This window comes from Petaurus breviceps, unplaced genomic scaffold (assembly GCF_028583685.1).
Source record: "Petaurus breviceps papuanus isolate PSGF00001 unplaced genomic scaffold, PetGlider_PUasm1.0 189, whole genome shotgun sequence".
Classification (NCBI taxonomy): Eukaryota; Metazoa; Chordata; class Mammalia; order Diprotodontia; family Petauridae; genus Petaurus; species Petaurus breviceps.
The window spans coordinates 23,462,476-23,606,654 of record NW_027185809.1 but is presented as its reverse complement, the minus strand read 5'-3'; the positions used below and the strand labels follow the sequence as shown (position 1 = coordinate 23,606,654).

Genomic DNA, 144,179 nt, shown 5'->3' with positions numbered 1-144,179 from the left:
AGTTAGGGCCAGTATTTCCTTTAAAAAAATATTGAAAGTGTCCATGTCATTTAATTGGCTCGAAACACTAAGTCCGTACCATTGATGTAGCTTCCTGTTCACTTGGATACAAAAGCATGGATACAAAGGGCTAGAGTTCCTTCCTCAGGTCTCTGACCAAAGGTTAGCAAGCTCATCAATAACAGAAGAGCTGTGTTCAACTGAATCAAGGCTATATCCTGGATGAAGACCCCTTCTCTTATTTTCCTCCTGGCTTTGCTTATCTCACTGAGATTTCACCGCCATTGCTTAATTGTCTTCTCACCCCAGAACTTTCCTCCATGCCTGGGGCATCCCTCTGTCATGTTAGCCTCCTTATCAAATCAATGAGTTCCTTCCAGGGAGCCTCCATTTTGTGGATGGCCCAGGTCAGCCATGGTTCATTTCCCTCCTAACTATGCATCTCACTCTCTTGGACTTCAACACCCTGCCCTGGCATAGTATACTCTATAAGGGTGCCTCATTCCTCATGTTCACCATTTTTTGTCTCTTTTTATGTGTTCTCTTCTCCTTGAAGTCAGACTTTATTTTTGCTCGTATTTGTATTCTCAGCATTTAGTATAGTGCTTGGTATATAGCAATTTCTTAATAAATGCTTCTTGTCTTGCCTTGCCTTGCCTTTCTTGCTCTGAATGCCCTTCCACTGCAATGAAGACTTCTTGTGCTGTTGAATAGATGTAATGGGAATGCAAATTTGGAAGATCTTCCCTGCCCCTAGGCTAAAGTGCACCTGAAGCCTGGGGTGGGAGGCTTGTTTTTTCAGTAGATACTTTTTGATTGGCCAGTGGGTCAATAAGGTTGTTACATTCTCTGAGCCAGGAGAAGGCTATATAAGCCCTGATGTGTAGCTTTGTTTTGGGGGCTCACTTTGAGAAGTGTTCTGTGATTTGATCTTTATTCTGGGAAGCCGTTGTCCAGGGCCCCCCCGGCTTTGAAAAACCCAGATGTGGAAACCCAGATGTTGACTGGGTATGGATGTAATGGTTGGACAGTTTGGAAATCTGTCTACTTGATCTGTTTCTGTCTTGATAATTTTGCCTGTATACTTTGAAGTTCGGGGTGCTGACCTTTTCCCCTGAACAAGGTAAACGATATATGTCTGACTGATTAAAGTAAGCTTGTTAACCCATTTTGAGTTGCTTTCCTTTAACAAAGCAGATCCAAGAACCTGTATGGATGGCAAACCCTGAGGACGCTTGGGGTGCTTGCCGCTACAATAGATTATAAACATCTTATATTGTTTCAAGTTTGAACCTAAACTACTGAGAGACTAACCTAAGTCAGACCCAGCACTCAGGATAGAATTTCCTATTTATGGCTTCCAGGGAGGTCACTGTCTAACAAGTTAGAGATGATGGGACATGCCACATACAACCTCTTACATGTGAAAAGTTAATTGACATCTAATATGTTCACTTGTAGTTCACCCATCCTCAATATGACTTGACTCATTGCTATCTATTTAATTTTATTCTCCTGAACTCTAAAGTAATCTAAGGGCATAGTAATTTATTTCTCATAAATAAACTTAAAATCTTTCTCATCAGGTAATCTATCAGCTCAAGCCCCCACCCTAGTTCATACAAATTATTTAAAGAACTAGAGAAATTGTTTCCCCCTATAGCAATTACTTATTTTTCTACATTTAAATAATAAAATTACTCAATATATGCCTACATAATTTATCAATAGAATTAGTAAACATAAGGACATATAATTATAATATTTTGGATATGATCAATGTCACAATCCAATGTCACTTCAAATCTTCAATATAATTGTCAGTTGACTTTTCACTCAAAAATTATCCTTATAACATTTAGTTGTTCTCCACAGTAAATAGTATAGACCACTAATAAAATCTCAAATATCTACTTTGCAAAATAAATTTGAGAACAGCTTCTTCAGAAGAGAAAAATATTTCTATCTCCTTTCTTGGTCCTCATCATCTTTCTTCCAGGAAGCAATATCCTCAGTTTCTCTTAAAGGGGTGGACAACCTGAGACCTTACGGCCACACGTGATCTGCTAGGTCCTTAAGTGCTCTTCTTTGACTGAATCCAAACTTCACATAAAAAATCCCCTCAGTAAAAGGATTTGTTCTGTAAAACATGGACTTAGTCCAAAGGCTGAACCCAAGGATTTAGAAGGCCACATGTGGTCCTGAGGCCACAGGTTCCCCAGCCCTGTGTCAGACTTAAGCTATCACTCTTTAAATAAAGTTTCTCTCCATAGTTTACCAAGAGAATCCTCATAAATAAAACACACACCTTCTCTAATAGTCCTGAAGAGGATGATGTTTTACATCACCTTTCTCCATGTGTTCTCCATAGATTATTCATACATCTTCATGGATTGCAGATAACACACACACAAACACACACATACACACATTACTTCTTCCTGACTTCTTAGGGAGAAGCTTTTTACAATAAACCATTTTCTTAGCTGTGTTTCATAGATCTTCATGGATCACTGGTAAAATAGTATGCCTTCTCTCTGATTCCACAGGGAACACTTATTGTCAAACCATTTTTAAAAATTGACTTTTTCAATTATCAACACCAACTGTCTCTCCCAGCATTCCATTCGAGTCTCTCTGGCCCCTTCAGCTATAGTAATACTATCTGTAGTCTCTGTGAGAGATGCATTTAAAAAGAAGGAATACGTCTGTCTGATCATTTAGGGAACTCAGCCAGCAGACCCTACTGCTATTGTTTGCCAACTCAGTTTTGCTGGAGATAGCAACCCTTGGTCCTCTGTTCACTTCTTTGGGGTGTGGCTGCTTATCAGCTTAGTGGCAGAGGGTTCTAATCCCCCATCCTTCTACCTTGCCCTCCCCACCCTTGAAACTTGTAGTTCAGTAATAGACCTGTTGAGTATATAGTTGAGATCAGGCCAGGAACAGACAGAAACTTCTCAGATGGTCATTTGCCACCTTGATTTCTCTTTCCTTCTTCTCCCTCAAAATTAATGTGTTATACCCAATTAATGACTGAACCCATAACTTTTCCCTCCCACACCCAGACCCCATTCTCTTTTCTTCTGTTTTTTGTCTTATCTCAACCTAATTAGCAGGGTTGTCCAAAGATACAAGGTTCATTTGATGTAGCATATATAATAAGCCTACAAATTTGAGAAGTCTCACAGCCACTCAATTAAAATATTTACTAAGCCTCATCACGTTAAACCGTGGATAAATACAAAATGTTTTTTGTAAAAAGAACATAAAAAGAAAAATGATATAGTTCTTACCTTTAAGGAGGTTACATTTTAGTAGGAGAGTGAGATGTACACAAATAAATTCAATACAACTGATAACCAGAAAAGTGAATAGAAATCATGTAAGGAAACATAAGAGATCAGGAAGTAGAGATATCCTTTATTAGAGGGAATCAGAGAAACCTTCATGAAAATGTTGACAAATAAACTGAGCCTTGAAGGGAGATAATTCCAATAGGAAAAGGGTGGAAGGAGTCTATCCTATAAAGGGAAGACAGTTTTACAAATGCACAGAATTCAGACATATCAGGAAAGGCAGAATTATAGCAGTATGCCTTCTTTTTTGAAAGTGGTAAAACTTCTGGCTCTGAATAAAACTTTAACTAGGCTTCAGGCAAACATCAGGTAAGCAAAAAACATGTCTGTTTGTCTCCTTGGACCAGTTTCTTGAATGTTTTCCTTAATAATAGTTCTTTACCAGCAAACAGCATCCAACTAGGGAAGGTACAATTGTCTATAATCAGACTGTGACGTTAGGTACCCATAACTCCTAATTAGATGTAGCTCACCTTTTGAAACCCTCCCCCAGAAGGACATGGAGCAAGGGTAATAGTCCCCTTTCCAGCTCCCTCTAAGCTCTGAGAGGTTTCAGATTTTACCTGAAGGAAAATTACCCAGAGAACTTTTCCTTGGATCCTGATCCTGAAGGGGACTTGCAGGTAAAAACAATAACAAAAGCCAACCAAGTGAAATATGGAGAGAAAGAAGCAAGCAACAGAGAACCAAAGAATGTGACATGGTTGAGAGGGTGAGAATGGTGAAGTGTTGGAGCCATAGTAGTGTCCCAGCTGGATTCTATATGCTGTATGTACTCTTCCACTGCAGGTTGAACCAAGGGCTGTCAGGTATTTTTCATCCCCAGTGGCAGGGATAAGCAATGAAGACCTCAGGACAGAATTCCAGAATCAGCCAGCACTGTCTGTGGTGAGGCTGCCCTGCATTGGCTTCTCCCTTCCCCTTTCCACACCCCCATATGTTCCTGGAGGGAGAGTTCCTCTTCCTGGTTAGCTACCTCTCCACGCACCCCTCTGCCCACTATATTCCCCTGCTGTACCCATTCCATAATGGGGGACTTGCTGTATCGATAGTGGGAGACCAGGTTTCATGACTCTCTTCCCTAACCTTGTAGCAGCAATCCATGGCTACTCTTAAAACTGCTTGTAATCCATATTATTTTAAGCTTTTTCTCAGTATGTGTGCATGCACATATATATGTATTAAAACCTGGATGGATTAAAACCAGCCACCAGATAGCTTCATCATAGCCTGAGCCAATCACACCTAGAGGACTGATTCAATACCTTTAAAAGAAAACCAGCCTAGTCTGCATGAGGCAGAGCCTTAAAAAAACTAGTTCACCCTCACAAAACCCTGGGAAATCTTGTTGCTACCATGACTTGGGAATGTTTTCAGGTGGTTATAGTGTGTATTTCTTCTTTGGAAAACTATCTGCTCATATCCTTTGACCACTGTTAAGTTTTTAGTCACATATTTGTGTCAATTCCTTAAAGACTCAGAATGTCAGGTTTTTTATATAATTGTAATACATACTATTTTAACTTTTTCTCAGTATGTGTGCATGCACATATATATGTATTAAAACCTGGATGGTCATTAAAGTTGGTGCCAATTTAAAATATTTGAATGATAGCTTTAAAATTGGGAACTGAGGGATGACAAAACCCAGGGAAATTAGATTTAAAATTATTAGGGTTCCCCCAATATAAATCAATCTCAATTGGGATTATCCCAATTCAAGTTAATGCTGCCTAAGTGAGATTTTTGATTGGGGTGGGGAGGGTTTGGTGGTTCAAGGAACCAAGAATTAATAAAGATGATAATTGAGGGAGAAAGAGAACAATCCTTGGGGTCAGGTGCATGCAGGTCAGTTTGTTCCTTTGCCCTGAAAACCCACCCTTTTGGGGAGATCCCCCTTCTGGGAGGAGAGACAGGAAAAAGGAGAGAGACAAGAGAGATGGCAAGTGAAATGTAAGGGGTCTGTCCATTCAGTTACTGGCTCAGTGGATGACTGACAGCTCAGCTGTTTGTGTTTATCAGAGCCACCTAGTGGTGATAGAATACTAAACTAAAGGTGTAATGGAAATGCAAATTTGGAAGATCTTCCCTGCCCCTAGGCTAAAGTGCACCTGAAACCTTGGGTGGGAGGCTTGTTTTTCAGTAAATACTTCTTGATTGGCCAGTGAGTCAATAAGGTTGTTACATTTTCTGAGCCAGGAGAAGGCTATATAAGCCCTGATGTGTAGCTTTGTTTTGGGACTCACTTTGAGAAGTGTTCTGTGATTTGATCTGAATTTTGGGAAGCCGTTGTTGAGAGTCCCCCGGCTTTGAAAAACCCAGATGTGGAAACCCAGATTTTGACTGGGTATGGATGTAATGGTTGGACAGTTTGGAAATCTGTCTACTTGATCTGTTTCTGTCTTGATAATTCTGCCTGTATACTTTGAAGTTAGGGGTGCTGACCTTTTCCCCTGAACAAGGTAAACGATATATGTCTGACTGATTAAAGTAAGCTTGTTAACCCATTTTGAGTTGCTTTCCTTTAACAAAACAGATCCAAGAACATGTATGGGCAGCAAACCCTGAGGACGCGCTTGGGGTGCTTGCTGCTACAAAAGGCAATACAAAGAATTTTGAGGTGGAAGGAGCCTCAGCAAAACTCTAGACTCATCCTTTCATTTTATCCATGATAACAGAGGACCAGAGAGATAAAATGTGACTTGCTCAAAGCAACACATTTCCTTAAGTAGCAAAGCAAGGATTAGAACCCAGATTTTCTTATTCCTATCCAGTTCTTTCTACTATATCATGTTAGCTACTATAGCATTTAAAATATGAATTTAGACTTAACTGGATGCTTTCTACTACTTTGTCCATATTTCCTCAGTAACCCAAATTGCTTTAGATGACAGTGAAAAGAGGACATAATGCCAATTTAGTGATACCATGGATCTCATTTTTTGATCTTTTAATTTCAGATAGCTCTAACATATAATTATGATTTGGGGTAATGACTGACCTTTTGAATGTTTAAAAATTATGACTGCCTTCAAGCTGATGTTTGTGGGTACACAACCAAGATATCATACACATGATTAACCAGGCCATATTAATTCCTGGTATTTTGTATCAGGTCAGGATTTTAATTTTGGTGTCATATGTTTCAAGTATTCACATTGTTCTCTAGACTTTCAATATTTTTGTTGTTATTTATAACACAAAAACATTTAAGGGTGACTTTCCTATATCATATTTCAGTGCTTTTTCCCCTTGAGATATATTTTATAATATTGATTCACAAACTATTAGACATTTGTTTCAGGATCTAATATTTACAAGAACACAATATAAACAAAAAGTATTTTCTTTTAAAAAGCATAAGACTACAGCTGATGTGGGTGAATTGGGCTCCATGAGAAGTATCCATTGATTTTGTCTACAACATACAATTTGTGGATTCTTCTAATTATTATAATTATAAAACATTCACTGAATGCTAACAATACATGAGATATATAAGCAGCTATTTGACAAGTCAATCTCTCTGAGCATGTTTTCTCACCTGTTCAATAGAGATAAATAGTATTATTGTGAGTTTTTCAAGGCTTAAAATGACATACAAATTTTAGTTATTATGTCGTTAAAGACTCTTGAGTCTCCCAGTATTATTGGGTATTTTGGTAAATCCATGATTTTAATCAGTGTGGATACTCCCTTCACCAGTCCAGATCAAACTTTTACACCTTCTTAGCCTTGTCTATCCTTTCTTATGTCTCTCCATAAATCCATAAGGCCATAGGAATTAAAGTTCCAGGGAACCTTGAAGTTCTCAAGAGTAAACACCTTGTTCATGTCTTAAGAGATACATGGATTGTCCACTATTTTTTTTTTAATCAATACATTTTGTTTTATAACAGCAGGGATTTTGCAACAAACATCCTAACAAACCTTATAAAATAGAATATGTTAACAGAAAGGAGAGGTATTTTCAACTTTCACAATATGGTACTAACTTTGTTGCAAATGATCAGCCTTGTTGCTTATGCACCATGATTTAATTTATATTGTTGTAGTAATTGTGTATTGTTCTTTTGGATTTCTTTTCTTCAATCTTCATCATTTCATAAAAGTCTTCCTCAGTTTCCTCTGAGTTCTGCATATCTGTCATTCCTTTAGGTACAGTAGTATTCCATTATATTAATATGCTATCATTACAAGGCACAGTTTATTTACAAATTATTATTATCACAAGTAATACTGCTATTAACATTTTTTCCACAAGTCCTTTTTTTTGTTTGCTTGTTTGCTATCAAAACTTCTTTGGGATAGTAGTGGAATCTCCAGGTCATAGGGTATGAAAAATTTAGTAGCTTTTCTTGAATAATTACTAAGTGTTTTCCAGAATACTTAAGCAAATTCAGAGTGCCAACAGTAGTGAATTGGTGGACCTGTCTCCGCACAGGCCTTCCAAAAATGAGTCTCCCTCTTACCCCTCTCTTTTTTTGCATATTTACCAGCCTGACGAGTGCAAAATGATACCTTTTGTCATGTTCTAGGACTGACTCAGGCTATTCCTCTTGTAGTTTAGGACTGAAATTAGAACAAAATTGCACGTGTAATCAATCTAACAATTAATAAAAATGGTTTACTTGGCTTTAGCAGTGGAACAGGGAAGAGATGCTCATGAAGGTCACATAGTCTTGATTCATCTGAGTGTGGCTCTTCTAAGTTGGCGTTGGTCATCTCTTCAGTCAGAGGCCTACAGAAGGAGCCCAGGTCCTGCATGTTTTTAAAGTCCAGCCACCAGATAGCTTGGTCAAAGCCTGAGCCAATCACTGATTCAATAGAAGACTGATTCAATACCTTTAAAAGAAAATTAGCCGAGTCTGCGTGAGGCAGGGACTTAAAAAAACTAGTTCGGCCTCACAGAACCCTAGGAAGTCTTGTTCCTACCACAGCTTGGGACTGTTTTCAGGTGGTTGCAGTGTGTATTTCTTCTTTGGAAAACTATCTGCTCATATCCTTTGACCACTGTTAAGTTTTTAGTCACATATTTGTGTCAATTCCCTAAAGACTTAGAATGTCAGGTTTTTTATATAATTTAATTCTTTCTAATTTTAGCTGCATTCATTAGGAAGCTTTTAAATTTTATGTAACTAATACTCTCTATTTTTGTCTTTCATGATATCTTGTATTTAATTTCTGGGGAAATTTAGAATTCAATCAGACTGAATTCTGCCTTTATACAATATCTGCCTTTTGATATTGGGGATTATTAACTTGTGGTCTCTGGATTAGATTTCAGGGGTTCTGTAGATATGAATGGGGAAGAATTATATCTTTATTTCAATATAATTAATTTTCTTTTTAAACCTTATTCATTTTATTTTATGTACTAAAAATTCATTGGTCTGAGAAAGAGGTCCATGATATAAAAAAAATCCCTGCTCTCCTTTCTCTTATATGTATAGTAATTCTAAAACATACATAACCTTTCATTTTTTCCTAATCTTTAGATTCTTTATATTTATATTATATTATATTCAGATAGTTTCTAATTGTGTGATATAACACATAGAATGCTGATCTAAATCTATTTCCCCCCTAAACTCCTTTGTAGCATTCTGGGACTATATGTACGATGTCATCTATGAATTATGAGGATTCAGATAAACTTCATCATTAATAAGGACTTTTTTTGTTTGGATTTTGCACAGGTTATCTTCAATAACATTGGCAAATAACTCTTGACAAAAACTCTCTCTTTTTTTTTTGCTTTTTGGAGGGCAATTGGGGTTAAGTGACTTGCCCAAAGTCACATGGCTAGTAATTGTGTCTTGTCTGAGGCTGGATTTGAATTCAGGTCCTCATGACTTCAGGGCCGGTGCTCTATTCACTGTGCCATCTAGCTGCCCCGATAAAAACTCTGAATAACAAGTAAGACTTTGTAGTTTATAATGAAGGACAAGGATATATAATAAATGAGTTTTCCATGAGATAAAGGATCCTCCTTAAGCAAAATTGTGATGATGCAGCAGGAAAAGCCCTGGATTTGTAGTGAGAAAATGAGTTTGGATCCCAGTTCTGCTACTCACCTGGGAAGATTACTTCATTTCTTTGATCTTACCTTCTCTCATGTGTAAAATGAGATGGTTAGATCATTAGACCATCTACAAAGTCAATCAAAGCTCTAAATCCTATGAAACTTAATAGGTAAAGTTTATCTTCACTGTCAGCTTTCTGTGCTCTTTTTCCTTCTCCGGTATTTTGTCTCAAACCCCTCTTACTCAGGAGCCTTTGGCCTTTCTTTCTTCCCTTCCATCCTAAACAAACAAACCAACCTAAATTCACATGAAGATGTTTGCATTTTAAGCAGAATCAGAGCCTTTAACAAAAGGAAGCAGGTTTTTGGTGAAATGTCAGATACTATCTATCTTCTACAGGAAGTACTGTTCATTTTATGTTATTTTGGGGGTGACCAAAATTCCCAACCCAATGAAATCACACAAAAAAAAGAGACAAGAGTCTATTCCACTTATGTTCAGGACAACTCTGATTGAGATTACTACTTGTTCTGTTTTACAGATGGCTCACCTGAATCTTATAGATGACTAGTGATTTGCCCAAGGTTATTCTATGAGTCACTCATGAGTATATCTAAAAATATAACCCACAAAATGAAAATATGACTCCCAGTCACATGTTCTTGCCACTGGACCATACTTCTGTTTAAAAATGTAAACAGTCTCTCTTACATCATCTGAAACTGAAAACTGATTTTCCTTCCACTTTGTAAACATATAAAATTGGCAAAAAGAAATGAACAGATTTGACACCTAAAGTAAAGTATTATGTTCTTTTTTGGGTAGGACAGTGATAAGTTGTAAGGTATCAAAAGAAGGTCAGCTAGGATGGTGAAGGGCTGGAGGACCATGCCATATGAAAATCAACTGAAGGAAACTAGGGTGCTTAACCTGAAAGAGAGATGACTTAGGGAGAACCCAGTAACTGTTTTAAAATATTTGAAGAGCTAAACTGTGGAAGAGGGATTCCACTATTCTGCTTGGCTCTAGAGGGCAAGTCTAGGATAAAAAAAAATGGTATAAAGGTAGAAATCAGTCTCATTGAATTCTAAACAATTAGAACGATTCCTAAGTAGTAAGTATTCTTCCCTGACATTCTTCAAGCAAAACCTGGATGAAAAACCCTTTGTCAGGTACACTGGAAAGGGAGATCCTTGCTCACCTGTAGGTTGAAATATCTGGCTACTGAGTTCTCCTTTTCTGAGATTCTGTGATATTTCTAGTTGTTTATACTTTATAAAATAAAAATGAATAGCTCCACTTTAGTAAATTCTAATTCTTTGTTTAATAGATGAGATTCCTACATCTATTCAGAGGTACATCTCAAGGACTATCTCCTATGTATCCTACAGTTGCTAACAATTTCCCACTTCCATTCCCAAGTTATTTTATATCTGTTAGACTCCTATATTCAACAAAGAATTGGAATTTTCTGAAGGGAAATTTTCATATGATATTCGGTTCTTATTAGGTCCCTAGACTTTGCATTTACTTATTTCTCTGTGTTGTTTTCCCCCAGAAGAATATAAACTTTTTTAGATCAGGAACCACTTTTGCTTTTATCTTTGTAGCCCCAGTGACAAGCACAGCATCTGTAATATAGTAGGCACTTAATAAAATCTTCTTTGAATGAAATTGACAGTATTTTGGGTGGCAAGGAGGAAGATGACTTTGCATTTATATGATTTTACTGGTGAGGAGAGTCAAACTATCCTCATCCAGAAGAGGATTAATAGTTTCAGGAACAAACAGAACATAGTAATAATAATAATAACAGTAACTCACATTTTAAGACACTTGACTCACAACAACTTTGTGAGGTACCTGAGTAATTAATAACCTTGTTTACAGATAAAGACTGAGCCAAGATCCCTTCCTGAGCTAAAGAATCAGAATTTGAGATGACTTGAAAATCAGGGATATCTTGACTTTGATAAACAACCTTGATTTGACTTTGTCAGGCCTGTAGACAGTCTTGTAACACTGGATGCATTCTGTCAATATTTTGAAGTTTTGTTATTACCTAAAATATTTTAGATAAAGTATACCTAGACCTGTCCCTGGATACAGGTAACCAACTTATCTGTAACTTCCAGACTTCCCTGGAGCACTGAAAGTTTAAATGACTTGGCTTATGTCACATGGCTAATAAGAGAGACAAAATTCAAACTTTGACCTTCCTGGTGCTTAGACCAGTCCTCTATCCACTATGCCAGGCTGCTTCTTTAACCTACTTACTTAGGTACTGAAGTAACATTTCCCTACCATTTTCCCCTTTCATTCATACTTAAGAACACATACCATACAGCAAAGATCTTCTCTTTTTACTACTGTCCCTCCCTGGTATTTTTAGTGGCATATGGATTAACAAATTTTTGACTCCTATATTATAAGCTAGTCTCATCACCAGTGTTAGACTTTGAAAACACAATCTATTAATTATTCCCTGGACTAGATTTTGGGAAGCCAAGCCCAACACATTGTCCATATTTCATGTAATATGGTCATCCCAGAAGCAAAAAAAGAAAGGCAGCAAGAAAAAGCATGTTACTATAAGATGTATAAGTTTTAAATTCATACTATATCTTCATATATAATCATACTATACCAGAAAGAAGTATAGCCTTTGCATAAGAACATTTACAAATCCATTCAAATAAAGAAATACAAGTAAACCAGAGGAGGTAGTCAAATCAACAAAATGCACTTAAGGGCCAGGCACTGTGCTAAGAGTAGCATATCCTTCTTTCTGATGCTTGCTGTTCACTATCTCTAAGTCGAATTTCTACTCAAATAGAAACCAATTATAGTCGTCTCTACTGCTAGAAAAATTCATTCAAGTGTTATTTTCAGAAGGAAAAAAAATGAATTATCATTCTTACAGATTTTTTCCGCATAGAATTCTCATCATACTGGGTTTCTGGAAGATTAAGTAGAAATATGGAAATAGCAAAATGAATACCTTTAAGGTATCTTCTAACTTTAAATCTTATAGTGCTATTATACCTGGGGTACTCTCCTATCTCATGTAAGCCCTCCAGAATAGCCACTTTAGATTTAGACATCTTTTGGGTCTGCATCCACTCAAAACCATATCTCACGAACCTCCATAAATGTACTATAGTCAGTCAGAGCACTAAGTTAAGGGGAAAAAAGGGATATTTAATAGCATGGTAAAGAAGGTCACATTAGAACATCACTTCACTCCTTTACCCCATCTTTCATAATCACACAGATACATGAGGAGTAGGTAGCATAAAACCCAGACACTGACTGTCTTTTAGAGATGTTGCCAGGCCTTCTCCCATTGGGTGTGAAATATTCATTGGGAAGGTATTTTTAAATTTAATTCTTTTATTTACAGTTCCATATTCTTTCCCTCCACACTCCCCCACTGAGAAGGCAAGAAATATTATGTATAGACAGCCATGTAAAATATATTTCTGCATTAGACATGTTCTGAGAAAAAAAAATAAAAAGAAAGGAAAAAATGTTCTTCAGGCTGCCCTCTGAGTCCATCAATACTCTCTGGAAGTGGATAGCTTTTTATATCATGTGTCTTTTAGAATCACTGTATTGATCAGAATTACTAAGTCATAGTTGATTATCCTTATATTATTGCTACTACTATATAGATTGCTCTCCTAGTTCTGCTTACTTCACTTTGTATCAGTTCATATAGGTCCTTCCAAGTTTTTCTGAAGCAATCCCCTTTGTTATTTCTTATAAGACAATAGTATTCCATCTCATTCATATACCGTAACTTGTTCAGTCATGATCCAATTGATGGAGAACTCCTCAATCTCTAATTTTTTCTCCTGCAAAAAAAAAATGCTGCTATAAATATTTTTCTACATATTGGTCCCTTTCCTTTTTCTTCTATCTCCTTAGGCTATAGACCTAATAATAGTATTGCTGGATCAAAGAGTATGCAGAGTTTTATAGTTCCTTGGGCATACTTACTAGCTGTTCTTCAGAATGGTTGGAATAATCCACAGCTCCACCAACAATGCATTAGTGTACTTATTTTCCCACATCCCTTCCAGCATTTGCCATTTTCTTATCTATAATCTTAGCCAATCTAATGGATATGAGATGGAACCTCAGAGTTGTTTAAATTTGCATTTCTCTAAGTATTAGTGACTTGGAACATTTTTTTATATGGCTATTGATAACTTTGATTTTTTTTCCTCTGAAAACTGCTTGTTCATATCCTTTGACCAATTAACAACTGGTGAATGGTTCTTATTAATTTGGCTTAGTTCTATATATATATTTGAGAGATGAGATCTTTATTGGAGAAATTTGTTGCAAACATTTCTCCCAGCTTCCTGCTTTCCTTCTAATTTTGGCTGCCTTGGTTTTATTTCTGCAAAAACTTTTTAATTTTATGTAATCAAAATTATCCTATTTACCTCCTGTTTAAAAACTCTCTTTTTCTTTTGTGGTCATGACTTCTTTTACCTATAGATATGACAAGTAATTTCTTCCATGTTGCCCTGATTTGCTTATGATATCACCCTTTACGTCTAAATCACGAATCCATTTTGAGATTTTGTTCGTACATGGTGTGAGGATGTTGGTCTATTGCCTATTATCTACCACACTTTTCTAGTTTTCCCAGTAGTTTTCTTTTTTTTGGTCAAATAGTGAGTTTTTGTCCCAGTAACTAGGAGCTTTGGATTTTTCAAGGTTACTGTTAAATGCTTATTTGCATCTAACCTGTCCCACTGACCAACCATTCTACTTCTCTTCTAGTAGCAAACTGTTTCAGTACTGCTTGTCCCCTTTCTTTCACATTTTTCCATTGATTCCCTTGATCTTCTTTACCTTTTTTCTTACAGATGAATTTTATTATTTTTTCTAGCTCTATAAATAATTCTTTAGTAATCTAATTGGTTTGGCACTAAATAAGTAATTAATTTAGGTAGTACTGGCATATTTATTATATTGGCTTGGTCTACCCATGAGCAATTACTATTTCTATAATTACTTAGATCTATCTTTATTAGCATGAAGTGTTTTATAATTGCATTCATATAGTTTCTGGGTTTGTTTTGGCAGGTAGACTACCAAGTAGTTTATATTGTTTGCAGTTCTTTTAAACGGAATTTCTCTATCTCTTCCTGCTGGGTTTTGTTGGGAATATATAGAAATACTGATTATTTGGGTGATTTATTTTATAGCCTGTAAATTTGCTAAAGTTGTTCATTGTTTTGACTAGTTTTTTAGTTGTCTTTCTAGGGTTCTTATGTCATCTGCAAAAAGTGATAAGTTTTTCTGGTTTATCCTTATGGCAAATAATGCTTACTCCTGGCTTTATATAGCTACTACTTATCATTTTAAGAAAAACTTCATTTGTTCCTGTGCTTTCTATTTTTTTTTTAATAGGAATGGCTGATGTATTTTAACAAAAGCTTTTTGTGCATCTTTTGTTATAAACATGATTTTTGGTGTTGTTATTATCAATATGGTTGATTTATTTATAATTTTCTAATATTTAACCAGCCCTGCATTCCTCATATAAATTCAGCCTGATCATAGTGTATCATCTTTGTGGTATTTCTTCCTGGTATTTTATTTCAAATTTTTGCATTAATATTCATTAGGAAAATTGGCCTATAGTTTTCTTTCTCTGTTTTTTCTCTCTCCCTGATTTAGGTATCAAAATCATAGTACTGTCATAGAAGGAATTTGGTAGTACTCCTTATTTATTATTTCAAATAGTTTATACAATAAAGAAATTAGTTATTCTTTTAATGATTGGTTGATTTTTCAAATTTTTATTTTTGTAAATCCATCTGATCCTAGTGTTTTTCCTTAAGCTCATCTATGGCTTGTTTGGTGTCTTTTTGTAAGACAGGGCTATTTAAGTATTCTATTTCCTTTTTGTTAATCTGGGCAATTTTTATTTTTGTAAATGTTCGTCCTTGTCATTTAGATAAGTAGTTTTATTGACATATAGTTAGGCAAAATAGTTCCTAATAATGGATTTAATTTCATCTTCATTGGTTGCGCATTCACCTGGTTTTCTATCTTTTGAAAAAAATAAAATTAGCTAATAGTTTGTCTATTTTATTGTGGGTTTTTCCATAAAAATAATAATAATAAGCTTCTAGTTTCATTAGTTCATTTTTTTTTACTTTCAATTTTATTAATCTCTCCTTTGATTTTAATATTTCTATTTTGATGTTTGGGGATTTTTAATCTGTTCTTTTTCTAGTTTTTTTTTCTTAGTTGCACACACAATTCATTGATTCGCTCCTTTTCTATTTTTAACTGATGTAAATGTTTAGAGGTACAAATTTCCCCTTTGGCTGCATCCCACAAATTTTGGTATGTTGTCTCATTGTTGCCATTATCTTTTTTTTTTTTTTCGCCTTTTGGAGGGCAATTGGGGTTAAGTAACTTCCCCAAGGTTACATGGCTAGTTTTGTGTGTGTGTGTGTGTTAAGTGCTAAGGCTGGAACCGAAGTTGGGTCCTCCTCACTCCAGGGCCAGTTCTTTACTCACTGCGCCACCTAGCTGCCCCTGGTTGTCATTATCTTTAATGAAATTATTGATTGTTTCTATAATTTGTTAATTCACAATTTTTAGGATTAGATTATTAGTTTCCAACTAATTTTTCATCTATGCTTCAAAGACCTTTGATTGAAAGCATTTTTTATTGTAATGTCAACTGAAAAGCAAGCATTTAATATTTCTATTTTTTTTCCATTTGTTTGTCAGGTTTTAATATATGGTCAGTTTTTGTGAAGGTGCCATGTACAGCTGAGGTATACTCCTTTCTATTCCCATTGGGCATTCTCCAGAGTTCTACCATATTTAACTTTTTAAAAATTATAGCCATCTCCTTAACTTCTATCTTGTTTGTTTTATGGTTACATTTATCTAGGTCTGAGAGGGGTAAATTGAAATTCCCCACTAGAATATTTTTACTATTTCCTTCTGTAAGTCAATTATTTTTTCCTTTAAGAATTGGAATGCTATGCCATTTGGTGCCTATATGCTAAGAATTGATATTAATTCATTGTCCATAGTACCTTTTAACAAAATGTCTACCCAATTATCTCTTAATTAGGCCTATTTTTGCTTTGTCTGAGACTGTGATTGCCACCCTTCTTTATTTTCACTTTAGTTGAATTATGATACATTCATCTCCAGCCCCTTATTTTAACTCTATGTGTATCTTTCTGTTTCAACTGTCTTTTGCAGATGCCATATTATTGGAGTCTGCTATTCTTTTCCATTATATGAGTAAATTAATCCTACTTACAGTTATGATTGCTAATTATGTATTTCCCTTTATCTTGTTCTCTTTTATTTATCCTTATCTGTTTAAAAATTCTGTTTCAAAAGTGCATTTTGCTTCTGACTACTACTTCCCTTAGTCTACTCTTCCCTTTTTCTTAACCACTTCCCATCCTTCCCTGTTGGGTAAAATTAATTTCTACGTGTGTGTGTGTGTGTGTGTGTGTGTGTGTGTGTGTGTGTGCAATATTCCCTCTTTGAAAAAAGTTCAGATGAGAGTGAAGTTCAAATGTTGCCCACCACATCTTCCTCCACTATAAAAACTGTTCCTCGTGCACTTTTTATGTGTTAATTTTTCTACCTCTCCTTTCCTACTTCTCATCCTGTATTTCTCTTTCTCACAGTTCATTTTTTTAGATCATCTCAACATAATTGACTCACATCCATGTCTTCTAACGCTGATTCCTTCTAATTACCCTAATGATAAATGATAAAATTTGATTAATTTTAATGATAAAATTCTGAGGAGTTACATGATCATCTTCCCATATAGGAATGTAGACAGTTTAACTTTATTAAATTTTTTATTATTTCCCTTTCATGGTCACCTTTTTATGCTTCCTTTGAGTCTTGTATGTGAATATCAAGATTTTTTCCAGCTCTAGTCTTTTCATCAAGAATGCTTGAAAGTCTTCTATTTCATTAAATATCTATTTTTTCCCCACTGTAAGATTATACTCAGTTTTGTTGGATAGGTTATTCTTGGTTGTAATCTTAGCTCCTTTGCATTCTGGGAAACAATATTCCCAGCAAACCACTCTGTCGTAGTGATAGTTGCTAAATCTCGTGTGAAACTGACTGTGGCTCCATAGTACTTAAATTATTTCTTTCTGGCTACTTTCAGTATTTTCTCTTTAACCTGGGATCTTGGGGTTTGACTATAATATTCCTAGATGTTTTCATTTCATTTGAAGAATATTTCATTTCATTTCATATGAGGAGGTGGTCAGTAGACTATTTCATTTTCTACTTTGCCCTCTGGTTCTAAGATATCAGGGCAGTTTTCTTTATACTTTTTCAAAATATAATGTATAGGCTCCTTTTTATTTTATTTTTGCTTTTTGGAGCAGGGAAGGGCAATTGGGATTACATGACTTGCCCAAGTTCATACAACTAATGTGTCAAGTGTCTGAGGCTGGATTTGAAGTCAGGTCCTTCTGATTCCATGGCCAGTGCTCTATTCATTGCACCAGCTACCTGTCCCTAGGCTCTTTTTCAATCATGGTTTTCAGGTAGTCCAATAATTCTTAAATAATCTCTCAACGTATTTTGAAGGTCAGTTATTTGTCCGATGAGGTATTTCACATTTTCTATTTTCAGTCTTTCGACTTTGTCTTATTTCTTCTTAATATCTCATGGAGTCATTAGTTTTTGTTTTACCAGCTCTAATTTTTATTTTTTAAATTTATTATTATTTTAATTTTTATTTATTTATTTCAGTTCTAATTTTTAAAGCTATTCAGTGTGGTTTTGTACCTTTTTTTTTTAACCATTTGACCATTTCTGATGTTTAAGCAATTATTTTCTTCAGTCTTTTTCATGCCTTTTACTAAGCTATTCTCTTTTCAAAAGTTTCTTGAATTTCTCTTATTTTCCCATTTTTTCTTTAGTACTTTCATTTTATTTTAAAATCAGTTTTGCTATTTTAAAATCTTTTCCAGGAATTCTTGTCAGATTTGTATTCAATCTGTATTTTTCTTTGAGGTTTTGCTTTTAGTTTTCCCAGACATTTTCTTCTGAGTTTGTGTCTTAAACTTCCCTTTCACCACAGCAGCTTTTTATGGTCAGGTTATTTTTTTGCTTGCTTATTATTTTCTAGCCTAGTTCTTAACTATGGATTTTATGTTAGAGTTGGGCTATGCTTACCTCTAGGGTGAGGGGTGATTGACCTGAGCTTTAGGCTTTTATGTCCTTCTGTTTTCACAACTAGGTCTGGTGGCCTGTAAGTTTTAAATATTTCTAAAATAGTGTGATCTAGGGTTTGGTCTCTGCCCTCTTTGTCTGCTCTCCAGTCCTTACCTAGGCAGGGCCCCTGCTCCCTTGCGACTACAATCACTCCTCTCCACCTTGGAACTAGGATGTGGAACTGGGTAATGGGTCATGAAGCTACTGAAAAGAGCCCCTGTGCTACTTCAGGGGTCCATCTATATAATCTTTTTTTGACCAAATGCTCAATCTCCTTACTCACCTTATATATTAAGCATTCCTATTTCTGGTGCTGCCACCTCCCAGGTCCACAATCAATATTGCTTCTGTAATGCCATGCTCTGTGCCAACTCCCACCCCAGTGACTGCAGGCATCTCTTTTCTTTCTCCATAGCTTTTGGTTTGGAAAAATGACTCACTGTAATTTTTTTTGTTGGTTTTCCCACTCAGAATTCAATTTGATGATATTTGTTTCAAAGTTATTTAGAGGGGTAAGTTGGGAGAACTCAGCAAAATTTTTCACTTTATCCCACCATCTTGGCTCTACCTCCCCACTGGGAATATTGCTAACACTGATCTTATGGGGACACTTGATCTCATAATTTCTCTTGGGAAATACTGTGTGCTATTAGCTTCTGAGCTTCAAGTCTTCAGGACTATCTGCTTAGATTTTCATCTCTAGTATGCTAGGGTACAAAGGTAAGATAAGAAGGAAATTTCTTTGGTTACAGTCACCAATCTCAGCCAACAAAAGCCTAGCACACTGCACTTAAGTTAGGACTCTCTTCTTTGGAAAGGATCTCTGAAGTCCTCTAGTCTAAATGATATATTTTCTACTTCATCTTTCTCATTTACATCCCCATTTCCTCTAGATTTTCCTATTGAGCAATGTGAATAGTAATTATAATTATGTCTTTCATGCATATAAAGATTTTCAACTTTCACATACATTCCAGACCATCATTGATCCTGGTCTGGAGGCATTCTAGTTTGTTTCTGAGGTTTTAAAAATTTCTTCTATGCAAATTACATTTTATTTTGAGGTCATATGGTAGAGGTGGGGTTATGTCACACAAATGGCTACAGGCAGCATAGAGAAAAATGTATTTGTCATGAAGAATGTGTGTGGTCTTAAGAGCATCCTGAAAACTTGTGTCACAGAATCAGAGAGACCCTCTAATCAAGGCCTGCACAAACTGCAGCCCACAGGTCACTTATAACTTGTGGCTCACCAAAGGATTTCCTCTACATACAAAAGATATTTTCCCCTACATTTTTTGCAAGTCCACATGCTTGTGTAGGCCTGATCTAATCCTACCTGTACCTGAGTAAGAATCCCCTCTATTCTAGCCCTAGTGAATTGTCATTCAACTTTTGTTTGTAGAGCTCCAGTGATAGGAAATTCACTATCTCCTGAGATAGGCCATTCCATTTTTTGGATAGCTTTAATTGTTAAGAAGATTTTCCTTATGTGAAGGCTAAATTTGCCTCCCTTCAATTACTACTCATTGTCTCAGTTCTGCCTCCTGAGGCCAATCAGAACAAGCCTATTTCGTATGAAGAAATTATCATATTCTCATTTCTCTCAATTTAAAAATGCTTCCATAGTCAAACCAAAAGAAAGCAATTTTTAAAAATAGCACTGGAACAGATGACTTGGGTGCTAAATAAGGCAGTAGTCATTGAAGAAAAAGGGTTCTTAGGCATAGGTTTATTTAAATGAAGTCTATCTAAAGATGGAAGGAAGTACTAAATTACTAGCAGAGTTATCAAACCAATGGTTTTTACAGACATATACAGTCTCTCTGTTACTGGTATGTTAAAGGTAGAGTGGGATATAGTGAAGATGAGTCTGTTATTTTAGAAAGTGTGTTGGACTGGGAGTCAGGAGACCTGAGTATGTTCTTGTTCTGTCTGTAAACTTAGTGTGACTTTTGGTAAATCACTTAATCTTTCTGAGAATGTTTCCACAGCTATTAAAAATGAGTTATTGGCAAACTAATGTAAGATAAAGTATGTGAAATCCCTTTGTTAATTGTAAAAGTGTTATGCAGACGTAAGGTTTTATTACCTTTTGTCAGCTTTTCAGGCATGCACAGTTGATAAACATGCAAGACACAGTAGTTTCTGAAAGATGATTTAAATAACTAATTTTAAACTTTTCTTTCTCTCTCAGCTTAAAATTATCTATGATTTCTGAAGGCTTCTTGTTCATTTTTCTATTCAGATCTACTTGACCAGAGAATTTATTTCTTTGGGAGAAATATATTCAAACTCATAAATACCTCACACACAAGTTATAGCAACTTATTAGGCTGCCTGATCTAGGCATTTCCCTGATGTTCAGCTCAACTGGCTTTGGTATATAGCACTACATTTGCTCATCTGGGTCAAAATACTTGCAAACATCAAGACTGATTTGATGAAAATGATCAGGAAATTCAGAAGCTGCTAAATGAAAAACGAGAACTCCACAGGGTTTACTAACAAGATAATTCATCCATCTCTAAGAAGGCAGCATTTAATTCCATCAAAAGTAAGGTACAAGCAAAACTTAGAGGAATACAGGATTCTTGGCTCAGTAAGAAAGCAGACAAAATTCAGTTTTATGCTGATAGTAACAACCCAAAGTGCTTTTATGATGCCCTGAAGGCTATTTATGGGACAAAGACATATGCATCTCAACTACTCAGTGCTGATGGAGCCACATTGATGAGTGATCAAGATGTGATCCTAGAGAGATGGGCTGAACACTTCCATAGTGTTCTTAACAGAACATAATCAATCAATGCTGAGGCCACTGACCATTTACCTCAGATTGAAGTCAATCCCTCCCTAGCTAAAGTTCCAACTGAAGAAGAGGTTTTCAATGCCATTAGGCTCCTTTTGTGTGGAAAAGCACCTGGTACTGATTCTGTTCTAGCTGAGATTTACAAGGCAGTGGGGGCCATTGCTCATACAAAAGCAGAAATTTTACAGGTTATATGGAAAGAGGAGATTATCCCTCAGGAGATCAAGGATGCCTCCATTGTAAAGGAAATAGATTGTCTTGTGACAATCATGTAGTGGTGGGGGTGGGAAGGTGGGGGTGTCTCTCTCTCTTAATCATTGTTGGCAAGATTCTTGCCAGAGTCCACCTTAACATGATGATCTTTTACTTGGAAGATGGTTATCTACCTGAGAGCCAGTGTGACTTCAGAAAGGGCCAAGCAATGGTCAACATGGTGTTTGCTGCCCAACAACTCCAAGAGAAATGCCAGGAGCAGAAGAGAGGTCTGTATGCAACATTTGTAGATCTGACCAAGGCCTCTGCTACTGTCAGTCATGAGGGCTTATGGAAAATTATGTAAAATTTGGTTGCCCAGAGAAGTTCATCAGCATTGTACATCAATTTCATGATAGCACACTTGCCTGAGTTCTGGATAATGGGCAACACTCTTGTCCTTTCCCAGTCACCAATAGAGCAAAACAAAGCTATGTGCTGGCTCTCATGATTTTTAGCATGTTTTAAGCCATGTTGTCAAAAGCTTTCAATGAAGATGAACACAGCATCAAGCTCAGCTACCTCAATGATGGCAAATTCTTCAACTTGAAAAGGCTACAAGCTTACAACTTGACTAATGTTTAATGTGAAGGTATTTGTAGAACCTAGATCTGACTGCATACTGCCATGGCAGGGGAGGGGGAGGAAAAGGAGGAGGAGAAAACTTGGGACTCAAGGGTTTGTGGAACTGATGTTCTAAACCAAAAATAAATAAATAAATAAATATTTTTTAAAAAAGAAAAAGGCTACAAGCCAAGACCAAAGTGGAAGGAGTGTTGGTGCATGATTTTCTGTTTTCAGATGACTGTGCATCTCGTGTAGCCTCTGAAGCTGAGATGCAACAAAGTATGGATTGATTATCTGCTGCTTGTGCGACTTTCTGGCCTAACAATTATCACCAAGAAAATATAGGTGCTCCATCAGCCACCACCACACCATCTGCATGTGGAAACATTTGTTACAGAAAATGGAGTTTTTAATGCTGTGAATAAGTTTACTTACCTAGGTAGAGGATGTACACATTGATAATGAAGTTGACACACACGTTGCCAGAGACAGCTCAGTGTTTGGGAGGCTCTGAAGGAAAGTCTGGGAGAGAAGAGGTTAATTAAATTAGACTGACTACCAAACTGATGGTCTACATAGCCATTGCACTGACCTCATTGTTGTATGTCTATGAAACCTGGACAGTATAACAGCGCCATGTCAGGAAACTGAATCACTTCCATTTGAATTGTCTTAGGAAGATTCTGAAGATCAGCTGGCAGGATAAGATACCAGACATTGAGGTCCTTTCTTGAACTAAACTGCCAAGTACTCAAACTGCTTCAGAGAGTATAACTCTAATGGGCTAGCCACGTTGTTCAAATGCAAAACATATGCTTGCCAAAAAGACTATTTTATGGAGAACTCACACAGAGCAAGTGTTAACATGGTAGTCAGAAGAAGAGATGAGATACAATGACACTCTTAAGGTCTCTCTTAAGAACTTTGGAACTGATTGTGTGACATGGGAGATATTGGTACAGGATGGCTCAGCATGTTGGGCCCATATCAGAGAAGGTGTTTGCTCTATGAGCAAAGCAGAATTAAAACAGCTCAAAAGACACACAAGATACACAAATTTAGAGAATCCAACCCCAATGTTCACACAACCTATTTGTGGTAGAACATTCTGAGCTCATATTGTTCTGATCAGTCACAATCAGACACAATGAAACTTGACTCTCTAGCTTAGTGATGTCATTTTGGTCCACTTTGAGAATGACGGACAGCAACCAACCACCTTGACTGGTGTTTGGAAATGTTTCAAAAGAGCAGGATAATGAATATTTTTTGGTTCTTTCTTTTTTTAAGGTGGGGCAAGTTATAATACCTTCAGATGATTAGACCAATTTGTCAAATTATTTTGTATAGACTTTGTCATTCTGTTCAAAGTACTTATTGAATGACAAATAGGAACATTCAGTTGAAACTGACCTAGGTCATATCAAAGTATCTTGAACAAAATGTTTATCTCAGATCTTTTAAAAATTTATTTTATTAACAAGAATCTATTTTCTATTCCTTTTATTTACCTCCATATGGGGAAAACCCCAAAATAAGATCCTTATAATAACTATACATGATCAGGCAAAACTAATTCCCACTTTGGCCATATCTCTTCTCCCCAAAAATGTCTCAATATGTGCCTGAGTCCATGACCTCTCTGTCAGGAGGTGGGTACTGTTTTATCATGAGTTCTCTGAAAAAGTCTTACAAAGTTGTCTTTACAATGTTGTTACTATGGTATACATTGTTCTCCTGGTTCTCACTTCACTCTGTATCAGTTCAAAAAAGTCTCCTCAAGATTTTCTGAAGCCATGTTTTTTCATCTTTTCTTACAGTACATTAGTATTCCATTCTATTAGCACTATAGTATTCCATTCCATTCATATGCCATAATTTATAAAGCCATTGTCCCAACTGATGAGCACTCCTTTAATTTTTAATTCTTTGCTACTTCATAAAGAACTGCTATGTCTACCTATCTAGAAATTACTTTGAATTTATGTTGTATATAATTTTCTGTGTACATGCATTTTCCCCTAATAGAATATAAGCTCCTTGGAGGAGGAACTGATAGAGTTGAAGTATCCTCCGCATCTAGCACAATGTCTGCCATACGTAGATGTTTAATAAATGATTGCTGTTTTCAGTAGAGCGACAAATAAAAGGCTAAATTCCGGAATTAAAGACTATTAAAGCAAAATTTCAGAGTCTCTTTACCTTTTGTTATAAAAAACAAAAACAGCCCCCCCCCCCATTTTTTCCTAAAACAATGTATAATAAGTTCATTCCAGGGCTAAAAAATTATAAATTAAATTTTGTCAAAAAATTCCTTGAAGTACCACAAAATTAGTTCAACATGAACATTTAGCCTTGTGTATTTCTGCTAAAACAGGAATTCTAACCTGGGGTCCACAGACTTTTTAAACGTTTTGATAAATGTATTTCAATATAATGTTTTCTTTGTAATCTACATACTTAAAGTTTATTCATTTAAAAGAATTTTGAGGAGTCCATAGATTTTACCAGACTGCCAGAGAAGTCTATAACTGAAAAAAAACACAAACCTAAAAGCCTGTTTTAAACTTATTTTTAAAAAATCTAAATAGTGACTTAAAGAACTAAAAAAAAAAGGAATATTCACCCATAGGTATATTACTTAAAAGATAATAGATAAAAGTTTTCTAGTTCTTAACTCAAAGTGTTATTTTAATAGCTCATAAATATCTTGATTTACACTAAAATTTTCTTGAGAGCCGTCTCTAGATAAATAGGGTTTCAGCATATTGGCAGTTTAAGGTAGACCAACTCAGCCAAACTCCAAGTTTTAAAATCTCATTCTGTTTTTTTTTCCCCTTATGCTAGGATTTCTTATTCCTACTCACTCCTTCCCCTGCCTCCCACCAACCACTGTAATTGTTCCAGATTCTCCTGGATTATAAAGGTATTGGGATAGGAGCAGAAATCCCATTGCATACTGTTTTAATCATTAGGATTACTCAGGAAGGGTTGTTCTGGCTTGTCCCATTGATGTAATTACTCTTATCTGTCTACACTAATCCTATTCAGTCAAAATTTGCCTAATATCGTTGACATTTTGTTGCTTTTGTACTCACCACATTTACACAGCTGTTAGTTACTTTTCTGGAAAATATGAATGAATACAGGGATTGAGATAGGGTAATAATTTTTTTCTTTTGACAACATTTGAAAAGTTACTAGATAGTCTTAAGTTTTTTTGGGAGGGGGCAGAAAAGTATCTAGTACTCATGGGCTTTTGCTGTGGTGAATGATTTAATCTTGGAAATAAGAGACAGACCAAAAGAGAAATATGGGGGGGGGAGTGAAGAATTGTTGCAATAATCGATTACATGGATTTTGTTTAGTGGGCCAAAAAACGGAGTTTGGGTTTTATGAATGATTTCCCACGACATTTTTATTGTCAACAAACTCATATGTGTCCTGTATGATGCTCCTCCTAATTATGTATTTAAAATTTTAACTGGTGAGAAGCCCAAGATTGTTAAATTCCATTTTTTTTCTTGGCAGATGTAAGGAGAAACAATTGGGAAATAGATTCTTAGATGATGCTGGAGCAGGGAGATTAAATGGCATGTTGTCTATTTTATTTTTACTATTTGAATTTGGACATTATCCATTTCTATCACTCTAAGAAGTTCTAAACCCCTCCCTCCCCGATAGGTAGGATAAAAAAGGCACAGTGTTTATTAAAGATTCTAGCTCAATTCATAATTGGATGATTTGGAGATCTTAGGAACTTCTTATTCTGAAAATAGAAGAAAAAGGACCATAACCTTAGGAAACAACATTGCTAAAAGCTTTAAAAGTAACTGACAGATGATGGATTGTTTTGGTAGAAGGTTAGTGTCTAGGTAACAAATTAGTTTTTAGCTGTAACAGTGTAGCAGGGCACAAAGTAATATAATTGACAGTTGAGGCAAAATGAGGAGTCCACCAAAAGTGAAATCATAATCCTATTTTTAATATGCTTGATTTATTAAAAAAAATTATTTTCCAGGACATCCCCCACTTAAAATGTGCTATTTTTTTTTCTGCAAAACTTCTAAAAAAATTCCAGTCCTTAAAAAAATTCCCCTTCTGTTACCATGTCTATTATGTATGTCATATTTATGGAATGGTTAAGCTACTAGCAGAAGAGGGCAAGAAAAATCAGACAGTGAAATCATATTCTGGAGATGTACTGCTTTTGATTTTCTATATATTGCTTTCTGAAACCCTTGCACGTGCTATTTCAGTTGTTTAGCTCATCCCTAATCCTTAACAGAAGTGGTTGTTACATTTCTGTCCTCCTTTGGTCTTAAAAATCCACCCTTACTAAACCTCAGCACTTTGAAGTCCTTTGTTACATAGACATGTGACTAACACTTACAAACAGAATTTTTGGAATTTCACTAGCTCCATACTGATATCTACTAGGAACTCATTTGTTCCTTGTGTGTATACACACCCAGTAGTGGGTGGGCGTCAAAGGATGAGAGTAGAGGCGTATGTGTATGTGTGTGTGTGGAACTAGTGAGGAAAACAGTGGCTTAAGCAAAGAGAGGACTTGTATGAAGTTTGTTGTTTCAGTCACATGTGATTGAGACTCCATTTGGGGTTTTCTTGGCAAAGATATTGGAGTGGTTAATCATTTCCTTCACCAGTTTACTTTACAAATGAAGAAACTGAGGAAAACAGGGTTAAGTGACTTGCCCAGGGTCATACAGTTAGTAAGAGTCTGATGCTGGATTTGAACTTAGGTCTTCCTGACTCCAGGCCTGGAGCTCTATCCACTTATGAAGTTTAGAGGCTTATGGATATATGAGAACTAATGGAAGTGGGATGGGATGGAATGAACAAGATGAATAACCTTATTTTACCTGAGGAGGGACTATTGAGGAGCTACAGTGTCGAGCAATACCTTGGGATAAGTAAAAATGCTGGGAGACCTGTAAAATTAGATATTTGTAATTTTAAAAAGGGGAGTGGCTAAGTTTTAGAGTTGCTTTTTGGATGGCTGGTTAAAAAGTATTCCATACCATGTCAGTGTAGATATTTTGTATTTATACTCAGAAAATCATTTGGAAGAAAAAGTATGTAAAGAGATCAAACTAGAGGTATGCATAGGATGTGGGTACATACATAAGGTTTATTTGGGTTTCAGGTCTAGCTTAAGAGATGCGCAGGCCTGGTATGGGCGGTTACAATTCATGTAGTCCTCATCAGAAACCAAGCTCTGCCTACAACCAGACTTCTGAAGGGCTATTTTGGGACCACATTATACAGCTTATACAGCGCTCAGAACAAAACATGCACTTTCTCAACCACGCCGAGATCAGGAGATGATGCTACCAGCCAGGATGTGTGCATGGGGCGTGGGATGGTGGGGGAGGGCTGGGGGCGGAGTATATGGCAAGGTGGGAGCTCCCGTGCCCCCCCCTTCCTACGGAGAGGCGCACGCGCACGCGCGCGCGCACCCCCCCCCCCCGGCCCGGACCGCCCCCTCATCCCCCCCCCTCCCTCCCCCCCCGCCCCGAACGACCTCTTATTCTCTCCAGTTCCTCGCTGGGTGGCGACGGACCAGTGAAGATGGGGTAGAAGAATGATGTCATTCTTAACCTGCCCCTCCTCCACCTTACCCTAGCTGAAGTCCCAGCCCAACAATATCCGGGTCTTTCCAGCTGCTACAGGGAGTCGCAGCTGTCCAGGGGAGAGAGGAAGGGGCGGAGGGAAGGAAAGTGGGGTAGAGAAGGGAGAGGAGGAGGAGGAGGAGGAGGAGGGAGTGGGGCGTGAACGCGCGTGCGCGCGTGCGCGCTGCAGGAGGCGGAGGCGGCAGCGACATTAGAGGCGGGAGCGCGCTCGGGTACGAGACAACCGGGTCTCGGCGCTTCCTCAGCCCCGAGCTTGGGGACTCGGCGGCGGCTGGATCGCAGGACCGGGTGGCTGGGGCGGGGGTGGGGGGAGGGGGGGCAGCGAGACCGACCCGGGGCCGGCGGGGCCCGCCAGCCATGAGCTCGCCGTTTGCTCCCCTCCGGGACCCGCTCCGCGCCTCCGTCCCAATGCCTGCGATGATCTGAGCGGCGGCGAGGGCGCCACGAGCCGGGGTCCCAGACACGTTCCGCTTCTTCCCCCCTCTCCCCTTCCCCCCTCCCGGACGACCCGGCCCGGCCCGGCCCGCGACGGGCGGTGACCCCCCTCCCCCTTTCCCTTCCCCCCTTCCCCTTGCCCCTCCCTAGCCGGGCCGCCGCCACCGCCTCGGACCGGGGACCCGCTTCTTCTTCTGCCGCTTTCGGTGAGTGCCGCGCCGGGGACGCAGGGGCCCGGGACGGGGAGGCCGCTCCGGGGGCTGTGCGGTGGCGACGGCGGCTCCTCCTGAAGGTTGGGGGGGGGAGGCGGCGGCGGCGGTAGCGGCCTGGCCAGGCCCGGGGCCTGTAAACAAGCTGGGGCGGCTGCTCGGGCACTCCCGGGAACACCCAGCAACCCCACCCCCTTACCCAGCCTCCCCCTAGGAGGAGCCGAGCGCCCCGCGGGGAGAAGCTGGAGGGTCAACGCTTCCTCCTGGGGCGGAGGAGGAGGAGGAAGGGAAGGGGACCCTCCCCGGCCCCTCCCTCCCCCAGGCTCCCCCCTTCCCTCCGACCTCCGGGGTGTCTGCTAAGGCCGCCGGCTTTCCTCGCCTCCCCCAAAGGGAGATAGGAAGGTGCTTGGTTTAGAAATGGCCCGGATCTGCTCACCCCAGCGGCCTTGCGCTGGGTCCGCTGGTGCCGCGACTCGTGGGGGAAAGAAGTGGAGAGGTTTTGCCTGCGATGATCAGAATCCAGATGTGGGGACAATTCTTACAGCGGGGCTTTATCCTTCGGGTACTTCGTTAATTAAGCCTTGGACTTTATTTTGGGGAGAAGATGTAGAGAACATTTAGGTGATGTAAAGGTGACCGGGGAGAGTTAGGGGCTAGCTTTTAAATGTCTTTCTAATGGGGTATTTAAATTTTGACGATCGGCTTATTGCTGGGTAAACGGGACCAGATCTTTTAAAAAAAAAAAAATTGTATTGATTTGACTCCTAGCCTTTAAACTGTGGTCGTAGAAAGGGGTAAACAATTCGTGGTGATAGACAGTGCAGTTGAAGTTTAGTTGGTGCATCTTTGTATATTTGAAACATTGTCTTGGACACTTGTTTGTGAAAAGAAACTGGGTAGTCATAAAAATCCCTACGTTTTTTAAACTCTGTAAACGTGACCTAGTGAGCACACCTGTTTCTTCTTTTTCCTCTTCCTGTATTAAACACAGTGTTTAAAAAAATCATTAGCTACTTTAATTTGAATTGTTCAATCTTAAGAAGCCTGCTTAGGTTTGTTCATTTGCCTGCTAAGCCCATGGTGAACGGATGAGCAGGATAATGTTAGGTGATTTAGAATGTAGTTGTTATTGCTAGAATAAAGTCATATTTTTCCCACGGTAAGACATCTTTGGGTCCTTGAGTGGGCTTAGAGATTTCAGAATTTTTCTAAGAAATATCTCTTTAAGTTTTGCAAGATTTGCACTTTGAAGTGCTACGTAAATATCACTATGACTACCATTGAAAAAGATGTGCCTAAAAAAGCAGTGATATGTGTGTGTATATACATACACACAATATCATTTGATATTAGTAATATGTAGTCTGGTACAGTGGAGAAAGTGCTGAATTTGGGATCGGGGTGTTTTGAGTTCAACTATGTGGGCCGCTTAGAATCAGTGTGATGTTGGGCAAGTCACGGCACTTCCTTGGGCCTTCCTTTCCTTATGTGTAAAAATGAAAGAGTTGGATTACATGACTTACATTATTTCCATTCTAGCTCTATTAATCTCTGACACCGTGTTCTCAGGTAAAGAGAGCTTTATAAACTCAGAAATTTTTTAAAGCTGAAGGAAATCTTAGAAATCAGAGTCCAGCAGCCTTCTTCTGTAGATGAGGAACTTGATACAAACAATAGGTTCTTAATAAATGCATGAGAAAAGTGTAACTCATCCAGCAATTTCTTACTTCATACATTTCACTTTTTCAAGGGAATATATTTTCATTGTGTAAGCCTAAACATATTTTGAGGGATACTGGAGTTCTTTTGATTGACCATAATTGCTTTTTTCAAGGATTAAAAAAAAGTATATCAGGATTATGCTCTCTGTTGAGTGTATTTGAAGTACTTATCCTTCATACATACAATGTACATCCTTTCAGCATTGTGTTTCTTTGATATTCTGAAATTGGTGTATGATTTGTTCTCTGGAAAAAGTATTTCTATAGAGAACCTCTGCTGATTTTTTTTCCTTTGGGAAATCTAGGGATATTGCTATGATAAACTCTTGGTAGGAGGATGGAGGTAACTAGAGGAAATTTAGCTCAAACTACAGGTTTTTACAAGCAATTCACATTTGATAGTTGATATGAATGGCACAACAGCATATTATGAAAGTTTTTCTGCCAATTCAAGCTGGATCTTGCTTATCTTGAGTAGATTTATGTATTTTTTAAATTTCCCATAATTTATCATTTACTTAAGCTATTAAACAAGTAGCCAATTATATTCATTTGAAACTTGAGCCTTCTGAATTGGTATTTTATTTTTCACCATGAAACTAGCCCATCATAAAAAAAAAAAATTAAGAGATATTGGTCCATGAATAATCTGGCTCCAGTCTACCTTTTTAGTACACATTAACTGACTGTTGGTGGATAAGTGCTGGACCTGTCATCAAAAAGAGCTGAGTTCAGTTCTTTTAAACTCATTCCAGCTGTGTGACCATGGGCCTATCACTTAATTTCTGTTTTTCAGTTTCTTCATCTGTAAAATGGAAATAATAGTAGAACCTGTTTCCCAGAGTTGTGATGATAGAATGAGATGTTTGTAAAATCATTTGTAAACTCTAAAGTGCCATATAATTAATGTTGTTGTTGTTGTTAGTTGTTCTCTTGTGTCCCATTCTTGGCCTCATTTCCTTCTTTAGCTCATTTTATATTTGAAAAAACTGAGACAAATGGGTTAAGGGACTTGTCCTGGGTAACACTGCTAGTGTCAGGGGCCAGATTTGAACTCTGGAAGATGAGTCTTCTGGACTCCAGACCTGGCACTCTATTTACCCAGCTGCCCATTAATAGTAGAATTTTATTATTATTCCCCTTTACCCATTCTGCAGTTCAGGGTTGGTATCCTACTGGTTATTTCTCATCCGGCATCTTCCTTCTTTCATTTTTGTCTTTGCACAGTGTTTTCCCCATTCCTGGGATGCATACCCTTCCCTCTCTGCTTTTTAGAATAGTTAACCCTAGTTTCTTTCAAGACCAAGACTAAGTTTGGACATCATATTCTCTGTAAAGACCTTCCTGAATCATCCCACTCTTCTCCACCCCATCTGGTCTCACTGTATCTACTCTAAATTCTCTGGCATTTACTTTGTATGTATTTTTTATTTGTATCAGTTAACAACCATTTCTTAAGTTCTTGCTATGTTCCAGGCACTATGTTAACACCTCGAGATGATGCAGTGATGTATATCAAACAGTCCATCCTCCATAGAGCATAAATTCAATAGAGAGACTGACACATTCACATAAGTATGTACAAATTGAGGACTTTACTTATCTGTATTCTGGTTTATCTCCTCCCCAACCTTCCAGAATGCAAACTCCTTGAGGGCATGTACTTTTCTAGTTTTTTGTGTTCTCTGTAGATTTATAAATACTTGCTCATTGATTGACTAGCATCAGCTCTACCAGAGTTGTGTAAGAGTTGAGCAATAAGGTGCAATGGAGTGTGCCATTATGTAAATCTTGGGTAAGGGGAGAAGTGTAGCAAGGCAACTGGGTCACAATTAAGTGACCTTACATCCTCAAAAGTAACATAATGGAAAATTTCATCAATCCTATTTATTAACAGTGATACTAAATATAAGGTTAATTTCACTCATACCCTCCCTACCCCATCCATATCAAATAGCTAAATCATATACTTTAGTATTAGTCTTGACTTTGCTATAATATACTTATAGAGAATTTGACCTTTGCATCTCCTAGTTATGTAGTAGATCATCCCTTGCTCAGTTGTTTCTGAGACAAGTAGGAGGATCTAGGGAGAATAAGAGACATATTCTTCTGTTTGTATCTTCTCTAAAATGCATGAAATTTAAAAATCCTAGTGAAAAGGAGGAATGTATCAATATATACTGTATTAATTTTTTTTAATCTCAGAAATGGATTTAAAAACAGTGAATGAACAATGGACAGATACATGTTTTCTGCAGGTACTAATATTGTATGTAGGCAATCCATTGACTGCCTTATATTAATATTTCTATAAATCATCTTATTTGTAGCCTGAATTGTCATCTGAATTTGTATCATAAAAATTCAGAGCTTAATGTAATTATGTATAACACATTTTCCTAACAGCTTTCTGAAGTAGGTGGTTTAAATACTTCATCTTAGAATGAAGAAATTAAGGCTGAGAAGTTAAATAACTTGCCTATGGTCACGTAGTAGGGACAGCTACGTGGTGCAGTAGGTAGAATGCCAGACCTGGATTCCAGAAAACTCTGGACAAGTCTTTCGCCCTGGGCAAGTAACTTACCCCTTTTTTGCCTCAGTTTCCTCATCTGTAAAATGAGCTGGAGAAGGAGAAGGCAAACTACTCCAGTATCTTTGTCAAGAAAACCGCAAATGGGATTACCAAGAGTCAGATACAACTGAAAAATGACTGAACGATCATGTAGTAAATGAACCAGGTTTCATATGTCTTTTATGGCACTCAAGTCTGTTATACTTTTCCCCTGTAACAAGCTGCTGGCAAAAGAATGCATTTTCAGAAAGAATTTGAAAGAGCTAGAGATTCAAAGAAGACAACTTTTTCTTCCTTTAAGGGATGATCTTCTTTAGTATTATTCTGTGATGCTTGCTGCCTCTTAAATTAGAAATGTTAGGCCTACATTTCCACCAACACCATTTGAAAAGATGTATTACTCCACTTCTTAATCTAAGAGTAGTTACGACCTTTCAACTTTATTTAACCCAAGAAGTCCCTGGTATTTTTAGAAAATAAATAATGGGCTGAACTAAAGTTGAACTAAACCATCTGTCAGGGGAGTTTTAGAAATTTTTACATTGGGAGGTTGGTTGGGCTCAGGAACCCCAGAGGTCCGTTCTAGTTCTGATTCTATGATTCAAAGATCATGGAATCTGTTTTAGCTGACTTTTAGAGAGAAAAAAAATATATTTAATTGGGAAAAAAAGCTTTACTTAAGAATATTTCAAAAAAAAATTTTTTTTTCAAAACTCACAACCTTGCTGGGTCTTTTCTTATCTGTTAAAGCAGAGGACCAATCTATATAACCTCCAAGGGACTGTCCAGCTCTAAACTATGATCTTATGCTTAAAATAGGATTTTTTTAATGTAAAAAGTATGAGATGAAAAGAAACATTTGATCTCATGGTCAAATGGTTTTATCTCTTAGTTTCTATGTAGCTTTTAAAAAATATAGTATTTGATGCTTTTCAGTACTTTAAAGTATATCATAAAGTTTTAAGCTTCACCATTAGAAGTCTTGAAAGAGAAGTATTTAGGATCTGCTTTGTGAAAAGCCTTGTGTCAGGTCCTAAGCAAGTTACAAATGTTAAATAGAAACTACATGCAGTTTATAGTCTAATATGGGAATGTGACAACTGCACAGATATCTGTGAAATAATAGTACGTGAGCATGAGATCCCATTGGAAAAACGTCATTACTGACTTGGATCAGGGAAACTTTTATGGAGGAGATGGCATTTCAGTTGAACTTTTAAAGATAACAAAATCAACACTAGTAGCTAGCATTTATGTGCCAGACACTATGCTAAACACTTTACAAATATTGTCTCTCATCATATTGTCTCACCTTAGGAGCTACATGCTATTATCCCCATTTTAAAGTAGAAGAAACTCAGGCAACCAGAGGTTAAGTGATTTGCTCAGAGTCACACAGCTAGGACATAACTTGAGGTGAGATTTGAACACAGGTCTTCCTAATTCCAGGCCCAGAGCTCTATCCCTTGAACCACCAAGCAGGATACTCTACAATTCGCCAGATAGAGGGCATTACAAGCGTGAAAAAATAACGTGATCAAAGTACAGAATCAGTAAATCCAAATCCAGTAAAGTAGGTGGATGGTAACAAAAACCTTTAGTGCAACAGTAGAATTTTAGAAACCAGGGGATACTCTCCATTGGTTGAAGTTTTGCCTTTTTTCAAAACCTAATTCATGTTCATCTCATTGTAGTCTCTCCCACATCTGATTTCTCCTAATTCATTACCTGGACCACCTCTGTGCACTTATTTCATTATTCCTTGTATCCTAATTGTTAACATACATCGAGACTAGGAGAGTAAAACAAGTAGTAATGGTGTGGCATTCAAATCCATTTGACTGAATGTGAGATGTGAGAAAAGTCACAGATAACCCTGAAGTTACAAAAAAATTATGGGTTTGTGTGTCTCCTCCCAAAATACAATAATCCTGCATTGTTATGGGAAAGATAGTAGAGGCTATCACATCCACCCCTCTCATTTAACCGATGAGGAAACTAAAGCTAAGGGAAATTAAGTGACTTGCCTAGGACCACATAGATGGTAAGTATCTGAGGTGGGATTTCTGGTCTTCCTGACTCCTAGTCCAGCACTCGACCATAGTCTAGTCCAAGGGAACCTGCAGCCTCAAGGCCACATGTGGCCTTCTAGGTCCTTTGATTGAGTTCAGTCAAAGGGCTCTACTTGAAGAACTGGAGGCCTCAAGGCCACAGGTTCACTACCCCTGCACTATACCAAGCTGCTTCTGAAAAATAATATAATTGCATTCCCTGATCTATAACATGAGAGATTTGCCTAGTTGATTTCTAAAGTTCTTTCCGGCTTTAACCCTGCATATAATTTAAGGCTTGATTGTTTTAATCAAGGACATCTTCCTAAGGTATCTTTAAGTATTTTATGCATGTTATACCTATATCTATGCCTATAAATAGAATGGATATCTTACATAGTCCTTAAACTCAACGTGTTCAAAATTGAGCTCTTCATTTTTTTGCCAAAATAGACTCCTTCCCTCCAACTGCTTTATTTTTAGTCATCAGCACCACTATTCTTATAGTTGTTGGAGGCAATGTGATAGGAAGGAAGAAAGGAAACAAGCATTTATTAAAATGCCTGCTATGTGCTTTACAAATATTTTTTCATTTGATCCTCACAACTATGGGAAGTACATGCTCTTATTATCCACATTTTACAATTGAGGAAACCAAGGCAGATAGTGATTAAACCACTTGCCCAGGGTCACTAAACTAGGCATTGTCTTAAAACTTGATTTGAACTCATCCTTCTGACCTTAAGTTTGGTGCTCTAGCCATTGAATCATCAAGCTACCTAGATGGTAGTATAGAAGGAAAAGCATTGAATTTGGAGTTCAAGGACGTGGGTTGAGATCTTGGCTGTGCTACTTAATTGCTACCCATTTTCTCCTCCATTGGTTGAAGTACTGCTGTCCTCCAAAACCTAATTCATGCCATCTTTTTCCTTGACCTTTCTTCTCCCTCAGCTGAATCCTTTCTCCTAGTTCACTGCCTGGGCCACCTCTGTGCACTTATATTTCACTGTCTAGTATCCTAGTTAGTGTACATGGTATCTAGTTGTTAGTATACATGTCTTTCTATCAGATCCTTAGCTTCCTGAGATTAGGGTTTATTTATCTTTATATTCCCAGTACCCAGCATAGTATTTTGTAAATAGTTGTTGTTCAGTTATTTTAGTTGTATCCAACTCTTTGTGATCCTATTTGGGATCTTCTTGACAAAGACATTGGAGTGGATTGCCATTTCTTTCTTATTTTGTAGATGAGGAAACTGAGGCAAACAGGGTCACACAGCTAATAAGTGCCTTAGGCCGGATTTGAACTCAAGGAGACAGTCCTCCCAACTCCAGGCCCTGCACTCCATCCACTGTGCCACATAGCTGCCTGGTTGCAAATAGTAGGTGTTTAGTAAATGTTTGAAATGAATTGTAAAGAAAGTTTCTAAGCATTCCTTAGAGACCATTTTTTTATTTCTTAAGCACTAATTTTACTGAAAATAATTGAAGTACTTACCCAGGCATTCCAGAAAAAAATTTTGAAGTATGCATTGGAAGAACTCTGTCCAACAGTGTTGGAAATGGAAAGAGGTCAAAGGAAAAAAGTTTACTGTGGTATAAATAAAGGTTATCACTCTTCATAGGTTATGTCAAATGATAATATCTTCTTTTTTTATTTAATTTCCTTATAAGCAACCATGGAATAATAGAATATTAGGACGAGAAAGAACCTTACAGACTATTTTATCAAATTCTCTCATTTTACAGATAACAAAACTGAGACTAGTAACTAGCCCAAGGTCCTGCAATGAATCATTTAATAGAATAAGGACTGTAATTTAGTCCTCTTTACCACCTAAGCTGCTTTCTTCATTCCATTTAAATCAATAAATCAAATATTTATTAAGCATTGACTCTGTCCTGCAGATAGAAGTAAAAATAAACCAGGTCCTCTTAAGGACCTTACATTAAGTGCAAGGTAATTTTGAGAGGAAGAGAGTGCTAATCATAAAAGGTATTATTTAAAAAGTGGCATCTAAGCTATGTGTTGAATGAAACAAAGGATTCTACAAGGTAAAAGTGAGAAAGAACTGAGTGCATTTTCACACATGGCAAGCAATAACATATACAAATTCATGGAGGCTGAACATAGAATGTTGTGTTTAGGGGCTGACTAACCAGCCAGTACAATTGTATTACAATAGCAAAAGGGAAAATAATATGAAGAAAGGTAAGTAGAAGCCATATAGAACAGAGCATTTTAAATGTCAGCATGAGGAGTTTGTATTTTAGGAAAATAGGAAGCAGTTGAATGTTTTTGAGTAGGGGTGGCGTGGTCAGACCATGTAATCAGTTTGGCAGCTGCCAGGGTCGGGGAGGAAAGGAGAGAGGGATAGATTGGATTAAGTTGGTACTGGAGACAGAAGCCCAGTTAGGAAGCATTTGAAGGAGTCAGGGTGAGAGATGATGGGGACTTGGAAGTAGGGCAGGGACTGTGGGAAAAGAGAGAAGGGAACAGATCTGAGAGATGTTTTGAAAGTAGGAGCAATAAGACTTGGCAACTGAATAGATATGGGCATTTGAGGTTGTGAACTTGGGTCTACTCAACAAAAAGGAAATTTGGGGAAGGGAGGAGAAAATATTATCAGCTCTGTTTTGGACCTGCTGAATTTGAGATGCCTTTGGGACATTCTCAAGTGGAGATGTCTAGGAGGCAGTTAGTAATGTGTGGGACTTTAGTTCATGAGAGAAATAAGGGCTGAATATAAAGAGCTGGTAGGTAATTATCAGAATCAAGATAACTGATGAAGATAGTAATTGATGTGATCACCATCAAAAATGTAGAAAGAAAATGGAACCCAGGATATAGCCTTTTGGGACATGGAACCACTTGTTGGGAGGAAAATAATGCTCTGGCAAAAACAATAAAAAAAAAGAAACAAACAAAAACTGAGGAGGATTGATTAGCCAGGCAGAAGAACCAAGAGCATTGTCACTAAGCCTAGGGAGGATAGTGTGTCTAAGAGGTAAACAGTGTCCAAATTTTCAGGGAGATTCTAGTTAATAACTTTGGACAGATAGCTTAAACTTTCATTTTTTGAAATTAGCATCACATTTTCAAATTGGGAAATAATAGTATCTTAGTATCTAAAAAAGCATCTTGTACCTATCAGGCTTCCAGTGTGGTAATAACTTAAATTTCTGTGGAATTTTTTTAAAGTTGTTGGAAGAAACAAGAAAGTCACAATAATCATTCTAAGTGTGGAGAAATTGCTGTTATTATTAGAGTACATTGAAAGAGAATAATAGGAGTGGGCTTATGGTGCTTTGGAAAATAGTTGGTTGATTTTAATGCAGGAAAGTATTCTTGAGTCATGGTAGAAGAAAAGGATATGAATTGGAAGATGGTTCTCAGGGATCTATGTTTGAGATTTTGGGGGGGGAGGGGGGAAGGTAGGGCAGTTGGGGTTAAGTGACTTGCCCAAGGTCACATGGCTGTTTTTTTGTGTTAAGTGTCTCAGGTCAGATTTGAACTCAGGTCCTCCTGACTCCAGGGCTGGTGCTCTGTTCACTGCACCACCTAGCCACCTGAATGTTTGAGATTTTGATTTTCTTTCTCAGAGCAAGCATAGCTACCGTGTTTCCCCAATAATAAGACCTATCCCGAAAATAAGCCCTCCCCTTACTGTGTAAGATTCCTCTAAAATAAGCCCTCCCCCGAAAATAAGCCCTATTGAGATTGCTACTGTAGTGAAGGTGATCCCCTGCACTACACGCTACGTTACAGTACCCTCTGTATGCACCGCCCCCCCCCCCCCGGGTGAAACCCCCCCCCCCCTCCGAGCTGCATCCAATCAGAGCTGCAGCAGTGAGCGCATCATCCTGTTCTTCTCCAGTGATTTGCTTGCTGGTACATTTTTTTGTTCACATTTACCTGTTTATTAAAACTGCTGTCAATGTTCATTAAAATAAGCCCTCCCCTGAAAATAAGCCCTCTGGTGATTTTCTGTCCAAAAAAAATAATAAGACAGTGTCTTATCATCGGGGAAACACGGTAGCTTTTCTGTCCTTGTAGGAATAGGTCAGCTCTTGACTCATTGATAGCTTATGAAAACTGTCTGGTATGAATACAATAGATTTAGGATATGGATGAATGTTAACTCCTCATGTCCTCCATGAATCCTTGTAATGCCATGCACAGAAGCTTTCCAGAAGAACTGCTACTGTGAACAGCTTTTTAAAGGTTCTGATTACTCAGTATAGTGATCACTCTATTCCATAACAAAATCAAAACATCCATGGAAAATCAAGGTACAGCATTCACAATATTACAACTTATTGCAGAAAATCACAATATAATATTCACAACATAGTTTCAAAGTAAAATAGTCACTCTTAACTCAATTAGTCATTTATCAGTAGTCTCAAAGTACAATACTCAAAGTCTTCCACTCATGGGGCAAAGTTTTGATTAACTCAATCAGTCACTTATCAGTAACAATTATCAATGTACTCAAAGTACAATCAGTCACTTATTCAGCAAAGTCTTACTAAGTATCATACACAAAACCCTTAGGTCACTAGTAAACTATAATTCCATAATTACTCAGTACCCAAGGAGAAGTCTTTTCATCTTGACTTGGGGCCTGTTCTCAGATTCCCTGGATCCCCTTCCATGGTCCCAGATTCTATCTGGATTCATCAGACTGTCACCTCAGTTCAATGGCAGACAGCTCCCAGTTCCTTGACCAGCTCTCTGGGCAGGTCCTGCTCCATACTGGCATTCACAGGGTCTGGTCCATGTCAGCTCCTTCACCATTTCTTCTCCAGGGAATTCAAGGCTCAACCAAGCCGCAAAGTCTCAGCATCCCAGTCATGCTTCAGTCACCTGGGCTCCAGGGCTCCTCATTCCGGATTCCGGGCTCCTGGGCTCCTGGCTCTTGGCTCCAGCTCCTGGCTCTGGCCTCCTGGCTGTGGGCTCCTGGACTCCTGGCTTCAGGCTCCTGTTCAGAAGAAGCTCCACCACCACAAGTTTTCAGGACTCAGTTCTCCATTTTTCTTTAGCTGTTCTGCCACCAGATCTCAAGGAAATTCTGACTGTGCCTCTCTGGGGCTTTTCTTATATACACAGCATTAGCTACTTCCTTCAGCCAACTCCTTCCTGTTACATCAGTAACAGGAGACAGGAGTTCATACCTTCTGTTTCCCCAACAGAGGCTTGATCAATTACTAAGTGCTAAGTACCTGCTACTTTTGCCAACACAAAGGGATCTTCAAATTCAAAATTATACTACCATTACAATCCTCAACATCTATGTGCAGGACACTGCTTAAGCACTGAGGATATAAAGAAAGGGAAATATGATTCATGCCTTCAAGGAGCTGTCATTCTAATGAAAGAGACAAACACAAAAACACATAGGTACATTTAAGATATATAGAGAGTAAGTGGAAGGTAATTTCAGAGATGAAAGCACTAGCAGCTAGGGGGACTGGTCACTTTCCTAGAAGGTGGCCCCTTGACCTGAATCTTGAACAATCCAAGGAAACTGATAGAGGTGAGGAAGATAAGAGTATTCCGGGCATCAGGGACAAGCAGTGCAAAAGCATATAGTCAGGAGATAGAATGTCAAGTACAATAAGATAATGTGGCTGAATCTTAGAGTATATGGAGCTATATGTATAGTGGAAGAAGATTGGAAAGTAAAATGCTTTTAAATGCCAAACCCAGGAACTTATATTTGATTCTGGAGGTAATAGGCAGCCACCAGAGCAGGCCTGCACAACCTGCAACCCACGGTCTGTGGGTACACCAAAGGATTTCTGGTGGCTGGTGAAAAATGGGGGAAAACATCCTCTACATCTTTTGTGGGCTGTCGGAATTCATTTGGTGGGCTTCAGGTTGTGCAAGCCTGCACTAGAGTTTATTGAGTAAGGGAAGAAGATGGTTAGACCTATGTCTTAGGAAAACCACTTTGGCAGTTGAGTGGAAGATGAATTGGAGTAGGAAGAGATGTCTGAAGCAGGGAGATTAAGTAGAAGGCTATTTGATAGTCAGGGAGAGAGGTGATAAAGACCTGAATTAGAGTGGTTTTTGAGTGGTGAGAAAAGAATGATATTTAGGAGAAGCTGTGAAAGCAGAAATTACAAGACTTAGCAAATGTTGGTTATGTGAGGTGAATGGAAGTAAGGAAGTGAGGATGACTCCAAGGTTATAATTCTGGGTGACAGGAAAGTTGGTGGTGCTCCCTATAGTAGTAGGGAAGTTGGAAAGAAGGGAGAATGGGTGGGTGGGGGGGGGGAATAAGGAGTTCTGTTTTGTACATATTCTCTAGATGCTTACAGGAGATCCAGTCTAGATACCAAAAGGCAATTGATGATGTAAGATTGGAGCATGGGAGAGAGACTGTGGCTAGATATATAGAACTAACAATCATATGCATAGAGATGATAATTGAACCCATTAAAGATGATGAGGTCACCAATAGAGATAGTATCGAGGAAAGAAAAAAAAGGGTCCAGGACAAAACTTATTATGATGCTCAAAGTTAGTGGGTGTGATATGGATGAAGAATCTAGCAAGAAAGACTGAGAAGGATCTGTCAGGCAGGAGCAGAATCAGAAGAGAACATCAGTGAAAACTTAGAGAGGAACGAGAATCCAGGAGGAGAAAGTAATCAAGTGTAAAAGGCTGCAGAGATAAAAAATTTGAGACTTGAGAAAAGCACCGCTAAATTAGGCAATTAAGGAATTATTGCTAACCTTGGAGAGGGCAGTGTCAGTTGGCTAATAAGCTTGGAAGCCAGATTGCTGATAGGTTAATAAGAGTAAGAGGAGTGGAAGTGGAGGCCCATAGTCTGGATTTTCTCAAGGAATTTCTCCAAGAAGATAGCAAGGGAAATAGCTAATGGTGGTTAATTGTTGAAGGGAGGATGGCAGAGGCAGGATGTTTGTAGGCAGTAGGAAAGAATCCATTACACAGAGAAAGATTGAAGATTTGAGAGAGTGGGGTGAAAGTGGAGGGCACTCCCACAATATAGGTGGTACTGGGATCAAGAGGTCTTGTAGAGGGGATGACCTTGGCAAGAATTGTTACCTCTTTATCCAAAGCAGAGGTGAAGGAGGAAAAAGTGGACAAGTTATTTGGTTGAGGTAGAATAGGAAGAAAGTGGAGAAGGAGCTGTAAGCAAATGGTCCCATGTGTGTGTCTGTGAAACTTCTTTGAAGTTGAGATCTTCAGCACAACCCCAGAAAGAGATCGTCAGTCTTAGCTGCTTCTTTTTAAATTTTGGTACAGACATGTGATTTCATTTGGCATAAGGAGCTTGTTGCTGAGGGGGCTCGTGCTCCTAATACAGATTAGCCCAAAGGCCCACAGCAGGCTACTTACCTGAAGCAGAGCTAGAACCCTGTTCTTCTGACTCAGGCTGGCTCTCAATGCTCTGCGCCAGACCGCTTCTCTCCTTCATTTTAGAGATGAGGAAACTGATGCTCATACTTAGGGACGCATAGCTACTTAGTAACAATTAGAACTAAAACTCATTTCTCTTTACTTCTAGCCTCTTGCTTTTTCATTTGTGTCATGATTAGGAAAGAAGCAGTCTTTCCAGTTCTCTAAATTAAAAATCTTAAGGTGGAAGTTATCATCTTAACCCATGTGATTCTGCTCATCCTTGTTGAAGAGAATCAAATTCAGATTTCAGGTTTTCTTTACTGATTCCTCTAGTTTATCATGAGGGGTGTAATTATTAAGACAACTCAAGATATTAGGTGAGTAAATGTTTGGACTAGATATCTTTGATCAAAACCTGATGTTCAAAATACATAGAAGTAATTAAATATATAGCTGTTTTCAAAAGAATTGCATGTTATCAACAATCATTTGAAAGCATATTCCAAATCACTAATAAGAGAAATGTAATTTAAAACAAAGCAAACTGTCAAAGATGACAAAAATGCCTGAAACAGTTGATGTTAGAAGGGCTGTGTAAAACAGGCACTCTAATACATTATTAGTGGAACCGTCAATTGACCCAACTGATCTGACATACAATACAAATAGAATTATTTGAGAAAAGTGACTAGATTGTTTATATCGTTTGACCTATTTATCCTACTTTGAGGCATATACCCCAAGTAGAACAAACAGAAGAATTTAGTGTATTCCTGAATGTTTTAGCATTTTTTTCTTTTTTCTCTTTTTTTTGTGGTTGCAAAGAACAGGAAGAAAAGGTGTCCATTGATTGGAGAATTAGTAAGCAAATTGTGTTATGTAAATGTAATGGAATATGATTGTGTAAGGAAAGACAAATATGAGAGTTCAGAGAATCATGGGAAGATTTACATGAACTGAGTCACCAAGCTAAAAGAACAGTATATGCAATGGCTACAGTGATTGAATTGTTATAAGAAATATTATTCTTGGAGAATAAGTAATGAAATATACCACCTTCTCAGCAGAGGTATGGGAAGAATGAGTAGAAAATGTTACTTATTGTCAGATAAGGTTATCCTGTTGGGTTGTGTTTGTTTACTTTTGTTTCTTTGTTATAAGAGAAGATTTAATTTCAGGGTGAATATTCAGAAATGAATGACATGAAAACAAAGCTTTTAGAAAACAGATATAAAAATTGTTAATTCCATTTTGGGCAGAAAGAACACTAGCAGATAATTGAAGTACTCCATTACTACCTATATCTCTTCTAGGCTTATATATTTATTGAACTCCATCTTTTTACTCTTTTTTCCCCTCTAAGCATATTACTTCTCTTTCTTACTGCTTGTTGACCAACCAAGTTCTCTCCACCATTCTCTGCCCATTCCCTCATCCCAGTCCAGGAGCTCTGGATTGCTTTCAACATAAGCAAATTTTCTTATGCATTTCTGCTGTGCCTGTCTACCTTCTTTTAACTACCTTGTTCTTTTCAAAATAAGTACCCTTCTAGAGCCTATCATATTCCAGTTATGTACCTCATCCTGCCAAGCCTTAATGGTGCTAATGAAGTCAACTGTATATCTCTACTTCCCTTTCTACCCAATTTTCAACCCTTTCTAATCTGGCTTCTGACCCGAAGCTATTCTTTCCAAGGTAACCAGCCATCTTTTAGTCGCTAACCCAATGATTTTTTCCTCACCTTTCTATTTCTTATTTCTTATTTTTATATTTCTATATAGAAAAATATATATATATAGAAATATAAAGTATTTCTATTTATTTCTAATTTAATTAACATTTTAAAATTATTATTATTGCCTTTCTGCTATGCTTGACACAGTTGACTACCACCTTCCTTGTTTGAAACATGGAATCAGAGTTTGGAAGCTGCCTTTGAGATCATCTGGAACAGTTCTACCACTCAATACTAGCATCTCTTTTACCTATCCCTGATAGGTGATTGAAAGCCTTTAATTCAGTCCATTCTTTCATTTCCTAATATGCAGAGCAGTAACTAGACAGTTTTCCATGTTTCTTGCTTTGGATCTTGTTGTTTTGAGGATGTTTAACAAACCTGTATTCAAAGTACTTACATTCTAAGGAGCTCCCATAGTAATTTGCACTTAAGTACATTTTTCATCTTTTGTATTGGCTTATATACACTACCCATATTATAAACTCCACGAGGTCAGAGAGAGATTTTTTTCCTTCTTATCTTCTCAGGTTATAAGTTAACATGGGTAATCAAAACTGAATATAAAATTTTATGAAAACAGCATACTTCTCAGACTGATGGAATTTTCTTGCATTTAGTAGTTAAAAGTTTTTTTTAAGAAATCTTATATTTCTTGATGCAATGAAAGAGAAACTCAAAACTAGCTTGATTTTGCTTTGCAAGCTAGTAACCCCAAATTTAGGAGATTTCAGAAGTATTTTAAAGTTGTATTATTTCAGAAAGACAGCTTAATTAGTAGAAATAAAAAAGTATTTACTTGACAGGAGTAGATTGGCAAGAGTATATAAGCTCTTTTGATATTCTGGGGACATTATAACCTGAGGGTTATAAAATAGTCGTTTCTAGAGAATGTTCTCTTTGAGGTCTTGCCATTCTTTGTTATCTTCATCTCCTTTACATATATGGATGCCACTCACCCAAAGTGAATGAGATTCTTTTTTTTTTTTTTTGAGGGCAATTGGGGTTAAGTGACTTCCCCAATGTCACACAGCTAGTAAGTGTGTCAAGTGTCTGAGGCTGGATTTGAACTCAGGTCCTCCAGACTCCAGGGCCGGTGCTGTATTCACTGCACTACCTAGCCGCCCCAGTGAATGAGATTCTTGCCTTTTAAGATATTATTGTAATTTTAGTTAGCTGCATATAGCTGATTTTTATATTGTATAGATTTGCTACGGTCAGTGGAATGAGAAACTCCCTAAGTTGAATCTGGATTTCAGTGGAATAAATTTTGCACTAAATACTTTGAAATACTATAAATTTCTAAACTTCCATGAGTTGTATGAAGCTAGATCTTGGCATTAGAAAACACATAGCTCATATATAAGTATAGTCATATGACTACATATTAATACAGATATTTGTAAATAGTGATGTCACTCCTCAACTTCTCATACCCACAGTTTCTTGGAATTTTTAAGTTGGACTAGAAACATGTAGAATATAATATTTTTAATTAGTTACTATAAAAACCATTTTTATTGAATGGAGAAGAGATCCTCATAATAACTGGCATATGGTGTTTTATAGTTTGCATAGTGCTTTCCTCACAGTCCCATGATTTCAGTAGTGCAAGTGTTGTTATCCCCATTTTATACATGGTGACACTAAGGCTCACAGAAATTGATTTATGTAGGGTCACACAGGTAGTAAGGATTATAGTCTAGATTTGAAAAAGATTTCCTCAACTCAGACTCAACTCAAAAAAAAGTTTTTGCTTCTATACTGTGAAGTTTTCATCCTTATTAGGATAAGAGTAAAAAAAAAAAGTAGCACGATTTAGTAAGTTAGTAATAGGACTATGTATCAGAGGCTTACCATATGTCTTTTAGCCTTGGCTTTGTGGCTTTATGAACTTGAATGGTCACTTAATCTCTTGTAGCAGCAAGCACCCCAGTGTTCCCAGGGTGGCTGCCAACACAGGTTCTTAGATCTGCTTTGCTAAAGGAAAGCAACTCAAAATTGGTTAACAAGCTTACTTTAATCAGTCAAATATATATCATTTACCTAGTTCAGGGGAAAAAGATCAGCACCCCGAACTTGAGAATACACAGACAGAATTCTCAAGACAGAGAAACAGATCAAGTAGACAGGTTTCCAAACTGTCCAACCATTACATCCATATCAAATCAACATCTGGGTTCGGGACCTGGGCAGAAGCCAGGAGCTGCTGTCTCCTGTGGGAGGAGAAGGAACACAGGAGTTCGGAATTCAGCCAAGGAAAAGATAAGAACTGAGCAGCAAAGCAGGGTCACTGAATGTGTTTCCTTGCTGCATCCCACAGTTTGGGACCCAGGGGGGGATGGACTTGTGACTGTGGTGGGTGGGATGAAGTGCCTTGGACCCCCAAGGACCCCACCTTGTTGGTTTTGTTGCCCAGCCCCGTCTTCTGTACTTGGAAGCAGGGGCTGGAGCTGTGTGAGGGAAAGGACACCCCCCTCCAACTTTATTTGGACTCTTGTTTTGAATTGAGGTGATAATGCAATGTACTTTGTGTTTGTTTAAGGCCCAGTGGCCACTTTGGTAACTTTAGTTCTGTATCTTGAAAATGTGACCTAAGAGATGTTTAGTGCTAATTCAAAAGTAAATTGACTATGCTATGGGCATGAAAGATATTGGGGCTGAATGTAATGGAAATGCAAATTTAAAGATCTTCCCTGCCCCTAGGCCCTTTGATAGTCTTAAGAGACTCTGAGAACCTTCCTTGATTTGAAAATATACTCTGCCTCCTAATAGGCTGAATGTGGTCACATGGAGCCTGTGGCAGGAGGCTTGGTTTTCAGGAATGCCCACACCTTGATGCTGTGTGATTGGGCTGGGGTCAAGAGGGTGATTACATTCTCTGACCCAGAAGAAGGCTATACAATCCCTGATGTGAGGCTTTGCTTTGGGGCTCACTTTGAGAAGTGTTCTGTGATTTGATCAGATGAGACTCTGGGAAGCCTTTGATGAGAGCCCCCCTTTGAAAAACCCAGATGTTGATTTGGTATGGATGTAATGGTTGGACAGTTTGGAAACCTGTCTACTTGATCTGTTTCTCTCTCTTGATAATTCTGTCTGTATACTCTGAAGTTTGGGGTGCTGACCTTTTTCCCCTGAACTAGGTAAATGATATATATTTGACTGATTAAAGTAAGCTTGTTAACCAGTTTTGAGTTGCTTTCCTTTAGCAAAGCAGATCTAAGAACCTGTGTTGGCAGCCACCCTGGGGGCACTGGGGTGCTTGCTACTACATCTCTGTGTTTTAGCATAGTGACACACCCCTAGGACAAAGTACACACAGAACTAACACTGCTTAAGATTTCAGAATACTATTGTGCTTTGTGATATCATATAGTCTAATCTGAAGAATATTATGGAAAGAAGTTTGTCTTTATAAACAAATGTTTTTCAGGTATTTTTCCATTTGTGACATGTTATATTCATAAATTGCTTATATTACCCAAATATTTTTTAAAAATCATGTGATCATAGATTTAGAGCTGGGAGCGACCTTAGAGGCCATCTTTTCCAAGCCCCTCATTTTGTAGATGAACTGAGGCCTAGAGAGGTAGATTGACCTGTTCAGGGTACTATAGCTAGTATATGTGTGAGGCAAGATGTCAGAGTAGGTTGTCTTCCCTGCAGATTCCCTCCAGTATATTTTGTATTGATCCCTTGCTACAGTTTAAATTGGATTGATAATGACTCCATAAATGTTTTTGATTTTTTAAAATAGCATAAAGAGATGAATTGGGGGGCAGCTAGGTTGGCACAGTGAATAGAACGCTGGCCCTGGAGTCACGAGGACCTGAGTTCAAATGCAGCTTCAGACACTTAACACTTACTAGCTGTGTGACCTTGGGCAAGTCACTTAACCCTAACTGCCCCTCCAAAGGCAAAAAAAAAAAAATTAAGAGATGAATTGGATGGTGTCAGAAGAGTTATTATCTAGACCATTTTGTTTGATTCTAAGAGTTTCCTCTCTTTACTGCACCAAGATGCCAAAATTGAGGCCTGGGCCAAATGTGGCCAGTAAAATTCTAATGAGGCCCAAGTTAAGTTAATATGTTATTGAGAGAAAAATACATTTAAAATATAATACAACATAGATAATATTAATTTGTGTTTTTCTAAGTGAATGGGAGGGCCAGCAGGGTTCTCTTTATTTGAATTTTACACCATTGCTTTATACCACACTGCAAAACAAAAATTTAATAAACTTTTCAACCAGTAGATAAGTCAACAAAATTACTGTTTTGAGATTCTCAGCAGATGAGAGAAATTATTGTGAATGTTGGAAACTCCCTAGGTAATTTTTAAAGAAGACTAGAGCTACAGTGGCTTAAAATCTTTCCACAGCTGTTGTTGGTATTGTAACTGTTTTGAGAGAAAATAGATCAGCCTTTAGTTTCTCCTGTAACTAGAAACCTCCTAAACTAAATTTAGTTTGAAAATTCTCAGCCAGTAATACTTTAAAATGACTGCACAGTATAGCTTAATAAACATTGGAAGTGGACTCTATAAAGTACTGTGACCGATTCAAACAAGAATAGCATATTTGCAGAATATTCCTAAAGGGAACCCAAGACACCCCATCTTATTTAGCTGGATTTGTGAAATCTCTCTACTAGTATAAAGTGCAGTCTTTTTAGACCCTTTCATCCTCTGATTGTTATTCATGCTTTTCATAATTTATGCAACACTCTGAAAGTCTTCCTTTGGCTCTTTTAATATGTTGAAAGTACCAGGGTAGCACTGGTACTTGTTACCTATTAATAAGCTATCATTTTTGTTATTTCACTGAATTAACACCTTTTCTAGTTATACATGTCTTTTGATTGTGTCCTTACGCCTTTTTTCATGGGCAGGTCATATCTAAGCCTCATACTCCAACACACATCTTTCTGTTATCCTTTGGTTTAGCTGTAGTTTTGATTTACTGTATGTGACATAATGAGGAGGTGCTAGAGAAGAGCTTTTGTGGGGGATGGCTTATCATTGAAAGCATAGAGTAATTTCCAAAATATGGTCTTGATCTCAACCTCCTGTTCAGTTGTGTATATGATTGATTTTTTTTTAACCCAAGGACAGAATTTTAAATTTGTCCCCATAAGATTTCATTTAATTATATTTGACTCCATGTCCTACCTTATAGAGAATTATTTGAATCTTGACTTTAATGCATCAGGTTAGCATTTTCTCTTAGCATTTTAGTGTCTATATCTTTGATAAGCCTACCATTACAGCTTTTTTCTAAGCACTGTTTCCTAAGGAACTCAGCCAGAGATCATCTTCAAATTTCAGTACATCAGTAAGCATTTATTAATCAATTACTATGTATCAGGCACTGTGCTTTGGTTCTGGGGGTACAAAAAGAGGCAAAACACTGTCCCTGTCCTCAAGGAGTTTATAAAGGAGGTAGGGAGAAGAGGTATCTCTTTTCTGTGTATAGTTTGCATACTTTACAGTTGCTTCATGTATTTTAAGTCAGGACAGCTTATTATATCCATCAGTCTCTTCCATTCTCCAAGATCTTTCAAAGATGTACAACATTCACATCCCCAGTTCTTTCAGTGCCTTGGGATTTTTTTTTTTACTTACCTAGTGCTACTAGTTGCTCTCTTATTAACTCTCTACTTAACCTTGCATTTTAACTTCATCAGCAATTACCTGACCTGTATTTGAAGCTTTTCTAGCTGGTAAGATAGAGTGTGGTGGAGGCAAAGGAAAATTCCTGAGAGAGTCCTTTAAACATTATCATCATCATCACATTTATATAGCACTTAAGAGTTTGCAACATTCTTTATATATGTTATCTTATTTATTTCTCAAAACAACCCTGTGAAATAGGTGCTGTTATTAACCTCATTTTCCAGATGAAAACATATAGAGGTTAAGTGTCATGCCCAGCATCATGTAGTTGCAGCTAGCAAATATCGAAGGTGAAATTTTTTTTTTATTGTTTGTAATGTGCCTTTGATATGTAGGCCATGTATCCATCTGGAACTTTCTGTGGTGTATGGTGTAAAATGTTAGTTTAACTCTTATCTTCTATGAAACTGCTCTCCAGTTTCCTTACTATATAAACAATTCTTGGTGAAGCCATGCTTGGCTCATGTTCTTCTTTCCTTCCTTCCTTCCTTCCTTCCTTCCTTCCTTCCTTCCTTCCTTCCTTCCTTCCTTCCTTCCTTCCTTCCTTCCTTCCTTCCTTCCCTCCCTCCCTCCCTCCCTCCCTCCCTCCTTCCTTCCTTCTTGGAGGGCAGTTGGGGTTGTGACTTGCCCAAGGTCACACGACAAGTTTTTGTGTTAAGTGTCTGAGGCTGGATTTGAACTGAGGTCCTCCTGACTCCAGGGCCACTGCTCTATTCACTGTGCCACCTAGCCGCCCCGAAGGTGAAATTTGAATTTAGGTTTTCCTGGCTCCAAATCCAGGACTCTTTAATTGCTTCACCACCTAACAGCCTCTCAGTAGTCTAGGGAATATTTGAAGATGGAAAGAATATTTTGGGATGAAAATAAGGAAAGATTACATGGAGAAAATAGCACCTGGGCTGAGCCAAAGATAATTCTTCAATCACCAGTTAAGTTTGATTCCTTTCCTTAAAATCCTTTATTGACATTAATTTTTATTGGGTTATGGTTTGTAAAGGATGTGTTTAATACTTTTGCTCTTCTGAATTTTGAGACTTTTATTTTATTATTTTAAAAATTTTTTTTCATTTTTCAAATGCTTTATTAACTTCTGATTTACATCATTCATTTCTTCCAGATTTTGAGTTACAAATTTTCTCCCCATTTTACCCCTACCCACTGCTCGAAAATAGCAGCACCACAGGATATCCCCTCCTCCAGTCTACTCTCTCCCATATTTTCTCCCATACCCCTTTCAACTTTTCTAATAGGGCATGGTGGATCTCTATTCCCCAGTACTTGTATATCTTATTTTCCAATTACATGTAAAATAGTATTAATAATAAAATATATATATTTTTAAACATTTGATTTTAAAACTTTGAATTCCAAATTCATTCCCTTCTGACCTTGTCACCAACCCTTACTGGGAAGATAAGCAGTTCAGTATAGGTTGTACATGTGTAGCTAATGCAAAACATTAACATAGTAGATATACTGTAAAAGACTGACTATATTTCCCTCCCTCCTATCCCACCTCCCACTTGTTCTATTCTCTACTTTGATCCTGTACCTTTTCAAAAGTGGGTGCTTCTAACTTCCCTCCCCCCACCCTGCCCTCCCTTCCATCATCCCCCCTCTCATCCCTTTCCCCTCTACTCTCCTGTAGTGTGAGATACCCTATTTAGTGTGTATTTCATTCCCTCCCCAAGGCAAATTCAATGAGAATAAGGTTGACCCATTCCCTTTTGCCTTCCTATTCTTCCCCTCTATTGTAACCATTTTCCCTTGACTCTTCTATATGAGATCGTTTACCCCATTCTGTCTCTCCCCATCTTCTCTCATCATATTCCTCTCTTGCTTCTTAATTTCTTGCTTTCTTTAATTTCTTAATTTTTAAGTATCATCCCTTCCTATTAAATTGGTCCTGTGCCCTCTATCTATGTATACCCGTAAACATATAAACAAACATTCACATATGTATTCATATGCCCTTATAGACATACACACACACACACACATATATATACACACATATTTCTATTCCCTTCAACTATTTTCATTGTGAGAAGTGTTTCATCAGTTACAATTATTGTTTTTCCATGTAGGAATGTTAATAGTTCAACTTTGATAAGCTCCTTATGATTTCTTTTCCCTGTTTACCTTCTCATGCTTCTCTTGCTTCTTGTATGTGAATGTCAAATTTTCTATTCAACTCTGGTTTTTTCATCAAGAATGCTTGAAAGTCCTCTATTCCACTGAATGACCATATTTTCCCCTGAAACATGATACTGAGTTGTGCTGGGTAGGTGATTCTTGGTTTTAATCCCAGCTCCTTTGCCTTCTGGAATATCATATTCCAAGCCCTTCGAGCTGCCAGATCCTAGGTTATCCTGATTGTGTTTCAACAATATTAAAATTGTTTCTTCCTGGCTGCTTGTAATATTCTCTCCTTGATCTGGGAATTCCAGAACCTGGCTATAATATTCCTAGGATTTTCCTTTTGGGGATCTTTTTCAGGAAGTGATCGGTGGATTCTTTCAACCTCTGTTATGTCCTCTGGCTCTAAAACATCAGGGCAGTTTTCCTTGAGGATTTCTTGGAGGATGGTTTCTAGGTTCTTTCTTTGATCATGGCTTTCATGTAGTCCAATAATTTTTAAATTATATCTCCTGAATTTATTTTCGAGGTCAGTGGTTTTTCCAATGAGATATTTCACATTTCCTTCTATTCTTTCATTTGTTTGGATCTGTTTAACAGCATCTTAATTTCTCATAAAGTCCTTAGCTTCCATATGCTCCAATGTAATTCTGAAGGAATGATTCTCCTCTGAGCTTTTGAGATTCTTTTTCCATCTGGCAAATTATGCTTCTTAAGGCATTCTTCTCCTCATTGCCTTTTTGAGCCTCCTTTGCCATTTGAGTTAGTCTGTTTTTTAAGGTGTTATTTTCCTCAGTCAGGCTGTTGACTCTCATTTAATAATTTTCTTGCATCATTCTCATTTCCCTTCCCAATTTTTCCTCCACTTCCCTTATCTGCTTCTTAAGGTCCTCTGTGGCCTGTAACCAGCTCATATTTTCCTTCGAAGCTTTTGGTGCAGGAGTTCTAACTTCGCTGTCTTCCTCCTGTTCCATGTTTTGATCCTTTTTGTCCCCAAAATAGGAGTCTAATGTTGGGTTCTTCTGTTTGCTTTGTTTCCTTTGCCTGGTCATGTTGCCACTCAATTACTTGACTTTTGGGCTTTTTGCCACGGTAGGACTCTGCCACCAGACAGGGGAGCTTCGTACCAAACACTGGGGTTTGCTCAGCTGCTGGAGGTATTTGTTGGATGCCCTTGCTGAAGCCTCCACACACTCTGGCAAGCTGGTCACACACCCCAGGACTTCCACCCTAGGCCGCAATCCAGATCCAAGCAGGTTTAAGCAAGGATTAGCCCTCAGACTGGTTGCTTGGTCCCCCTACACTCTGCAGGCCAGGAGCTGAAGCTGCCACCTGGTGGCAGCTGTGCCACAGCCCTCAGCAGCTTCTTGCCCCGGGGGTAAAAGCCGACTCACTTCCAACTCCTGGGTCCCAAAGTCCACATTGCACCGACCTCTCACTTTGTCCTTCGCATCTATGTATTGATAATTCTGGATCGCCGCAACTACTGGTGATCTGGAGTCCCTCCAGCGGGTGTCTGATCAGGCCCACCCTGGGGCCAAAACCTCCTGCTCACCCGGGCCTGGGCTTGGCTCCCAGAGTGCTGCTCTGGCCGATTCCTGCCAGCCTGCCAGGTTGTCCTTAGCAGGAGGTTAGCTTCTCTGTGTCATTTTGTGGCTTCTGTAGCTCCAAAGTTTGTTCAGAGTCCCCTTTTACATGAATTGGGGAAGGTGGAAGCTGCAGGGAGGACCTGCTTCTAATCCACCATCTACGACAATTTTAATTTCTTAAAAAAAAAAAAAATATCTGCCTGCATATCCTATTAAATTCCCAGGGAGCAGAGCTGGACAAAGTAAAGCTCATTTAGATTTTCTGCTGTGCTCTGGGCTGCTGAATCTTCAAAGGTAGGAAATTAGACAGCTGTGCTGCTGCAAGAACTTTCTATGCACCTTTTGTTGAGTCTTTTACTCTCCTCCAAGACTTTTTTTTATTACCTTTCTTAATTGGGAAACAATGTTATTTCTGCTTTCCTTGTATGGAAATTTGGACTCAAAGTAAAAATTGGGGGGCATTTTGAGACTTTTATGCTTTATCACATGGTCAGTTTTAATAAAGGTGCCATGCATGGTTTGGGAGTATGTAGGTTGTTTTTATTCCTATTCATTAATTTCCAGAAATCTATCCAATTCTTAACTTAAATATCTTTTTGTTAAATTTGTCTAGTTCTGAAGTGGGCACTTTGGGCTCGCCAGCTGTTATAGCTTTACTGCCTTTTGCTCCTTGACATTTGTTTCACTTTTCCTTAATAATTTAGGTACTATGCCGTCCAGTGTATATATATTAAGTATTGATGTTACTATCTTTCATTATCTCTAGTGCCTAGTATGATGTACTTTCTCTGATTATCTTTTCAACCATGTCTATTTTTATAATATTACCTTGTCTGAGGCATGATTGCCAACTCTACTTTTAAAAATTTAGCTAAAGCATAAATTCTGCTATATCACCTCATTTAATTTTGTGTGAATCTTTGTTTCAAGTGTGTTTCTTATAAACAAACACATTATTGAATTGTTTTCTGATCTCTTCTGCTACCCTGCTGTATTTTATGTGTAAGTTTGTCTAATTCATGGTTATGATTATTAGTTATGTATTTCCTTCCTTCAAATTCTCTTATCCTTCTTCCTCTTTTCCTTCGGTCCCTACCAGTTTCCATGTTGGAATTAATGTATTTCTACACCAAATTATTTGTGTGTGTTTAAAAGAGTGAGGGCATGTGATGCCTGATACTCCATCTCTTTTTCCATGTTTGTATACTTCTTGGGTACCACATTTATGTGAAATAGCAAATTCTTTCCCCCTTTTCCTCATTTCTTTCCTAATCTATTCCTTCTTGCTTCCATTTTTCGTTCCTCCCTTAAAACCAACAAACACCTTGATTTATTTTAATTCTCTCTATGATCTTGAAGATTCTGAAGAGACATTTGTCTTTTCTTTCCTAAGTTAAAACATTTTTTTCCCTTCCAGTTGGTGAAATGTGTATTTTCCTTACTTCATGTACATTTCATTTTTTATTCAACTTTGGTCTTTTCATCAAGAATTCTTGCAAATTCTCTCCCCATGTAGAATTATATGTCATTTGCATTGTAAACTCGTCTTGATTATAAGCCTTAAACCTTTTACTTTTTGGAATATTGTATTTCAAATTTTTCCTTTTGCCAAGTTGTGTGATGCTGGGGGTGTTCTGCTATTTAGACTCTTTCTCTTGACTGCTTGCATTATTTTTCTTTCTTTAAAGATAAAGAAGCTGAGGCCTAATCTCTGAACTTGCATTATCCTAATCGTCTTCTTCTGGATACTTTACATCTTGATACCCCTCCTAAAATACGGCACCTGGAATTGAATACTGTCCTCTAGATGTAGACTGAGCAGAATAGGGAGATTGTGCAATGGGACCTTTCACCTACCTCATTCTGGATCTGAAGTCCAAGATTACTCTAGCTTCTCTTGGCTGGCCATACCCCCGATCATATCTCTTCTGTCTTGTATTTCTAAAATTGTTGTTTTTTTTTTTTAACATGAGTAGAGAATTTTTCCTTACTGAATTTTATCTTGTTATAGTTGCCCTAATGTTCCTGTCTCTTGACAACTTTTTTTTTTAATCCTGACTGATAGTAAGCAGGTTGGTTAACAATCATTCCTAGCTTTGTGTCACTTGCAAATTTGGTAAATATGCTACGTATTCCTTTTATCTAACAGTGATAAAAATCCACAGGTGTAGCAGCAAGCACCCTAGCATACCCAGGATGGCTGCCATCACAGGTTCTTAGATCTGCTTCTCCAAAGGAAAGCAACTCAAAATGGGTTGGTTAACAATCTTACTTTAATCAACCAAACATATATTATTTACCTAATTCAGGGGAAAAAGTCAGCACCCTGAACTTCAGAGAATACAAACAGAAGTTACAAGCAAACAGAGAAACAGATCAGCAGACAGTCTTCCGGCTGTCTGACCATTACAGCCATACCTAGTCAGTTACCAGAGGGGGAAGGACCAACATCTGGGTTTTCAAAGCTTGGGGGGCTGGGAGGGGCAGCCCGATGGCTGCCCAGACTCTTGTCTGGCCCAATCACACAGCTCTTCCCAAAGTGAGCCCCAAAGTAAAACCTCACATCAGGGTATATATAGCCTTCTCCTGGCTCAGAGGATGTTATAACCCTTTTGACCCACTGCCCAATCACAAAGTAACCAGGTGTGAGCATTCCTGAAAAACAAGCCTCCTGCCACAGGCTCCATGTGACCACATTCAGTCTATTAGGGGGCAGAGTATATTTTCAAATCAGGGAAGGTTCTCAGAGTCACTTAAGCCTATCAAAGGGCCTAGGGGCAGGGAAGATCTTCAGATTCCCATTCCTATAACAGGTCAAGAACAAGCCTGAGAAAACTCTACTAGCACATTCTTTCCAGGTTGCTACTGACCCATTAATGACTACCTTTTGGGTACAGTCATTTAATTGAATATGCATAAGTATACTTTCATTTAGCCCACATCTCTTCTTATTTTCAGCAAGGATAGAAGGAGACAATTTGTCAAATATTTTGCTAAAATCTAGATAAACTGTATATACAGCATTCCTCTGATTGATGAGTTACCTGTCATACAAGGAAAAGAGTTTAGGATATCATGAACTGTTCTTGATGAATCCATGCTGACTCTGTGCTCAGGGTCATTTTTTCTAAATGCTTTCTAACCACCCCTGTAATAATGGATTCTAGAATTTTGCCATGAAAAGAAGTCAGATTCACAGCCTCATAAATGGCAAATTCTCACATTTGGTTTGAACACTGACACAACATTCTTTTCCAGCCCTGTGGTACCTCTAGAAGAGAGCGGTTTTAATTGCCTTTTTTCACTGTTGGTAAAGGCATTTTCCTCTTCAGGGAATTCCCTATCCCAGTAAAATTGCACATTTAATCCTTATGCCCCAACTCTCAAGTATTTGATAATTCTTATTCTCTTCTCTGCCACATTCTTACATCTTTTGGTTTCCTGACAGATTGATTTCCCTCTCACCTTATTTAGATCTATTTCTTTTTGGTTTTTATCTTGATGCCTTCCATTTTTAAAGAATACTTCATCCTTTATACCATCTTACACTCATTTATAGGGCAGAGGTCATCCTGTAATTTGAATATAGATAGTTGTTTGGTTGCCACATGCTTATGCTGCTCATTCCAAAATTTGCCCCACCCTCCATAGTTTTTGAAAGCATGATTCTTAAATCCCTTTTCTATCTGTGACTAAAAAGTTCCTATAGCTTTCTTTCTTATGCTGTCTTCTGCACTTGAAGACTCAAGTGAAGATTTCACTTTTAGATCTTTCCATTGTGATCCTCTGTGGCATGATCTCAAGGCCCTTACCCAACAGGATTGCTCTCCACCCATCTTCATCTTGTCAATGGACTTTTAATAATATTTCATAAAGACCTGAACACACTATTCTATATGTTATCTTCCAGCACATAGTATAAGAGAAATTTGTGTCTAATGAATGAAAATAAAGCAGTACTGATATTGCAATTAAATGAAAATGCTATGGTGAATAAAATTTTGATTTACAGATAGGTGTTCAGAGATGTCATAATTATTTACAAGGTTCAGTAACATTTAATTCCATCTCTACGTAGAAATTAGTTAAACAGACAAAAAACCTTAGAATTGGTAGGGACCCTAAAAAACTTTTGATCTAACTCGCTCATTTTACCTGTAAGGAAAATGTGGCTCAGAGTGTTGCTGGATTTTAGCCCATTTTGCCATTAATACACTACAGCTAGCTACCAAACTAGTTAGTGTAGATTATGAATCCCTGAAGTGGTTGCATGTATTCAGATTTGTACTCTTCAAAGTTATAATTATGTAAAATATGCAAATTGATACCAGCCCCGTAGAAATATATACTATACATTTGAATAATCCAACTACTTCAGGGGATGATTCATTGTTCTAGCCAATCTGGAATTAGGTGTATATAAAATTTAAGGAAGGCACTTTGATGCTCTAGACCTGTTTCCCATGTGTAAAATGAGGAGTTTATTACTATGTCACCTGAGTTGCTATTGCATCAGTGAACTATAGCTTAATGGCCTTTGTAAGAGAGCTTTCACAAGTACAAGTTAGAGGTATCAGACAAAGCTTTGTTGTGGCTGGTTGAGACAAGTGGAATGAAATAGACTGAATTTTGTAAAGTGAAGTACATGTTGTGCTGCTAGTGCCTTCTGATTCTGAGTGCAATAAACATTGATTCTGATTGTAGAATTCTGTGGTTTAAATACTTACTGCCTTAAAAGTCATGTCTCAGGTCTTTCTGGTATGCTTTCAGAGAATTGATGTTTCTAGGCTTGAACTTCAGGGACTAGAGAGTGTCTATAGTCAAGGTTTGTTGAATCTCAAAGCCAAGATTAATCTGTATGGAGTTTATAACTGTTTCCATTTTTAACTGGTGACATAGGTTATTTTATACAAATAGCTCTTGTTAGGGAATTTTACTTTATACCCCTTTCTCTACATTCAAAATACAATTGGTTTTTCATTTTAAACATCCTTGAATTATTTAAATGAAAATCTTTTTCAGGTATTAGCACCATAATTTTTCAGGGGATGGTGGGTGAGAACTGTATCTTCTCTCATCTCACCTTTGAGGCTTTTGTAGTCACTTAGCTAAATTATAAAATCATTTTTGAATATATTTGTCTTTGTTTACATGCTGTGTTTAAGATTGTATTATTATAAACACAACATGTGCTCTTAGTACTTTTTCTGATCTTCATTTATTCGGTGATGAAGTTATTATAGGAAAAGTGATGTGTCAACTTAGAAGATACCTAAAATACGAATATGGCATTGTCTAACCAAAAAACTCCTGGAATAAATCTTCTCATTTATCTTTGCTTGTTTCCCTGCAGAATTTGTAGGTAACAAGTTGTTGTATTGATATTTAAATGTTGATGAAACAATATTCACAGTTTATAGGATCTGTGTTTAGAGCTAGAAGGGACCTTAAAAATTCATATTGTCCAACCCTTCATTTTACAGGTAATGATCGAAGGATCAGAGAGATTAAGTGACTTGTCCAAAGTTGAAGCAGCAGAGCTGAGATTTGAATTCACATGGGTACTGGGAATTTCTCTCATAGGCATTATTTTCAAGGTCATCTCTATCTTGTCTTCAAAGTCACTGGACTACAGTGTGGTACAGTGGGAAGACTACTGAATTTGGAGCCCAGACCCTGGCTCTGTCACTTACTGTGACCTGTGTGACCTTTGGCACTCTCTGGGCTTCCGTCTTCTTATCTATGAAATGAGGGAGTTAGACTTAGTGACATCTTGACTACTAGAGCCATCCTTCTGTGACCTTAAAGGGCATCAAATCCTATTCCTTCATTTTACAGATAAAGAAATTGAGGCCCAGATAGCAACGTAACTTGCCCGAGGTTAAATAGGTAGTAAGTTGTAGAGATGGGTTAAGAACCCAGGTTCTGTGACTCCAGAGCCACTGATTTTTTTAAATCTCATGTGATATCCCTTCTAGTTCTAAATCGATGATCTGACAAGTATTGAACTCTAAAAAGTAAGTATTTGTTGTGGAGAATTTTTCTTTTAGTTTTTTCCTGCATTTCTGTCCTGGGTCTTCTTAGGATATTTAAACAAGTTTTTATATATAATAATCTAAAAATGTAATCCTATTTATAACTTCAGATTTCTTATTTTCATTTTTACAAATTCCTTTAGACCTGGAATTGTTAAACTGGAGTCTTTGAACTTTTTTTTAAACTTTGATAACTATATTTTAACATAATTGGATTTCTTTTGTAATAATATTATATATTTAATTGTATGCATTTAAAAACATTATTCTGCAGTATTGTTAGGCTTTACTAAACTGCCTAAAGGGTTTATGATACAAAAAAGGTTAAGAATCCCTGCTTACTCTTTGCTGCCTAATTTGTTGATATTTTTGTCATTTGAGTCTGGGAGAGAAATTTGGGGGTTTATGATATGTCATAGGTTATTAGTATAGTCTTGTTACTAAAATAGGTTTTTTTTTTTGACTGTAACTTCTAGCACTGCACCTATCTAGGTTTTTCCCATTTTTCAATAGTGCGATACTTTCCCCAAATGTGTTATTTCCAAGGAATACCTATTTGAGATTTTTTTGTCCCCAGATGCCTTATTTCCAAGATCATCCCCATTTAATCTTTTTTGGCACTTAGTAGTTTCACATTTCCTTTATTTGAAAAGGAAGTGTGATCACACTTTAAAACATTTTTTTAAACCTTACCCATCAGCTAAATGTATTCACACACATAAGAAAACTGTTTGAAGTGAATGCAATTTCGTTTATGCCAATATTTTATCTTCTTGTGCTTGTATGTTTTCTGATCACTGAAATGTAGATTTTTAAAAATAGTATGTATGTTATAACTTTTTAAGTAGTCTTATTTTTAAAACTTTAGATCTCTACATTTAGGGGATTATAGCTATGATTTTAATAACTTATTTCTACATAAGCTTGTGTGATGAAAATGATTTTTATTTATTTGGTCAGCTTAAAATGTACTTATTACATAAAGTTACATTCAAAATTATGCCATTAAAAATGTTAGGACTTGTACTCTTAATGTTTTAATTTTTTTCCAATAAGGATAAGAAAATAAACAAAAACAAAAGTTTAAAAAATTAATCCAGTGATTATAAATATATATGCATATTACATATATATATACACACACATATGAATATGTACACTTTGGATATTTACCTGTCAAAACAAAAAGCATATTTTTAACAGAATGGTAAAGGAATTTGTCCCGTGTATTTAACACATGATTTGTTGCTGTTTAATATTTTGATTTATTTATCTAGTTGAAGCTGTGCATATTTTTCTTTTGGTTCCGCTTTCCTTTACTCTAAATCTTCCCATATTTCTTTGAAGTTTTTGTCTTTGTCATTTCTATTGTCACAGTAATCTATTTATATGCCATAATTCATGCATTCCCCAGTCACATAATTTTGTTAACATTGAACACATTTGTTTCTGGATTTTTACTAGTATTAATAGTGCTGCTAAGGATATTTTTAATGGGTAAATTTTGTTTTCTATCACTTATGTCTTTAGAGTATAGGTCTAGTAGTTAGAGTTCCTAGGTCACATTTTCTATTTAGCTCTGGTTTTTTCATTAAGGATGAATTTCATATTTCATTGAATGAACATATTTTCCCCTGCAGCATTATACTCAATTTTAGGTGATTCTTGGTTTTAATCCTAGCTCCTTTGACCTCCAGAATATCAAGCCCTTTGATCCCTTAGTGTAGAAGCTGCTAGGTCTTGTGTTATCCTGATTGTGTTTCCACAATACTCATTGTTTCTTCCTGACTGCTTGCAGTATTTTCTCCTTGACCTGGGAACTCTGGAATTTGGCTATAATATTCCTAGGAGCTTTCTTTTTGGGATCTTTTTCAAGAAGCGATCAGTGAATTCTTTCCATTTCTACTTTGCACTCTGGTCCTAGGATATCAGGACAGTTTTGCTTGAGAATTTCTCAAAAGATGGTATCTAGGCTCTTTTTTTGATCATGGCTTTCAGGTAGTCCAGTAATTTTTATATTATCTCTCCTGGATCTATTTTCCAGGTCAGTGGTTTTTCCACTGATATATTTCACATTTCCTTATATGTTCTCTTTTGTTTGAATCTTTTTTATAGTATTTTGATTTCTCCTAGAGTCATTAGCTTTCATTTGCTCCAATCTAATTTTGAAGGAATTATTCTCTTCAATGGGTTTTTGAAATTCCTTTTCCATCTGGCAAATTTGGCTTTTTAAAGCATTCTTCTCCTCATTGGCTTTTTGGGACTCTTTTGCCATTTGAGTTAGTGAATTTTTTAAGGTATAATTTTCTTCATTGTATTTTTGGGTCTCCTGTAGCAGGCTGTTGACTCGCTTTTCATGATCTTCTTGCATCATTCTCATTTCTTTTCCCAATTGTTCCTCTACTTCTCTTACTTTATTTTCAAAATCCTTCTTGAGCTCCTCCATGGCCTATAACCAGTTCATATTTTTCTTGGAGGCTTTTGATTCAGGAGTTCTGACTTGGCTGTCTTCCTCTTGCTCCATGTTTTGATCCTTTTTGTCCCCAAAAAAAGGATTCTATGGTCTGTTTGTGCTTCTGTTGCTTGCTCATCTTGCTAGCCAGTTACTTCACTTTTGAGCTCTTTGCCACAGTAGGACTCTGCTTCCAGAATGGAGGGAACTATGTCCTAAATCACTGGGGTTTTTGTAGCTGCCAGAGCTATTAGGAGGGCACCCTCTCTACAGCCCCCATAAGCTCCAACTCACTGGTCACACACTCCAGGACCACCACCGAAGACCGGGATGCAGATCCAAGCAGGTCAAAGCAAGAATGATTACCCTCTGAATGGTTGCTTGGTCCCCTCTGGAAGCAGTCATGGGTTTGCGGCTACTGCATCTCTGCCTGCTTCTCGCCCTGGGGGGCAGGAGCCAGACTACGCTCTTCAGTCACCTGATTCCAACAGAGTTCCACTCTTACCTTTTACTTTATTTTTGGCATTTATGAGTTGAGAAGTCTAGAAACCGCTACAGCTACTGATGATTCACTCTCCTGAAGTCTGCTCCAGAGGCCAGTGGTCAAGGCCACCCTGGGGCTGGAACCGGGCAGCTCACATGGGACTACACTTGGCTCCCAGCTCAGTGCTGGGATAGCTCACTGTCTACTTGCCAGGCTTCCTTCAGCGGGAGATTTGTTTCTCTCTGTTACTTTGTGGGTTCTGTAGCTCTAAAGTTTGTTTTAGAGTCTTTTTTTTTGCTTTTTGGAGGGCAGTTGGGGTTAAGTGACTTGCCCAAGGTTACATGGCTAATTTTTGTGTTAAGTGTCTGAGGCCGGATTTGAACTCGTCCTCCTGACTCCAGGGCTGGTGCTCTATGCGCCACCTAGGTGCCCCTAGAGTCATTTTTCACATGTATTCGAAGGATTAGAGCAGGAGCCCACATCGAGTGTGTGGTTCTACTCTACCATCTTGGCTCCGCCCCCCAGCACTACCTTCTACATGAAACCTTTTTTGATCCATCAAAATGCCCTCTCTCATGCTATATTGTATTTTTCTACTTTGCATAGGTTATTGTTATAGTTTGTATATACAAACAGTTCTCACTTTATGCAAGTGGACAATTCTAGACCTTTTTGCAGACCTCTACATAAAGCAATTGTTACATAATGCAAAATTGCCCTCAAAAATGAGGAAGAAGGGAGCCATACTTTATGAAGGGAGGGGCAGGCACACTCTTCAGGGATATGTAGGGGGATAGAGAATGGGGAGGAAAAAGCACTTGGTGGCAGTGGGGAGGAGGGGACATGTAGGAGCCAGACAGAAACGGGACCAGAGAATGCAGGCAACAATGTGGTGTTGGGAACAGAAATGCAGTACTCTAGGGGACTGTTGGTGTAGCAAAGGGCTCCTCTCTGAACTCTTGAGGTCTCAAGCCAAGTCCTGAATCCATTTGTACCCATCCTGTCCATTCTTCTGCCTTCACTTTTGTTTGGCACCATGAAGTGCAGAGCATGGGAGGGGTGAGGGGAGAGAGTGCAGATTTTTTTCAGAATTAATTAGGTAAAATTGAATTGTATAGTGCGATGAACTTAAATTTGTCCTTGTCTCTCAGATTGTTTCTCCCATTAGAATCTTAGCTCCTTGCTAGTGGACCTTTTTTGTATTCTTTGTAATTGTAGCCTCAGCACCTCCGATAGTGTCTGGCACATAATAGACAATTAATGGATAAGTACAATCATATATCTGGGGTGTGGATGTGTGTTTAAGTAATGGACTAGATTTGGAGTAAGAAGGCCCGAAGTTCTGCCTCATGACCCTATGACATTTAGGATCATAGATTTGGAGCTGAAAGGGATCTTAAAGGTCATTTAGTATAACTAACCCCTGCATTGAAATGAAGTGACTTTAGAAGGCCCACGTAAAAGCAAGTGCCAGAACCAGGATTTAAAACTCAGACTTTTTAACCCCAAATTCAAGACTCTTTCTACTGTATTTTACTTAACCTCTTTGAGCTTCAGTTTATTTATCTTTAAAATAGGTATGATACTTATATTCCCTCCCTCAAAGGGTTGCTCTGCAAATCATATATGAAATACCTTGTAAACTGAGTTTGTTATATTAAATTTCAACTATTATTAATTGGTTCTGACTTGGAACTTCACTGTAATCTAGAATTCAGTACACAGTACTCATTTTATAGTACATGTTATATTAAGTGACTGAATATTAATATTGTGTTCTGGATTGTTTTCATTTTAGAGGTTTGTACCAAAACTGTTTACTTTTGGTCTTGAGCAACCCTTGCAGTCTCTGAACTGACAGATCTGTGAGTTGAAGGGCAATTTTTATTCTAAGGTATTTTGATGTTCAGTTGGGCTCAGTATAGAAATAATAACATTAGTGTGGTATCATCAAAATTCTCTGAGCATGTTGAAGTTGAACTATAATATTAAATGAAGTCTTCTGACATCATTTCCACTTCTTTATATGTTTCCATCAGTCAGTAAGCATTTTTTAAAAACTTACTATGTTCCAGGCACTGTACTAAGTGCCTGAGGTACAAAGAAAGGCAAAAACAAAAAACAAGCTTCTAAGTGTAATCTAGTGAGATCTAGTATGTGTTTTTATTTGGGGGTAAGGGAACAAAGGTAGCTTAGTTTTCTTATTTATAAAGTAAGGGAGGGGCTGGACAAGATGAACTCTTATGGTTTGCTAGCTCTGAGTCCTATGATCTGTTAGGTTAAGAATTTATCTCAATTCTAAGCTTAAGCTTTCTAGACTCTTCTTAGCAGATGCAGTATTGGAGCATGATTCTTTGTTTATGTTAACTTTGTTTATGTTTGCATTTGGCAAAACTAATATATTTTTTTTTTATTAATCTACTTTATTTTCTTGCCTTTCTTTTTGGTAACATGGCTAATATGGACATGTTTTAGATGATTTCATATGCCTTCTCAATGGGTGAGGGAGGGAGGAAGAGAATTTGGAATTAAAAAATTTTTTTTATATTAAAAAATAATAAATTTGGGGGAAGAAGGCTATAAGGTGTGGTGGTAGTGACTGTGCTGGCCTCAGAACCAGTGGAAAAGTATACAGTAGAAGACAAATGTATGCCTTAATTAGTCATTACCTACACCTGAGTGGTATATGGAGTGTTCAGGAGGGCACTTGTACTTCTTGTTTGAGGGCTTACTGACCTCTTTTCAGGGCTGCTCATCTGCTTCTATTGTCCACCTGATTCACTCAACTCTCTCATGTGTCTCCAAAAAGCTGTAGCATTCACAATGACCAAACCCCAGTAAACTCTCTAAGGCTAAACCAGGTTAAAAAATAAATCACAGAACTCGAACCTGTTGGTGAATTAGGGAGATGTCTGTCCCAGGCATGTGAAGACTTTACCTTGGTGGAATGGGCAGATGAGAACAATTTGTTCTAAAGACCATGAAGGTGGCTGAAGCAGGTGCTGGGGAGTGCTTAGAGCTTGGTCACGTATCAGAGATGGCCAAGGTCACTCATGGCATCCTGGGTTGCCAATCACCAGTTGTCTTGGTTTTTGTGTTGCCACTAAACTTGGATGCCTCTGGAAAAGAGAGTGAGACTGATGATTTTGTGCAACTCTGGGTCACTCCAGTCCAATTCATAAACTAGTCAAGCCATCACTCCGTGATGTCATTGGTTCTCATAAAAAACAAAGAACAAATGACAATCTGTAGCTGGGATTCAGTATAATAGTTTCATGTATAGATTATTGTTTTTTAAATAAATTACAAGATTTTCATTTATCATTGATCTTGTAAAATCTCAAATTAATTTACTAAACAAACATTCATTAGTGCTTTGAATAAATAAAGAAACATTTATTAGGCACTATGCTAAGTGCTGGAAGTACACAAATAGAAATATAAGAAAGTTCTTGCCCTCAAGGAGCCCATATTCTTATGGGAGAGATATTACATAATATATAAATATAAATGTGTATATTTATTGTATGCAAAATGTGTATACATAAAATATACATATTTATATAAATATGTCCACCTATGTGAGTATATTTGTATGTATATGTATATGTTATAAGCTTAGACTTGAGATAAATTCTGAACCTAAAAGATTACAGGGCTTAGAGCTAGAGGAGACCATAAGAATTCATCTTGTCCAGCTCCTCTCTCGTTTTATAATTGTGCTAGTAGTTGGGAGGATCAGGAAAGGCCTTGTATAAAATTGGAAATGAAACTGAAACTTGGAGAAAGATTGAGCCTCTAAGAGGAAGAGTAGAATGGATTTGAAAGATGAAATGTCTTATATGGCCAACAGTAAGAAGACCAGTTTGACTAGAAAGTAGAATGTGTGAAAAGAAGTAATGTGTAATAAGTTGGGAAAGGTACTATAAATGGAACTATAAATATTTGAATTGAATTGAACTTTACTTCCTCAAGTTTAGAAAGGTACCATCCTTTTCCTAATACTTCAGTAGTTGAGTAAGTCCATGTTTACCCATGCCATTTAAGATTTTTTTGATTTTTATCATGTCTTTTGCCTTTCAAGACTAAAGAGTTAAAATCCCTAATGTTTCCTATACTTTTTATATTATTTAAGATTCTCAGGGTCTCTTCTTGTTCACAGGTGTCAGAACTGAAAAGGATATTACAGGATTTTCTAGGCCAGTTCCCTCATTTTCCATATGAGGAGGTTGAAACCTTGATATTTGACAAGATTTTCCTTGGGTTACACAGCCATATATTGTACTATTCTTGTCCACACTAAAGCCTAACACTTTCTTTGCTGTTCACTCAGATCTTTGTGAGATCTCCTGCCTTTTAGTTTTAAGATGTGCATTTCATTACTAGAACAGTTTAATGTAATGTTTACAGAAGACTTCTCCAGCCTACTTTCTCTTCCAGTTTATGTTTTAGAAATTGTTATTATTATTATTATTTTACTTTGGCCACTCAGGCAAATCTGGATATTAATATTCTCCCCTTCCTCTTGCCCTGTCTCATTCCTCCAATTTTTTATGTTCATCTTTGTTGTCCTTACATTGAGTTGCCATATTTTTTGAAAGCATTTGGGGTTAAGTAACTTGCCCAAGGTTAGATGGCCAGTTATTTTGTGTGGGTGTTAAGTATCTGAGGCCAGAACCGATCCCAGCTCCTCCCGACTGCGGGGCCGGCGCTCTTACTCACTGCGCCACCTAGCTGCAGTGAGTTGCCATATTTTTTTAGACCTGGGCACATCAAATATAAAACTATGGAATCATATAAGCTTATAGGACCAAAAGAGAACTTAAAGAATCAACTGATTCAAACCCTTCATTTTACAGGGAGTAAGCTAAAACCCAGAAAGGGTAAGTGACTGAACCAAGATTACACACCTAAGACGTGAATGCAAATGTCCTAATTCAGAATCTTGTATTTGGTTCTAGTTCATCTCATACTCTGAACCCCAAAAGTTGTGTTATGGATTTCTTCCTTATATCTAAGTTAAATTTGCCTCTTTGCATGTGTGCGTACACACACACACACACACAACACACATATCCCTTCCCCTCTTCCCCCATCACAAAGACCTCTCTCTTTCAGATCCTCTTAGTTTTTCTTTTGGGACCAAGTAGAACAAGTCTTATTTCCTTTTCTATGACAACCCTTGACATGCCCTTGAAGATGGCTATTAGGTACCCTTTAAGTCTCCTCTTTTCTAGTTTAATGATCCCTAGTTCTTAACAGTTAATTTTCATACAGCATGAACTTGAAGTCCCTTGCCATGTTGATTTTACCGCCTCTCCATTCTCTGCAATTTACCAATGTCTTTTTTCGAATGTTTTACCCAGACTTATAGTCCAAAGCTCTTTCTAACATGCTGTATTTCATTCTCAAAGTTGATGCTATGTTTAACTGTAGTAGAACACAGAGACTGTGTGAGCCTGCCAAATGTAATAATGTTGTTCATATTTTCTTGCCTAGTCTACCTCATGGCAGATTACTCACTTGCCAAGTGACTAGCTAGGGTTAGTATTTATTTGACTGTGAGACTGAACTTTTCTTCAGCATGAAGTTATCTGATCCACCCAGGGACCAAATCTGTTACCTTGACCTCATTATCATCACATCCTAATCCACAGAACTAATTGGCCCAGATAGTCCTCTATATGTACATCAAATAATGCCTGTATGCTTTAGCAACTTTTAACATATTTTGTCTATCTAATCTTCTTCCACAATAGATAGCTTGCTTGTGTTGTTCTACCTACATTTAATATACTATAAATGTGCTAACAAGTTATCACAGAAAACATGTATCTCTTGCCTTTAAAACCAAACACTGAGCACAAGGAAAAAATAATAACAGTGTACATTTACGTGACACTTTAAGATTTATAGAATTCTTTCCTCACAGCAAAACTGCAAGGACCTTTTGCTGGCTTAGATTGGATTTAAACCCTGGTTCTCTGACTTTAATGCAAGTATTCTTTCTATTCCACCATTCTGTCCCTGGGGGAAAAAAAGGAGAGAGAAGACCTTTTATAAAGTAATAGCCTTCAAAGTTCTCTTGATAAGTCATCTCACTTATTTTTTCTGTCTATAAATAGAATTACCTAAAATCATACGAATTAGAGCTGGAAAGGACTCTTATAATTATCATAGTTCTATAATCCATTCCCCTCATTTTATAGATGAAGAAACTGTGGCCCAGGGAGATGAAATTATTTTCCTAGGATTATACAGATACAGAGAGCAGAGGCAGGATTTGAATCCAGATCTCCAATTAAAATGCTCTTTCTTTAATGTTATAGCCTAGAGAGATAGGAATTAAATGTTTTAAAGTGAGGTTAGTGAATCACCATTTTCCATATAATATTCTTTCTGGGCTTATTCATGGATGCTCAGTGTTTGTTGTTTTAGATATGCCTACTTCTCACCTATTTCTTCACATTTAATTATTACCCTTTTACTTTCTAACTCTTTCACAATTAGAGCCTTGAGGTGTAGCACAAGTTTATATTTTATACTTTAAATTCCATTTACTTAAAAAAAACATAAATCAGGGCTTAATATGGGAATAGGACAGTATTTTCTGTTTAAAGAAATAATGTTTTATTGGCATCTGTTATTTTTATATAACCTACATTTCTTACTTTATCCTTTGTCCCACCTCTAGGGAATTTTTAAAAGAATTTAAAAGAATTTTTAAAAAGTTCTGCAAAACTAACCAATCTATTGAGGAAAGTCTGAATTGTATGCAGTGTTCTACAGCATGATTCCCCACCTCTGTAAAGAGCAGGGAGATGTCTTCTCTTTTCTCTTCTTTGGGGCCAAGATTGGTCACTAAGATTTCATAGCATTCAGTTTTAGTGGTTTTGTTGTTATATATTGTTTTCCTAGTATTGCTTACTTCATTCACTCTGAATGAGTACATAATGAATTTTCATGTTTCTATTAATAATTATAATATTAATAGTAATGTATTAATAATTGTTGTGGTGGGTAGAATTTATATAGAAATTTAAGGCTTGCAAAGCACTTTACATATATTACCTCATTTGATTTTCATAACAACTTGGTGATGTAGGTTCTGTTATTAATCCTCATTTTATAAATAAGGAAATTGAGGTTGTGAGGTAAAGTGATTAGTCCAGGGTCACACAGCTAGTTAAGTATCTGAGGTAGGATTGAAATTTAGGTTTTCCTGATTTTAAATCTAGTACTTTAGCCACTCTGCAATATTCGTTGTTTCTTATAGCGCATTCATATACCACAGTTTATTTAATAATTTCATAGTCAATGGGCATCTACTTTGCTTCCTTTTTTTTTTTTTTTGCTACCACAAAATGTGCTGCTATAAATATTTTGGTTCTTGTTTCCTTCTACTATTTATCTTGGTGGTCTTACCAGCTCCCGTGACTTTCACATTATCATCTCTGTATAGGTGATTCTATAATAGCTATTTATCCAGCCCTAACCTGTCTCCTAAATTCTGGTCTCTCATCACCAACTACCTCCTGGATTGTTAATGTCCAGTAGACATCTCAAACGCACCAAGTTCAAAACAGAACTTAGATGTCAAAGTGATCTTTTTAAAATACATGTCTAACCATGTCACCCCCACCCCATTCCAGTGGCTCCCTTTTACCTCCAGGATCAAATATAAAATCTTCTGTTTGGCTCTTAAAGCCCTTTACAATCTGTCCCCACCTATCCTTCCAGTTTTCTCTCTCCTCCTCTTACTCTACAGTCCAGTGATACTGGCGTTCTTGCTGTTTCTTTCTCAGACTATGACACAGTCTCTCCCCAGTGCTAGTCCCCTTTTCTTTCAGCTTATTTTCTCTTTACATTCATATGTGTCTTTTATGTATGAATTTGTGTGTGTGTGTGCACGTGTGCATGCGGGTGTGTGTGTGGTGGGAGGTCTTCTTAAAGACAGGGACTGTTGTCTTTTTTTTGTATCTCTCATGCTTAGCACGGTGCTTGGCATATACATATATATATATATATATATATATATATATTTTAAGTGCTTAATAAATGCTTGTTAACTGACCAAGTGGAACCTTTCTTTTTGTAATTGATCTCCTTAGGGTATATTCCTATAATGGAATCTGTGTTGAGTAGTTATGAACATTTTAGTTACTCTCTTTCATAATTTCACATTGCTTTCCAGAATGATTGAGCCAAATCTCTAGCTCTGTCTTTCCACTACCCTTCAAACATAGACTCTTTTCATCTTTTGTCAGTTTTGCTTAATACTGACTTAGAACATACTTTCATGGGTTGTTAATAGCTTGAAATTCTTTTGAGACCTGTTAATACATAGCCTTTGACAGTTTATCTATTGGGGGATGATTTGGATTCTCTTTTTTTCTTAACACCGTTCTTAATGATAAACATTTAGTTGACCTTTTTGGCTTTAGCAATACAAGTCCTCATGAAATACTTCCAGAATGGCACCTAGGTCTCTTTTCCTAGGTCATAATGTTATCTCAGAGCCTTCATTTTAATATAGTTAGGATTTTTTGTTTTTATATGTATGATTTGGATTTTTAAAAAATTTCTGAGTTATATTCTCATACATGTTTCATATTAAAGTTTATCGTATTTCAGTATCACTTTGCTCCCATTATACAAAATGGTAAGAATTTTTCAATAGTCTCTTTTTATGAGTTTGTCTCTTTACTACCTTGAAGAGTTTAGTATCATTCACAAACTTAGAATTTTAGCTCTTTCTTTCAGATAATGTATTAAAGATATTTAAATAAAATAAATCCTAACATGAACCCCTGAAGAAGTCAACACTTTTAAGTTCTTTTCCCAGATAAGGGTTTACTTTATATCACACCTTGTGTTTTCTGTCTTTAAGAAATCTGTAACAAAATACAGTCCCCATTCCCCCCCCCCCAAATCCCATGAGAAGCATGATTCTACTAAGTAGCACACAGTGATAAAACACCCATTTAGACATCTTTTATATGCTTTGAACAATTTGTTTTGAGTTTTTTTTTTTTTTACAAAACAATCTCCCACTTTACTATAGAAATCACTGTTACTAGTTTATCTTTGTCTAAATTCCCTCAGTATTCCCAGAAGGGGAGGAAGAAGATAGGGTCTTTAATTAAATTAAATGATATAAAAGAGTGCATTGGAAAGACCATTAGGTCTTAATTCTAGGTCTGCTTTTAAGTAGTACAAGCTTTGACAAGCTTCTTGAGGAACCAAGGAAGTCAGAATAGCTTGGCATATTTACCAATGAATAGTCTTGAGTTCAGGTTGTTGGGTTCTGGCTCTGTTATTGAATAGGTAGTTAATTTGTGTCACCTTGGATCAGTCACTTCACTGCTTTCAGCCTCCGTTTCCAAATATGAGAATTAGGGGTTCTTAACCTGGGGTAAATGAATTTGTTTTTTTATATGTAACTTTCATTTTAATTAGTCTTCCTTTGTATTCTTATGCATTTTAAAACATTCTGAGAAGAGATCCATAAGCTTCACTAGACTGCAGAAGGGATTTCTTACACACACAAAAAGGATTAAAGTCCTTAGACTGGATGATCTTTGAGATCCCTTCTAACTAAAAGTGCCCATTCTATGGCCCTAAATGAAATTTTTCCTTATTCTTTTTACTTTTCATGCTCTCTGCCCTTTCTTAGGGGCAGGTAACACTATGTTGTCTCTCCATTCTTCAACTGGTTAATACTGATAAAGTCAAGTTAAAAATGAATATCAGGGACGGTATTGAAAGAAACCAAAAACATTCATTAAGTATCTATTATGTTATAGGTATTGCACCAGTCCCTAGGGATACATAGATTTTTTAAAAAGATTAAGAAAAAGAACATAGCCCATGCCTTCAAGGAACTTGGGGTTGGGGTTTTGGGGACAGAATGACAACATATATAAGTACAAAGTAATTTTAAAAATTTTTAATATTTTTTCCCCCTTCTTCCCTTGTCACCCACCCTTATTGGGAAGATAAGGAATTCAATATAAGTTGTACATATGTAGTTATGCACAACATTTCCACAGTGGATATATTGTAAAAGACCGACTATTTCCCTCCATCCTATCCCACCTTTCACTTATTTCTGTTCTCTACTTTGATCCTGTCCCTTTTCAAAAGTGGGGGCTTCCAACTTCCCTCCCCCCCCATCCTGCCTTCCCTTCCATCATCCCCCCTCTCATCCCCTTTCTCCCTACTCCCCTATAGGGTGAGATACCCTATTTAGTGTGTATGTCATTCCCTCCCTAAGCCAAATTCAATGAGAATAAGGTGGACCCATTGCCTCTTGCCTTCCTGTTCTTCCCCTCCATTGAAACCATTTTCCCTTGCCTCTTCTATATGAGTCACTAGCTTCCATTTGCTCCAATCTAATTCTGAAGGAATGATTTTCCTCAGTGAGCTTTTGAGAATCTTTTTCCATCTGGCAAATTTGGCTTTTTAAAGTATTCTTCTCTTCATTGGCTTTTTGAGCCTCTTTTGCCATTTGAGTTAGTCTGTTTTTTAAGATGTTATTTTTTCAGTCAGGTTGTTGACTCTCATTTCATAATTTTCTTGCATTGTTCTCATTTCTCTTCCCAATTTTTCCTCCACTTCTCTTATTTGGTTTTCAAAATCCTTCTTAAGGTCCTCTATGGCCTGTAACCAGCTTGTATTTTTCTTGGAAACTTTTGATTCAGGAGTTCTGACTTTGCTGTCTTCCTCCTGTTCCATGCTTTGATCCTTTTTGTCCCCAAAATAGGAGTGTAAAGTTGAATTGCTCTGTTTGCTTTGCTTCCTTTGTCTGCTCATGTTGCCACTCAATTACTTGACTTTTGAGCTTTTCGCCACAATAGGACTCTGCTACCAGACAGGGGAGCTTCATTCCAAATGCTGGGGTTTTCTCAGGTGCTGGAGCTATTAGTTGGGTGCCCTCTCTGAAGCCTCCACACACTCTGGCAATCTGGTCATGCACCCCAGGACCCCCACCCTAGACTGCAGTCCAGATCCAAGCAGGTTAAAGCAAGAGTAATTACCCCTCAGACTGGTTGCTTGGTCCCCCTGCAAGCCAGGAGCTGAAGCTGCCATGTGGTTACAATGGAGTGGGAGAACAGGAAGGCAAAAAGGCAAAGACCTTATTCTCATTGAATTTGGCTTGGGGAGGGAATGAAATGCACACTAAATAGGATATCTCATCCTACAGGAGAGTAGGGAGGAAGGGGATGAGAGGGGGGATGATGGAAAGGAGGGCAGGCTTGGGTGGGGGGAGGGAAGTTGGAAGCACCCACTTTTGAAAAGGGACAGGATCAATGTAGAGAATAGAACAAGTGGGAGGTGGGATAGGATGGAGAGAAATATAGTCAGTCTTTTACAATGTAACTACTATGGTAATGTTTTGCATTAGCCACACATGTACAACCTATACTGAATTGCTTATCTTCCCAGTAAGAGTGTGTGACAAGGGAGGAAGGGAATGAATCTGGAATTCAAAGTTTTAAAATCAAATGTTCAAAAATCTATATTATACTATTATTAATACTTTTTTACATGTAATTGGGAAATAAGATATACAGGTACTGGGGCATAGAGATCCACCATGCCCTACTGGAAAAGTCGAAGGGGGTATGGGAGAAGATATGGGAGAGAGCAGATTGGAGGAAGGGATATCCAGTGGGATTGCTATTTTGGGGTAGTGGGTAGGGGAAAAACGAGGAAAAAGTTTGTAACTCAAAATCTGGCGGAAGTGAATGATGTAAACCAGAAGTTAATAAAGCATTTGAAAAGAAAAAAGAAAACAGTATCAGGCCAACTCTTAACTTTGGATTAGTGGAGGTCATCACTACTAATGTCAGAGACTCAATTCATAGGGCCTAGGCAGAGCAGTGGAGAGAGCAGGGGAAAAGCTTCCTTTCAGGAGAAGGGAAGCTCCTGTGCCCTAGTCATCACCCAGGTTGGGTGAAGGGAAAAGAAAAGAGGCCTCAGGAGAGGGAAGCTAACCCTTAAACTAGAATATCTCCTTAATCCTCGCCAAGGAATGATATTTAAGTTGGTAAGAGCTGAACAGACCAGTAGAGCTACCATTAAGGAATTGTATCCTTAGAATCACATTCAATAAGTTTATCTTCATTTTAAAGAACTTTTTCTTTGTTAATTCTTAGCAAACAAAAGTTACAGTTATTTTTGTCAAATGCTTTTGTCTCCTGTTTCATTGAAATGTGTCTTTTTCAGCATCTTTGGCACTTTGGTACTTCAGAGAGAACATTGAGAATCTGTGGTTAAGGATAGCACATAAATTAGTAATTTGACCCATCCTTTTGAAAGAACTATGCTATAACTATACTACAGTTAGACTATGTCTTTTAATTATTTTTTTTTTTTGCCTCTTGGAGGGCAATTGGGGTTAAGTAACTTGCCCAAGGTTACACTGTTAGTTTTTTTGTTTGGTTGTTAAGTGTCTGAGGCCAGAACCAAACTCGGGTCCTCCTGACTCTGGGGCCAGCGCTTTACTCACTGTGCTACCTAGCCACCCCTGTCTTATAATTTTTTACTTGACTCTCCTTTTTCTTGTCAATTAATGCAAATGTTTATGTGTGCATATGTGTAAATTTCAGGGCTGTGTGTGTATGTATGTTGGGGGAAGAGAGGCTGCTCTTAGTTGCTCATAAGATTGACGTTGGGTTCAAAGTTGCTATCATACCCTTCCCACCTTGGCTAGATGAAATTTTAATCCCATGGGGAAATTAGCATATTGTTATGCCATTTAAAATCTCAGATGCAGAATTTATAACATTTTCCAATAGTATTTTGGAGTTCATATCTCAGTAAAGCCTCTGAGGCAGCAAGAGGCAGGCAGCGTGGTGAAATGCAAAGAACACTGGACTGAGAGTTACAGTGCCATTAACTGACTTTGTAATCTTGGGCGCAAGTCATTTAACCTACCCACTCTTGATTTTCCTCATCTGTGAAATGAGGAAATTGGACTAATTTGATCTATCTAGTAATTTGTAAATTTGGTACTAATTTCCTATTCTTTAAATGCTTCAATCACCTCCCCTAATCATGAGTAGTCAGAACCACTTCTGTAATCTCTCCTTTTCCCCTTCTTTAATCTTGAAGGTTCAAATAAAGAGGCTAGTAGTTCTATGCCACAAAAAAGCACAAGAACCCAATGATATTTAAAAGTTTCTTTGCAAGAGCTGTTATTTAAAATCAAACTGTTGGGTGAATATTTTGTTTGTAAAGAGCAGTCATTTGTTAAATATCTTAACTGTATTTTCTCTTCTTCCTCAGAACTAAAGCATCAAGGCATAATGGGGGCATTTTTAGACAAGCCAAAGATGGAAAAGCATAATGCCCAAGGGCAAGGTAATGGGCTACGTTATGGGCTAAGCAGTATGCAAGGTTGGCGAGTTGAAATGGAAGATGCACATACAGCTGTGATTGGTTTGCCAAGTGGACTTGATGGATGGTCATTCTTTGCTGTGTATGATGGGCATGCTGGTTCCCAGGTTGCCAAATACTGCTGTGAGCATTTGTTAGATCACATCACAAATAACCAGGATTTTAAAGGATCTGAAGGACCACCTTCTGTGGAAAATGTCAAGAATGGAATCAGAACAGGTTTTCTGCAGATTGATGAACATATGAGAATAATATCAGAGAAGAAACATGGTGCAGACCGAAGTGGGTCAACAGCAGTGGGTGTCCTGATTTCTCCCCAACATACGTATTTCATCAACTGTGGAGACTCAAGAGGTTTACTTTGTAGGAACAGGAAAGTTCATTTCTTTACACAAGATCATAAACCAAGTAATCCTTTGGAAAAAGAACGCATTCAGAATGCAGGTGGTTCTGTAATGATTCAGCGTGTGAATGGCTCTCTTGCTGTATCTAGGGCACTTGGAGACTTTGATTACAAATGTGTCCATGGTAAAGGTCCTACAGAGCAGCTTGTCTCACCAGAGCCAGAAGTCTATGAAATTGAAAGATCAGAAAAAGATGATCAGTTCATTATCCTCGCATGTGATGGTATCTGGGATGTTATGGGAAATGAAGAGCTCTGTGATTTTGTAAGATCCAGACTTGAAGTCACTGACGACCTTGAGAGAGTGTGCAATGAAGTAGTGGACACCTGCTTATATAAGGTAGCTAGATTTTTAAAAATAGAGAAAATGTTTCATGTTAACTTAGTTTTAGTATTTTGTTTCAGTTTGGAATCCATGGCTCTCAGAAATTGCTTTTAGTGTAGTTTGGGACAGTTATCACCAACTATTAATGTTTTGATTTCAGAACAGTGTGAACAGAAAAAAAAGTGTAGAACCATAATTTGCAGCAGTGATAGCAGATTTTTTGGTTCTTAATAACTATACTTACTTAGGCTTTTTAATCCTATATGAAAGCTTTACTTTTTTTTTTTTTGAAGCAGTTGGGGTTTAGTAACTTGCTCAAGGTTACACGGCCAGTTATTTTTTGTGTGGGTGCCAAGTATCTGAGGCCAGAACCGATCCCGGGTCTCTTGACGCCGGGGCCGGCACTCTTACTCACTGCGCCACCTGACTACCCTGTAAGCTTTACTTTTCATGTAGCAAATAAACCCTGTTATTTATTACCAGCATTTTAGCAGGTTTTCTCAGATAAAAGAATTATGACTGACCAAGTTACATTAATACATATTAAAAGCAGAGGCTAAACTTGACTAAATGAAAAACATTTTTATTTGTTCACTTAATTTTGTCATCTTGATATCTTTATAGTGGCATAATAAAATTATTTCAGACTTCCCAGTTGGATTTTGTAGGTATCAATGTTTTGGGTTTTTTTTTTAAGCAATTGGAGTTAAGTAACTTGCTCAAGGTTACACGGCCAGTTATTTCTGGGTGTGGTGCTGAGTATCTGAGCCCAGATTTGATCCAGGTCATCCCGACACTGGAGCCGGTGCTCTTACTTGCTGAGCCACCTGGCCGCCCCGGTATCAATGGTTTTTACTAGTGATTTTGCAGATTTTACTTTTAAAATACAGATTTTACAAAACTATTCTAATATGGTATGTGATTTTCTTTTATCAGGCAAAAGCAAACAACTATAATTTTTTTGAACTATTAACATACAGGAGCAGTGTGGTGTCATGGTTAGAGGACTGACCTTGGAGTCAGGAAGATTTTGGTTCAAGTCTTCCCTCTGAAATATACTGACTCTATGACCCTGGACATATCACTAATTTCTCAGTGCACACAGGCAACTCTCCAAGATTGTACATAGACTTTCTTCACCTGGAGGGAGTTCCCTATACCTAATGAAATCACAGGTCCAGACAAATCAAATACACACACTGCTTGCTCTAATTGATCTTTGCTTTGAAATACTTAAATAGCCAACCAAAATGTTAGTGTGGTAGTTTGATTTTTTTAAAATAATATCTGATGGTTTACTATGCTGATTATGGGTTGTTGTTTTTTTTGCATTCGTTACACATTGAAAGATTAAAAAATATTAAGGCAGCAATAGCTTGAACAGTTACTGATTTTGGAGTCAGGATTTGGATTCATATCTCAACTTCACAATGAGCATGTCTCTTACTTTCTCTAGGTCTCAGTTTCCTTATCTGTTCTATTTACAAAGTAGTCATTATGTAAATTACCTTGTTCCCCTCATCTTGAAGTATTTTCAAGGGAATTCTGCCTAAAACAATAAATTTTCATGTATTAAGAATCATTTTTCACACATAACAAAATTGAATACTTTTATTTAAAATTTTTTTAAAAGATAATTGTGATGAGGAAGTCTCATTGTTGAGTACACTTTCTCTTTAATATCAAAAATTGGCTTATTTAAAATAAATTTGTTTTCCAGAACTTAAAGCAGTCATTTAAAAAGTTATAAACCCATTTTTCAATTTTTAGTTTCTGTCATCAAATTTTTAGCCTCTTTATTTTGTAAAGTTGGTTGCAATTTTAAGCAGACTTATAGTGACATTTATGTGTCTACGAAAGAGACCTTTGCATTTATAGATGATTCCATATCAAGGCTTATCATAATAAATGCTAATAGGCTAAGTTCTTTTCTGATAATAGAATTTTCTTGAATGGAGTATGAAATTTTCTTGCATCAGCTATTGTTTAAAGTAAGTAAGCCATAAATAGGAACTTAGAAATATTTTCATGTTATAAAAGTTTAAAAATAACTAGTTTTAAGGGGATTTAATCTGTAATGCTTTTTGCCATGTCTCTTAGGGTGCTTTTGAGCGGGGGGCAGGGGGGGGGAATGTTGCTAATGAGTACAAAGAATAATTTATTTTCTTTGTTTTGAGTATAATTACATTGACATAGTAATTAAGTTTTATAAGATTGTTGAACGATTACAAAGGAGGGAGGGTGGGAAGGAAATCAGAATATTTTCTCAAACTCTTTTCTCTCCCAGGGAAGTCGAGACAACATGAGTGTGATATTGATCTGTTTTCCAAGTGCACCAAAAGTATCACCAGAGGCAGTGAAGAAAGAGACAGAGTTGGACAAGTACCTGGAAAGCAGAGTAGAAGGTGGATCATTTAAAAAAAAATAAGTAACTTTAGTAGAGAGAAACCCTACAACAATGAACCTTTTCACGCATTAGCTTTTAATTAAACCTTTAAGTGCTATTGATGTAGTATACTATGCATCAGTGGGACAAAGCACTTAATGTAGTAGCCATTTAGATGTATGTCATATGTCCTTCTAAAGTAATGCTAGTAATAAGACTACAGCAGCTGTGACCCTGGAAATTGTTTGGGATGGTTTTTTTTCCTCTTGAGGCTAAAGATGTACACATTTCAGAGTTCCTTGTGAATTCAGTGACAGGAGTAAATTTATCAGTAAAATCTGATTTTTGGCGCAAGTTAAATAAGAAGCAGTAGGTGAATTATAAAGATGGTAATTTAAGTGCCATTTTTCTGTGAAAACTTATGTACCTTTGGGTCAACTAAGGCTGTTTTTTTTTTTTTAATAACTTAAGGGTCATAGTTTTGTTACTAAAACTCCAGTTAACCTGAAAGAGCCACTATATTTTAAAGTATGTCTATGTTTCTATTTTAAACTGTATTTCAGGGTTTCATGGCAAAACCATAAACTGCCTGATTTTAGATATATTGGGTATATATTGGGCCTAGCAGTAATATAACTGTTTGTGTGCCTTATATTAAGTTTTTTTTTTAATTGAAATAAGTTGGGATTTCAGGTACATTTTGTATTATAAAATTGCAAATAAGTTTGAGACCACTAATGAACTGTTTGTAACTGATTAATGCCTTTGAATATTTAAAGGATCTAATTTTTTTTTAAGTAGCTATAATATGCAGTATAATGAAATTTTCCTAAGAATACTAATTACTGCATATATGCAATATAGTGTATAAATTATAAAGTATTCTCTGGGTAAATCACCTGTGGAATGACCATGTTAGTGTAAAAAGGCCATTTGGGGTCCATTATATTAATCATGTGCATGTTAAAGGCCTCTAATAGCATGTAAGCATTGATACAACACTATTCTGTTAGGTTCTGTGATGTCTACATTATGAAAATTCTTATGCACTTTAATTTTGTTTTCTTTTTGACTTTTTGAGGTTTAAGTGTAGTCAGTCTATTATTTTGATCCCTTTAAATTCTTAATATCCAGTTTAAGGCTGCCAATTCATCTTTATTAACTACTTTGTTCCTTAATAGTGGCAAATAACATGTGTGCACTGATTGCTAACTCAGTAAGTAGTACTCGACATAATCCAATGAGTTTATTTCTGCACCGACAAGTTCCTTGACTTTTAATACTTTAAAAAAATTCAGTAAGTATGCTTTATTCCTAGGTAATGTGCTAAACTAACATTAATAGAAAATATTCAAATTGAAATCAAGTCACATTAATCTGAATCACTAATTAATGGGAGAAGGGAATGATAAAATTATATAAAAATTAAGTACATATATATATGGAAGACCAGAATTTTGCTCATTTGTTCCAAGAAAAACAGATATAAACACTTTAGTTTTGATGAAGTGTAAGCAAGTTTTAGATATGTATTGCTACTTAATTTAGTTTGTTTCAAAGTAAAATTACCAAATATTCATTTTAATTAGTTATTTATATGCTATAATATTAGATTTTAGAATTATTTCTTACTACCAAGTAAGAAATGTCAGGTAAGACGTTTATATTGGTACCTGATAAATTCTTCAAAATTTTATTATATTAAGTTTAATAATGTTTATTATTAAAATGTAGATTATTTTATATTCTTAATTAAAACTCTTTTCTACTATCTTTTCTATAAGGCCAGAACTTTAACTACTATGGCAAATAATGTAACTGATGCTACTTAAAATGCCTTAGAAAGAATGAAACTTAAAACTTCACTTAAAGAAACATAGAAAATACTAAAACATGTATGGAATTGTTAAACCAACTTAGGATGGAAGATAATTTCAGGATAGTTTTTGGTGAGTTGCAGAGGATCTGAGTTCAAATTATCACCTCTGTCACGGATTACCCATGTAACTTTGGGTAATCCATTTTAAGTTCCCTTGGCCGAAGTTTCCTCATCTATAAAATGAAAGTGGGGGATAGGTTGGATTAGCCAGCCCCTTCAGTTCTCTTTTAGCCCTAGGTCTATGGCCATATAATTTTTTTTTTAAGTCCATTAGTTTTGTCAGAGGAAGTAGTTTGAAAAGGAGAGAATTTTGTGTGTCCTTTATTCTGGTTGAACAGAGTATAAATTAGTTTTCAAATCCAAAGCATGCATTAAAAATCTTTTCTGGCATGTACTAACAATTGCTATGAAATGCTAAGCTTCTTTTTAATTACTTGGATGAAACTATCTATGACCATCTCTTAAAACATAAGAAAATAGTTTCAGAAAGGCTTCTGGACATGTGCTCTTTCTGTCTCTTTTTTTTTTTTTTACCATAAACTCTGATTCTAATAAATATGCAATGGTTCTAGTAGTCAGCTTTTTTGTTGAAAATTAACTATATAACCAGAGGTACAGTAAATTAATGAAAAGCCCCTTCAATCTTTTAATCCCCCAGTAAGTTTAAGTGTTATTTTTGTACAGTTTTGCATTTTTCTGTTGTGAATCAGGATTGTTATAATACTTCTCATCCAGTTTCTAGGCTGATATTTTGGCCATTATTGTTGTTGTTTTTATTTAAAATGCCTTGACAACTCTGCCTCAGTTTTGGATGTAGGATGGGGAGTATCTATTAATATTCATGCTAAAAGGAATATTCTATACTGCTAATTAGAGTGTATATTTTAGGGATTGGGGTTAAAGGAATTGCTATTTTAGAGACTTCATTCCTGGTTTTGTTTTTTAAATTAAAAAAGAATTAACAAGGTTTGTATAGTAGTAAGTGTCAAATAAGTAGTTTGAATAAGTTTTTCCACTTGGAATAGAGAATCATTAACCCTGTTTTTCAACTTTATATTTTTAGAACTTGTTTGTTTTACTGTATTTTTTTTTGCACTTTATAACAAAAAAAGGGATACAAGTTACATTGAAACATAGGTAATCTTTTTTTTTCCTTTTTATGACTGAAACCAACAGAATGGGTTCAATTTGTCATCAGTGTTATTCAGATTGTATTTATAGTTATTTATCTAAATAATTGTATTAACTTAGTGGAGTTTGTATGTTAAATGTACCAGGTTGTGAAATTGTGTAGCTTAGGTAAACACTAAATCCATTTATTTTTGTACAGCAGAATTTTAGCATTAGAATTATGTAGCTCTATTAGATGTTAAAGATTATACAATAAAGGAACTTGGAAAACCAAATCTGAGCTCTTTGCTTTTTATTCAGATTTAAGAGTGGTAGAAAACTTTGGACAATAAATGTTAGATGGTAAAATTTTGGCCTTTACTCCGAAAGGACAGTTCACCACTTAAGTAATGTGGGTTACTGAATCTAGTGATAAATAGAATTCTTCCAAAATGTAGCCCTAGTGTTAGGAGTTTAATATTTTGATCTACAAACTTGACTGCTTTCAAGGGTATTCCTAACTTGGCTAAGAACTAAGATCATGATTGCTTTTTCTCACAACAACACTGCTTACTAAGAGAGAGAATTTATCTCTTGAAGAAAACTTGCAAAAACATATAGTCTTTATATAACTTATTTAACCAACTATAATATGCAGTTGAATACATATAACACATTTGACATGGATACACATGTTGCCTTTGGAGAGTATTATTAGTAATCAAAGTGAACACTTCTCATACTTAAAGAGCTTGTTTTAAGAATTTATTGTACAATCCTGTGTACATTTTTTGTCCTTTTGCATTCTGTGGTACAAGTGGCAAAATATATGCATGCCTTACATTGTAACAAGTCACATCTATTAGTGTTATTGGAGAATTTGATAATCAGTATTTGAGTAGTCTGAGAAAATTGCCTTTTAAATTGGGCCATTTTCACACTGAACACACACACATTGACAATGGAAATGGCATTGTAATGTATCTGAAGCTCATCCTTACTTAGCCTTTCTATACCTATGTTGCAGAACTTGTGGCTTGTGAAATCTTAAATTTTCTTTAGATAAAGCATTAAGGGTGGAGTTTTAGCATGTAAAACCTTGATTTAAAAGCTTACGTTGGGTGCATGCTATTTCTAATCATGTCATTATGTGACTATTATTTAAGTATCAAATGGTTATGGCTAAGAATATGACCAAATATTTTTAAGGCAATTACAAATTATTTCTTTAATTTTTGTAACTTTAAAAACTCTGCTGTGCAATGTTTTTGTTTACAGGGCAAAGTTCAGTAAACATGTTCCTGTCTAAAGAGAGGAGTTGGTCTACTCAGAAGTAACTAGTTGACATCTTAAGAAGGATGTTCCTCCCATTTGTATACAAATTCCCCTGATTACGTAATATGCCAATTTAACATGAAATATTTGCGTATTTTTCTAATTTTAATCTTGATCACTCTTCTTTAAAATTAATCTAGAAAGTAACAGTTCAGTGCCTTTTTCTTTTTTGTGTGTGTCATTTGTGCATTTGCTTATCATTAACTTTCAAAATTCATCATGAGTTTCTTCCTTTTGGCACCAGTATAGAAAACCTCAGATGTGATAAATACCATTTAAAAAAATATATTAAGTTGTCTTTGATTGTTTCAGTCTTTTAAAGTTCAATGTGGATAGCACTTACAAAAAAAGTACTTCTGATTCCCAGAAATCATAAAGAAGCAGGGCGAAGGCGTACCAGACTTAGTCCATGTGATGCGCACATTAGCAACTGAGAACATCCCAAACCTCCCACCAGGGGGTGAACTGGCAAGCAAGTGAGTTTTATATTTTGCATATGTTGATCTATGATCACAGTTTAGAAAATATTTTTGGTAGATAGTTGACAAGATGGTAATTATATTTAAGACTGATTTAGTTTGGCACAAGTATATGTGTATGTAAGATAATTTTACTTAGCCTTTGATTTGGGGTATTACTAAAGTCATTTGTTATTTAATGAAACATTACCTTACAAGGTGTTCTGTTTTGGTTTGCTTTTAAATTACATTAAGGAATATGGTTAGTTGTAGCTCAAATTATGACTTTGACCTAATTTTCAGTATTGTTTGAGATAATATCTTAATGGTCTTTCTAAATTAAAATAATAAACAAATGTAAAGTACTTCTTTTGTATGGTCTTACCAACACCATGAAGCTTACTATCCTAAGATTCTTTCCAACTTCTCTGGAACCTATTCAGATTGTGTTTTCAAAAGCATGGCTGCATATTTTTTCAGGTACTTTTTGCCAGTGGAGTTGAGCTAACTTAAGAGATATTTAAGGCCCCAAGTGGAAAATTCGAATACCAAATTTCATTTGTCTGAAATAGCTGCGATGTAATTGACACAACAGGATGCATTTTACTCTCATTTTTATCCTCTGTTTTTCTCTATACATGTCCACAACCTGGCTAAATTGATCTTCCTTATGCATCTATCTGTTTTCAGTATTATCTGTCTGTTTAAAACCCTTCAGTGTTCCTCATTGTTTGCTGAAAAAAGTTTAGACTCCTCTACTGGGTACCATACTAGGTTTTCCTATCTTTTCTCATGTATTTCTGTTTTGTGTCTTCCATGCTCCAGTCTGACAGGATTACTTTCAGGGCTTTGTACATGCTCCACATTTTGCTGCTTCCATTTCTTTGAACATATTCCCTATGTGTAGAATTCTTTCTCCACTATGCCACCTGCTGACTTCCTACCCATTTTTTAATGCCTAATTCAAACCCTATAATAAATGCCAACTCCTCCAGGAAGCCCAGCATGTTACAGTGGAATGAGCGATGGATTTGGAGTCAGAGGAGCTGAATTTGAATCCTGGCTGTGTTATTTATTGTTTGTGTGACTTTGGGCAAGTCACTTGATCACCCTGGGCCTCCATTTCTTCATCTGTACAATTAGGTATTTGGATTATAAGATCTCAGAGGTCCCTTCCAGCTGTAATCCTTGATTCTGTGATCATTCCCTGCTTCCCCTGTCAGTCATGAATTTTTCTTGCCTTGAACCTGAAATAACATTTTGTTCACATTTTATAAAAATACTTATGTGTTATTTTGTGTTCTAGTTATATGTGATTTATCACAGCCCTTCACACTCCCCTATATGTTCCAGTAGAGCAAGTACTTTGCCTTGTTAAGATACTCTAGCTTCTTTAGCATCAAGTACAGGGATAGGTTTACTAAACAGGCAGGTTTGTTGAATTGACACCTCAAATTTCTGTATTTGGTTTTGCTCCTGTAGTCTTGATTTTCTATTCCGGTATTAACAGTGTGTAGATCCAAATGATATTTTCTAGGTTATATCTATTTTAAAACTTTATTAAAATGATTAAAAAATAAATTTTTAACATTTTTTTAGTATGCTCTTGTGAATATTGCATTATTATAATTAACAAATCTTCTATAGCAAAATTAGTACACATAACTTGGGTTCCTTTTTCAGAACTGTTTGCCCCCTCCTTTCCAACACCTTTTAATCTACATTTTATTGAAACATTTGGATTTTAAGATTTGGGGGAGGATTTTTCACCATTTTGAATGATTTTTATATCCAAGTCACTGATTTTATAATTAAAACATTAGAAAGGGCATTTACCTATAATTTTGGCTCCACCTTAAAAGAGTTCAGGAACTTAAATCTAAAATAATATTTTAAATTATTATGTCAAATTTTGCAACTAGGTGGCACAGGGGATAGGATAGACTGGAGTCAGGAAGCTGAGTTCAAATCCAACCTCAGATACTCACTAGTTTTGTGACCCTGGGTAAGTCACTTAACTTCTGTCTGCCTCAGTTTCCATATCTATAATATGGAGCTAATAGCATCTAATTCCCAGGGTTTTTGTGAGGACAAAATGAGGTCATATTTGTAAAGCTCTTTGCAAACTCTTAATGCACTATATATAAATACTAGCTATGATTAATTATTCTAAGCCAAAACTAACATGGACTTCATGGCTGGTAAAAGTTACTGCTATATCATAGAAACTACAAAATCACCCCTAAACTCTTAAGATGGGGTATATGCACCTTTTCTATTTCTCAGCCTTTCCCCCTATTGTTAAGAATTCCGTACATTGTAAGAATAATAGAACTCTACATTGTAAACTTAAAACTATCTCTACTTCAGATACTACTCTGGTACTGAAATCAAAAGTGGCCCTTATTTACTAAGAATAGGAAGTAAAAAATTGTACCTAAATGTAAAATCATTTGCAGCAATCAAAATATTCATGCCATTTGTTGTTGTTTTAACATCAAACAATGGGTCATTGAGTAAATGTTTGGTTTGCCAAAAAGGAATAATGCTTTTCTTCCTTTTTTTTTAAATTTAGGCGGAGTGTAATTGAAGCCGTTTACAATAGACTGAATCCTTTCAGAAATGATGACATTGTAAGTACTGTCTCCTCTCCTCCCACTGCCTCTTCCCCTCCTCTCTAAATGCATATCCTTCCTACCTGTTTTTGCAGAGCTGTTCACTGCACCCATTCCCTTACACACACCCCTGATTGATTGCTCTGAATTCTGCTTGCTCTGATCTCTGCCTGAACAACAGTTCTAGTGATTGAGGACATAATCATGGTGAGTGGCCACCTCTCAAAAAAAAAAAAAAAAAGGAGGTCTTTTGTGAAGTCTCTTTGGACTGAGGTATTTTCCAGCTCTAGTATTCCTCTGTTTATAGTCAGATTACACCATAATGTTTATTAACATTGTTGGTTTTACTGGAAGTCTTAAATTTTCCTTACATTGCTAAGGTTTCTAGAAATGGTGGCATGAGGAGAAACTATAGGGTTTAATCTGGGAATCAGGGCACAATCATTTATCATCCTTTTAATTTATAAAGTCTTTGGACTGAACTCAATTTCTTCCTTGAAGTTATTTGTTACAAAACAGTGTAATGTACTACAAAATAGTGTAGAATCTATGACATGGACATCTTTTAAACTGTTTTCTTGTCAAAGTTATACAGAAGGTAATATGTTTGGCAATTCTAGTCCTTAAAAAGTGCCTTTTTTTTCCTTCATAAAGGACTCTACATCAGCGGATGATATGTGGTAAAAACTTCTCATCTAGCCTGGAGTTTACCTTCATCCTTCCGAGGAAGTATATAGCCCAACTTCAATGAACCTTCCTAACATCCATCTTCAATATTAAAGAAGGGGATACCATAAGGGTGAGCAAGATGACACCACAGAACTACAGCAGTACAACAACTAGCCCAGAACTGATCCTTTTTTTTTTATAAAATTGAGACTTATGTAAATGTGATTTCAAACCATAATTCATGTTGTAAATCAGACTTCAGCAATTTTTGTTGTATGATTTTTTTTTTGTAAAGTGCAATTGTCCTTGTACAAAATGCTCATATTTAATTATGAACTGCTTTAAAAATCCCTATCAAAGTTTAAAATGTTTGGCTTGTTGTGTGATGCAACAGAATAGGTGGGTAGCCCTTTAAATTCATGTTGTGCTTTGGATCTGGGGTGGGGGTGGGGGAGCGGCAGCCTGACCAGTGAGATGCTCAAAAATACACATGATTATGAAGAATAATTTCAAAAATCTTACAGATGAACATCCATGAAGTTATTTCAAACGCCCTTAATTTTCTTGGCAGTGGGCTAGCATGAGACTATAGCTAGTTCATAAACTCTTTCAGGATGTTTTTTTTTTCCTTGCCGCTTATTATTGCAGGTAATAGTGTATTCATGAGAATCTTGATCTTGGGGCTAGAATGCCTTGATTCTTTGCACCTCTTTTGCAAGTCCTTACATTAAATTACTAATTGATAAGGAACAGCTTCCTACATAGAGTAGGAATCTGTAGCATTTTTACTATCATGATTGGCTGGGCCTGCTGCTGTTCCTAGTAAAATATTCTCAACTCCATTGTATCAATAAAGCTTGATTTTAACAAACAAGACATTTAATCATGTATGTGTAATTCCTCTTTTTTCTCCCCCTGCCTTTTAAAATGTTGTATCATTATAAATGAGGGGTTTCGTATTTGTAGACAAGAAAACCCATTTTTAAAATGGACCACAGTGTTGCCCAAGGCATAGATGGAATTTCTCCCCGTCCATTAGGTGGACTAGAGGATTTAAATAACTTATTCCTTATTCTATTTTAAATGGGTATCTTTCAGACTGCCTGTTTTTCATTCAGAACTACATCAGCTTGAATTTATCTACCATTTAATGAAAATGTTAGTTGAAGCCTGACAATCTAACACTTTATGATGTGTGTGAATGTGTTTGTGTGTTTTAATTGACCCACTTATTTAGAATACTAGTGGTTACAATACATTTGTGATTTGAAATAGAGCATGTTGACCACATTAAAACATTGGTCATTAAAAATAATTTTCAAAAGTTAAGGAATTATAGATATCAGAATAAAATTATCTTATTTTAGGCTTATCTTCTCCCTTTGATCATATGAAAGTAAGTTTTCAAATCAAGTCATGTTGACAAACTACTGTTTTGTGTTCTTTGGTATTGTCTCTTAGGTTGAGAATATTGTATTATCAGTATGTCGTTTTACATTCAGTAGTTGGATTTCTTCACAGGGAAGTCATTAAAATGTAAGATTTAACCCTTCATCTAATACAAAATCAAAACTTGGTGTAAAAATGTGGCATGATGCTCTCTATTTACTCTATTTGTCTTTTCCCTTATTTGGGAAGACATACATTTGTGTACATGTACATAATATGTAGCCTTAAAACTAATGCAAGGATAAAGAATATGGGACAAAGTAATTTAAAATGTGTCAGATTTAAGTATAGTTTATATACCAGCAAAATCCTTCCTTTCTCCCTCTTCTGTGGGGTGATTAAATGTAACTTAATTGTCTTTTTGTATCCTTTATCAGCATGAATGAAGAAAATATAAGTACTATTTGAGTTTATAAGTTTAAAGTAATTTGGGTTAAAGACCACTTCCTTCTAATGTCTAATTCCATTGTAGAATGAAAACTTTCATAATGTCCTAAGTTACAACTTTTTATTCCTTACACAAAGTTAATGTGTAGTTATTATGACCAGTGATTTTTGACTACCAGGTACATATACACCAGTGTAGAAAGCTGAGCTCTTCTTAGGATAAGCCTGTTCTTTACTGTGTAGACTAAAGTTTAGTCCTAGAAACAACAAATTTTGAAATGAACTATGGAAATTTTTGAGTTGTAAAATCTTAAATCACAGATAGAATTGTGGCAGAAATTTCAAATCATATATATTATTTCAAATCATAATCACACAGTGTATCATAATGAAATTTATTTAAAAACCATTTTGAGAGGCCCTATCTAAAGAATGAGTACATAAAAACATTCTACTGTTACAGTTTCCAGTATTTCACCCAGGGCTGAAGGTGAAAGAAATATCTAAAATAATTTATTCTGGCTTTGTAATTCAGTACTTAACTGTGGTCTCAGAACACTGAATATATTATCTGTGAATAAACACTGCCGTGCTAGGTACTAATTTTGATTAAGAAAATACATGCAGTGAGTATGTATACCTTATTAGAGCAATGGACTATATGTTTTTATTATTCCCTGAAACAAATATTAACCATACTTTTAAAAGGCGCTTTTTTTCACCTTTGTTGTGTATTTTATTTATTGTACCTATTCAATTTTTGTTGTTGTGCTAAAAACTTTAGCACCTCAGGGGCTGTGCCACATATTTTTGAAGTGTCATGTGCTGTTTCCCTTTTGGGGAAAATTCTTGTGTGGTAACAGTGTTGTAATGTGGTATTCCAAATGTACTTTGATTTAATTGTTCTGATAGAATGGACCCAGTTTACCTATTTAAGAAGGAAATGGCGTGTTGTATACAAATCCACTTTCGTAAACCATATATATATATATATATGTTTCCTTTACCCAACTTAGCTTCACTGGTTTGTCAATTTTTGTAAGTTCTGTCAGCCAGATAAAATGTCTTAATGGTTACTTTGGGGACATGTACCTTTTAATAGGTAGCTGTTTAATGTTCTAAGCAGTTTTCAATATTAACGTTGACTTTTAGAAATCAATATATTCTTTATTTTATCAACTCAGCATTAAAGATTTATTAAATGAAACTTTTATTTTAGTTATAAAATATTGTGTTGACCTGCTCTTGTTATAAATTGAGAACCACTACAGAAATTGCTGATTTTATTTCCTGATTTCACATAGGTTAAAAAAAAATCTCCAGGCTCAGACACTTAGCACCCACCCAGAAACACCTGGCGGTGTAACCTTCAGCAAGTTACTTAACCCCATTTTGCTTAGGGGTGGCTAGGTGGCCCCAGTGTCGGGATGACCTGGGGATCAAATCTGGGCTCAGATACTTAGCACCACACCCAGAAACACCTGGTGGTGTAACCTTGAGCAAGTTAGTTAACCCCAATTGCTTTAAAAAAAAAAATCAGGATTTAAAAAAAAGAAATGAATGTATATAATTAAGGCATTTTGAATTACAAGTGGTTTCATTCCTATAATACAATCCCTTTGGTGGTATTTTGTACTCTATCTGCTAACATAGCTTCCCAGTTAATATTTATTGAGCTCCTTGTATGTGCTGGGCACCGTGGAGGATTCAAACAGGCCCTTACCTAAAGAAGCTTTCAGTGTAGTAGAGAAATTTAGTTTTTTTGTGTGGCTTAGTGCTACATGCCAATCAAATTAAGCCATAAAAATGATATCTTTTGCCCTTCATCCTTCCTTCCTGCCCTTTTTCCTATCCTTCAAATTGGAATTTTGTTTTTTAGAAAAAAGTCTGTGCTTAGCATAGGGATCTGAAATTTGGTGTGTGAAGGATTAAGCTTTTTCTCTATATGCTATAGATTTAACTAAAGATATAGCAGGAAGTAAACCATGAGTCTTTCAGGAAGAAAACCATGAATCACTTAGGCCCTAGAAATATTAGGTTTGAGCTTTATTTTTGGTTCTGTCACAAATGTTGCCTACAGCCAGTCCCATCATTAATTAGCAGCTCAATGTCAGTATTCTGTTCCTTTTCAGAAAAGTGGCTATTTGTGGCTTAATTGTAATTTTACTTCCTCTAATTATTAAACATATTTATTTAGGAATTCAATATTTTGCCCTATTGTGCTATTGAAAAATTGTTTCATTCTTTAAGACTCAATGGAAAGGTTAAATTAGAAGTTTAAGGATCTAATATTTTGATTTCTAGTTGTACAGTATTACTATAGAATATGGTATTTGTACAAAAGTTTTCATGTAAATATATCAGAATATAAAAACTATTTCAGGTTGCATAGTTTTATGCTTTGAAAGGTCCCAATAACCTTCTGACAGTATGAATTTGCAAACATTGCAAGGGAAAAGACCATTTTTAGTTAAATAACAGTGTTCCAAATTTCTAGTGGATTTATTTTCCTTTAGTTACTGGGAAATTTCATGGTTTTCTTTATCCATAAAATTTTATTTTAATAGTTAATAATGTGAAATTTTGGATATCTGATTCCCCTTTGTGTCTTTTATTTATATGCCAACACAATATATGCCATTCATTTGTGTTTTTTAAATTGAGACCCTTTTTAAAAATAAACATCAAATAAACATTTGAGAGAGCTAAAAATAGGTGTGTTTTTTAAAAACATCTTCCAAATTTATAGGTGTGGTTTATTAAGGAGGAAAAACTGTTATTTATTAAACTGCAAGTAATTCTCAATTATTCTGAATAATAAAGAAATAAAATGGAATTTGCCCTTTTCTATTTCACTGTCAAGTGGGCATTTTCCTTTTTTATTGACTTTGGCGTAACCATATTCTTTCCCTTTTACCTACTTGCTATTTTAAGCTGTTTGCTCATGGCCCCATGAAATTTCTAACAAATGCTTAGATGAAAGTATTCATTAGGATAATTTTAGCTGACAATGAAACTGCATTGGCCACTTACATTTTTATTTCATAGCTGAGAAGAAGAAAAAGAAATGGCCTGTTTGATTAGTTTGATGGGTACGTAGCAAAGAAACAACAGTGTTTTCCCTGGTCCTACATAAAATGCCTCATCCTTATTTTCTCTAGTTTTTCTTCCTTTCACTTTATTATCATACTGAAACAAGCCAATTTAGTTTGTTTGGCTAAGAATGGTTGATGTTTAGCCTCATCATAGTGAGAGAGGGCATGTTTAAAGGTGTCTGAATGCCTAATAACTTTGAGGGATTAAGGTCAGAATCAACTCTCCATGTGCCTCCACTGTTACAGACTCCTCTGCAACTTTTATAGTCTTAGGTAGGTTGCTTAGAGTCTTTGATAGGCTACATAATTTGTTCATTGTCCTTTTTACTGCTAGTTTGTGTTAAAAAGACAGGCATTCAATTGGGATCTTCCTGACTCCAAGACCAGCCCACTATCCAATAATGGCACCGTGCTGCCTCTTATTGAATGATATGTTAAAATAGGATTAAAATAAAGAAAGAAGTAACTGGGGATGTTAGGAGGAGAGGGGATGAAAAGAGTGGGTCTTAATTATTTTAGAAGGTATGGGTTTGGGGGTCTGGTCCCACTGTGAATCATTAATGCTGTTGCTTCATGCCAGGAAAAGCCAACCTTAACTTCAATATCACTTATTGCTGCACGATTAGTGATAAAAGTTATTGCTCCACCAACATGGAAATAACTTTTAAAAGAATTATATTGCTGTCACTATTTATATTTTTTTCTGAACTCATCTAAAAGCAGTGTTTACTATAAAACGCTTTATTTTTCACATTATCACTGCACCAAAACCCATTAATAATCCATTTAAATTTTTCTGCTGATTACTTTCTCATCAACTTTAAAATTTAGAAAAACTGTGTAGAGCCTTTTTGTTCTTTTGTACACAGAACCTTTTGATCATCTAAGAAGTTACTATTTAATAACATATTTGCAAATATGTGTAGTACTTTTTGAAGCAACTTAAAGTTGTATATATAGTTGGCTCTGAACCTACCTTCCTTATTCAGTAATTGCAGGTGTAATCGGTGAGTGCCAAAAATGCCATATGCATAGTATATTTATATAGTGGTTATTGTACTGCTGTACACACACACACACACACACACACACACACACACACACACACACACACACACCAATGATCAGAACACAAGATGAACTCAGTTAACTTTAGGAAAGTTTGTTTAAGTTTGGGGGATTAGACAGAAGTGCTTGGAGGCAAGAATTTAGCAAAAGTCTGAAATGCAGAGTTTCTTTCTCAAAATAACTAATGTCTGGGCTTTGTTCTGCAAAGCAGAATATACCCTATAGCTTTTAAAAATTTTGTGTCATAAGTGTTGAAAGGTGAAGGGAAATGATATTGTTAGGACTAATCTTTTTTTTTTTATCTTTGAGGAATATAATCCTTTTCTAAGAAGATTTGGCTCTGGAAACTTAACTGACAGAAGATTAAGTGGAGTTAAAAAAAAAAGATTTATAGTAGAAACACTGACCCAAATAAGACACACATAATATAGTGCTTGCTAAGCATACTTTATTATACATAATTTATTGTCAGAGGTTCACTGATTTGTTCTTTTAACCCTTGAATATTAGGAGACTAGATTTCTGGTATTCATTGCTGGTGTTAGAATCCGTTAAATATTATGCATATATTTGGGCCATCTAAGATTTCAAGGTGTGATAGATTTCAGTACTAATAGAAAAGAAATTAATAATTCAGTCCAACATTTCCAATCACCAGCCCAGGATTAATGACATTTCTTCTAAAATATATGTCCAATAAAAAGGAGATTTGACTATTAACTGAAATTTGAATTTTTTTGTCATTAATTAGGATGTTTTGATTAATTTTGGACCCGTCTCTAATTAGTAGAAGACCCATTTTGTATGCATTTTGAAGTAGAGCAAATCACTGTTCTCTCACCTGATGCACTTTTATGAACTCAGTATCTTCATTGGAGAAAACACATCTCATTTGTAGTGCCATGAATGCTGATTGTTTTAACTCCTAGCATAATCAAATTTTTTTTCTGAAAATGTAATTTTTCCCCTTTAATTTGTATTAATATTACGAATGAAGACATGTAAGCTTACAAAGCATGTTTGCAAAATACTTAGCTTCATTATAAAATTTATAATTTTGAGAAATATACAAAAGCAGAGCTATTTTTCCTTAAATACAATGTATAATATTCTCCACAGTGATTGCCCACTATTTGCAGTTTATGTGATCCAAAGTGTGTTTACAATAAGTTCAATAAATGTATATTTTGTACTGTGTACCAGTTTGTGGTCCCAAAGAAAATGTGTGAATTTAGTTTCTAACTCTTTAAGATGTACTTTCTGTTTGGACTCTACTGAAGAATTGCATTAAGCCCTGTGAATGGTTACAGATTGTATATGGGAATGGGACTTAGAAATAATTTATACTTTGCCAAAAAAAAAAATGGTGCCACTAAATAATAAACAGGCAATTGCATAATGTGTGTGTATTTATGATTGTTTAGTTTTGTATAGAACACTTATTTAAATATGAAAGATATTATCATTGATTTTTATAACTTTTGTCCTAAGGAAAAACCTGGATAACTTGAATTGGCTTTCACTTGAAATTGAAATATGTGGAAGAAAGTATTGAGCATATTTTGTTATTTGTATCATTTTCTTATTCAGTGTTTAGCTTAAAGGTGAATCTGAAGTTTGCTATTTAGAATTACAGTGCTTTTTTTCTTTCTTATTGGTCAGGAGTTAATCATTATGGAGAATTACCTTTATTGAAGTCTTCACTGATACTGATTGACAGTTCTTTAATACACAACCTTAGAGAATTTCTTGGGAGCATTTAGAGGTTAAATCACAGACTTAGTTTGTATCAGAGGTAGTATTTGAACTCATGTCTTCCTGACTCCAAGGCCAATCCTCAGTCCTCTCCAGGTTAAGCTGCTTTTCTTATTTGTGGGAAGAGTTATTTATAAGTAGTCATAGATAAGCTGATTTAAATCAGCTAGATATTATGGTATGAAAAAGCTACCAAAAAAACCTCAAACCAGAGCCTTTAATAACCAAGAAGACTAAAAGTTCCTTGTGGGAATAAATATTCTTGTTTTTCACTTCTCCTTCAGTAGGTGAAAACTGTAAGGGAGTGCAAGAGATTGCTTCAAATGAAATCTGTAGAGTAGGAATTGGAGATCTGCTCAGTTTATCTCTAATCAGTTGCCTAAGACAAATAGTTTTAACAATTACTATGCCTTAGCTTGGCTTAATGAGATAAAGAAATACCTCAACATACAACTTTAAAGACTATTATATTAATTCTGCCTTTAATCACATCATTAATCTGTATCTTTGACAAATGAAATTATGGATGATAAATGTGAAGCACTTGGAGCTTCTTTGAAGCCTTTTGCGTGAATTCAAGTACTTATTAAGGTGGGCAACCTGAAGTCTGTTTACCCTGATGATGAAATCTGATATCCAGAGTAGTAAAAGAATGTGATATCAGTGGAATGAAATAGCATAAAATGTATTCAGTCAAAATAGAGTTGATATTCTCTTAAATAGTTTTTTTCTGTAATTTAAAAAAATATTAGTGATAGAAAATCATTAGCATTTTTTTACCATTATTTTAAACTTCAAAATAGTTTGATACCTACTGAGAAATGACATAAGGGGACACTCTTCCTTTGCATCTTTATTTTTTTTTTTTACTATTTTCACTTTACCACAGACAAGTGGTATTTTCTAACAAAAATAGTGATTTGTATAGATAATGGGAGCCCCAGTAGTTTTTTTTTTTAATGAGATATAAGATTTCATTGATTTGGGAAACTCACTCTCCCAGACCATCACAAAGGAAAATTAAAAGTAAGTCCATATCCTCAAACTCACCAGGGGAGGCATGTGCATATATAGGAATATACAAAGAAGGCAGTAGTATGGGGGGGGGGGGGCTTAAGAAAGACATTGAAGGAAGGATATGATCTGAACTAGAGAGTAAGGAAGGAATGCATTGCATACATGGGAAATAGCCAGTGCAAAGACATGGACCTCAGAGATGGAGAGTCTTTTACAAGGAACAGTAAAAAGACCAGTTCGACTGGACCATGCTCTACATGAAGGGGATCTGTGTATATTAAGACAGAAAAAAATCTAGGAGTTTTTAGGCAATGCTTGAAGTAATAATGAACTGTTGAAGTCTGAAGTAAGAGCTGCATTTTGGAAACAGATTGACAACTTTGGTAGGTTAGAGTGGGGGAAGACAAAGCAAGGGGAACAGTTAGGAGGCTGTTGCAGTAGTTCAGGTGACAGGTAGTGAAAACTTGTGTAAAGGGAAAATGCAAAAGAAGGTGTAGAGGTAGAATTGCCAAGATTTGGCAACCAATTTGGATATGTGGAATGAGGGAGGGTGAGAAATCAAGGATGACACTTGAGTTTATGAACCTGGAGAACTGGATTGGAATAGTGGTATCCTTGAAGAAGCTGGTCATCCAACATTTATTTAGCACTATTTGAAGTTTGTTAGGTATTTTGGACATGTTACATTTAAGATGCCTCCAGGACATCCAGTTCAAAATTACTTACAGACAGCTGGAGCTCATGAAGGAGAGTAAGACTGGATATATAGATTTGAAAGGCATCTGAATGTATATAAGCTAATAAAGCCATTTAGAGAGTAGAGAAGACCTTGGGGTAAATTAACGTAATCCAGGAAAGGAAACTGAGATGGAGCAGTCAGAAAGGAAATGAAGCAAGGCAGAAAGCTGTCATGAAAATCCAGTAGGAGTAGGTCAACAGTGTCAAATGACACAGATCATGATGATTGGGAAAGGCCATCATATGGGAATTGAAAGATCATTGGTAACTTTAGAGCAGTATCAATTGTGCAAAGAAGTTGGAAACCAAGTTTAAAAAAAAAAGTTGAGTGAAGAATGAGAGGAGAGAAAGTGGAAATTAATGTGGACACCTTTTTCAAGGAATTTGGTTAGAAAAGGAGAGGACAGTAGCTTGAGGGGATGGTAGCAAATAATGAAGGTTTTTAAAGGATAAGTCAAAATAGGAGTATTGACGTCAGCAGTAGATCAAAGATTAGTGAAAGGGGATGAAGAAAGAAGGCAGTCTGCTGATCAAGTGAGAAGCAGCCTGGGCGGCAGGGAGCTGCTTGACAGGGAGAGAGGCCACAGTAGGGAGAATCAATTAGGAAAGAGGAAAAATTGTCTTATTGAAGATAATTTAAGACAACTGAGGTCTCAGTTAAGGTTAGGTAACAGATTTATAGCAGACCAGGTTAGCACAATTGTGTTACTTTTCCAGATCTACAAAAAGGCGTATGGAAGGAGCAATCCAGGATGTGTGGTTTAAGGATTAGGTAGCAAAGTGGAAATGGCTAAAGTGTTGAGATTGGAAATGAGGAACTCAAAGACTAAAAGAATACTGAGGGGTAGAAGGATTGTGGATTATGAGAAGGGTGGAGGATAGGTTTAGGAAGAATAAGGTATGAAATGATAACATGAAGAGAGAGGAAGTTCAGAGTTCTTCAAGCAGGAAAGGAGTGAGGGCAAGCTTCTTCCTCTGCTGCCATTGTGCAGCAGCTTCTCATTTGATGTTTACTCTACCAAAATTAAGCACCCTATCCAAATCACAGTGGCTGTTGTATATCAGCCCACAGATCATTCTTTCTCAAGGAGTTTAGCACCTGGCTCACAGGAGTGGGGAAAGAGAAGAATTCAGTGAACCAGGTGCTGAGCTCTGGCTCACTGAATTCCTCTCTCTCCCAGCTCCCGCTTTTATATGAGGAAACTTCAACATAAATGAAGATGTTCCTCAAATACCCTAATCTCCCGACTCTTAAAATTCCTTAATTCCCATGACTTCTACCACTCCTCCTCAACCACACTCTGGGACCTCCTAAATCGAAAATTCTTTTCTCTCTAACCTTAACCTCATGTCATTCCATGTCTCCCTATATCTCACCTCTCCTAAACTTTCCCTTACAGCCTCCAATTTATGCACCTCTCTCTAAAGTTTCCTGGGCCTTGCCTTTCTACAGTTTCCTAGTGACTTCCCAGCTTCTGTCTATATGTGGATGATCCACAGATCTATGTGTCCTGCTCCATTCTGTCACCTGAGCTGATTCACCACCTGTTGAGCATTTCAAACTGAATGTTCCAGAAACAACTCAACATGTCTAAAACAAACTCATCTTTTCTCCCATATTTCTCCCCACCCCAGTCTTATGAATTTCCCTATTTCTGTGTAAAGTACTGTTCTTCCAGTCTCCTAGGTGTCATCCTCAACCTATATACCCAATATATACATACACATATGTAATGTATGCATATGTGTATTGTGTGTGTATGTATATATATATATATATATATATGTCTCCAATCAGTTACCAAATCTTGTTGCACTTCATAATTTCTTTCCCCTCCTATCCCTTCTCTTTACTCACCCAATAACCACCTTATTTCAAGCTAGATTATTCAGCAGCTTCCTGATTGGTTTCTTTTTCTCCACTCCATCCTCCACACAGCTGCCAGTGATTTTCCTTAAGTATGTGTTCCTGACTTTCCCCTACTTAATAAGTTACAGTAGCTCCTTATTGCCTCTTAAGATAAAATATAACTTCCTTTGACTAGCCCCAACCAATCTTTTCAACTCCAGTAGACATTACTCCCCCTCTTGAGATCTAACTAAATTGGACTTCTCTTTGTTCCTTTCACACATTGGATTCCCATCCTCATAACTTTTCCACTGGCTTTCTCCCATATTTAAAACACACCCTATCCTCAACTCTACCTCATAGAATACCTTTCTTCCTTTAAAATACAACTGAAGCATTCCCTTCAGTATGATCTTTCCTGACTCCACCAACTGCTTGTACCCTTCCTCTTTAACCAACTTGTATTTTTTTTCTAATTATTCAGTATCCTTTTTGTATATGTTCTTGCCCTGTCTACTGTTAAAATATAAATTCCTTTAGTGTAGTGATTATTTTATTTTTTGTATCCCTAGCTCCTGTCAGTGTCTGGCACTTAATAGGCATCTAATGTATGCTTGTTGATTGATTGTCTTGTTGAATTGGAGTAGAGGAGTATGTCATAGGAGTTGAGCAGGTTTAGGGAACAGGGGGTTAGGTTATTTGAGCAAACATCCACATAAATACTGAAATGCTCTACTTATAAAGGCAAAATTTAGAGAATAGAGGAACTGTGAACCAAGGACAGATTTTGAGAAAGAAGGAGATTGGATGATAATTTCCCATCACAAGGAGTGATGATGGCAAAGGGAGTGTCTGAAAGTATCAATGGAGAACATGGAGAATTCTGACTCCACCTCCCTGACCAATGTGAAAGCATCTAGTTGTTATAACCTTAAAAAGGGTTAACTGTAGTACTAAGAGGTTAAGTCACTTATGCAGACTTGCACATTCATTACTCTGGTAGGCCTTTGCCTCACATTACCTCCTTAAGTTTAGTTTTCTTTATTTTTCCTTTGTACTTAGTATCTTATTTTTTCCAATTACATGTAAAGATAGTTTTCAAAATTCATTTTTCTAAGATTTTGAGTTCTAATTTTTCTCTCCCCTAAGACAGCAAGCAATCTGATATAGGTTATACATGTATAATCATGTTAAATATATTTTCTCATTAGTCATGTTGTGAAAAAAATATCAGAACAAAAGAGAAAAACCATGAGAAAGAAAAAAAGTGATAACTATGCTTTGATCTGCATTCCGACTCCATAGTTATTTCTTTGGATGTGGATGACATTTCCCATGATGAGTCTTCTGGAAGTTGTCTTGGATCATTGCATTGCTGAGAAGAGCTAAGTCTATCATAATTGATCACTGCACAATATTGCTTTTATTATGTACAACGTTCTCTTCGTTCTGCTCACTTCACTCAGTATCAATTTCTTTAAGCTTTTCCAGGGTTTTCTGAAATCTGCTTACTTATTTCTTATAGAACAGTAGTATTCCATTACATTCAAATAACACAACTTGTTCACTCATTCCTCAGTTGATGGGCATCCCCTCCATTTCTAATTCTTAGCCACCACAAAAAGAACTGCTATAAGTATTTTTGTACATATAGGTATAGATTTAGTTTTCATAGGACCAAATAGGAGCTGGGTTTTTTTTTTTCCAAGGTTTTGATCATCATCTGTTAAAGGAAGAAAGATATTGGTGAGCCATTTTTGTACTGCAAGTTGGATAATATAAAATGCTTTCCAAGCCTGAAATCCAGGACAGCTAGGTGGTGAAGTGGATAGAGTACCTGGCCTAGAATCAGGAAGTCATTTTCCCAAGTTAAAATCTAGCCTCAGAAACTACCAGCTATATAACCCTGAGGAAGTCACTTAACCCTCCTTGCCTCAGTTTCTTCATCTGTAAAATGAGCTGGAGAAGGAAATGACAAACCATTCCAGTATCTTTGCCAAGAAAATCCCAAATGGGGTCTTGAACAGTCAAACATGAGTGAAACAACTGAACAACAATCCTGAAATTCAGGATCTATATTTTTTATAAACTTACTAAGAATTTAATAACGTTAGATTCCTAAGCTTGTTGTGTAGCTGCACTTTTAGCTAAGTAGTAGCTTACCTAATGAAACTTTTATATCTATACTAGATAGACATTTGGATTATCCAAACCAAAGAGCTTCCTTGGTGGTTTGTTTCTTTGTTTTTTAAGTTACAAAATATTTTTTTCCAGATGCTTTCCCAAACTGATTCTCTTGAATGATCTAAAAATCCAAGTAAATACCCAAGGCTTCTTAGGTGTCATTATGACTGTGTCTTATATGTGTGTGTGTGTGTGTGTGTGTCTTAAATTCCTCTGTGGCAATCAAATAGTGTGGTTTTTTTAAGAGGAAAAAATTTTTGTATTGGCAAAAAAAGTTTGATTCTGTAGTCTTTTGTGATATCTTCTCGTGTTTTGGGCATAAGATTATTTCTTACAACTCATAAATAATGTACCTATGAAAGAAGATGTTTCAGTAAAAGACAGTTTTTAATAAAACTAGGATTGCCAGTTAATAGTGGCTAGCATTTAAAAATTTAACAATTAAGCTTACAGCAGTCACCGTGCAACTTGAACAATAAGAGCATACTTCTTATGCAATAAGCATTCAATATGAATTCATTAGGAAACAGAAAAAGAGAGGAGAATGTGAAGGAAAATTCAGAAGAAGAAAAGATCAGGGAAAGTTCTTGGTTTATTAAAAACATGACAGTTATCATTGATGTATTACTAGAGCATTGGGACTGTCCAGGATCTTAATACCATGATTGAGGAATTCTCTGTATGTTAAACTTGGTAATGCAGTCATACCTGGAGTTTGGGGGAGCCCTTGTTCTAAAGTGACAGTCAAAAGACTTAAATTGCACTTATATGTACTAACTTTAAATTTTGAATTTGTTTAGTTCATCTCCCTCATTGCCCTTAGTTTATATTGTGCTTTGTATTTTATTTATACAAGCTTGTGATAAAAAGTTTGGGGTCTTCCAAGTAACCAAGTAATACCAAATAAAGTGAGAGCTCCAGATCTATGATTCTTAAGATGGTGTAATGATGAAAAGAATTTTCTAAATGATTTTAGTGATTATTTGACCGTCTACTACCCCAGGACTCTCTAAAATGAGATTGGTATTTGTTATTGTACCATTAATTTGTAAGTTAGGGGCTTTTGGAACTGTACCCTCCTCTCCACTTCTCTGCATTTGGGTACCAGACTAGTGCTAGTACATGTTTCCAAAATCTTAAGATGTCTTCAGTTAGCTTACACTTTAAATTTTTAAACTGTTAGCTGAAATTATTGAGTGAGCTCACACAATAAAGTGTTTTACAAACTTTAAAGTGCTATATTAATTCTAGCTATTACTGTTATTATTTTCTGAAGTGATTCATTAAGCCAACTATATTTTCAGAGTGTTTCCAAATTTATTCCAAAATAAATTTCTTTTGTTTAAATTAGGAGATACATAGCAAACCACCACTGATTTTCTTCACATTATTGGAGAAAACCAATTGAAGGCCTGATGGATGAACTAAACTTTTTTTACCTGACCTTCTTTAGTTGCCTGTTTTCATAGGCAATAGTCTAAATACTTGAACACAGTTAGCCCCTTGGCATCAGTTTCCCAACATTGAACAAATAACAGTGAAATGTGTGTCTGTTCCCAGGGCAACTTCCTAGGCTTCATTCTTCTTTTTTGATGATATAGAAGTGGGAACAGGGGTAACCTTTATGTCAGTGCAAAAATGTGGCTGATAATTGGAGTTTTAGGACCAAGATTCAAATCTCAAGATGTGTCCATCTGCTGCCTACATGATCTGGGGCAGATCACTTTTATGTCTCTGAGCCTTAGTTTCTTAATCCATAAAATGGGAAGGAGAACTAAAAGGTCCACTCCAGTGCTAACTACGACCCTAGGATTCAGTTGTGAGAATTTCTTTGCATATGCAAAATTTTGCATATGAGGTCATTGACTACATTTCCCTGTAAGGATTCTGTAATCGATTTTCACAACAGTCTGAGATTCTACTCAGTCTGACGTTCTACTACACCTGCAGACTTACCCAGGATTTGTATCATGTGCCTTGACCTGATTTTTAAAAACATTTATTATAGTCTTGAAACTCTGCTGACTCTGCTGTCTAGATGACATAACTAAGTATATTCTTTTTTTTTTTTTTTGCTTTTTTTTTGAGAGGGCAGTTGGGGTTAAATGATTTGCCCAAGGTCACACGGCTAGTTTTTGTGTTAAGTATCTGAGGCCAGATTTGAACTCGGGTCCTCCTGACTCCAGGACTGGTGCTATATTCACTGTGCTACCTAGCCGCCCCTAAATATATTCTTAATATGTATGCACACAAGTGTTTATAAATTCAAATAAGAATCTACATCTGACCAACGTTACACTTTCATTTTCTGACCTTAGAATTATTGACCTGCCTTAAGAACAGATGATATTTGGCATCTAATGCCTGTGTACTCCCCACCTGAATGAGTTCCAGTGCTGAATAGAAAGCTTTCTAAAGGGTCTTTGCCACTTAAGGAAGAATGTAACACTGATTTATGATGATTGCTTGTTTTTTTGCCTAAACCTGATCTGGAATTTTAAAGGGACATTTGGAAGTGTGGTTTTTAATATAGTTTCTCAGACGCTGAAGATCTTTTTTTAGTGATTTAATACCTCTTTTTAAAAAAGATATAGATGTAAAAATTAAAATTAGATGATTTGTATAACTGAAAAATCCTTATAATTTTTGTGACTTTTCTTAGACATTTATTTAAATGGGAATCATTTTTTGAACTTGGACTTTTCCTTGTTTTACATGTGGTAACAAGAAAGAAAGAAAAAGGTGGGGGGAGGTAAGCAAGAGTTAATTATATAATCATAGGATTTCATATTGGAGAAAAATTGAGAGATCTTTTCATTTGTTTAACCCCTTTATTTTATAGAGAGACCCTGAAGTTCAGGAAAGCTGAAGTACTTGCCCAAAGCCTCATAGGTAGTAGAGTCTAACTGAAGTCCAATTCTTTTCTACAAAATTATGTTATGAGAAAGAGAACTGGAACTGTTAGATTTTTTTTAATTTAAAGATTAGTATTTCTTTAAATTGAAAAGAATCCTTTTTATGACAATGAAAGACAAATATAAAGCTTAAAATATAACTGGTGAATTTTAGAAAAACATGTCATCCACATGTATCCTGCCATTTCTTTTTACTGAAGAGCTATTGGGCAAAAAAGGAATTATATTCTTAGTTCAGAATCCTGTTAGTTCAGCCCTTACTGACTTCATCTCTTCCTTCTCCTTGATAGTTGAGATTTGACTGTATCTACTTCCCATGTGATTTTCATTCTTAAGGTAGGTATTTTGGGGAAGGACTAAACTATCCTAATGTAGAAGAATGAAGTATTAATAACTGAATTTATTATTATTTAGATTAATAGAAAATCTGAAAAAATAGGTTCAGAAAGAGGTTTGGTAGGATAGGATACAAACTCCCACCGAGATAGCAGAACAGCAAGTCGCTCCCTTGGTACTCTTAGGCAAGAGACACCAACAGCCTCCACTTAACTCCTGGTCTTTTCTGTCACCTAACAGCACCTGGATTATCATTCCTTGAAGAACTAGCAGCTGTTTTATTAAAACATTCAGTTCCCTACTCAAATTTATAAACTCCCAGGTATTCAGTGATCCTTTGTCCTCTTCTTTATGTGAGATTCTTCCATATTAACAACTGTTGTTCCTCCTTCCTTCTTGAAGAGGACCAGTGACAGAGCTATCCCAAAGTAGAATGGGCTGCCCCAGCATGGTTGTGGAGCTCCTCACCAAAGATCTTCAAGCACAAGCTGAATGACTACTTGTCAGATATGCTGCAGAAGCAAAAAGGGTCTCTCTCAGCTCTAACATAATGTGAGTCTGATTTTGTGAAATGATCTGACTTTCAAAATTTTTATATTATTAAAAATGAATATTGGTGAAACCATGAGGGATGAGGCAGGTGGAGATGAGACTCCTTCTTGATGCAAGGCTTCTTTCTTACAATGATTAGTAATGATCCCTATGTTTGCATATGAGACTGAACTTGGGAGATCAGAATCAACTTGTTGTCCTCTCCTTTTCCTTAGTTGTCCCAGATTCCTTCATTTCAAAGGTATACACACAAAATATCAAAGAATTTAATAGTTGGAGGGGACCTCAGCAATTATCTGGTCCAACCCATACCCAAAAGCACATGCCAGATGAATGGTTATCCCCCACTACTTGATGATCTCCCATGGGGGAGTGCCCACCACCTCAAAGCATACCATTTCCATTCTTCAGTAGGAAATTTTTTTTTTCTGACATCAAGCCTAAATTTGCCTCCATAATTTCTACTCATTGCTCCTAGTTCTGCCCACTGAGGTCAAATAGAATATGTCTGATCCATCTGCCAGATAGCCCTTTAAATATTTTTAACTCTTCAGAACTCTCCAGGCTAAATATTCACAGTTTCTCCAACTAATCCTCGATATGTAATGGACTCAAATAGTTGCCCTTCTTGGGCTGATGTCTCATCAATATATTTCTTCAACTGTGATAACTAGAACCAAACAAAATTCTATATGTGGTCTGACTAGGGCAAAGCACAGAGGAACCCTTTTGTTTCTGAAACTTATGCATCTGTTAATGCAACCCAAGGTCTTTGCTCTATCCACTATGCTGCCTAGCTAGGACCTCTATTTTCTCTTATATGTTGCTTCAACTTTGGGTATTTGTATATACACATTTGAAGCTTTGGGTTTCATTCCTGGCTTCTTTCTTGGATTTTGCTTCTCATGAACTTCTAGATGTCTCGATTTCAATTTTTCCATTTTTATTGTAGCTACTCTATCTTTTCATGATTTTAAGTTTAAGGCCTTTTTGATTAGATTTGTTAGAATTCTTATCAGCTTTCCTTATATTTATTTTGTGCCTGGTCAAGCAAAGTCTGCCATCTCTAGGTTTTAAGTTTTGGTTCAGAAGTCCAAACCACATTGACAGACTACTTTCTTAGCCAACTGTTGATTTTTCCAAATTTTCTGTTCTGCATGGTTGCCTTCCATTGGTGACAGTGAAGAAAATATAACCTCTGCATCATGTATGGTCTTCATTTTCTTCCCGAAGACTGCATAATTTTTAGTAGTAGTTTTTGGGTTTTTTGTTTTTGGAGGGCAATTGGGGTTAAGTGACTTGCCCAAGGTCACATGGCTAGTTTTTGTGTTGTGTCTGAGGCTGGATTTGAACTCAGGTCCTCCTGACTCTAGGGCCGCTGCACCACCTAGCCGCCCCTGTAGTAGTTTTTATACTTCTTTCAACCCCATTCCTTCTGCTTTGACTCTTGAGAGCTTTTCTTTTCTGTGTATCTTGGATATATGCCCTGAAAATACCACAGAGCTTTGTTATCAGATTAAAAAATCTGCCTCAGGTGTCCCTGAATAGGGAATCCCCAACCACACTACTCTTCTCTTCCTCTGACACTTATCAGATGATCTTTTGCTGGATAGCTTTTTGTGGTGGTACTATATCATTCTTTGGAGGACACCTCACTGCTTCCTTCTCAGAGCATCCAGCTCCCTCCTCTACAGAAGAGCCTTAAATCTGGGTTGTTGTTTTTTAACCTTTATGTATAGGTGTCCTTTTCCTTCTTGTACTGTGCTATGTTCTCCAACTTCCTGACAAGTGGTATCCCTGCTTTCACCTCATATTCACCCACCTCCTTTTATTAAAACCCTTCTCCCATTTCCCATAGGAACACTTTATGATCCTTCAGAACCTGGCACAGTCATTCTTCAAGTCGCTTTAACTTCTCTTCCTAAAGGGAGAACCACAGCTTACACTTGCAGCATAGCAGTCATTTGGCTATGCCGTCATTGTTCCCTGTGGCAAATATTTCACCCTTCATACACATGACTGCAAAAATCATCCATGCTTTCCATATTCATTTATGTTTTCAGCCTTTTAAAAGCTATCAGTAGATTTTTACACTTCATGCCTAAACATCTCATTAAGTTGTTTTTTTTATAGTCAATTATCACCTTACCTTGACAGCTTCCCTTTAATTTCAACAGCTCCATAGCTACTATACACACTACTTCTCCCATGCCCTAGAACCAATCTCTGTTTCACCAAATTTGCTCCTATCCACCAATAAATTATTAATTTCCTTATGCAGCAGTTTGTTCCACCCACCTTTCCTTGTCAATCAACTTTTCCTTTTATTTAAAAATCCTCTTAAATCATTACTCCCTAATCTTCCTTAATCATTCCCTCCCCCCCCTCAAAAAAAAAGCTGGAAGTAGAATCTGGATTTGGAGAATGTACTTACAGCTTTCCTCAATTTCTCCCCCAAATTTAATTTTTAGTCCTCACAAGAGCAAACTCTTTTAACCTCTTCATATCACCTATAACATTTCCTAGTTCTCTTTTCCCCTTCCTTCTCCCCACAGAAGCTAGAGGTAGAAAAAGTCAGATAATTGTAATGGAAGGAGCAAGGAGAAAATAGTCCCAATCCACTCTCCAAACCCCATGGTAAGAGTGAAAAGAACACTTCGTTTGGAGTCAGGAAGCACAGCCCTGATGCATGCTGTGTCAGCAAAATCACTTCCCTCTAAGCCTCTATAAAGGGAAGAGAGAAGTTGTTTGAGGAAGACCCCCTAAGGTCTTGCAGTATATTTATGATCTTTAGCCCTTTATGGAATACCTGTTGTGTGCCAAACACCATTTTATGTGCTGGGAAGACAAAACCAAAAATAACACTCTCTGTTCCTTACGAGCTTATACATTTGATATTTTATAGTTAGAATTTTCATTTAATTAGAAATCTAGTTTCTAATTCATATTTTTTTCCTATTCAAATTCAACATTTACTTGTTTGATGAGTAAGTGTTTATTTGATTCCTAATCATTTTTTTCTGGTGACTTTTGTTTAAAGCCACTAAAAACAGCATTCCTCAAGGTTGAGCATTACATTGATAGTTGAGGCTTAAACTGTACTGGGATTCTTGACTCCACAGACAACTTGCTTATAAATGGAGCTACCTTTTCTACTCCCAAGGCAATGACCTGAATATATAAGGTATAATTAAGCAACCATGTAAAAATGCTTATGTAAGTTTAATCAATAATGCATTTTTCTGCTCTAGGAATTTCATTTTTATAAATAGAAATTGCCCTGAATAAAAGCCAACAAGAAGACAATCTTAAAAAAAAGCAACTATACCCTTTTACTGATGACTTCAATGATAATTCCTTGTGCTGTTATTGCATCCATTGAATAAGAATAAGATATTGTTAGCTTACATCCCATTATTTTCAAGATGAGAAACCACTCACTAAAGATCTGAGTATATGAAAAAATCCCCCCAAAAGCTAGATGTTTGGCTATTTAGAAAACTATTTTAATTGCCTTTTTAAAAATTGCTGAGCTTATAAACTCCCTCTGTCCCAGTTTTTAAGCAACCTTTCCATGGAAAGCATAGCTATAGAAGGGATGTTTGAGACCATTTAAATCCAGTGTTATTTTATAGATAAGGAGACTAAGGCAAAGAGTTGTGATCCAATGGCAACTGATACTTTTTAACTAGTTTGAAATAAAAAGGATGACAAATCGTTTTTTGAAGAATCTTAGGGATCTTTAGGGAAACTAATGAAACTTCCCCCTCCTCCCCTCAATGAGCTAGGGCTAGAAATTAAAGATATTTGATGGGGGAAGTGAGTGGGGAGAGAATCGCTAAGAGAAGAGCCATCTCTGGGTCATCTCAACTGGAATTTATGCTAACTAGAATAATCAGTCTGCCACTCTTGATTACAACAGCAGTCAGCACCACATTTTATTTTATTTTATTTTTGCAAAAACATCAGGTTTCCCTGCTTGCCTTTCCCCCCACAGTCTCTCTTGAATGGTTACTGATCAAATTTCTTTTTTCTTGTCTCTCCTATCAGTAACCCCCTTCTCTATATACAACCTATGTCCCATTCTTATAGAGCATTTCTGTCAGTTGGCTTTTACTGATATAGCTTAAGCACTGATAGATTGGACCCTTTTGTTGAGTCTTGGGATTGGGTTTTTTTTTTTTTATTTATCTTGAGTTAAGTTTTGGCATCTCAGCGACACAGAAAAACAATGTGGGTTCTGCTTTTGTGGCAAGATAATTCTGGATGCCTCTAGAGTTAAATGTATTTAGGTAAAGCAGTTAACAGTTCCTATTGCATTATACTGCCCCAAAGTATATTTTCCATAAAGTATATTTCCTTTAAGCTTTAAGGTCTTAGTGTAACTTGCTGATTTTTTATTTCTTGTCTGGAATGTGGTTGTGAAAAATCTGTCTAAAATTAAACCTGTGGCCTTAGGAACCTCTTTAAGGATGGGGTTTTTCATGGTACTAACAATGTTCTCCTGACTGATTTCAGGATCTCAGTAAACTTCTGGATATCTAAAGTCTAGGCCTTTCTGATGGTGTCAGTTGCTTTGGAGAAATTGAGGAAGTTTTCATAAAAGAAGGCTGCGGTTTTGTGTTTACTCTCTGAGGTCTTAGTGCGTTACATTGTCTTTTTACCTTTGCTGTGTCTTGCATGTAGTCTAGGATTCTACTGAGCAGGATACAAACAATATCATAAAGCTTTTCGTTGCACTTTTTAACCTTTGTGTAGAAGGCTTTTCCAAAGCTAAAAACAAAACCAAAAATAACCCAGTATTTTTTCCCTTTGAAGAATGTTTAATTTTACTATTTCCCAGCCATCTTCATTCCATGGACCTTGATGAACATTTATTAAATTCACCCATTAAAGCTTGTCATTGGACAATATCTACACTGTGAATGTTATTTGCCAGGGAAAAAATCGCCATTCCTGGTTGCATGTAATCCATGCCAGCAGTGTATTCTTGCATCACTTCTGTCTCTGGTTTCCTTCAGGATTCAGCTTAAACACTACCTTCTTCCTCCTCAGCTACTACTGCACTCTCCCACAAAACTACTCTGAATTTATTCGGTGTATGTTATGTATCTACTAAAGCATCTATCCCTGTTAGGAAGTCAGCTCCATGAGGAGCTGTTTCTCTTTGTCTCTGTATTTCCCGGTACTTAGCACAGTGCCTGACTCATAGTACATACTTGATAAATACTTGTAGATTGATTCAAAGGAATCACAAAAGAAGTTGGAAGAAAAAAAAAAGGTCTGCTCTCACTGTCTCCTGATGGAAGAGGGCATAGAGGGAGAGAGTCAATAGCTAAAGTGAATTTTCACAGTTCATACATAAATAACAACAGCTAACATATGAGGCTTCAGGACTGAAAAGAACTTTACAGATTTCTCATTTGATCCTTATAACTACTCTGTGAAGTAGATGCTATAATCAGTCCAGTTTTACCAATGAGGAAACTGCAGATTCCAAAGTTTAGTAACTTTGTAAGTTCCTTGCAAGTAGGAATTGTTTCAAGGTGCTTGGAATGTAGTAGGTGTTTCAACAAATCCTTGTTGATTGTACAGAGGCCTTTCAGCTAAGTGTCTTGGGGAAGATGCAAACCCAGCTCCAAGCCCAGTACTCTATATACTATGCTATATTCCCTCCCTTTGACCTACAACATAATACTACTAAATGTGCCCATTACTAACTTGTCTAAGGAGTACTCCTGGATAACAGTCATACACTATTAAAACTGGAAGGGACCTCAGAAGTCACTTAGTCAAAATCTTCATTGTACAGTTAGATTTGAGGCACAGAGAGATTAGATTCAACATCACACAGCTAAGCAATAGTGAAAAAAGACTAGAACTACAGGTTCTTCTAACTCTCAATCCATTATTCCCACAGTTGATGAAATATAAAATTGGCAGAAGTTTTCTTAATTCTTTTAAAGAACTTTGAATATTTGCTTAAATCTTCTGTAACTCATCTTTGTATTTAGCCTCTCATTTAATGTAAAAATAGTAAATATATTAATACAAATTTCTCATTCTTTGCCTCAAAGGAAGTGCATGCCATCCCTATTGGATTTTTACCAGTGTTGTAAAAATGTTTAAACACAGTTTTTAAGCTATTTACAACTTTAATAGACTTTTTCTAGACTTCTATTGTTTTCAAGACTGGGTCTCCTCTTGCCCAAGCTGGAAGTGCAAGGTCTACTCATGTTGCTAGTACTTCTCTGATCACCACACAAGACAAGACAAGAGCTTAGCCATGCTGTTTCCCCAACCCTGGATGGTTTACCTTCTCTTTAGGGAGCCTGGTGCCCTCCCTCCCCACCTCCCAGGAGCACTCACCATATTAATGGCAGGATTAATGCAGACACCATACTGACTTAGACCACTGCAACTGAGAACCTCTGAGCTCAAGAGATTCCTCCAGCTTTAGTATCTCTCATAACAGGGATTATATTCATGCCCCACCACCACTGGCTCTTTTGAATGATTTTTGAGGATCTGTTCCAGACAGATATCATGGGATCATAACTTTAGATCTGGAAGGAACCCCAAAGACCATCTAATCTGATCTCTTTATTTTATCAATGAAGAAATGAGGCCTGGAGAGAACAAATGACTTACCCAAGGTCACATAGTGGTAAGTGGCAGAGTCAGGATTTGAACCAGGTCCTTTAAGTCCAGAATGCTTTCTAGTTCCTTATTCAACACCTTTTTGAGAATGTATACTTTCTCCTAACAGATTCTCTGGGCATCAACATTTTGAAGGTTGAAATTGTTTAGTTACAGCCTTGATAGTTGCTTTCTTCACTGTTTAAGTAGTTTGTTCTCTTTGGGCCTACCCTTACTTTTGTTGACTTAGTTCTTATATGGGCTTAATTTTAATTACAAAGTAATTTATAAATATGAGTCAACACTTTTAGAATTTGCAAAAGTCAAACTTAATGATTCTCTGGTCAGGCAAAAATTCCTTAAATTAATATTACTGTGGTCTGATCACAGACCTGAGTATCTTGTGATATTGAAAATAAAAATGACTTTCTTTTAATAAATCTTTTAATCCTAGTGGCTCACTGAATTTGACTATATCCTGAACTGTTTAAGGAATAAAAGATGGTCTTTTGGAGATAAAGGCCTAATCCAATCGATTAACAATTACTACTTCAAACATTATCCCCCAAAGTAGGGGGAAAAAAAGGATGATGAACTCATTCATTTTTTGTGTTTTGCAATGCTCATTGTGGTTCTGTGATATAAGAGGGGCCAGTATACAAACAGAAACTGTTCTGTCCTCCTCCCCAAGCTTGGTCAGTGTTTGACCAAAAAAGGTTTTTCTGCTACTCCCCATTATGACAACAAGAGAAATCATTTCTCCATAAAAACATACTCCTAGAGTCCCAAGTTTTCATATTCTAACTACTATAGGGTTTCTGTCCCCTTTCAACCTTCCCTGGTTTCTCAACAGGCCTCTTTCAATTGGAAAAGAGTTACTATGAAAATTTGAGGAAATCTAAGTATAAATCTACATCACACATTACCTTGGCACAATTCTAAAACACTAAAAAAAAATGATTGCTGGCCCATATTCATTCTCTACCCATTATTGCTTCCTCTAACTCTTAGATTACTTATTTACCTTATTTCCACCCTCAGAGCCAGTCCCCTCAGTTCTACCAATTGCCAGCAGCTTTCCTAGATTTTACCCTTAGACTCATTTCCCCTTCTTAATAATTAACCCTGCTTCCAACCACAAGCCAGTTGAGTTCTCTCCTAGCTCCCTTGGTCACTGGGGGGAAAAAAAAGCAGTGTCCTTTTCTATGCAGGTCCCAGGTACATTTCCCTTGGCCTCAGTTTGAAACAACTCTTCTCATGGCCACCTGAACTACTCATTTGGAATGAAGATTTGGAGGGAAAAGACACTGCTGTCAGCCGGTCCTATAATTAGATGAGCAGTATCCCCTATTATTATTATTATTATTTTTTTAAAGCAATTGGGGTTAAGTAACTTGCTCAAGGTTACACAGCCACTTAGAGCATCGGATGCCAGAACCGATCCTAGGTCTCCTGACACTGGGGCCAGTGTTCTTACTCACTGCGCCACCTGGCTGCCCCTCAGCAATTGGGGTTAAGTAACTTGCTTAAGGTTACATGGCCAGTTATTTTGTGTGGGTGTTAAGTATCTGAGCCCGAAACTTCCGGACTCTGGGGCCTGTGCTCTTACTCACTGAGCCACCTGGCCGCCCTTCCTATTCTTTCTTTATATTATTTTTCTCATTCTTTGTAATCCAGCCTCAGACATTACTAGCTGAATGATCTCAGGCAAGTCTGTTCAGTTTCCTTAACTGCAAAATGAAGATGATAACAGCATCTATCTCCCAAGATAGTTGTGAGGAAAAAAATATTTGTAAAGTGTCTGGCACATAATAGATACTAAATAAATGCTAATATTATTATTACTATAACATTTAATACATCTTGTTACCTGCTACATAATATGCATTCATTATGTGGACTACCCGGGCAATGTCTAGAAATAGCTGCAAATGCCCCCAGATCCTGGCACAGTGGGAGAAACACACTGTCGTTGGAGGCGGGGCTCCTGGGCTTGACCTTGGGGAAGTTACCTAATCCTTAATGCCCAATTACCTAATACCTAATCCCAGGGCATCATCTCAGCTACAAAATGAGGGAGTTGGACAAGATGAGCTCCAAGGTTCCTTCTGGCCCCAAAGCTATCATCATTCTATGCCTATCATGATAGGAATCAATGACTATGTCATTACTGGAAATTGGGACTTTTTATTATTAAGAGCTTGTTGATCCTTTAGGTAGTCTTTTTTTTTTTTTGGAGGGGGGAAGACAAGGCAATTGGAGTTAAGTGACTTGCCCAAGGTCACATGGCTAGTAAGTGTTCATTGTCTGAGGCCAGATTTGAACTTGGGTCCTCCTGACTTGAGGGCTGGTGCTCTATTCACTGCACCACTTAGCTGCCTCCTCCTTTGGGTAATCTTAAGAAGAATTGGTAGAAAGAACAGTCCCAGTGTCTGGCAGTGTGAAGCTTAGGGAGGGTGGGGGTAGTAAATCTATTGGTTGGGAGATATAGAATATAACAACAAAGAATTATCTACTTTCCTCAATGAATTCTTTTTGTTTTTAAATCTTTGGTTTCTACATCATCTACAATTCCCAATTATCTCTTCTTCACAGAGAGCCATACATTAAAGAATCGAAAAAAGAGAAAATAGTGAAACCAACCAACACTTGAATTAAGCCAAACATTATTTGTAGTCCTCTTACACGCCGGGGCCACACCGACTTCTACCCAAAAGAAAGAGAGGTACATACTCATATCTCTTCCTTGGGGTCATTTTTGGCCATTATAATTACAAAGAATTCAATTTCTATTCTTCTTTCCATTTATATTGTTGTTGTCATTGTGTATATTATTTTCTAGAGTCTGACTGGACTGAATCACTACAATTTCCTTGAGGTATATGTCTGGCAGTCCTTGAATACATTCTTTATTTGAACTTCTCCCTTCCCCCAAGAGCTGATACTTCAGTGGGACTGATAGCTAGCTGGTTTCTACAGGGACATTGAAGGGATCCAAGCAGGTAAAATCAGGCATGGAGAGACTTCTGGTTGGGGCAGCTAGATGGCATGATAGAGTTCTGGGCCTGGAGTCAGGAAGACCTAAGTTTAAATCAGGCCTCCTATGATCCTGGGCAAGACAAGGTTTTCTTGTCTATAAAATGGCTGGAGAAGGAAATAGCAAACCACTCCAGTATCTCTGACAAGAAAACCCCAAATGGCATCATGAAGAGTCAGATATGACTGAACAACTGAACAAGAAAAAAGGAGCTGTGGTAAGTACCTTCATTCAGGCTAAGTTGAGCCTCTAAGGATAGGTCCCAGGCAAAGAACCAGGGAGAGACAACAAGCCCAACACTGAAAGGCCTTCTAGCTAGGAACTCCTTTGGTGTTTTCTAGACTGGAAAATACACAAGGTACAAGAAGATTTGTCATCTTTAGCATCCGAGATGATAAAGATTTGGAACTCACCATGCCCTCCAAGTGTGCAAGAGGACCCAGAGTCTGGCTGACAAAAAAAAATATCCCAATTCAGGAAGTAAGACTACAAATATAAATAAAAGAAAGTTTATGGATTCAAGAATTTCCAGAAGGGAAAAAAAAAACTGAAGGAAGAGAGTAACTCCACAGAAACTATGGACAAAACCTCAGATGAAGGTATGACTTGACCCCAAGGTCTGTTAGAATTAAGGAAAACAGGGGCAGCCAGGTGGCTCAGTGAGTAAGAGCACCAGCTCCAGTGTCGGGATGACCTGCACCAAATCTGGGCTCAGATACTCAGCACCACACCCAGAAATAACTGGCCGTGTAACCTTGAGCAAGTTACTTAATCCCGATTGCTTAAAAAAAAAAGAATTAATGGAAGATGTAAACTAAGAAATTAAAAAAAGATACCATAAATGACAGTTTTAGAGGGGAAAAAATTGGAAGGAGAAAAAAATAACTTATTAAAAGCAAGTTAACACTCCCTAAGTATTAGAATGACCCAAATAAATTAATAAATCCATGAGACAATAAGAACTATGAGAGAAGAAATACATATATGTATATAATTTTATCAAAAACAACTGACCTAAAAAATAGAACAGAGAGAAATATAAGAATCATTAGACTTCCTAAAAACCATAACAACAACTACAAAAAAGTCTGGGTGCCATACTTCAAAAAATCATAAAGGAAAACTGCCTAGACCAATTAGAACTATAAAGCACAATAAAAGTAAATTGACTGGTCATCTAAAAGAAAGCTCCCAGGGATGTCATGACCAAAATCTAAAGCTTACAATTCAAAGAAAAACTACTGTGAATAGCCAAAAAGAAAGCATTCAAGAATGAAGAAACCACAGTCAGAAAATTTTAAAGAGGAAAACAGGTTTGTTACATATAAAGAAGGCATTCCAAAGAGCACAGTGGAGTGGATGGGTATCATGGACTGGGTCATGAGGGGAGTGGGAAGGAAATTAGAGTTTGGGTAATGGAGGAATTTGATGGCTAGGTGTCTCAATGAAACCACTGGGACTGGAGTCAGACTCATCTTGAGTTCAAATTTGGTCTCAGATACTTATTAGCTGTGTAACCCTGGTCAAATCACTTAACCCTTTTTGTCTCAGTTTCCTTATCTGTAAAATGAACTGGAGAAGGAAATGGCAAACTGCTTCAGTATCTTTGCCAAGAAAACCCCAATTGGGGTAATACAGAGTTGGACACAATTAAGAACAGCTATTTTTTAATAGAAAGGGATATAGCTGGTCAGTTGCATTCCTGTAACAGAGGTTCTTAACCTGATTGAGATGAACTTCTTTTTTTACATTTATAACTATTTCAATATATGTGGTTTACTTTTTTTTACTCAAAAACAATTTTTTTAGCTTTTATTTAGTATTTTATTTTTCCCCAGTTATTTACTTCTAATAATGAGAAAGGTCTTATGAGTTACAAATATCTTTCCCATGTGGGAATGTAAACAGTTTAACCTTATTAAGTTGCAATGATTTCCCTATCCTGTTTACCTTTTTATGCTTCTCTTGAGTCTTGTATTTGAAAGTCAATTTTTCTATTCAGCTCTGGTCTTTTCATCAAGAATGTTTGAAAGTCCTCTATCTCATTGAATATCATTTTTCCCCCGGAAGGATTATACTCAGTTTTGCTAGGTAGGTGATTCTTGGTTGTAATCCTAGCTCCTTTGCCCTCCAGAGTATTGTATTTCAAGCCCTCCACTCCTTTAAGGTGGAAGCCACCAAATCCTGTGTTACCCTGACTGTGGCTCCATGATATTTGAATTGTTTCTTTCTCACAGTTTGTATTTTCTCCTTAATCTGGGACCTCTAGAATTTGGCTATATGATATTCCCGGCAGTTTTCACTTTGGGATCTCAGGGGGTGATCAGTGGAGTCTTTTAATTTCTATTTTATCCTTTGATTCTAGGGCAGTTTTCCTTGGTAATTTCTTGAAAGATGGTGTCTAGACTTTTTTTTTTAATCATGACTTTCAGGAAGTCCAGTAATTTTAAAATGATCTCTCCTGAATCTATTTTCCAGGTTAATTGTTTTTCCAATGAGGTATTTCACATTGTCTTCTATTTTCTCATTCTTTTGGCTTTGTTTTATTGTTTCTTGATTTTTCATAAAATCATTAGCTTCCATTTGCTCCATTTGAATTTTTAGGGAATTATTTTCTTCAGTGAGCTTTTGGACCTCCTTTTCCATTTGGCCAGTTCAACTTTTTAAAGAATTATTCTCATCATTGACTTTTGGAATCTCTTTTACTATGTGACCTACTCTGTTTTTTAAGGTGTTATTTTTTGTGTCTCCTTTACCAAACGACTCATTTTTTATGATTTTCTTGCATAGTTCTCATTTCTCTTCCCAGTTTTTCCTCTACCTCTCTTACTTGATTTTCAAAATCCTTTTTGAGCTCTTCCATGGCCTGAGATCAATTTGTATTTTTTTCTTGGAGGCTTTGGATGTAGGAGCTTTGACCTTTGTTGTCTTCTTCTGAGTGTTTTGATATTTCTCATCACCATGGTAATTTTCAATAGTCAGAATTTTTTTCTGTTCTTTGATAATTTTCCCAGCCTATTAGTTGACTTGTAACTCTATTTTAAAGTAGGGCTCTGCCTCCAGGGTGGAGCACTGTTCCAAGCTTCAGGGATTTTAAGCAGCTATTTCCAGAGATACTTCTAGGGACCTGTAAGTTTTCATTTCTTTAAGTGATATGATCTAAGGAGAGATGTTTACTCCTCTCCTGACCTGTGCTCTAGTCTCTGAGTGACCACAAGCACTCTTTTCTGCCTTGTGACTATGAGGAGGATCCCCCTCCACTGCTACTACAAGCTCTGGTCTAGTGCTCATCCTCACTCTGGGACTGTCACCCAGGTCTGAGTATGGGTAAAACAATAGAGCTCTGACTCAGTTCTAGAAAAAAGACCTTCGTAATCTCCTTCTGACCAGTTGCTTGATGCCCTTATTGTCTGTGGACTGAGAGCTCCAGAAGCAGCCACTCCCAAGGTCTACTCCTGGTTTGCTGGGGCTGGGGCTGTGCTGGCTCAGCCTACATTGGACTGTGCTCCACTCTCCCCCATGTGCAACAAACTTTTCCTGCTGACATTCTAAGTTGTTTTCAGCATCTGTGGGCTGAGAGGTCTGCAAAATGCCACTGCTCAGTTCCCCTGAGGCCTGCTTCACTAGACTGCTGAAGAGGCCCAAGACACAAAAAAAGTTAACCCCTGCATGACAGACTAATTTTCAAATTCCTCTTTGTTGCTTTTTAAGCTATTGGTGAGGAATGGCTCAATAAGATTTAGAAGAGTTGTTTTTTAGTCATTTTCAGTTATGTTTGACTATGACGCCATTTGAAGTTTTTTGGCAAAGATACTGGAGTGGTTTACCATTTCCTTGGTTTACCATTTCCTTCTCCAGCTCATTTTACAGATGAGGAAACTGAGGCAAGCAAGGTTAAAAGACTTGCCTAGTAAGTGTCTGAGGCCAGATTTGAACTCAGGTCTACCTGATTCTAAGTCCAGCACTCTAACCACTGTTCCTATAGCTGCCTTCAGGGAGAGGTTCTTAATTATATTCACCTGAGGAACAAAAACCTTTCCCTCCCCCTTGTCCCATGCCCCATTGTACCCATATAACCCCCACAAAATTTACCAAGAGTATCTGGATTAAGACCCAACCTGGAACACTGAATTTGAACTCATCACAAGAGAAAACAGTCAAAATATAAGGCTGGAGGGTTCTTCGTGACTCCTTAGGAGTATGAGTGAAGAAGAATTCCATCCAGAGACAGGATTGATGTTCCTGCCCAACCTTCACCCCCAAAATGATTAGCACCAGGATCCTTAAGTGACTGGAGAAATGAAGTAGCATTCTCCATACACAATGCATGGCGTAGCTCACCACTGACCATACAATTGCGATAATCCCATTCACAGAAAACTTGAGAAGAGTCAACCTATTGTCAAGTGTTAACTTGGGGTCTCCCTTTAAATTGTTCTATAATTCATATAAGTCCTAATTCCCAATTTGAGACATTGCTATTTCAATATCAACTTCTTGAAAAAGTTGTGTCCTCCTTCGTGAGAGGATCCATCTTGGGGGAAAATGCACATAGAACTCCATTCCTAATGTGGTCAGATGAGACACAATGCTAAAGTTTCTTTCGTTCCTAAGCAACCCTTATATGAAAGCAAGTGATCATTCTCCATCTGGATACCACCATTGATAAGAAACTCAGTACCTCATAAGGCAGCCCATTCCACTTTTGGAGAGCCCTAAATATGCTATCCACCCCTCTCTACCTTATCTGAAAGGATATTCAGACAGACAGACAGACTAATTATTTGGCAATTGGTCCTCATTTGGACAAAATCTGCCTCCCTAAAATTCTTTTTTCTTTTCTTTTGTGTGCGTGTGTGTGTGTATGTGTGTGTGTAGGAAAATCTTTCTTTGATTTCTGGCAGCCTCTTATTTTTTGGCCTTTGGATCAGGTTTCCAGGCAGGTGACTTCTTGGCAGGTCCCTTCTTGGCTGGGGCCTTCTGGCCAGAGGCTTTCTGACCATTCTGGCCCTTCTGGCTGGGGGCTGTGTTCTGGCCCTCAGCCTTCTTCAAGGGAATCTTCTTGGCAGAGACCTTTGCCACAAGTGCCTTCTGGGTGGCTCCCTTCTTGGGAGACTCCTTCTGGGTGATGCCTTCTGGAGCTTCTTCACTTCATGCTTGATAATTCTATTTCTCATTTTCTTGGCCTTGATGACTTTGTAATGGTCAGAATCTGTCATCTTCACTTTCCTTTCTCTAGCTTCGATCTTCTTGGCCCATCTTGTGGCTTTCCATTTTGTATTGATCTTTTCTTTCTCCCACACGGCCTGGTCATACTTCTGACAGGCACTGTGTGGGAACTTGAGCATAAAGTCTGTGAGTTGCATACACTTAAATGGCATAGCCTGCCTCCTCACACCGCTGCAGGGGCCATCAACCAAATCCCAGTTCTGGTTGATCACATCCACAATGGCCACCAGCTTGCTGGCATGCAGCTCAAAGAAGATGTAGGCTATATGGCCGATCTCTACATAGCGCTTGAACACCATGTTGGTGGTGCTGAATGAAAAGCCCCCCTAAAATTCTTGCCGAGTTACTCTTGTTCTGCCTTCTATGTCTCTTTGAGATGTCTAATCCCACTTCTATCAATCAAGAAGAATTTATTGAGCACATACTATGTGCTAAACACTGACTATATACAAGTATAAAGAATTTTAAAATCCCCACTCACAATGAGCTTACATTCTAATGGGGGAGACAATTAGTACATATATAAACAAATTCAGCCTTAATATGAAGCTAATGAATAGAACAATATACAAAACTCAAAATCAATGAACCTACAATCCTTTGGGAAAACAAGCCTAAGGATACAGCCCTATGACTCAGCATCATGCCTCATCATCATAATTCTTACATACGCAGGCTTCCCCACCTTCTTCCAATGAAGAATTTCATGAGGCAAGCATTGATGCACTGGTGAGAAGAACTGGAGTTGTTGACCAGTTGACATAAACTCTACATTCTTTTTTAGCCTGCTTCAGGCTTTCATACAGGTGGTTGGGTTAGATCCTGTTGTGTGACCCTAACTGCTCAGTTTTCCAAGATCTTTCTAATCACTTTAGCCACCCAAGAGAGATGGAATGGTCTTTCCAGACTGTCTGAAACTTCCTTGCTGCCTCCCAGACCTTCATGCCCCAATGTGACACTTTCTGTCTGACCTTAGGCAAGTAATTTCTCACCTCTCTGGATCTTAGCAAATGAAGATATTGGACTAGTTGATTTCCAAGTTGTTGTTTTTTTATTCCTAGCTATAAACTTCTGTGACATCTGTGACTTTTCCACCTCTGTTCTCTCTCACTTTTACTAAGAAGCTATTTGCTACTTTCCCTTAAGATACTTTCTGAGGACTTTAATTTTTCTGTATAATTTGTTTACCATTACAGTGTATAAAATTATTAAAATACAAATACAGCTCACATGATTAGATCCTGTAAGGAGACTAAACCAGATTTGAAACCTTTGCCCAATTTAATTGATTAATGTGTATTAGGCATGTACTACATAAGAGGCACACAAAAACAAAAACCAGCCTCCACCTTCTAGGAGCCCACATTCTACAAATAAATTTACATGACAATTTGAGGAAGTGGGAAATAGCACTAAATAACTAAGGGCATAAGGAAAGGCAGATCGCTCCAATTGTCTGGGGTTTGGATGTATATATAAACATTTATTAAGTATCTACTGTGTCACAGTTACTATACGATTAAGCATTGGGACAACAAAGTAAAAAACTAAAATAGTCTCTACTCTCGAGAAGATAACATCTTTTTGGGGAGATGTAAAATGTGTACATACAAATATGTATGACTTTAGTAGCTTCATTAAGACTTTTGGGCTTCTCTGTATAGAATAAATACAAGAGAGAGAGGGAGAGAGAGCACTAGCACAATAATCTTTTACCCATCATTCTCTTGTTCAGTTGTGCAAGCACTAAGAATCTTGTTAAAAAATTATTTATTTTTAGATTTTGAGTTCCTCCTCTCTCCCCTCCCCTTACTGCAAGATGGCATGCAATCTGATATAGACTCTACATATACTTCATATTGAAGGTATTTTCACATTTGTAAAGAAGAATTAGAAGCAAGGGGAGGAAACACAAGAAAGAAAGAAAGAAAGAAAGAAAGAAAGAAAGAAAGAAAGAAAGTGAGCAAATAGTATGCTTCAATCTGCATAGTTCTTTCTCTGGATGTGGACTGCATTTTCCATCATGAGTCTTTTGGAGTTGTCTTAGATCCTTTCATTGCTAAGAAGAGGTAAGTCTATCAAAGTTAGTCATGGTACAGTGTGACTGTTGTATACAATGTTCTCCTGGTTCTGCTCACTTCACTCAGCATCAGTTCATGTAAGTCTTTCCAGGTTTTTCTAAAGTCTGTTTACTCATCATTTCTTATGGAACAACAGTATTCCATTATATTCATTTACCACAACTTGTTCATCCATACCCTCAATTTCCAATTCTTGGTCACCACCAAAAGAACTGCTAAAAATATTTTTGTACAGGTGGGTCCTTTCCCCATTTTTATGATCTCTTTGGGATACAGCCCTAGAAGTGGTATTGCTGGGTCAAAGAGTGTGCACAGTTTTATAGCCCTTTGGACATAGTTCCAAAATGCTCTCCAGAATGGTTGGATCAGTTCACAACTCCACCACAAATTCTAAGAATCTTAAAGTGAACAATGAAAAGTTTTCTCCAATATGCTTTCTCCATCTCCCATCAACTTTCCTCAATTTACTTGTTGAAATTCAGGACCTGATGTTGTTCTCAGGTATGCTGGCAAGCATGAGTCCCTTGATGAAGCTAATTTCATATGTACTATTCTCAAATTTGTAGTAAAGGAAAAAAATTCAGTCATGAGGGAAAAAAAAAACAGGTAAGTAAGTTTCCTAACCTTCAGTAGTCATATTTAGGGACTCAGACGTCACCTAATCTGATCCCCTTATTTCGCAATTGAGGAAACTGACACAGAGAAGTGACTTTCTCGGGTCACATAGATATTAAGTGTCAAAGCCAAGAACTGAAGCCAGGGCCTCTGATTCTCACTCAGTCCCATGTGTTTCCTTATCAAACTTGGACTTATATGTTTCATTGCCTTAATAAAGTTTAATCACCTACAGTAGTAATTTGGCTTGAGTGCACTCATGAGAGATGAGCAGTCATAGCAAGGGTCTCTTGCTTGGTCTCTGCTGTCCCTAACTCCATTCACATTTTCACAGAGACAGGTCCTTCTGTCGCTGAAGAACCCTGCAATTAATTCTGTGCAGTCACCTGGGGCTCAGAGCGGTGTATTTTTGTTCCTTGGATTAATTCCATTTCCTTTTCATTGTCTCATGCTGTTTGGTGACGTAACACGACACTCAAAGGAGGATACTTTTAAAAGGAAACGTCAGTGGCGGTTGGCAAATTACCATTCATGGTTCCATGAATGAGAAAGTCATAGGGGATGGTTGGATGAAATACACTTGTATAAATACATGCTTGACGTGGGGGCGATGCGGGGAGGAGGTATGGGAAAGCATCTAGGAAAAGTGTAATGCCAAATAATTGTTTAGGATTGGATCATGGGGGATGTGGGATGGGAGGTGGAGCAAGAAAGAAATGTGCTTTGGAAGCCATTGCTTGGACAGAGCTAACTCTCACCCCAGCCTCCAAGCTTTTCTCTTCTTTTTCCCTGCTTTGTGCTCTTATCCCTTCTCTTCACAGATTTTTCTTTGTTCTGCTTCCCGAACACGTAGTGAGTTTCAGAAATGAAAGCCATAGTGTTTCTTGAGAACCCACATAGATCAAGACAGCATACTTTCTTTTTCTTCAGCCATGTCCTCTGATCTTTAAACTAAGAGATTGCTTTCAGCGAACTAGGAGTTTATTCTATCAATACTTTGAGTGAGAGATTTTGAGACCATATATTATTAAACATTTACTATAATATACTGAGTTACTCTGATGGCCCCATAAAATATGCTTGTTCTAGTATTTATTTTTCCCATTAAGATTGATTTAAACAGATAATAGCTAGCATTTATATAGTGCATTTCTGTATAAAATGAAGGTATTGGATGAAATAATCTCCCTTCCATTTATATGTAACAAGAACCACGGTTGGGCCCAGTGGCACTGTAGTACTCACTCTTTCCCTCTCCATTAAAGGGTCTCTTTCAACTCTGGACCCACTCACATGGATTGGGTTCAATCTGGGGAGCTCCTGACATCCAGTGAGAGAGGAGTCAGGCTCTTTTACCCTCTCTGGTTCTTTATGCCCATTTCCTAGAACCCCAGAGAAAACTATTTAAAGTTTAGGTTTCTCTCATGGCATCTACCCAAAAGTGGGGAATAGAAAGGTACTTGGTATACAATATAAATCAGACGTAGGAGAGCTATTTATTTCCTACACTCAAAAAAGATGCCTAACAAAGGAGTCTCAAAGTAAGTAATAACTATTATTACACTCTCCTGACTTTTTTAAACATGAAGCAAATTGAGAGAGTGCTAAATCAGCATTTCACATTTTCTCTTAGCTCTACACTTTCCAAATAATTCCCTCCAGGTCCGTGTTTTCCTATAATCCCAACCAGGGCTTGGGATCCATCTTATCCAAGAAGCATTGTGCTTGTTTCCTAGACTCCTCATGCCAGTGCTGGCATGGATTGAAGAAGTACCTAAGAGCTTCAACTTTTTGAAGTTCTACCTCCAAAGTTAGAAACATCAATCTCAGGACCATTCTTTGGTCACCTATGCTTAGGAAAGACACACACACACACACACACACACACACACACAAAAAGATACACAAAGCAGAAAAAGCAGTCTGAGACACAAGGCCCAGGCCCAGCACTTCTAATCAATCCCTTGCTTTAACTGCAATGTGTTCATAGCTGTCATGCTGCCAAGGTTGGGAAAGAATACCATTCCTGGCTCTCACCCCTCCAGAGAGAGGCCCCAATAGTCTTCACTCACTTTGCAGACAAGGGGTAGAAAGAGACCTAAGGAAGTGTCACTCCCTTATCAAGACCCATTAAGCCAATGGCCTTTCCAATTTAGTGGTCAATGAATGCCCCAATCCTCTCAGCATTTAGTCATATGTGTCCTCAGAAGTTGCCAGGGGAGTTCCAACACATGGTCTATGATATGACCCTTATTGGGTCAATCCATGCTATATATAAATATATGTCTCTCATATATATGTGTGTGTGTGTGTATGCACAAAAAATGTATTTATGTACACATACACACACATTTGATTGCCACCACAATCCAGAAGAGATACCCCAGGCAATGTTATCTTCATTTTATAGAAGAGGAAACTGAAGTTCAGAGAAAATAAAAGACTTGCCCCCGGTCCCATAGATTGTAAATGATGGTGGCAGTATTCAAACTCGGTTCTCCCCTGAATCTCTAAGTTCAGCATACCTTTTCCTGTGCCATGCTGCTTCCACTGATGCCAGGGATGAACTATCCTCCTCTCCCAGAGACAAAGCATTTCACCTTCATACTATTACTACAATCACTGTATTTGGCAGTAACTCCTGGGGGTTAGCTACGAGACGTTTGTAAAAGTAGGATTAAAAAATATTAAAGCCACTGAGCAGCTGGGTAATGACACTGGAATAAGGAGCACAGGACTTAGAACTGGAAGAGACCTTAACATTTGGCTCAATACCTTCATTTTACAAATGAGGAAACTCAGTCCTGGAGAAATGACTTGCCCAGTCCCACAGAGATTGTGAACCAGGCTGAAGAGTTTGTATTTTATTATAGAAGCTCCTTATTATAATATTCCTTATAGGAATTAATACAAATAATATGATATAACTAAGATAAAAGCAATATAATGTAACATTACATAGGCTGTAAGGAGTAGGGAGGTGAGAATCAGATATGTGTCTTAAAAATATAATTTTGGCAACTGTATGGAAGAAAGATCAAAGAAGGGGGGCTTTTCCCACTAATCCATATTTTGGGGTATCGGTTTTATAAGGGTGCTGGGTCCTACTGACCCATATTCTAGCTAAGGTTTGTTCTGTCTTGTGGCTGTTATATAGTCAGGAGACCAGGAAGCAATGTCAGCATCCTGAGGCTTTGGTCCTCTGAGCCAACCCAAGTCTTAAGGAAGGTCTTAATATCTTTCAAGTTAACACTAACCTAACTTGAATGGGAATGGAAAATAGGATATCATTCCTACATGGTATATTCGCTCCATGACTACCTAAAACCCTGGCCTTCTTGAAAGAGCTGCTGAGAAACTGTGTGACTCAGGTGCGAAGAGGTAGAGATAGGTTAAAAATTTATCATGGGTGTGGTTTGTGAAGTTTAACAGGTGAACCAGACCTTAAAAGTATGTATGAAGTAGGGAGTGATCTAGATCAAATGCTTTTAAAAAACATTTGAGAAGGGAGAAAAAAGACTTGTCATGGTGGGGAGGGAGGGAGGGAGATATAAGGGAAAACCACATTGAAAAGATAGCATGGGTTGAAATTTAAAAGGAAGAGAAATATTCTGGAAGACAGAGATAAGAAAGCTTGACATTCCATACGTGGGGGCTTATAGACTACATGGAAATGGAAGTGCAATCCTGGACTCATGAGAAGAGAAAGAGTGAGCTCAAACTCTGCTCACTGGAAAGGATTGTTCAATTTTCAGAGTAAACATTTGTAGCTTGGAAATTGGCAAATGCCACAAGTCAGAGCTTGATGTATTGTTTTTGTTGATTGATTGTTTAAATTGAAGGAAGGGATGGATAAAAATGTTAATAAGATAAATTGAACTTAAAAATCTGTTGTATGTATTTTTTTCCTCTACAGAGCCCGTTGTATAATAACATCTATCATCACACCACTGGACGTGGGGAATAGCTGGTAGCAATGGTTTGGCTAAAATATAGACTGTGTAAAGGTAAGTAAAGTTGAAGAGATAGATTGGTGCCAGATTGTGAGGAATCTTAAAATGTTAGAACAATAAGTTTAAATTTTATCCTGGGGATACTAGGGAGCTCTAGAAGGTTTTAAGCAGGTGGTCTGAAAGGCAGCATACTCTAGTAAAAAGAGCTTAGATTAGAAAAGAAGTTAGTAGAAACTTAGGTCTGAATCCTGCCTCTTACTTAGCATGTGACTTAGGATGTGACTGTGTGGAAGTAGTTCGACCTCTCTCAGTGTGGGTTATTTTTTCATCTATTAACCAAAGAGGTTGGACTAGAATACCAAGGTTGCTTCAATCCTTAAATTTATGAACCTATGATCATATGATGTGTACTCTGCAAACTTTAAAGTGCTATATAGAAACCAACTGTTATTGTTAGACTGTGTATAGATATGTTTTAGATATGTATGTTATATATGTGTGTAACATATATGCATTACATAGTGCATATATGTATTAGATCTGTGTATCTGCTTTCAGAGCAGCTTAGCCATATTCAGTAAGCCATATCCACACCAACTGTTGAATTATTTTGGTTGCAGCAATTCCTATACACAGAGAGAATGCAGTCTGTCTTGGTTGATGGTGTTCACTGATAAAATCACATAACCTCAAAATATTAAAGCTTTCACCAAGCAGTATGAACTAGGGCTAGTGACAGTTTTTATATTTTTAGTGTAGGGAAGTTATTTAAACATAGAATTGATGAAAATTCATCAAAAGTCAATCACTCAAACGAGTTAACGTAGGCAAAGTCCTTTGCAAAGCATTATATAAATGCAAACAAGTATTTTAAACGGCTTCATCTTAGGAAACTCCACATTTTGCCCAGTCAGTGTGAGTCAGTCAATAAACATTTGTTAAGCACCTATGTGTTTCAAGGCTTTTTGCTAAGTGCTGGGTATACAAAGAAAGTAAAAAGATAGTTCCTGCCCTCAAGGAGTTCACAGTCTAATGGGAGAGACAACATGCAAACAACTGTTTGGTTTTTTTTTATAAATTAATTAATTTTGTTTTCAACATTCATTTCCCTAAGTTTTCAATTTTCTCACCCTCTTTCCCCACCCCTCTGCCCAAGATGGCTGGTAATCTAATATAGGCTCTATATGTACATTCTTATTAAACATGTTTTCACATTAGTCATATTGTATAGAAGAATTAGAATGAATGTGAGAAAGAGAAGACATGAGAAAGAAAAAACAAAATGAAAAAAGAGAGCAAATAGTCTGCTTTGATCTGTATTCAGGCTCCATATTTCTTTCTCTGGATGTAGATGGCATTTTCCATCATGAGTCTTTTGGAGTTGTTTTAGGTCCTTGCACTGCTGAGAAGAGCTAAGTCTGTCAAAGTCAGTCATTGTATAATGTGGCTGTTACTGTGCACAATGTTTTCTTGGTTCTGCTCATTCCAAACAACTGTTTACAGACTAGCTATACACAGCGTAAAATGGAAATAATCAGCAGAGGGAAGACATTAGAATGAAGAGGCATCCACAAAGGCTTCCTGTAAAAGGTAAGATTTTAGCTAGGAGTTGAAGGAAGCCACTTCATTAGCAATCGTAAGAACAAAGGAAAGTTGTATTTTTGTGTTATGCTTACATTATTTTAGCTGATAGATGTAGGAAATGAATCATAATGTCTGTGTCTTAGTCACAAGTGCTTCCTTATTTTATTTTATTTTTTTATTTTTGGAGGGCAATTGGGGTTAAATGACGTGCCCAAGGTCACATGGCTAGTTTTTGTATTAAGCGTCTGAGGCTACATTTGAACTCAGGTCCTCCTGACTCCAGGGCCGGTGCTCTATTCACTGCACCACCTAGCCGTCCCATCACAAGTGCTTCCTTATCCCAACTGACACTTTAAAATTGCAGAATGGAAACCCAACTCACTAGAATGTACACAACCCACAGATTCCCCTGTGCAGCTGAAAAGCACTCAGAGCCTTTTCAAGTAATCCCAGGTAGGCCCAGTGCTGACAGCAAATATTGTGTCCTAAGCAGAACTCAGGCAAATGGGAGGGAAAGAGAACTCAATTCTAAAGAATAAGCAACAATTTAATTGAAAGGAAGCCTACTTGAATGAAGAGGAAGCTAGGTGGGGCAGCGGATAGAGTACCAGGCCTGGAGTCAGGAAGACTCCTCTTCCTGAATTCAAATCCAGCCTCAGACACTCACTAGCTGTGTGACCCTGGGCAAGACCCTGTTTGCCTCAGTTTCCTCTCAAGTAAAATGAGTTGGAGAAGAAAATGGCAAACCACTGCAGTATCTTTGCCAAGAAAACCCCAAATGGTATCACGAAGAGTTGAATATGCCTGAAAAATGACTCAGTAACAACTGCTTGTATGAAGGGAGTGAGAGCAGATAAAAAAAACAGAAAAACAAAAAAACAGTGACCTCTTGCCTTAAATAACCAATGCAAGGTTATTCACCAATGAAGAGCCTGTGAAGCTATGATGTTAGATATTAAACATAACAAACGACTATTTCCTACTATACAAGGAACAGAGAAATTTCCATAGCTAGCCAGACTCTGCCCAGGCTTTTGCTTGTGATAGTTTCCTAGGGGTGAGCCAGAGTGTATGGGTGAGAGTCATTTCCACTGAGAATCACTCAAAACTCAATTTTTCATGCCAGCGGAATGGTAGGAAAGAATAGGAGCAGCTGGGGCCTTCTTCAGAGAATAGCAATAGGGAGGCAAAAGAAATGAATTTTGTCAGCCAAAGTTAACTCTCATCACTGTTCGCATGCAGTGGAAGAATGAAGTCTGGGTGGCCCAAGGCAAAATTCAGTTATGTGTACCTGAGAGACAGGCAAATCCTCATGATGTTGAGTTACTAAAAAGAGTTCCAAGGAAGATGTTTCTAGAAATGGAAACATGCGATGTGATCAGCAGTCTGAGGCCTCCATTTCCTTTTACCTCCAGCCCACCTATAGGCTACATTAGAGATTATGGAGTCATCTCCTGAATGTTCCCTAATCTCATCCCCAAATAATTTAAAATCAACCAATTGAGCTATTTATTGCAAGTTTACTATGTGCTCAGCACTGTTCTACTTCTTCTTATACTACTTCTACAGCTACTGCTAATTTATACAGCACTGACTATGTGCCAAGCACTTTGCTAAGTGTTTTACAATTATCCCACTTAATTCTCACGATAACCTCAGGAAGTAGGTGCTTTTGTGACTCCTGTTTTACAAAGGAGAAAACTGGGGCCCACTGGACTTGTGTAGGGTCAGACAAATAGTAAGTGTCTGAATCAAATTTGAGTTCAGGTCTTCCTGACTCCCAACCCAGCACTCCATCCTCTGTGCAACCTAGCTGCTCCCTTGAAAGAGAAAAGAGCTAAAAAAACATTTTTTAAAAATAAAAAAAGAAAGATAAAAGAGCTGTAGAGATGTATTCCTTGTTTTTCACAAGCGTACATCTAATTAGGAAATAGAAGACTAGCCCATGAACTAACACAGAGCAAAATACAATCACACATAAATGTTATATTGTATAGAAAAGACTAGACATGATATTAGAGCGAAAAGGGCAGATATCAAAGACAGAACATTCAAGTAAGGCTTCAGGAGGAAGTAGAGTTTTATCTTGCCCTCTACTAGTAGAGGAAAGATGTTTTTGAGAATTTTGAAAGTTATAAAATTAAAATTTTCATCTTGGAAGGGCCCTTAGAGATACTCTATAACTTGCAGATGTGTCAAACTCAACAGCAAGCAAAACTCCCATATGTATCAAAATTTTGATAGCAAAGAACTGGAAACGGAGGAGCTACTCATAAGTTGGGGAATGGTTAAATAAATTATTGTATATGACTGTAATGGGATATTAGTTAGCCATAAGAAATAAACAAAAGGATCACTTTAGAGAACCCTGGAAAGATTTGCATGAATCGATGCAGAATGAACAGAAATCAGAACAATTTCTTCTACAAGATGAGCAATTTTAAAAGACTTATTAAAATGTGTGATCAATGGACCAACCATGATTCCATAGGATTCATAAAGGAAGGCTGCCACCCACCTCCTCCTGACATAGTGGTGATACATTAAACATGCAGAATAAGACACCTTTTTGGATATAACCAATGTGAGAATTTGTTTTTCTTCATTATGCCTATTTGTTATAAGGGTTTTTTTTTTAATTTGATGGAAGGAGGAGTGGGGAAGGAGAGAAAAAAAATGCTTGTTAACCAAAAAAAACCCCTAATTTTTTAAAATTTTAACTGGATAAGGCAATGTTTCACTCCTCTCTAATTGAGATTCTATCTCTTCCTTGATGGGAGTTATTCCAAATCTTTTATCTCCTCAAACTTGCAATACTGCTCCCTACCTTCTCAACTGAGGTCTTTGTCTCATGCTTTGCTGAAAAAAAAAAGCCAAATTGAAGTTATTTGCTGTGAGCTCCCTCTGCTCCCCTCTTCTTCATCTCCCAGTCCCCTGACATGACCCTCTATCATTTCCTCCAGTCTCTGATGAAGTGTCCTTTTCTTTGCTAAATCCAGTCCCTCTTCAGATGCATTTAATCCCATACCCTCCAGCAGATTGCTGCCAATTCCCATCTGTGTTCTTTCTTACCTTCAATTTCTCCCTATCTCTTGGTTTCTTCCTGCTGTCAGTCTGTAAATCAACAGGCATTTATTTATAACATACCTAGGATCTGCATAAAGATATGCTGGGAATACAAAGAAAGGAAAAAAACATTCCTGCCCTCAAGAAGCTCACTTTCTAATGAGGACACTACATGAATACTACTAGGCACACACAAGCTATAAACAGAGTAGAGGAAAGGTAATCTCAGGAGGAGCTAAGAGCTAGGGGAACTAAGAAAGACCTGAAGGAAGTGAGATTTGAAGTGAGTCACGATGGAAGCTAGGGAGATTAAGTGGTGGAAGTGAGGAAGGAGAGTGTTTCAGGCCTAAAAGACAACTGATACCGTGTAACCTTGAGCAAGTTACTTAACCCCAATTGCTTAAAAAAAAAAAACAGCTGATACAAAGTCTGGACTCAGGAGATGGAGTGTCATGCATGAAGAACGGCAAATAGGCCACTGTAGTAGGGTAGCACAGAGGAGAGAGTGCCGGGCCTGAAATCAGGAAGACTCATCTTACTAGCTGTGTGGCCTTGGGCAAGTCACTTAACCCTGTTTTCGTCAGTTCTTCATCTATAAAATGAGCTGGAGAAGGAAATGGTAAGCCATGACAGCATCTTTGCCAAGAAAACACCAAATGGGGTCATGAAAAGTCAGACAAAAGAAAAGCGACTGAATGACAACAAAGTTGTGTAGTAGAATGTGGGAAATAAAATATAGGAAGACTGGAAAGGGATCAGGTTGCAAAGAGCTTTAAGTTTCAAACATATATAAAAGGAATATATAGAGTAGAAAAAATGTAATCTCAGAGGGGCATCCACTAGTCTTGAAGGAAGCCAAGGAAGCTAAGAGGTGGGAATGTGGAAGCAGAACATTTCAAACCATCTTTCTTCTCTCAGTACTGTAAAGCCAAGCACAAGCAGCTTTCCAGAAGAATGCTACTGTGAACAGCTTTTAAGATTCTGATTACACAGTATAGTGAACACTCTATTTATTCTATAACAAATCAGAGCAAAATATTCACAGTAAATCAAGGTACAACATTCACAATGTTACAACTTTTCACAGAAAATGGCCACGTAATTTTCACCACAGAGGCTTGATTAATTACTAAGTGCTAAGTATGTGTTATCTTTGCCAATACAAAGGGATCAAATTACATTACTATTACATGCTGGGCTTTGTTCTCCCTCTACTTTGGGTGATCAGGGAGATAGCTGTTGTATTTTATCTACCTCTGTGGGATACACTATTCACTTCCATTATTTCCACTATGGATTAGTAGTTGGGAAAGTCAGTAAGTTACAGAATTTGGGGAATATCATCAGTTGGACTGTGTCTCCCTATTGGGAAAATTGAAATACTCATGAATTATTTCTTCAAGTAAGCAAAACAAATGGGGGTTGTTAATAATATCTTTATATGATCTCAGAACAAAGAATGAGAAAAAGTCTTTGAAAGACTTTTTTAAAAATGATTATTTCTCTCACAGTGAGACTATATTGCAACATACTTCACTGCATATATTCAAGCATCTTCTATCCAGTTACAAATGCTCCTTTGTGCATTCTTTGGGTAAAACATAGGAAGTGATGTTCAGTCAATTTTAGTCTTTCAGTTTTCTATTAATGAACCAGTCCAGAATTCATCTTTGGGTAAAACAATCAGTTTGAATATTGATTTATTCAGAAGTAGAGTATTTATTTAAAAGCACTGCTTTTTTTAACCACATAAAATCCTTCTCCCTTTTAATCTTCAAAAACTGATTTGCAAATACCTTGTGGCATTCTGAATAGAGAATTGTTTATACCTTAGAAAACTGAACAGAATTTAGAGATAACATTTTACTGTAAAGCTTGACTGCTGCAGGGATAGTGGTGGAATCACACATTGAAGAGAGAAAGAAAACATCTTAAAGAGTAATAGATTAACCAGCTATCCATATTGTTTTCATCCATGGGCATCAAGAGACCGGCCATCACAAGAGCCACCTCCTGCTATGCCCAAACACTAGGGGGCTCCAATGTCTCTTCTCTGGAATTCACAAATATCAAAGATGCAAATAAGTTGAACAGGAAAAAAAAAAAAACCTAATGAATTTTTGTAAAACAACAGTGAAGTTAAATGACAGAGATGAGAATAAGGCTAATGGAAAATACTTTGTGAGTAACTGAAAAGTAGGATTGACAAGATTTTTGCTAGCTCTAGTTCATGAATCATTCCCCTCCCAGGAGTGGCTATGCATAAACCACCAGAAATTAAATAGATCTAGCCTATTTTTAAAACTCACTATAGCTTCAGTATGGGCAATGGAAGTATTTTAAGCAAATATTCCCAAGAAGAAATGTTTTGAAAGACATTGGTGTAGAGGATAGAATATTCTACTTGGAGTCAGGCAGGACCTGGGTTCTAATTCTGACTGTGACACTAACTAGCTAAGTAAGAGTCATAATCTCTGAGTTTTAGGGACCTTTCTAAGACTATTGGAGAGATGAGAGGAGGGAATTCCCATGCTTATGAAATTATAGGTCCTTGGATATTGACAGATTGGGGAAAATATATCAATCAGCAAGTATCTGCAGTGCCTCAAAACAAAGACAGTGTTGCATAATGGAAATAATGGTGGATCTGAAATCAGAGGACATAGGTTTAAATTCATCTCTTCTTCTTTGTCCCTGTGTGTACCTTTTGTGCCTCAGTTTCTTCATCTGTAAAATCTTATGGTCTTTCTATCTCTATAGCCTACAATCCTATAAACTAGCACTGTACAAGGGACAGAAAAGGACAAGATGTGAATCAAGGAGTTTAACATCTGACTGGGGGGAAACAACACTGATCTGAACCAATGGAGAGGCCAGGGGGAATGATGACCTAAACTGTGGTGTAGAATCAGAATGCAAACAGGTGGCTCATTAGACCTTGGGTTGGTCTATTGAGTCAGGAAGATCTGAAATAAAATATTACCTCAGACACTAGACCGTAGACAAGTCACTTAACCTCTGTTTGCCTCAATTTCCTCAACTGCAAAATTGAGATAATAGTAATACCAACTTCCCAGGTTGTTGTGAGGATAAAACTGAGAGGATATTTGTAAAAAAAAAATACTTGGCACAGTACATGGTAATAAAAATGTTAACTATCACAATTGTGAATGCAATAGGTGTTCAGAGAAGGAAGTGTGGACTTGAGGAGTTGGGGGAGGCTTCTTAGAAGAGGTAGAGATTCGAGTTCAGCCTTAAGGGAGGGGAAGATTCAGAGAGACACAGAGGAAGCTAGAGATAGAGCATTTATGGCTGTAGAAGTGGTACAAATGATGGACTGTGTGAAGGAGTGAGGAGGAGACTACCTTGGTTACATGCTCCTTGACAACATGGACTATTTTTCATTATCAGTGAAGTGCCTTGCATTTAGGAGGCACTGAATAAATGCTTATTTGACTGGATTACATTCTATTCATTGAAGCATATGTGTTTGGGGAAACCAAATTGGGGATAGAACCAGTTCACTAAGGATTTAGAGTCAGAGGAGCTTGAATTCAATGCAACAAAGAAACACTAGGGGGCCACAGTGAGTTCTTGAGCCATGGAGTAGCATGGTAAAAAAGGCTATTTTAGGAAATTAATATAGTACCAGTACAGTATGAATCAGAAAGGACAGGAAGCAGTCAGGGAGACTAACTCTTTCAGACATGTCAAAAGTATAACAAAGTAAAATCTAAGAATAATTGAGTTTATGTCTAAGTTACTTAAAATAACAGATAATCTATTTCAGTTTGATTGTATGAGAAGAAAAATGCCTGGGAAAAGGCCAAATACAAATATACATATACATTTAAATATATTCATATACAATACACTTGCACACACACATACTACACAATCAGACTTCTAAAGAATTTTGTCTATGGACTCCATTTTTTATACCCTATTAAAATTTCATATTTGAGTTTTGCAAACACTATTTTCCTCATAAGAGTTTCATGAGAAGCTTTCTTAGATGGGATTTAATTGATCAAACAAGGTTTAAGTGCCATGAAGTTTGAGTACAGATTCTGGATTTTTTGTGTTTGTACAGTGTCAAAAGATAAATGTAGTTAACATCTCATCAGTTCAGGGGTCACCTAAATAGAGACCTCACCTATCTGGAGAACAGCCAAAAACCTGGGAGTGGCCAAAAAAATCCCTAACAACAAAACTGGATGTCACAATGACCATTCATTAAGTTCATTCATAGAAGAGGTCCTTCGATCCCTCACTGAGAAACTATCTATTCTCATTTCACACATAATTCTTCCTATCGAGGTTATCTGTATTCCCTACCCTCCGGGACTTAGACATAGGAAATCAAAAGAGACGCAGGCATGGAGGGATTGCAAGAGACACATAGAAATATGGTCTATTGCGCACAAATCCAGAGAATAATAACATTGGCTTATATAGAACTTTAACATTTACAAAACATCTTTGTTTAGTAAATTCAAAATATATATGATCAAATTTGAACTTCTTGAGAACCCTGTGAGGTTCTAACATTATTATTCCTATTTAACATATGAAGAAGATTAAATGATTTGCTCATAGTCTCGTGGTTAATAAGTATCAGACCTGGACACCTAGCATTTGGGGAATGATTGGACAAATTATAATATATGAATGTAATGGAATACTACTGGTTGTAAGAGATGATGGAGGAGATGATTTCAGGGGAACCTGCTAAGTTGTGTATATACCAATGCAGAACCAAAAGAACCATTTATAGTAAAAATAACAATGAGAAAAATATTTTGTAAGATTTAAAAACTCACATCAGTGCAATGATTAACTAAGATTCCAGAGGCCTGATGATGAAGAATCCTACCAACATCCTTACAAAGAGGTAATGCAGAATGAGACAATTTTCTTATATAGGGTCAATAAGGGAATTTGCTTTGCTTCACTATACCTATTTTTTTTTTAAACAATTGGAGTTAAGTAACTTGCTCAAGGTTACATGGCCAGTTATTTTGTGTGGGTGTTAAGTATCTGAGGCCGGAACCAATCCCAGGTCTCCCAACTAGGGCAGGAGCTCTTACTCACTGCACCCCCTGGCCACCCCTACTATGCCTATGTACAAGAGTCTTTGTTTTGTTTGTTTTCAACAGAAAGAGGAGATGAGATAAAGAAAATAAATACTTGACAACTGAAAAACAATAAAAACTAATTTTTAAAAATCAAAATGGGATTTAACCCAAATCTTCCTGCCACCAAGGCCAACACCATTTCTCTCACAACTACTTCACAGGAAGCTAGCTAAAGATGGGATTGGATTGCTTGTACAAGGTTGTAGATGCCAGGCTGTTGATGAGGGAGAAGATACAAAGTAAACGGGACAACTAAAAAAGTGCGCATTCGAGTCATTTAGTGTGGGGGCAAGAAGCGTCACATTTAATGGTTCCAGGTATCATTCACTAGATCCTAGCACATCTGATGCCTGTAATGAAGACCCTGAGAACTCAAGCAAGGACAGGGTCTAATTGAAAGATTTCCCTTCAGTGAAGATGGTGCTGGATTTCAGTCAAAGAACCAAGATTCATATCCTATCTCTGTCACTTGCTACCTGAGTGAACTTGGGCGAGTCATCTTTCTCAGCCTCAGTCTCCTCGTAAGCAAAATGAGAAGCTTTGGCTGGATTGAGGGTTCTTAACCTGGTGGTTCATGCACCTGAAAGAGGGACATAGATTTTAGAGTATCTGTTGTACCTGGATGGAATAAAAATTATTTCTTTGTTTTCATTCATGTCTAACTAGAATTTAATATTTCTTTCGATTGTGAATTTGAAAAAAAATAAATTCTGAGAATTGGTTCATAAGCTTTATTAGACTACCAAAGAGTTCTGATGATATGAAAAAAAGGTTGAAGATATAATCTCTAAAAACCCAAGATTCTTAAAAGACTTCCTAATCAAACTTGCAGGAAAAAAAAAGGTTTTGGTGTTTAAAGGGGAATACTTGAGTTACTTAGAAAATTCACATATATGAAACACCTTATTCTTATATCATAGTGCTATAGATCTTGAGCTGAAAGGGACTTCAGAGATTATATGATAAATGAAATGAAAAGACAGTATGGTGTAAGGGCAAGAATTGGAATGAGACCCTGATTCAAGTCTGGACTCTGGCACTTGATATGTGAACTTGAGTCAATAACCCAACCCAAAATTTCTTCATGAATAAAATGGAGATAGCTCATCTCACTGGGTTGTTGTAAAGAAACATACATCATAGTGGGTTTCTAAGTGTGGATTACTGTTACTCTATTAAAATGGAATCAAAGGAACTAAAGAGCATCTTTTTTTGGGAAAAAAAAAAAGTCCTATGCCTAACTCAGTTTTTGGAATTTTTGCAAACTGAGTTGGTGAGGCAGGAATTATATGGTAGGGAAGTAGGGGTGGGGATGGAGCAAGATGGCAGAAAAAAGACAGGGACTCCCCTGAGGTCTCCCTAAAACCTCTCCAAATACCTTTAAATAATGCCCTAAAACAAATTCTAGAGTGGCAGAACCCATGAAAGGATGGGATAAAACAATTTTCCAACCCAAGACAACTTAGAAGGTCAGCAGGAAAGGTCTGTGGTACCAGGCTGTGAGTGAAATGCAATCCAGCACAGACCAGGCCCCAGCAAAGCAGGAGGAGACCTTGGGAGTGACTGAGTCAGCAGCAGCAGCAGCTGCTTCCAGAGCTCTCAGCCCATAGATGATAAGGAGGCTAAACAACTGGTAAGAAGGGGATTGCAGGGGTCTCTTTGTGGGCACTGGGGGCAGGACTCTGTTGCTTTGCCCATTCTCAGATCTGGGTCACAGTCCTGGGTGGCAGTCCCAGGGTGAGGAGGGGCACTAGCATACCAGAGTTTGTGGCCACTGTGCAGCAGGGACACTGTTTGCGGTTCCAGGGCAAAATAAAAAAGAGTGCTTGTGGTCACCTACAGACAAAAACATAGGCCAGGAGATGAGTAAATGCATCTCTCTCTCCAGATCATACCACCTTGGAAGAACTGAAAGTTTACAGACCCCCAGAACTAGCTCTGAAAATAGTAACACAAAACCCCTAAAGCTGGAGACAATGTGTCCTCCACCCTGGAAGCAGAGCCAAATTTTAGCAAAAAGTTAAAAATCAAGAAGTAGGCTGGAAAAATGAACAAACAGCAGAAAAAAAATGACTACAGAAAGTTACTATGATGACAAGATCAAAACACATACTCAGAAGAAGACAACAAAGTAAAAACTCCTACATCCAAAGCCTCAAAGAAAAATATGAATTGATCTCAGGCTATAGAAGAGATAAAAAAAAGGATTTTAAAAATCATGTAAGAAGGGGCGGCCAGGTGGCTCAGAGAGTAAGAGCACCTGGCTCCAGTGTCGGGATGACCTGGGGATCAAATCTGGACTCAGATACTTAGCACCACACCCAGAAACAACTGGCCATATAACCGTCAGCAAGTTACTTAACCCCTATTTCTTTTAAAAATAATAATAATAAAGTCATGTAAGAGAGTTAGAGGAAAAATTGGGAAGAGAAATGAGAATGGTCCAAGAAAACAATGAAAAAAGAGTCAACAGCTTGGTAGAGGAGGCACAAAAAAAATGCTGAAGAAAACAACACCTTAAAAAACAGACTCGACCAAAATGGTAAAAGAGGTACAAAAATCCAACAAAGAGAAGACTGCCTTGAAAAGTGGAACTGGCCAAATATAAAAAGATACAAAAATTCAACTGAAGAGAATAATTCCTTAAAAAGCAGAACTGGCCAAATGAAAAAAGAGGCATAAAAATTCACTGAAGAAAATAATTCCTTAAAAATTAGAACTGGGCAGGTAGAAGCTAATAATTTTATGAAATGTCAAGAAACAATGAAGCAAAGCAAAAAGAATGAAAAATTAGAAGAAAATGTACAATGTAAAAAATGTAAAACATCGCATCTCAACTGACTTGGAAAATAGATCCAGGAAAGATCATTTAAAAATTATTGGATTACCTTGAAGCCATAATCAAAAAATACAGCCTTGACATCAAGCAAAAAATCTCAAAAAGTAAGTGGTGGTTTTCAGGGCCCTTCTAGTCCTACTCCCCCAAACCGAAAAGAGGAGATAAAAAAAAACATCAATCACTTCCTCTACATGTTACCATCTCTAGCTTTGGAAGGTAGTTCTCCATTGAATGAAATCATACAAAGTTCTACCCCACTTGTTCAATACAGGTTAGAGTCAATGGTAGCTGAATCACAATAGATGGCCTGCTTTAGGATCAAATAGTAGTAGGGACTATAACGCTGTTGGGGGACAAGTCTACATTAATGTGAATTCACTAGGGCTGGGGACAGGGCAAAAAGAATGTGGTGGGATTGAAAAATTGCTCCTCTAGGGTCTTGGGTGAGGCTTCATAAGATTATAAGATCCTTAGGCTAGGAAGGAGGATAGATCTTATCTGGTCTAACTGTGATTTTAATAAAGGAGGAAGCTAGCTTTCGGTAATATGAGACTTGCCCAAAATAAGACAGGAAGTGTACTGCAGAATTTGGTTTTGAATTCAGCTTCCTCTAATTCATATTCAGGATGCTTTCAAATATAGTTCTGGTCTTCTCCTCATAATTAAATAGAAAGGTAGCATTTTTTGATGATAGAAGTAGGGACTGGGTTAAGAAATGTGGGGACAAGCCGAGAAAAAAATCAGCTCTTCAGAGTGGGACGAACTAGAAGCAAGAGAGTTTGGATACATTCACCTTTGTTCCCCTTAAAATAGACCTAATATTGTAATATTTTAACAAAATTATTATTTTGTTATTATAATTTTTTGAAAAATTACCCACATTTTATGACATAAATATGATACTGATACCTAAGTCAGGAAGAGACAAAACAGAGAAAGAAAATTATAGACCAATCTCCCTCATGAATACAGATGCAAAAATTTTAAATAAAATATTAGCAATAAGACTACCGCAATTTATCACAAGAATAATACACTTTATAGGGCGGCCAGGTAGCACAGCGAGATTGAATCTGGGTTCAGACACTTAGCACCCACCCAGAAACCTGGCCGTGTAACCTTGAGCAAGTTACTTAACCCGAATTGCTTTAAAAAAAAAAAAGAATAATACACTTTGATCAGGTACAATTTATTCCAGGAATGCAAGGATGGTTCAATATTAGGAAAATTATTAGTATAATTGATCATAAAAACAACAAAACTAGCAGAAACCATATGATTATCTCAAGAAATCAAATTAGGCAAAGAAGAGACTAAACTATCACTCTCTGCAGATGACATGATGATATACTTACAGAATCCTAGAGAATCGAGTAAAAAACTACTTGAGATAATAAAGAAATTTGGCAAAGTTGCAGGATATAAAATAAACCCACATAAATCCTTGGCATTCCTATATATATTTCTAACAAAATCCAACAGCAAGAGATAGAAGGAGAAATTCCATTTAAAATTATTATAGACATTACAAAATATTTGGAAATTTATCTGCCAAAACAAACCCAGGACCTATATGAACACAACTACAAAACACTTTTCACACAAATAAAGTCAGATCTAACTAATTGGAAAAGCATCAATTGCTCATGGCTGGGTTGAGCTAATATAATAAAAATGACAATTTTTACCTAAATTAAATTATATATTTAGTGCCATACCAATCAATTTATAAAAAATTACTTTATAGAGCTATTAAAAATATCAACAAAATTCATTTGGAAGAACAAAAGTTTCAGAAAATCAAGGGAATTAATGGAAAGAAATGCTAGGGAAGGTGGCCTAGCCATACCAGATTTTAATCTGTATTATAAAGCAGCAGTCATCAAAACTATTTGGTACTGGCTGAGGACTAGAGTAGTGGATCAATGGAATAGATTGGATACACAAAATTCAGCAGTCAATAACTATAGTAATCTACTGTTTGATATACGCAAAGACCCCAGTTTTGGGGATAAGAACTCACTATTTGACAAAAACTGCTCAGAAAATTGGAATACAGTATAGCAGAAACTGTGTATAGATAGTTAGGTAATGACCTAACACCATATACCAAAATCAAGTCTAAATGGGTGCATGATCTAGGTATAAAGGCTGATACTGTAAGCAATCTGGGAAAGCAAGGAATAGTTTACCTGTCAAATTTATGGAGAAGAGAAGATTTTTTGACCAAACAAGAGTTAGAGAGCATTATAAAATGCAAAATGGATAATTTTGATTACATTAAATTGAAAAGCTTCTGTATAAACAATGCCAATGTAACTAAGATTAAGAGGGAAGTGGTAAATTGGGAAAGAATTCTTACAACCAGTGTCTCTGATAAAGGACTCATTTCTAAAATATACAAAGAATTGAGTCAAATCTATAAGAATACAAGTCATTCACCATTGATAAATGATCAATGGATATGAACAGGCAGTCTCCAGAGAAAGAAATTAAAGATATCTATAAGCATTTGGAAAAATGCTCTAAATCACTATTGATGAGAAAAATGCAAATCAAAACAACTCTGAGGTACCACATCTCACCGGTCAGATTGGCTAAGATGACAAAACAGGAAAATGATAATACTGGAGAGGATGTGGAAAAATTCGAACACTAATGCATTGTTGGTGGAGTTGTAAACTGATTCAACCATTCTGGAGAGCAATCAGGAACTACTCCCAAAGGGCTATAAATAAGTGCATACCCTTCAACCCACAATACCACTTCTAGGGTTGTATCACAAAGACATCATAGAAATGGGAAGAGGCCCCTTATGGCAGCTCTTTTTGTGGCAAAGAATTGGAAATCAAGGAGATGCCCTTCAATTGGGGAATGGCTAAACAAGTTGTGGTATATGAATGTAATGGAATACTACTGTACTTTAAGAAATGAGGAGTAGACAGACTTCATAATAACCTTGAGAGACTTATATTAACTGATATTGAGTGAGAAAAGCAGAACCAGGAGAAATTTGTACACAATTACAGACACAATGTATGGGTGACGACCAACTTTGATAGACTGGGCTCTTCTCAGCAATGAAAGATTATAAGACAGCTCCAAAAGACTCATGATGGAAAGAGATGTCCACATCCAAAGATAAAACTATGGAGTTCAAATGCTGTATAGTATCTGCAAATACTTTCACATTAGGCATTAGTCAGGTTATAAAGAAAGAAGGATTGTAACAGATGGAATGAAGAATGGGAAAGAGGAAACAAAAAGAAACAAGAAAACAAAAAAGGGCAGGTAGTTTGCTTCAGTCTGGGTTCAATTGCAGTTCTTTCTCTGGATGTAAACATCTCTCTCCATCATGAGTCTTTTGGGTTTGACTTATGTCTCTGGATTGCTGAGAAGAGTCCAGTTTATCAAAGTTGGTCATCACACATACGTTGTATCTGTAATTGTGTACAAATTCCTCCTGGCTCTACTCTTCTCACTCAGCATCAGTTCGTATAAGCCTCTCCAGGTAAATATGAAGTCCATCTGCTCCTCATTTCTTATTGTACAATAGTATTCCATAACATGCATATACCACAACTTGTTCGTCCATTCCCCAATTGATGGGCACCCCCTTAATTTCTAATTCTTTGCTAACACATAAAGAGCTGCTATAAACATATGGGTCTTTTTCCCACTTCTATGATCTCTTTGGGATACAACCCTAGAAGTGGTATTGCTGGGTCAAAGGGTATGAAATTATTTATAGCCCTTTGGGCATAATTCTAGATTGCTCTCCAGAATGGTTGGATCAATTCACAACTCCACCAACAATGCATTAGTGTTCCAATTTGTCCACATCCTCACCAATATTTGTCATTTTCCTGTTTTGTCATCTTAGCCAATCTGACTGGTGAGATGTGGTACCTCAGAGTTCTTCTGATTTGCATTTCTCTAATTAATAGTGATTTAGAGCATTTCTTCATGTGCTTATAGATAGCTTTAATTTCTTTCTCTGAAAACTGCCTGTTCATATCCTTTGACCATTTATCAATTGGGGAATGACTTGTATTCTTATAGATTTGGCTCAATTCTCTGTATATTTTAGAAATGAGTCCTTTATCAGAGACATAGGTTGTAAAAATTCTTTCCCAGTTTCCCACCTCCCACTTAATCTTGGTTACATTGGCTTTGTTTATACAGAAGCTTTTCAATTTAAGGTAATCAAAATTATCCATTTTGCATTTTATAATGCTCTCTAATTCTTGTTTAATCATAAAGTCTTTCCCTCTCCACAAATCTGACAGGTAAACTATTCCTTGTTTTCTGAGATTGTTTACAGTATCAACCTTTATACCTAGATCATGCACCCATTTAGACTTGATTTTGGTATATGGTGTTAGGTAATGGTCTATGCCCAGTTTCTGCCATACTATATTCCAGTTTTCCCAGTAGATTTTGTCAAATAGTGAGTTCTTATCCCCAAAACTGGGGTCTTTGCGTATATCAAACAGATTACTATAGTCATTGACTGCTAAATTTCATGTGCCTAATCTATTCCATTAATCCACTCCTCTATTCCACAGCCAGTACCAAGTAGTTTTGATGACTGCTGCTTTATAATGCAGATTGAAATCTGGCATAGCTAGTCTACTTTCCCTAGCATTTCTTTCCATTAATTCCCTTGAGATTCTGGACCATTTATTCTTCAAAATAAATTTTGTTGATATTTTTTCTAGCTCTATAAAGTAGTTTTTTGGTAAATTGATTGGCATGGCACTAGATATATAATTTAATTTAGGTAAAATTGTCATTTTTATTATATTAGCTCTACCCAGCCATGAGCAATTGATATTTTTCCAATTAGTTAGATATGACTTAATTTGTATGAAGAGTGTTTGGAGTTGTGATCATATAGGTCCTGGGTTTGTTTTGGCAGGTAGATTCCCAAATATTTTATAATATCTACAGTAACTTTAAATAGGATCTCTCTTTCTATCTCTTGCTGTTGAATATCATTGGAAATATATAGGAATGCCAAAGATTTATGTAGGTTTATTTTATATCCTGCAACTTTGCCAAATTTATTTATTGTCTCAAGTAGTTTTTTACTTGATTCTCTAGGATTCTCTAAGTATATTATCATATCATCTGCAAAGAGTGATAGCTTGGTCTCTTCTTTGCTTAATTTGATTCCTTCAATTTCTTTTTTCTCTTATTGCTACTGCTAACATTCCTAGTACCAAATTGAATAAAAGGAGTGATAGTGGACATCCTTGTTTCACCCCTGATATTACTGAAAATGCTTCTAGCTTATCCCCATTACATATAATATTTGCTGATGGTTTTAAATAGATGCTACCTATTATTTTAAGGAAGGCTCCATTTATTCCTATACTTTCTAGTGTTTTTAATAGGAATGGGTGTTTTATTTTGTCAAAAGCCTTTTCTGCATCTATTGAGATAATCATGTGGTTTCTGCTAGTTTTATTGTTGATATGATCAATTATGCTGATGGTTTTCCTAATAGTAAACTATCCTTGCATTCCTGGAATAAATCCTACCAGATCAAAGTGTATGATTCTTGTAATAAGTTGCTGTAGTCTTTTTGCTAATATTTTATTTAAAATTTTTGCATCTATATTCATGAGGGAGATTGGTATATAAGTTTCTTTCTCTGTTTTATCTCTTCC

The 144,179-nt window shown here is 37.0% G+C and overlaps 1 protein-coding gene and 1 pseudogene across 3 annotated transcripts; one reads left to right on the top strand and one right to left on the bottom strand.

The window, feature by feature from the left end:
* Positions 1-27,998: 27,998 nt before the first annotated feature.
* On the top strand, positions 27,999-87,854 carry PPM1A (protein phosphatase, Mg2+/Mn2+ dependent 1A). Of its 3 annotated transcripts, none has more exons than XM_069092048.1 (6): positions 27,999-28,134; positions 75,688-76,541; positions 78,814-78,931; positions 83,604-83,712; positions 86,270-86,327; positions 86,964-87,854. In XM_069092048.1, the coding sequence occupies exons 2-6, from the start codon at positions 75,708-75,710 to the stop codon at positions 86,991-86,993; spliced, it is 1,149 nt and encodes a 382-aa protein (XP_068948149.1). In that variant the 5' UTR covers positions 27,999-28,134; positions 75,688-75,707; the 3' UTR covers positions 86,994-87,854. The 3 variants fall into 3 exon arrangements, with proteins under 3 accessions (XP_068948149.1, XP_068948148.1, XP_068948147.1); XM_069092047.1 differs by lacking the exon at positions 27,999-28,134 and adding an exon at positions 28,470-28,563; XM_069092046.1 differs by lacking the exon at positions 27,999-28,134 and adding an exon at positions 28,977-29,128.
* A 31,053-nt stretch (positions 87,855-118,907) lies between these two features.
* On the bottom strand, positions 118,908-119,913 carry LOC138164035 (large ribosomal subunit protein eL14 pseudogene; annotated as a pseudogene).
* Positions 119,914-144,179: the final 24,266 nt, after the last annotated feature.

Coding starts and splice junctions, on each gene's coding strand:
- PPM1A (XM_069092046.1), top strand. CDS start 28,984: ATGGCCCGGATCTGCTCACCCCAGCGGCCTTGCGCTGGGTCCGCTGGT. Junction 76,542..78,813: donor TGGACACCTGCTTATATAAG/GTAGCTAGATTT, acceptor TTTCTCTCCCAG/GGAAGTCGAGACAACATGAG. Junction 86,328..86,963: donor CTTTCAGAAATGATGACATT/GTAAGTACTGTC, acceptor TCCTTCATAAAG/GACTCTACATCAGCGGATGA.